The following is a 130475-nucleotide window of genomic DNA, read 5'->3' as shown; positions in this document are numbered from 1 at the left end:
TGTAGTTCGGTTACCTCATTTGTTATGGAAGGAAGTGGTTGTACGATTATTCGGGCCAACTGAATGCTTAGGCGATAGGCCCCAAATAGTAATAGTGTAATTAAGTTTTTTTTTTTTTTTTAAAAAAAAAAAAAAAAAAAAAACACGCTTAAGGCCTTAATTATGACAAAAAAAAAAAAATTGTAGCCAATGCTCTTTAATTAAGGTCCAAATTATGATAAAAATAATTACAAAGAATTGAATCCCAATATATTAAGGCTTTAGGAGAAAATAAAGAGAAAAATAAAAAGTCACATTAATGGCACCCTTAAAGCAGTAACTAAATTCATAATTTCACCTGAACTTAAAACCAACATGTTCTCAAAGTTCGTTCGTTAAAATAATTTTTATAATAAAGTAATTTAGTTTTATTCAAATTAAATTCTATATAAAATGAACTATATGTAGCTCAACACAAAATATGTCATATGTTGATTTTTTTTTTTTTTTTTGTAAGCATCAAATGTTGAAATTAAATGTCTCGTAGCATAGATGAATTATGCATGTAGTTTGAAAAAATTTAAGAGAAAAAGCGAGAGTAATAATTTAAAATTATATTGATTTAATTAAATATTTGAATATAAAAAAGACCCCACTTAAATTTGTTACCTTATGCCTTAAGATCTATCGAGCCGACCTTAACAACCATCCTATATGTTTTGGCAGAGGTGGCTGCAACCATCCAACAAGCTCTTTTCTTTTCAAGTTCTAGCTAACTATTAATGACATGGCACCCTTAGTATTGTATATGTCTGACGTAAGCTAGCTGACTTTATTGTCTACATTCATGTTTACTTTTTATTGGACGTGATGTGAATTGATAGGCCATGCCCATGTGTCACTCGTCACCACTAAAAAGTTAATAAAATGAAGATGAAGAAAGTCACCCAATAATAATGCGAACTCTATATGGTGATTTAATAAATTTTAAGAGTGATTTGATAATAGATGAAACTTTAAGGATCATGTGAGCAACTATTTTTTTATACACCAAAAAGGCAAGGGAAGAGACTAGAGGTTAGAACCCTCGAAGCTTACTTGAGTGTGACTATAGTAATATCCTTACCCGCTAAACACCCGACATGAAAGACTTATAGGGTAAAAATTGTAAGCGTTCCCTTACGTTGAGTCATAGTCTAAGCATTATTTTTAATTTATCAAGGATTCTTTTATTTATGATATCAAAATATGAAATATTTAATTAAAAGCATTTTTTAAAATTGTAAGAATTTCAATATAAAATTATTATAAACAATTTATTTTAAAAATTAAGTATAACTAGATCCAACATGCCAAAAGTTGACACGCACCGACATTTCTAACCATCTCGCTTGCTTGCTTTCGACTCCTTCCATTGGTTTCATCTTTTAGAAAAGGTGAATTTTTCTTTTTCTTTTTTTCTTTTCCTTTTGTACTTGAAATTATATTTTTAATTTAGATATATTTTTGTTCTCTTATTTAGTCAGGCAAATAAAGGAAGCCCAACCCAACGCTACAAAATCCCCACTATGGGCTTGATTTACGATTGGTTTTTGAGAGTTTGTATAAGGCAAATCAAGAGCTCAGGCCTGCAAGTGCCAAACCCAAGCCCATAAATAAGAAAAACTTGGTCATATTAAGTACAAGCCACAACTTTCCACTTACCTTATGTTCTTAACTTGGGCTGGGCCTAACTTGTTTGGTAAGTGTTATCATGAAAGAGGATGAGATGCATGTACAATGGAAGGCTTCATGTGAGAGGATATTTAGATTAGGGGGGAAAAGGCGAGCGGTTAATAGCCGCCTACTAACCGCTAACCGCTTTTGTAGATAGTTGAAAAAAAATTAACCGCTTAGAGTGAGACGATTAGCTGTTTTAGAGGTAGGCGGAAGCGGTTACTAACCGCCTACCCATTCGGCAAAATGACGTTGTTTTGGTGATAAATAACACCGTACATTCGGCAAAAAAAAAAAAAAAGCTCAAAAAATCTAAAATAAGCCCAATAAAGATGTCTAATAAAGGCACAAAAAAAAAAAAGAAAAAAAAAAGTCTAAAATGCTCAAATTTAAAACCAATTATGTGGTACGGTTATAGATTTAAATAACCGTTAACTGCTTAAGGCAGAGCAGTTGCAGTTATAAAAATAGAATAACTGCCTATGGCGATTACTGTTAGAGCCAATAACTACTAACCGTAATTGTCTTTTCGCCCTTAATTTAGATCTCATTCTACTCATGTAGATGCTCTATCCAAAAAAATCATAATTAAAGATACCTACCCCCAACTTATCCTCGCTTCATAGGTAGATAGTTGGGGGTAGGTATCTTTAATTATAATTTTTTTGGATAGACCCAAAACTTCTTGAAAATTGATAACATTAAACAAATTGCAAGATTGTGCTGCAACTTGTAATTGATGCATTGTAAGATTATTCTTGCGGTTGTTTTTTCTAGAGTTCCCACTTGATTTTGACATTGATTTTTTTTTTTTTCCTAATATTGCTTGCTTGAAAAGATAGATAGTATTTTTTTTTTTTTTTTTTGAACGGAAAAGATAGATAGTATTATATAGCAATATTGCTCTTAAGCGGAGGGAGAAGTCGGGCCTAAAATTTACCCTTCAGAAAACAGATTTGAGTCTTCCTCCCCCTCCCTTTCTTTTTCTATCCACGCTCTTACCATCTCCCTCTCATTCTAGTTTTTCTTTTGTTTGTAGGTGTTCCTCAATCAGATCAGCAATTTTGGCATCTTCGTTATGCATCCATCAATTTACCTCCGTACTGTACCATTCATCTCCTCCTTGGCCATTATTGTTGTTTACTGGTTGTGTTTTTGTTTTTGTTTTGAATAAGAGTTTTATTCTCTTTAGATCTGTCATCTTGGACGATCTATGTGATGAATGTTAGTCAGATGTGAGAGGTTATCTCTCACGGTCTTGATAGTTCGGTGTGAAACATTATCTCTCACGGCCGGTTTAAATAAATTTTTAGGATATCTGGCTACTCTTGTCTTAAATCTAGTCTGCTTGAAACAAATCCACTCTTTAACTATTTTTGTACATGGGTTAAAAGAAAATGAAAGTCATAGATAATACTTTATTATAAAAATTTTGTTTGTATCTATGACTATGTAACCTCACAACATGTGACTATGATTTGGGATTTGATTCTTGTACTACATCATCACAACAACTGCACAATAACCCCTCACATGAGGGTGGGCTTTAGTATGTGGGACCCACCTTCATGTAAGAGGTTGTTGTGCAGTTGTTGTATTGGTGTTTTAAATTTAACATTTTCCTTATAATTTTACAGATCTTTAACCAATGAAATACTCAAATTTTTCATTAAAAAAAAAATGATAAATAGTATTAAAAATCATTAACATTCGATCCGTAACATTAAACCATTAAAAATCTATGTTAATACTATTCTATCCCGTATCTTCTTCAATGTTTAATTCATAAAAGTCTCATAGTTTAAAATAGAAAAAAAATAATAATTAATTAACAGCTCAGAAGATGGAAAGTCTCCAACAACAAATCACTCTCTTTGTAACGTTCCATTTTTTTTTTCTTCTCAATTTGTCTTTTCAAGTCTCATTCGATAATTCTCTTTCTCCAATTAATTTCTTCTCATATTTGTAGCAACAAATGTACAAGACATCGTACCTTGTTATTATGGCTTTTGTCCGCTATCAAGACAATCTTGGTCGAATATTTTTCCTTTTATTAGCAACTGACAGAAGCGGAAATAAAAGATTCCACCCACTTTGGGGGAGTACGCGAATTAAATAGATATAGACCGAAAAATGATTTGACCTTTCACCTTTGCCCACTTCATCCCCGGCCCATCCCATTTACATACATACATACATACATATATATATATATATATATTTATATTTACACAAGAGATGGGAGAAAGATTCGCTTCATAAGACATGATTTCCAACTGATTCATATTTATATGTATTAAGTTTCCACGGTGCTTTTCTTAATGTCATAAATTGCTTTCATATAATGTCCTAAATTTACATGCATGTGCCTAGAATATTAAAGGGTTTGACATTGGTGCGTCACATAGTAAGTCCTTAACAAGTGGGCTTCTTAAGTCCATTAATCCGTCCCGGCATGCCCATTTTTAGTAAACTCCTAATCGAGAACAACAAGCGCACAATGCTTAAAGGAAAGCTATATCTATTATATCCTAATTTTTATTAATTGGATTACTGACATTTCGTTATTCTTAGAGGCTCAGGAACGTGTCCAATGAAATTGAGGCTACATAATGAAATCTGTTAGCCCATAAATCTCTCTCCTAAAAAATAGTGTGCAGAAAAACACTCCATAAAGAAAATAGAATTGGATCATTCGGAGGTAAACAATGTTCATTTTTAGCCGAACTCTTATCTCTTTCTTTTACTTTTTTTTTTTTAAGTAGAAGAAAAAGATTTGGGCATGGTTTTTGTTTTTGTTTTTACAAGTAGTAGAGAGGCATAACGGGTAGTTTAAGTTTAAAAAATCACGTGCGTCGCACGTGATGGGATTCCGTCAGGATTAAACAGTGAATCCTGACGGAATACCCTTAAATGAAAAGTTTGGATACTTGGCTACTTCAGTTTGAAACGTTTGTTAGTTGGTAGGATTCCGTCTAAAACGCGAATAATTTGATAACCTTTTGTAAAGATTTCCTCTTTTTCTTTCTTCAAAACTAATTCTAACTTAAACATCGAGCGGCATTCGCTGGACTTTCAATGGGACACATTAAACTTGACCTTCCTTATTATGCCTTGAAAAACTTGCTTCTCTTCTCTCTTTTTTTGTTTTTGCTGCTACGCCTTTCATGTTTTCTTTGTTTTCTTCTTTCTCTTCTTCTTTTCTTTCTTCTTTCTTTTCTTTTGTCCCACGCATGTTATCTCCAATAGCTTTCCTTTGCTTTCTTCAATTTTTTTTTTTCATATTTCTCCTCTTTTTGGTCTTCAATTTACATGCATGTGCCTAAAATATTGAAGGGTTTGACACTGGTGTGTCACATAGTAAGTCCCTAACAAGTGGGCTTCTTAAGTCCATTAATCTGCCCCCACCTGCCCATTTTTAGTAAACTCCTAATCGAGAAAGACGAGGGCACAATGCTTAAAGGGAAGCTATATCTACTATATCCTAATTTTTATCAATTGGATTACTGACATTTCGTTATTCTTAAAGGCCCATGAATGTGTCTAATGAAATGGAGGCTACATAATCAAATATGTTAGCCCATAAATCCCTCTCCTAAAAAATAGTGTGCAGAAAAACACTCTCTAAATAAAATGGAATTGGATCATTCGGAGGTAAACAACGATCATTTATAGCTAATCACTTATCTCTTTCTTCTACTTTTTTTGAGCCTATTTCTTTCTTCAAGACTAATTCTGACTTAAGCATCGGAGTGACCTTCGATGGGCTTCTAACGGGACACTTTGAACTTGACCTTTCTTATTTTGTAGGTACTCTTGATTGAGGATTTGACGTGCGATCAACTGATTCTTCAAACATGATTAATTAAATGAGTTGAGTTATGTTCCTGTTAATCCATATAATCGTATATATACTCATAATTCAATACGACATAAATTAATTAAATGCATGAATACGAATTGTCACCTACCGGTTTCTTTCCAAGAAAAAGTACTAATAATAAAACCAACTGCATGCTGTGATGGCTGCATAGGACGACAGTTGGTAGCTTGAAAGCTCAGTGTGTGATTCAAACATGACAAGAGACTTGGCTCAAGTTAAATTATTGCTGCATGTGATGTGGGTCTTAATCTGTGCTTGTTTTATGTGGGAAGCTCAAGATTTCCAAGTTGGCGTCCAAAGCAATAAGCATGAAATGTAATTTAGTTAAAAAACAAAACTACCTTGTCTAATTTATTTGATTCTTCTATGTAATCAAAGCCAAAAATCATGTTGTGTTTTGAATTCCTTGTCATGTTTTTCTATCATGTGATGTAAGGGGTGACGAATTCAACACCTTTACGCTGTGGGAGAGGAAATTACGTGGCAATACTCGGCCAGAATAAAACAACAATAAATAAATAAATAAAACAATGCTATCTAGTAACTTAGGTACAACAAAATAAAGAATAATACTATTTAATAACTGTTATAATTGGCTAAAAAAAATATATAAAAAAAATAACTGTTTTAATGACTGATTGTCGTATAATTTGATGATATAACAATAAAAATTAGTAATTGAATCAGCACTTAAATAAATGGAAAAAATATAAAAAAGCGTCATGAATTAAAGTCGATTTTAGAATTGTCCCATCAATTTTCAAGTGCACTAATGTAACTCATCAAATTATCAAAGTATGTCAAAAATGCTATTTTTGTCAAGATATTCCTATAATACCCTTATTCTCTTCAAGAAATTAAAAACTTAAAAAAATAAAATTTTTTAACTAGAAAAAGAAAAAAGAATAATTTTTTTAGTAAGAGTTACACATGTCATCATTTTATTGGTATTAACGTGTACACTAATAGAACCCGTCAAGTATTTTGACGGAATTTGATTACAATGACTAAATTGTTATTTTTTTGTCTACTTTGAATACCTTTAAATTATTTTTTATTTCGCAATGAGTGATTTGTAATTCGGGCCTACCACATGGATTGATTTTGCATTGAATTTTTTTTTTTTTAAAAAAAAACATTAGTTTAGTTTAGTTTAGTTATTGGTGTTATAAGAATATTTTGACAAAAGTGGCTTTTTTTGGCACACTTTAGTAGTTTGATGGGTCATATTAATACATTTGAAAGTTCGGGGGCTATTCTAAAATCAGCGGTTAGTTCAATGGGCTTTTTATATTTTTTCCTAAATGAATAAAACTAATGACTAATTTTCATTATCACGTCATTTCAGTTATTAGACAAGGGTATAATCATCAACTAAATAACATTAATCAAAATAAGAAGGTAATGAATATTAATAATTATTGTCTATTAATATAAATTCATGAGCTAGTCTATAGAATATTTTATAGAAATCTCATAAGCAAACCATGTGTTTGGGTGTTCGATTTTTTAAATCATAATTCAATTTTTATTTAGTGTGTAAATTTTAAAATTTGACTTTGTGAGATAAAAATTAAAAAAATATGAATAAAATATAATTTGTTTAGAAAAAATTAAATTAAATATAATTTATTTTTTAAAAAAGCAAATACCGTAGCAATTTCCACTTTGGGATGCAATATTGTCGCGGAAAATAGAAAGAAAAGAAATATATTTTATTTGTATTATTATTGTACGTCCTTTCCTTAATAATTGAATCGACCTTTGATTTAATAATTTTATACGAACTGTCGGTGTCGTTGGTCCAGCAGCAAATATGTTTGGTAACCACTCAATCTTCCCCCTCCATAATAGAATTATTTACTGTGAGAGATTACTTGCAAAAACATACTTAACAGAATAAATAATTCAATAATTCAATTTTTATTTAATCAGGTAAATTTTATAAGTAATCTCTCATAATCACTTAACGAAATAGTCTACAATTCGGACAAATAATTGTAGAAGATCCGGATTCCTTCCCTCTTATTATTTTCACTTCTTAAAAAAAAAATAATAATAATAAAAAAAAAAAATCAACTTCAACTTCAAAACATTTATAACTTTTTTAACTTTTTATATTACATCAATAATTTTTTTATTATTATTAAAATGAAAAAAAAAACTATTTTCACTTTTCTTTATAAATTCTTTATACTTTATATCACATCAATCACTTTTTATTACTATTCAAAAATAAAACTCATCCAAAAAACTTTTACCAAACACACACAATATTGTACATGCAATTAGGAGGCGACTTTTGTTTTTTTTGAATAGTAATAATAATATCAAAAGAAGAAAAAGAAGAAGAATAGTAATAAGAAGTTACTGATGTGATATAAAACGTGTTAAAGTGCGATTAAATGATTAAATTTACATTTTCCTATCAATTTAAACTTTTGGAATAATTAATAATTTAATATAGTATCAGAGTCAAAAGTTATGAGTTCGAACATTAACTCCGTCATTTACCTCACATTTCAATTAAATATTCTGCGTATTATGCATCATTTATTAAAATGGAGTTTGAGCCCACACATGAAGAGAATGTTAAAGTATGATTAAATGAATTTATATATTCTTATCAGTTTAAGTTTTTATGATAAATTGTGATTTAACAAAGTAGAAAGAATTTATATGGAAACTACTAAATGGAAAATTACGAGTGGGGTTGTGTCATGTGGGCCCGCCCACACACGTGGATTTCACCCCATTATGAGTAGAATTGTGTCAAAATTGTGATGGGGTTGTAGACTTGTACCCCAATCATGTCCCTAATCCTATTGGTCTGAAATCCTATCTCGTAGCCTCTTTCCCTTTCATAAATCATTGTTTTTAACTTTTTATCCCGTAGCTGCCGCCAAAGTCCAAAAGGTGGTCTCTTAAAAAAGAGGGAAAAAAAAAAAAGAAAAAAAAAATTATATATATATATATATATATTATTCTAGGTTTCACTCTCCTAATTATTATTTTTTCAATTTGGCTCTCCAAATTTTAAATCTTAGCTCCACCCCAGTTAATTATTAAAGTTTAAGTTGGTTATTATTAAAAAAATAATTAAGGGTTGGCATTGGAATTGCCATATAAATATTGTAAAATAATTTTGAGATAAGAATATAATAAGTAGAATTAATCATTTATAAGAGTAATGTTAAAATTTATATTTTTATTATATAATGTTGAAGTGGTGGTTCTAACAAACTTTTGGATCATTCTTTGTTAAAAATAAAAATAAATTTTTAAGCATTATAAAATAATTTTGAGATAAAAATTTAAATTAATTAAATTATCATGTCAGCATTATAAAATAATTATGAGATAAAAAAAATGGTGCATGTAATTACTTTATTTGAAAAATCTATGATCGATTACTTTTCAATATGTTTGATGCAAGCACATGGAATTCTTTATCACACGAATTTTGTTTGAATTTTCTCTTATGTACCAAAGGTTCATGCATCTCAACAGTCAACGTTTTTATTACTTGAGGTCCAAGACACTGAAACCACGAAGAACCTTCGCTAAAATGAGGAGAAATAATACTTCAACGATGATTGATGACTTTAGAATAAACAGTGAGAATTTCGGCATCAACATTAGGTATACACCTGTAATATTCTGGGAATTTCGTCAAGCAAATCAGTTTAACTATTAATTAAAGAAATTAAGGAACGATTTAAGACTTTAAGGCTCGATTGCTAAGTAAGCCTAAAAAAGGTACATATCATTATACGGGAGGGTCCACGTACACACTCTAAGACACATACACACAGGAACAGAGTCAGGAACTGTTCTGAACAGAGGTTAAGGATTAAGAAAATTTGTTAGTAGGGATCAGTAAACTAAATTTTTATTTTTTTACTTATAATTTTTATTTTTTACCTTTTTATTTTTATTTTTTTGAAATTGAGGGGGGCTATGACCTATACCGGCCTCCCAAAATCTGTCCCTGCATACACACACAATTTCTAGTTTCCGTTTTATTTACTTTTACTACTAACTTGAGTGTTGAAGTACTCCTACTCTTTTGAGATCGACGATTTTCTAACAATCTCTCTCTTATTCTGCAGTGGAGCTCCTCCCTAAAAGAAATTACTCATTGACTAAAGTTTGCCGATAGGCGTCAGCTTTTTTTTTTGTCAAAAGCTGTGGCTATGTCGGTAGTGGGGGTGGGGGTGGAGAAAATGGGGTAATAATTTTTCAAACGGGGCCTAAATAATAAATAGTATTTTTCAAACCGTTCAATATAAAAAATCATATAAAATCACATAATTTATAAATTTATAAATTCTTTAAAAGTGTAGCGGATGCTCTCTTGCCGCATAAGATCGTCATCAGCTTCACCAACGATTCTAAAGGCGGAACTCACGCTTAGATTTTAGTGATATCCGCACTAGATCCAATTTCAACAAAAAATAAAAATCAATTCCTTTTGTTCCAAACTCAAGTTTTCATAAATTATTATCTTGAAAACTTTTTTTCCATATTCTGCTGCTGCATATGTTTGGTAACCACTCAATCCTCCCCCTCCAGAATAGGATCGTCTACGATGGGAGGCTAATTATGAGACATATTTAATAAAATAAATGATTAAGTAATTTAATTTTAATTTGGTCAAATAAATTTTATAAGTAATATCTCACAATCACCTAACAAAATTGTTTACAATTCGGACAAATAATTGTAGACAATCCGGATCCCTCACCTCTTATTATTTTCATTTCTTACAAAAAAAAAAAAAAAAAAAAAAAAAATCAGCATCAAAACATTTCAAACTTTTTTAAGTTTTTATATCACATTAATAATTTTTTTTTATTACTATTAAAATAAAATAAAACAGAACTTTTTCACTTTTCTATGTAAATTCTTTATACTTTATATCACATCAATCACTTCTTATTACTATTTAAAAATTAAACTCATCCAAAAAACTTTTACTAAACACATCCAATATTGTACATGCAATTAGGAGGCGAGTTTTGTTTTTTTGAATAGTAATAAGAATATAAAAAGAAGAAAAATAGTAATAAGAAGTTATTGATGTGATATAAAGTATGTTAAAGTATAATTAAATTTATATTTTTATATCAGTTTAAGCTTTTGGGATAAATGATAATTTAACATGGTATCAGAGTAAAAAATTATGAGTTCGAACATTGACTCCGTCATTTACCTCACATTTCAATTAAATATTCTACGTGTTAGGCATCACTTATTAAAATAAAGTTTGAGCCTACACATGAGGGGAATGTTAAAGTATAATTAAATGATTAAATTTACCTAATTTACCTATTTCTATCGGTTTAAGTTTTTTGGATAAATTGTGATTTAACAAAATAAAAATAATTTATATGAAAAAAGTTTTATTTTATAGTAGTATTTTGTTTGAATAATAATAAAAAATGATTGACGAGGTATAAGAAGTGGAAAAAAAAAAAAAGAAAAAAAAAAAAAGAGGTGAAATGTATTAAAGTTATTTATTTTTTATTATCTTTTTAAAGAAAAGTGAAGGTTAAGTCAAATTGTTTGCCAAATAAACTCATGAAATTAATGACTAACACGAAAGGTTACTACTCTTGTAGTTTAATCTAACAAGTCTTGTCAACTCAAAAAAGCAAAAAATTCTATCCTATAATCCTATTGGTCTGAAATCCTATCTCGTAGCCTCTTTCCCTTTCATAAATCACTGTTTTTAACTTTTTATCCCGTAACAATAATATGATGGTCCTAATTATTGTCTATTAATATAAATTCATGTGCTTGTCTATAGGATATTTTATAGAAATCTCGTAAGTAAATCGGTGCGTTTGGGTGTTCAATTTTTGATATTATTATTTAATTTTTATTTGGTGCGTAAATTTTGAGGTTTGACTTTGTGACATAAAATTAAAAAAATATAAGTTGAATAAAATATAATTTATTTTTTTAAAAAAAAATTAAATAAAATATATATATAAAAGTAAATACTGTAGCAATTTCCACTTTGGGATGCATTATTGTCATAGAAAATAGAGAGAAACGAAATATATTTTATTTGTATTGTTATTGTCCTTTCCTTAATAATTGACACTACCTTTGATTTAATAATTTTATACGAACTGTCAGTGTCGTTGTTCCAGCAGCAAATATGTTTGCTAACCACTCAATCCTCCCCGAATAGGATTGTCTACGGTGAGGGGTTACTTATGAAATATACTGCACAAAATAAATAGTTGAGCAATTTAATTTTTATTTGGTCATGTAAATTTTATAAGTAATCTCTCATAATTACCTAACAAAATTATCTACAATTTAAACAAATAATTGTAGACGATACGGATCCTTCCCTTCTCATTATTTTCACTTCTTAAAAAAAAAAAAAAAAAAAAAAGCATTTCTAACTTTTTTAATTACATTAATAATTTTTTATTACTGTTAAAATGAAAAATAAAAAATAAAAAATCACTTTTCTATACAAATTCTCTATACTTTATATCACAGCAATTACTTCTTATTACTATTCAAAAATAAAACCCATCCAAAAAACTTTTATCAAACACACCCAATATTGTACATGCAATCAGGAGGCAAGTTATTATTTTTTTTTTTTTGAATAGTAATATGAATATCAAAATAAGAAGAATAGTAATATGAAGTTATTATTGTGATATAAAGTACGTTAAAGTATAATTAAATGATTAAATTTACATTTTCCTATCAATTTAAGTTTTTGGAATAAGTTATAATTTTTTTTTTTTCAAAACAAAGAAATAACCTTCATTATAATCTGAGACCCAAATGGCCAAAAGCTATAATTAGGAGTACAAATACTCCTAAAAACAAAGTACATGATTAATTCTTGACTTGAAGGGCAGCTTCCTTAGCAAAAGAACACAGAAAAACACCTCCCTTTTACAATAAGTTCCACTATAAGAAGATAAGAGAGTAAAATCTGATTTAAAAACTAGATCTAAAGTATACCATGGTAGGTTGCAGAGATTAATCAACAGAACACAATTTAAAGAAGCCAAAAACATTAAACTAAATAACATAGGTCGGCACAGAGTGTAGGAAGTCGCCAGTAGATTTGTATAAGGCTTCATCTAAACGAAAAAACCTGTTATGGAATAAGCTTATCCATGTACTAGAATAAAACCCCACCAAAATCTGCTCAAGAATAAGCCTATTCCTTTGTTGAAATAAAAGTAACCCAATTTGTGCACCCAAACATCAGTCTTCTTCTTCATCAAAATGCTACCGACACCCTGAAAAATAAATACTCCATGTTGTGCAACCCATCATAATTCTTTCCTCCTAAAACGTTCCCGACAACCCCTGAAACAGCACAGAAAGTGCAGATCTAAGAGAGAAAAGCCCTCTTCATCCTCCACGCTCCCCGCACAAGCCCAAGCCTCACCAGAAATAGAAAACTAATCTTTGCTCCTAACTTTGAACATCCCAACTGTAGAGCGAAACCCACCAACTCCAAATCCTCAAAAGGATTAGAGGAAAACACCTTCATCTCTTGGTTTTTCAGAGAGCCATCTAGAGAGAAGAAAAACCAACAACCCATGGCTCAATGCCGAGCCGAAAACAAAACCATACTAGAAAGCAAGTAATCAAGACGGAAAAAGCAAATAGTAGGAGTTCGGGGGTGTTGCCCCCTCCCCCATCAATCAAGATCAGGATAAATGATAATTTAACATAGTATCAGAGTCAAAAGTTATGAATTTGAACATTAACTCCGTCATTTACCTTACATTTCAATTAAATATTCTACGTGTTAGACATCACCTATTAAAATGGAGTTTAAGCCCACACATGAGGGGAAATGTTAAAATATGATTAAATGATTAAATTTAGGGGTAATTACCTTTTCCCTCTATCAACTACCAGCCATTGTCAACATGCCCCCATGAACTGACACCTTGACCAAAAGAGAGCATCCAACTACCGACTTTACATACTTTGCCCCCCTACGTCAGGGAATCCCGTTAACTTGGATGAAATATTCTATTTTTGGGCGTTAATTTTGGTTTAAAGACCAAAATGCCCTCCAACAGTAATTAATAAAAAAATATTAAAATTAATATGTTTAAAAAAGTTGAGGGCATTTATGTCATTTTTGAATTTGAGTTAGGGTATTTCAGTCTTTTTACGAATTAAACTGACGGAAGGGGGCAAAATATGTAAAGTTAGTAGTTGGATGCTCTCTTTTGGTCGAAGTGTTAGTTCATGAGGTCATGTTGAAAATGGCTGGTAGTTGATGGGGAAAAAAGTAATTACTCCTTAAAATTTCATATTCCTATTAGTTTAAGCTTTTAGGATAAATTGTGATTTAACAAAGTAGAAAGAATTTATATGGAAAAAGTCTTGTTTTATGATGGGTATTTTGTTTGAATAATAATAAAAAATGATTGATGTGATATAAAAAATAACCAAAAAAAAAAAAGTTGAAATATTTTGAAGTTTTTTTTTATTATTATTATTATTATTATTTTTTTAAAGAAAAGTGAAGGTTAAGGCAAATTGTTTGCCAAATAAACTCACGAAACTAATGAGTAACACAAAAGGTTACTACTCTTGTAGTTTAACCTAACAAGTCTTGTCAACTCAAAAAAACAAAAAATTCTATCCTATAATCCTATTGGTCTGAAATCCTATCTTGTAGCCTTTTTCCCTTTCATAAATCACTGTTTTTAACTTTTTATCCCGCAACGATAATATGATATAAACTCAGGGCTGGCAATTTTGACACGACCCGACATGAATACGACACGAAATTAGCAGGTTTGGGTCTACCTTAAACGGGTTTGGGTCATAAACGGGTCGGCCCGTTTATATTGGTCTGGCAGGTCGGGTCGCGGGTGACCTGCCAGACACGATTAGTTTTTTTTTTAAAAAAAGAAAAGAAAAAAAAAATAAAAAAATGGGAGAATGGCCGAATGGCTCGAATGGGAAATTGGGGGGAAAACCGGGAAATGAGAATTATCTGAAAAGTTGAAAACTCAAAGAATCAAAATTCAAAACAGTGAAAAAACAAACAAAATCGAAAAAAGTGAGAAAAGTGAAAGAAAACCCTAGCTTTTTCTTTTTGGATTTTTCCTTCAGCCTCACCGACGACGCCGAGTCGCCGCCCTTCTCTTCTCCTTCAGCCTCGCCGAGTCGCCCCTCTCGACGCTCTCTCTCTCAAGTCGCTGCTCTCCCCATCGCGTCCGGTACCGCCGGGTCTGCCGATATGTTAGTTGATGTCCATTTTAAATTTTTCATAGCCTCATTATTGTGATTTGTGGGTATAAAATCATAATCCAATAATCTTTGATGCTTGCTTGCTTGTTCAAAATCTGTTCAGAAATTTTTTGTGAAGATATTTTTTGTGAACAAATGGAAATTTTTTGTCAAACGGGTCGTGTCGACCCGATTCTACCCATTATGTTAAACGAGTTCACGGGTCGTGTCGGGTGACCTGTGAAATAATCGTGTTCGTGTCGTGCCTGGAGCCTCGACCTGTTAACATAAACGGGTAGTGTCCGGGTCTAGTCTAAACGGGTCGTGGGTCTTAACGAGTCGTGTCGGGTGACCCGTTTTGCCAGCCCTTGATAGTCCTAATTATCAAGGGCAGCCGGCCCCCAAGCCCAAGGTGGTCTCTAAAGAAAAAAAAAAAAAAAAAATATATATATATATATATATATATATATATATATATATATATATATACACCCTTAAATTCTTTTAATTTTTTTTTAGGTTTCACTCCCCTAATTTATTTATTTATTTATTATTATTTTTTTTTCAATTTAGCCCCTCAAATCTCAAATCTCAAATCTCAAATCTCAAATCTCAAATCTCAAATCTCAAATCCTAGCTCTGCTCTTGTTAATTATTAATGTTTAGGTTAGTCATTATTAAAAAAAAAAAATTAAGAGTTGGCATTGGAATTGCCATATAAATATTGTAAAATAATTTTGAGATAAGAGTATAATAAGTAGAATTAATCATTTATAAGAGTAATGTTAAAATTTATATTTTTATTATATAATACTGACATGGTAGTTCTAATAAACTTTTGGATCATTTTTTATTAAAAATAAAAATAAAAATAAATTTTTAAGGATTATAAAATAATTATGAGATAAAAAAAATGGTGCATGTAATTACTTTATTTGAAAAATCTATGATTGAGTACTTTCCAATATGTTTGATGCAGGCACATGGAATTCTTTATCACACGAATTTTGTTTGAATTTTCTCTCATGTACCAAAGGTTCATGCATCTCAACAGTCAACAGTCAACGTTTTTATTACTTGAGGTCCAAGACACTGAAATTCTTCAACGATGATTGATGACTTTAGAATAAACAGTGAGAATTTCGGCATCAACATTAGGTATTACACCTGTAATATTCTGGGAATTTCCTCAAGCAAATCACTTCAACTAATGGATTGATATTAATAGTGATAAGCTGACAAGGCAAATTCAAATTTTCATAGTTTGAGTAGCACATTAATCAAAGAAATTAAGGAAAGATTTAAGACTTTTAAGGCTCGATTGCTAAAAAAAGCCTAAAAAAGGTACATATCATTCTACGGGAGGGTTCACATATACAATCTAAGGCAATGACTTTAAAAAAACTCAATAAATCACTCATACACATAAGGATTGAGCCATAAGCTCTTCTAGGCATAGGCCAATGACCAAAAAAGCTCTTCTAGGTAGAGGTCAATGACCAAAAAAATTTGTTAGAAACTAAATTTTTATTTTTGAACTATTTTTTTATTTTTTTTTGAAATTGAGGGGGGCCATGACCTATACCGGCCCCCCGAATCCTTCCTTGCATATACGCACAATTTCTAGTTTACATTTTATTTACTTTTACTACTAACATGAGTGTCGAAGTGCTTCTGGTCTTTCGAGATCGAGAATTTTCTAACAATTTCTCCCTTATTTTGCAGCGGTTCCGCTCCTCTCTAAAAGAAACACCAATTTCCTTATGGTCACCGGCGGTACTCATTATAACAATTAATAAACAAAAAACACCGCATATTTCAGAAGCTGAATTTAAAGAATTTCTTGATCTTGAAGTGTAAAGCTGAATTTATGAAATCCTTTCAAATGAACGGGTAAAATATTGCTAATTTTAAAAGTTTAAACTGATAAAAATATATAAATATAATATTTTTGCATGTGGGTTTAAACTCTTCTTTACTAAATTAGACCTAATACATAAAATATTTAAATTAAAATAAAAACCAAATGACAAAAACTTGAACGAAGAGAAGAAAAAGGTGAGGGGAAGTGAAGGGGGAAAAAAGGTTTGATAAAATGGGCCCTATGCTGGAGATACCTAACCCAATAAGGAAAGATCAAATTGGGATATCAGGAAAATAAGATGGGATAAGAATTCTTTGTTTCCAAATTATATGAATTTATATTATTTTTTAATTGAACAGTGTAAAAAAATGTTATATATTAAAAATGTAATAAATTACTAATGAGAGTTGGATATATTTTTTATCAAATTCTTGTGCTTTATGTCGTAAAAAGTTTTTGACCAAAAAATTGTCTTTTATTTTACTAAAGAAGAACCGTCTTTTCAAAAATAAGGAAAAAGCTTTATATATATATATATATATATATATATATAGTTATGCAATATACTATCTTTTTAATAAATAGTATTTTTCAAACCGTTTAATATAAAAAAAAAATCATATAATTTATAAATTTATAAATTCTTTAAAAGTGTAGGGGATGCTAACCCAAAAATATGAGAGTGCCCTTGATCCAGACTCGAGTTTCACGTTCTCGCATTCCCTACACTGCCATTTGAGAGAGAAAGAGAGAGATGGAGATGGAGGTAAATAAGTCGTAGACAAGAAAAAGGCATTTAGCTTAATTTTCAATGCAACACCTGTGGACATAATCATTTTGTATTTATTTCTTAATTAATATTTTTCTTATTGAGTCATTTATCATTCATGTGTAATTATAATCAAATCTCCTGATGAGGAGTAGAGTTAGTGGTTTATAAAGATAGTCATGAGTGTTAAGTCTTATATTGCTTCGTTACTATGCGAAACTTCGCTTTATGAAGGATTCTATAAAAGTTCTAAATTGACTAGTCATTTTACGGTGATAGTACATATATGACTAGCGCTTTTTCCAAGGTCATTACAAATTCCTTTTAACTGAATTCAAGCGCGAGGCCTCCAAACTCTAACAAGGGAAGGTGGAAACAGCTAGCGTATATAAGGAGGGTCGGACCCTTCATCAAGTTCTTAATAATTTCTTACACTCTCACTTGGTCTGTTTGTCTTTCTTCCTACCCATTATAACTTAATCATTGGAGGTGGTTCTGCCGAATCTCTGGTGGACCTCTCTCACTGTTTATTATATTTTGCAGCATTCTTCCAATACCTGGTGTGAGGTTACTGTATTAACACTATATATGTAAAGTGCATATTCAATAGGGTGCAATGAATTGTTTGTAGTCTAGGTATTTGCTCGAATAAGTGAAACTCAAATATCCTCTCGCATGTAATACGGACAACTTATTGCACTCAATCTCTCATCTCTAAATCGTTATATATGATTGTTTCTATGAGGTCAATAAAAACATACGAACAATGGTTAGTCACCTATTCGAACAAAAAAGCTAAAAAAGCAAACTAATTGAACTGGTGTTCAAGCACCTATTTGAACAAAGTGGAATCCAAGTATCCTCTCATATTAGAGATAACCTCATTATACCGAATTTCAATCCCATGAAATATGTTGAGTTATTTTCAGACATCAAGAGAATAGAGACTTATGATGGCTCATTTAAGTCTTAGGTGTCTTTCTTGCTATACTACCACATCATCACAGTTGTATGACAGTCATATATTAGTTTACTAAATAACATTATTGACACTAGAGAAAGTGGGTGCAAATGATCAAGCAAATGGCCAACTCCTTGCAGACATCCAGTCAAGTTTTAGCTCTTTTCTCTATGTCCAGGTTCATCATGTTACTAGAAAGTCTAATATGGTAGCTCATGTATTGGCTAGAAGTGCTATTTCTCAATTACTAGATAAGGTTTGGATAGGGGAATGCGAAACTTTTTTATTCAATAATGAAGTTCACTCTTTTCATAAAAAAATAAAATAAAAAAAATAACATTATTGACATGGCCGGCTAAATAGGTAAACCAATTAAGCGCTCGCCTAAGGTCCTAATTAGCAATAGTATAATTAAATTTAGTTTAACCAAAAAATAGTTTAAGGCCTCAATTATGGTAAAGTGGTTAGTCAATGCTATTTAATTAAGGATCAATTATGGTTAAAAAAAATACAAAAAAAATATAATTGAATCCCAATATACTAAGACTTTAGAGGAAAAGAAAGAGAAAAATTATAAATTATAAATTCGTTCATTAAAATAAAATAAATTTTGTTATGTGCAAATTAAATTCCATAAAAGTAATTATACGTAGCTCAACACAAAATATATGTCATTTGTTGAAATTAATTGTCTTGCAGTGGAGAAGAATTCTACATGTTGTTTGGAAAAAAAATTAAGAGCAAGAAGCAATCAAAATTATTTTTAAATAAAAAATAAAAAATAAATATTTAAATATAAAAAAAAAAAAATGTATCACTTAAAGTTATCCCCTTAAGCTTCAAAAACTGATTATAATACTGATCTCATGTTCAATTTCCAATAAGTTTGATGCAGATGCATGGATCGAAATTCCTATGATCACACCAAATTTTGTTTGAATTTTCTCTTATATCTCTATATATATATATATACACAGTCAACAGTCATACGTATTTGAGTAAGCTGTTGTGTTTTTCTTCGCCAAAATGATACTATAAATCCGAGGTTTTGAATAAATAAATAAAAATAAATAAATCCGACGTTTTTATTACTTGAGGACCAAGTCACTGAAACCACGAAGAACCTTCCCCAAAATGAGGAGAAATATTTTAATTTTCTTGACCACATTTCATAAGATGTTCCATAATGGTATTCAATGCTTCCTATTTGAATCATAAATTAAAGAAGAGCCCACCTTTTAAAAAATAAATAAATAAATAAATAAATAAGAGCCAACGGCATTTTATTTAAAACAGAGAAGAATTATGTTATGGTTATGATTTAAAATCACGCCTCATTAAGCAGAGGTCACTAGTTCGAATTCTCCCTCTTGCGTGAACATGTTAAAAAAATAAAAAAAAAAAAAAAAAAATTACCAATGAGTTCGATTTGTAAAGCTTTTTAGAAAGTATTTTATTTTTTAATTATAACATGACATAAAGGTACTACTGATTTAGAAAAAATCAAACCGAAATCAAGGGGAATCCCCCATTAAAAACACATGGAACGTGAAGCACAAGAAACTATAAAATGAAAAAGCAATAATCTTGAGATTGCCAAAAAAATTCTTGCAAAAAATTGAAAGAGATGTGCTATTCCTATTCATCTTCTTATGATATTTTTGTTATTTTCTCATTTTTCAAAATCACCCTTACATCTTTAAATATCATTTCATATTTTATGTCAAATTAGTATTTTTTTTTTTTTTTTAAACGAAAATCTAGGGACAAATATGTTTCCTAAGAATAATAGTAGGAAGAAATTATGGAATCTCCTCTAGCTAGCACTTACCCTCTTGTCGTTCTGCCGCCTCCTTTGCCAACATATGAGCAACACTTTTACATTCTTGATGGGCATGAACAGAAGTAGCATACCGGAATCCATGAAGCTCTTGGATAATACTTTCAATCATTTGGCCATTCGTAGAGGAATAGGGAGGTAGGAAATCAGTACTTTTTTTTAAAAAAAAAATTATAATGAAACCAGGGGCGGAAGCACACTTTGGCTTGGGGGCCCAGGTCTCCCCACCCCCCCAAAAAAAAAAAAAAAAAAAAATTAATTTTTACCTCTATTTTTTTAAAAATTTATAGTTTTGGCCTTCTCAAATTATTATTTTTTTTCAATTTGCCCATCCCAAAACTTAAAAGCTGGCTCCGCCCCTGAATGAAACTTTTTGCCTGCACTCTTCCTTGGATATTTGTTTTTTTTTTAATAATTAAATATGTTTTTGCTCCTTGTGATTTAAATACTTTATTTTTTGTTCTTGTAATTCATTTTGTATCGTAGATGGTGTTTCCGTCCAAAAATTGACGGAAGTTCATGTTAACACCTCTAGGAAGCTGGCACGTGTCTTATGCCTAATTAAAAATTTAAAAAAAAACTTAAATTAAAATAAAAATCTTTAAAAAAATTGAAAAAAAAAATTAAGGTTTTGCCCTTGGGGGTAGTTGAACCCACACCCAGGTTAAATGGGGGTGGCTAGCTTGGCTCTTAGGGATGGTTTCGACCATCCCCATTTTGCTTCCTGAGGGCCATGGGGTAGTTTAGCGACACCCCAGACTAGACATAGGCTGGCTCGAGCCATTCCTCCTTTTTTTTTTTTTTTTTTTTTTTTTTTTTTTTTTTTTAAAATTTTTAAATTTTTTTTTTTTTTTAATTTTTAATTAGGTATATGACACATACTAATTTCTTAGAGGTGTTGACGTGGATATCCGTCAAATTTTGGACGGAAGTTGAACGGAGGTACCATCTTTATTTTTAGCCATAAATAAAATACTATATACGATATAAAATGAATAATAAAAAAAAAAGTTTAAATGATAAGGGATCAAATGTATTTAATTATATATATATATATATATAAAATAAGTTATTTGGATATGTAAACACATGCGCCACTGCTTTTGCTTTTTATCGACGATCAATGCATGGCGATCGTTTGTCGACGAGAACTATTCCTATTCATATGTAAAACGACAACACTTTCTCCCAAGAAAACAAAAACAAAAAGTGCATTTGTACAGTGCCAGCCCCACGCGCCCTCGATCAGCCACGACACGCTCTTCTGCCAAGCAAGTCAAACAAAAAAAAAAACAAACAAGAGACGGGTCAAATCCTGTTGGCCGGGTTCGGTAGATTAAGCAGCCCAACAGCGGCCACGTCACAAAGAAGTAGACCAACGCCCTGTTTTGCTATATTAGGAGAGTGGTTACACGCGCAACATTGGGACGTGAGTCTGGAACTCTCTATTAATAGGAGCCACTGCCAACAGCCAAAGGAAATGAACGAACAAAAAGACATATATGCATTGCCATTTGACATTTGTGCGTAGAGATAAGCATTTATCCACGTCTATTCTTCAAAGACAGCGTGTGATTTTGGTCCAGGAGTTTTAGCACTTTACTGTATATGTTGCCATCGACCATCGTTACCAAGAGACCCATTCTCTTCGAGGAAATGCTAATTCTACTAGAATCTATTGGAATTATGTGAACATGTGACAACAAAAATTTTGTTACTAGAAGTTTGTAGGCTAATATATATATATATATATATATTCTTTTTGTTATCCTAATTTTTTTTCTCTTAGGAATTGGGGGGGAGAGGGGGGTATGGCCTAAATTTAGAAACCATGTTTAAAAATGTGAATTAAATTGAATATAATACAAAATTCATGTTTGAGTTATTGTGGTTTTTAGTGATTTTTCTTTATGGAAATCAAGAAATTGAAAATTGCAAGCCAAACATTAAAAAAAAATAAATAAATAAAAAAGAGTTGAAAAAAATGTTAAATCCAATTTTTATCTCACAATACTGACGTAAAATAATGTTAAATATCACATAAACATTCTACAAATATCCCATGAAGTTAACGTGGTATGAACTAATAGTCATTACATTTTTATTTTTATTTTATTTTTTAAGAGCAATGCTATATATCATATTTTTATCCCACAATACCAACATGTCAGTACCAACGAACCGTTGTATTTTTTATTCTTTTAACAAACGACTAATTGAAGAGTCAGTTGAGACTGTTACATCAGTATTGTGTGATACAAATATGGTTTCTAACATTACTCTTTTTCTTTTTCTTTTTCTTATATATATATATATATATATTTTTTTTTTTCTTTTAATAATGGTTGATCCAAGGGTTGATAAATACAATCATATTATCCCAATGAGATCAATGTATAGTATACAAATAGTAATGTTACTATTCACACCCATTTAACACCGGCTGACGTGACGTATTTTAAGTGGCATCCAATATTGGCCACAAAAAAAATAAAACCATTTAAAATACACTACGTCAACCAATGTGAGACTATTACATCAGCATTGTGTAATACAAATATGGTTTCTAACATTATTCTTTTTCTTTTTCTTTTATATATATATATATATATATATATATATATCTATATTATTTTAATAATGGTTGATCAAAGGGTTGATAAGTACAATCATATTATCCCAGTGAGATCAATGTATAGTATACAAATTGTAATGCTACTATTTACACTCATTAACACCGGCTGACGTGACGTATTTTAAGTGGATCCACCAAAAAAAAGAAAAAAAAAACCCATTTAAAATACACTACGTCAACCAATGTGAAGAATAACAACACGCTAAAGAGAAATAAAAAATAAAATTATTCTTTTCACGTATTTATCAGACCATGTCAAGTTTACTGGTGTAAAAATGATTTAAATTGCTTATATTATCTAAAGTAATTCAATTCATATTCCACTATCATCCACCTTAAATTTAGGATAAAAGTATTAAAATCTCCATGTTACATCAATCCAATAGAATAAAAGAGAGATGAGAGAATTGAGAATTTAGCCTTACTTGTTCGTCTAAGCCACGTGACTGTGATAAATGGCCGTGAAGTCTAGCTAGCATTATCATGATTGATGAACAAGACAACAAATCTCTCGACTCTCTCTAGGAATATTTCTGGAAATGCGTGGAGCATCTGGGTTCCAAGGAACATATATTTCTAGTGGAGCGGCTGACAAGTGACAACCATAAACCATTTTGCTTGGAGTCTGAACTATGCATTGGAAGCTTGAGGTACCTCAGGCTCAGGCCTCAGAGCAAGCTCTCTCTTGACTTTTGAGTCTTCATCCATTGGAGGTGATAAGTTACTGACAACCTGAGAGAGAAGGTATGGTGGTACTTTGTGTTTTTGCATGCCTTTTTACTTTTTACTCCCTCGTTTTCTTCCAAAAGTTCTTGTACCTGTTTTTTTTTTTTTCTTTTTTGAATGAATAGTAAACCAACGGTTCTCTCAAAAAGCTGATAACGGAATTTAACTAATATTTTTTACGAGCTTGATTTAATTTCATTTCCCAACGATTCTTTTACATGGTCCAGGTTTTTCTTTTAGAGTATTTTGTTAAGGAAATTTGTATTCTGGGTTTTAAAAATGAGAGCGGATGACGCAAAAGAAACTCTGTTTTTGGGAAGAAAATAACTGAATTTTTTGACAGCTTTTACAGCCAAAGTTGGTTGGTCTGACTTGTTGTTGTGCGATGTTAATCCATCTCTATTTTACAACAATTTTTTTTTTTATTAATATCTTCGGAAAGAGGAAGTTTAAATGGACTTATCGTCCAATACTGCAGAGAGAGTCGTCTTCAACTTTGGTCTTGAGAAGCCTTCTCTGTTCTACATAGTTCATACTCTGTTCTATAGAGTTCATTTTCCAAGAAACTGAAGGAAAAGCCTTTTGGTCTTGAAAAAAAAGTTGTCTTCAACTTTGTCTGACGGGCGTCAAAAGCACCGGCGAGACACACGGTGAACCTCGTGCAAAAGGGTGGTGCTGTGGACGTAGCGCCACCCTGCGGCCTATAGCGACTCTTTTGGCTTGAGCTTTCAGGGCGGGGCCTCGCAATATTTCAGGTTATGGAAATAATTCATTCATCCCACAAAGAAAGAAAAAAATTAAAAAAAATTATAAGATTGTGAAAGCTCAGAAGTTCAAAGTACACCATTATAGTTCAGTGAGGTGGTCGGTGATTAGGCGGCTTTCTGGGTTCACGTGTTCTGTTTCATTAATGTCATCATAGTTTACATCTGTCATCTGTGCCTTCTGGTCTATGATTTTTCATTTTGGTTAGTTTTTTTGGTGGGCGAATTTACTTGGGTTTTGGAAGATCATATTACAAGAGATATGGTCAATGGTTTGTCGTATTCTGATACGTTTCTCTGTTCTTTTCAGGGAGTGAGGGGAAGAAGATTGACGAAAGTCCTGTTTCACTTGAAGTTTGTAAACATGTCTTCAGCGTCTTGGATCACATCTGTCTCATGCTTAAGCCCTGAGATTCAATCCTCTGGGGGCACCTCTGCTTCAATCACATTCCAATGGCTAAGATTCATTTTCCTCTCTCCATGTCCTCAAAGAACTCTGTTATCTTCTGTTGATGTCCTCTTCTTGCTCGCGCTCTTGGTATTTGCAGTTCAAAAGCTCTACTCAAAGTTCACCGGTTTAAGCTCTGACCTCCACAAGCCCCTCATCAGAAGCAACAGAGCTTCTCTGAGGACTTCAGCTTGGTTTAAGTTCTCTCTGATTGTTAGTGTTCTTTTAGCTTTCTCTTACACAGTTATATGCATTTTAACATTTAGTAGAAGTACCCAATTGCCATGGAAGCTGGTTGATGGGTTCTTCTGGTTAATCCAAGCCATAACTCATGCTTTAATCACAATCTTAATCATCCATGAAAAAAGATTTCAAGCTGTTACTCATCCTCTGTCGCTTCGAATTTATTGGGTTGCAAACTTCTTTGTTACTGCATTGTTTATGGCCTCTGGGATTATACGTTTGGTCTCTGTAGAAGAACCCACGGACCCCAATTTTACATTGGATGATATAGTTTCGATGGTTTCTTTTCCATTGTCAGCGGTTCTTCTTCTTGCTGCAATTATAGGATCTACTGGGATCACTGTGGCTAGAGAAATTGACCCAGTTATGGACATAGAAACCAATTTATATGAATCCCTTTTGAGCAAATCTAATGTGACTGGATTTGCTTCAGCTTCTTTAATATCTAAGGCCTTTTGGCTTTGGATGAATCCCCTGCTGAGTAAAGGCTACAAATCCCCTCTCAAGATTGATGAAATCCCATCCCTTTCACCGGAACATAGAGCTGAAAGAATGGTAGCTCTCTTTGCATTGAATTGGCCTAAACCACATGAAAAATCAAATCACCCAGTTCGAACCACATTGATCCGGTGCTTCTGGAAGCAAATCGCCTTCACTGCCTCCCTTGCAATCGTGCGGCTCTGTGTCATGTATGTAGGGCCTATTCTTATACAAAGTTTCGTCGATTTCACATCCGGGAAGGGAAGCTCCCCTTATGAAGGATACTACCTTGTCTTGACTCTCCTTGTCGCAAAATTTGTTGAAGTTTTAACAACTCACCAATTTAACTTCAACTCTCAGAAGCTTGGAATGCTTATTCGATCCACTCTCATCACTTCCTTGTACAAGAAGGGCCTGAGGTTGACATGTTCTGCTCGGCAGGCTCATGGAGTTGGGCAGATTGTGAATTATATGGCTGTTGATGCCCAGCAGCTGTCTGATATGATGCTACAGCTACATGCTATATGGTTGATGCCTTTGCAAGTTTCCGTTGCCTTGGTACTCCTTTATAACTACCTGGGCGCCGCGGTGATTACAGCAGTTCTTGGAATTATTTGTGCTATAGTATTTATTATTATGGGTGCCCGGAGGAATAATCGGTTCCAATTCAATGTGATGAAAAATCGTGATTCAAGAATGAAGGCGACGAATGAGATGCTTAATTACATGCGAGTGATCAAGTTCCAGGCATGGGAGGAAATCTTCAACAAGAGAATTCAAACTTTCCGTGAATCAGAGTTTGGATGGCTTACCAAGTTCATGTACTCGGTCTCTGGCAATATTGTTGTGATGTGGAGCACCCCATTATTGATATCAACTCTCACATTTGCTACTGCAACTTTCTTGGGAGTTACACTTGATGCAGGGACAGTGTTCACAACTACCACAATCTTCAAAATCTTGCAGGAACCAATCAGGGCCTTCCCGCAATCAATGATCTCACTTTCACAAGCAATGATTTCACTTGGGAGGTTGGATAAGTTCATGATGAGCAGGGAATTGATGGAGGATTCAGTGGAGAGAGAGGAGGGATGGGATGGTAGAGTTGCAGTGGAGGTTAAAGATGGGGTGTTTAGCTGGGATGATGAAAATGGAGAGGTGGCTTTGAAGAATATAAATTTTGAGATCAACAAAGGCGAGCTTACCGCGATTGTCGGGACTGTGGGATCTGGGAAGTCTTCTCTCCTAGCCTCAGTTCTTGGTGAGATGCACAAGATAACAGGAAAGGTATGGATTCTGATGGGGAAATTTCGGGAGTCATCTTTTTCGTTTGCCATTAATTTAGATGTTGTCCATGAGTTTCTTTGAAGAAACGTTTTCTGTTATCATAACTGCCGGTCTAAGTTATGTATGTGCATTGTATTCTGTAAGCACGATTCATATTAGATCGTTTGGGATTTATCCAGTTTTGCACCTTTTTCTAGATATTTGCATGGCAGCAGCATAATCAGAAAAAACTAATGGAAACCTTTATTTTGGTGAATTGATTGGATTTATGAATGTTTGACCAACCTTTACATTTTACTGGTAACAGGTCAGGGTTTGTGGGACAACTGCCTATGTTGCTCAAACATCATGGATTCAAAATGGCACCATTCAAGAGAACATCCTATTTGGTTTGCCAATGGACCTAGAGAGATACAGGGAAGTCATTAGGGTCTGTTGCTTGGAAAAAGACATGGAAATGATGGAGTTCGGAGACCAGACTGAGATTGGAGAGCGTGGAATCAATTTGAGTGGTGGACAGAAGCAGCGAATACAGCTTGCCAGGGCTGTATATCAGGATTGTGATATCTATCTTCTTGATGATGTCTTTAGCGCTGTTGATGCACATACTGGCTCAGAAATATTCAAGGTCTCATTTTTTTTACTTTCTCCCTAGTTTGGATATTCCATGGAAACATAATGATTTGTCTTTTAGTCCACACATGATTGGACACAATAAAGTTTGTCACTTGAAGAATTTGTTGTTTGAAGAAGCAGAGTCACGCATTGTAGAACATTACTGTTGAGGGTCAAATATTATTTTAGACAGTATGCAAAGCAGTCTGTTTAATTGTGTCAGAATAGCCCTTTCATGTTTGGTGCATATAATGCTGCTGCATGTTACTGTCTTAAAACATAGCATGCTGCTTGTTTGAGTGTTGCTATTATATATGATCTAAATTTGCCGCTAAATGTTACTTCTACGTCAGAAGTTACTAATTTGACTTACTTGCAGACGGCTCTTTTGATCTCCTTAAGACCATTGTATCAGAAAGTTAATGTTTCTGACCAAATTGTACTCGTACCTTTTCACAGGAATGTGCGAGAGGAGTTCTCAAGGACAAGACCATTTTACTTGTAACCCACCAAGTCGATTTCTTGCACAATGTGGATCTTATCATAGTAAGTCTTTTTTTTTTCTTTTTTTTTTTTTTTAATTTATTTATTTTTTATTTTATTTCACCTTCTTCTGTGTTATTATTTTTCTATTCTTCATACACTCACACATACATGTATTTCTATGTGTATTTTAAGTACTTTTTTTTGGCTTAAAACGGCAGGTCATGAGAGAGGGGATGATAGTGCAGTCAGGAAAGTACAATGATCTACTAGATTCCGGCATGGATTTCACAGCACTAGTAGCTGCTCATGACACGTCCATGGAACTTGTAGAGGTGGGCACCACCATGTCCGGTGAAAATTCCCCCAAATTACCAAGATCACCTCAAACCCCTTCCAACTATGGGGAAGCCAATGGTGAAAACAACTCTGTAGACCAACCAAACCCCGACAAGGGGACTTCCAAGCTCATCAAAGAAGAGGAGAGAGAAACTGGCAAAGTGAGCTTGCATGTTTATAAACTTTACTGCACTGAGGCTTTCGGGTGGTGGGGTGTGGCACTAGTGCTGCTGCTGTCTCTGTTGTGGCAAGCATCTCAAATGGCGGGTGATTATTGGCTGGCATATGAAACTTCAGAAGAGCGTGCTACGTCATTCAACCCTACCCTGTTTATTTCTGTCTATGCAATCATTGCTGCTATCTCCTTTGTGTTTATACTGATAAGGGCCTTCTCTGTTACATATGTGGGGCTTAAGACAGCCCAAATTTTCTTCACACAAATTCTTCACAGTATCTTGCATGCCCCCATGTCATTTTTTGACACCACACCTTCGGGAAGAGTTCTAAGTCGGGTAAGAAATCAAAGACCATTGTAGGACGCTTCTTTTAGCATGTTAGTTTTCATTTTTGTATATTAGCAGTACTCCCTATTGTGCGTAGACCACTACTTTATTTATATAAGAAGAAATGTGATCAGGTTTTTCATGTGAAGATGCTTAGACTGATGGAATTTCCTGCAGGCATCAACTGATCAGACGAACATTGACCTCTTCCTCCCCTTTTTTATGAGCATGACAATTGCCATGTACATCACAGTGATCGGCATCTTCATTGTTACATGCCAGAATTCTTGGCCCACAGTATTCTTATTGATTCCGCTTGCCTGGCTGAATTTCTGGTATCGGGTATGAGCTCTAATTGTGTTGTGCTCTTACATTTATTGCTTTTGCCAGTGTAATCTGACAATAAAGAGATAAATTGTGCTTCATGATACATGCCATATGCCTCCATAGGTGGTCACTTACTAGAATTCTTTAGTCAGAATGTTTAAACTGAGTGGATGACCCAGGCCATGCATGCTATTTTTCGTTCTGAATGGTCTACATAACTATCACTACATTCTCTCTTTTGCACCATTGTGAGAAGTTGTAACTTTTGCCTATTTCAGTTTATCCAAATAAGAACAAAAAAATCTATTCGTTTATTTGACAGCTAAAATTGTAATGGCAATCAAAACCAAATACATCCGACAGAAAAATAAGACCATGTGAATTTATATTTTGATATCCTTACATCTTCTGTTTCAGGGGTACTATCTTGCATCATCTCGTGAATTAACTCGTCTCGACTCGATCACAAAAGCCCCTGTTATCCATCATTTCTCAGAAAGTATCTCTGGAGTTGTAACTATTCGGTCTTTCAACAAGCAGGTCGGGTTTTGTGAGGAAAATGTTAAGCGTGTTAATTCCAATTTACGTATGGACTTCCACAACTATGGATCCAATGAGTGGTTGGGTTTCCGTTTAGAACTGCTTGGGAGCTTGATCCTCTGCATTTCTGCATTGTTCATGGTCGTTCTACCTAGCAATATTATAAGACCAGGTATGAAAGTATTAGACACTTTTGAAATATTTTTTTCGGGTCAATAATTAAGTATCATTTGCTTATATGAGTTGCCTGACATGTACACAGATGATCATTGGCAAAAAAAAATCAGTCTATTGTTTTTGTTTCTTTTTATTTATTTATTTTTTGGTAAATAAGACATTCCCAAATTAAATATCTTGAAATCTATGGGATAATATTTCTCTTGGGTGTTCTAAATACCTTTCTGTTATGATTCTCATGCTAGTTTAAGGTTTGTGAGTTTAGGTAAACTCAATATTCAAGGTATGTATGAACTATAATTGATTATATATCTTGCAGAGAATGTTGGTTTATCTCTCTCCTATGGATTGTCCCTGAATGGTGTGCTGTTCTGGGCCATATATATGAGCTGCTTTGTGGAAAATAGAATGGTGTCTGTTGAGCGGATAAAGCAATTTACCGTTATTCCATCAGAACCAGCATGGGAAATTAAAGATCGTGTTCCTCCTCCAAATTGGCCTGTCCATGGCAATATTGACCTCAAAGACTTGCAGGTAATTGGCCTTCAACTACTCTTTTTATATCTGTTTGAAAAATTATATCAAACCTATTTCCTCTAGTAAACCTGAATAAAACATTATGCTTGTGACTAAAGAGCAAGTTAAAACTAGTTCTAAAATTACAACAATTTATGGTGATACCTTGTATCTTTGGCATGCAGGTCAGATATCGTCCAAACACTCCTCTGGTTCTCAAAGGCATTACTCTAAGCATTCATGGGGGAGAAAAGATCGGTGTTGTTGGTCGAACAGGAAGTGGGAAGTCGACTTTGATCCAGGTTTTCTTTAGGCTGGTGGAACCTTCTGGAGGAACAATAATTATAGATGACCTTGACATTTGCATGCTAGGGCTTCATGATCTTAGGTCTCGGTTCGGTATCATTCCTCAAGAACCTGTCCTTTTTGAAGGAACAGTGAGAAGCAATATCGACCCAATTGGACAGTATTCGGAGGAAGAGATATGGAAGGTATACATGCCACTCTCTTGCTTCCTGATTATTGTCATGGGCAACTTGTGCTGGCATTAGACATGCTTATTCCAGCAAAACATATAGTTTGAATTGTTTAAATCTCCACTTTTGTTTGATTACTATTGTCGACGGAAGTAATATCCTTAACGAGCACACAACAACATGGTTGGCATGGCATGCTCTCTATGCATAAGAAAATTGTCGCATATAATTTGTTTGCAGTAGCTGAGAGATTATTGCTTTTGTAGAGCCTGGAGCGCTGTCAGCTTAAGGATGTGGTGGCCGCAAAACCCGAAAAGCTTGATTCTTTAGGTATGTGACTTTGCCATATTCTGCAGTCTGCTCTTCCAAAACCAATCTTAATCAGCAACTGAACAATTCCTTAATATGTTAACTCCTCAGTTGTTGATAATGGAGACAATTGGAGTGTGGGGCAAAGGCAGCTTCTCTGTTTAGGCAGGATTATGCTAAAGCGCAGCAAAGTCTTGTTCATGGATGAGGCCACTGCTTCAGTTGATTCACAGACTGATGCTGTAATTCAAAGGATCATTCGGGAGGACTTTGCGGCCTGTACAATTATCAGCATTGCTCACAGAATACCCACAGTCATGGACTGTAATCGGGTTTTAGTAATAGATGCAGGTCTGTGCTTGTCTATTTTTCTTCATAAACAGATCATTGCTTTTGCATTGCTTATGGAGTTACTGTGATCTCATTATTAGTTTAAACTCTACTGAAAAAGATTTCTGGGTAGAAGAAAATACCATACCGAAGGAGTATACCATTTCTTTTCCACAGAGACAATTGAGTTTTCATCCTTTCTGTATGGCTCAAGCTCGAAATATTTAACTGATATGTGGTGAATTATGGAGTCAGGGTTTGAACTCATGATCTCTGGCTTTGATACTATGTTGAATTATCATTTATTTCAAAAGCTTATGCTGATAAGAAGATGTGAATTTAATCATTTAGTTAATACTCTAACCTGTAGGTGATCTCTCTTTCTTTCTAAATTGTAACAGGATGGGCAAAAGAATTCGATAAACCATCTCAGTTGCTTGAGAGGCGATCACTTTTCGGGGCATTGGTTCAAGAGTATGCCAACCGCTCATCTGGACTATAAGACAACCAGACTGCTTTCCTACCATCACATCTAGGGCTGTAAGCAAGCAGAGCTATTCGTAAACATGTTCGGACTCGGCTCGGATTAGCTCGGCTCGGGATCAGTTCGTTTATTAAACGAACAGAGCTTGAACAAAAAATTCAGGCTCGTGTTAATTTAGGCTCGGCTTGTATAAGCTTGGCTCGACTCATATATGCTCATATAACTGTATTTGTATTATTTTTATAATAATATTTTTAATTTTGTAATGAGATCATGTTGAGTATTTAAAAAAAAAATGTTCTTCGTAATGTAATATATATATATAAAAGTTAAATTATTGTAATTGTGAGTCTGAATATAGATATAAGTGCATTTGTGTGTATAAGCTCGAGTAACTTGTAAACAAGCTCGAGTAACTTGTAAACAAGCTTGAGTTTGTTAAAAAAAAAAAAAATTAACAGAGCTTGAACAGATTATCTGGTTCGGTGATAAGCTCGAACTTGGCTCGTACTCGAAAAAAATTAAACAAACTAAGTTTGAACATTCAATACTCGATTTGACTCGGTTCGATTACAACCCTAATCACATCCACTAACCCTACTGCTACTCTTGGCTCATTATCCAAGGGAAACTATCAGATCCCATGAAAAAATTCTAAAAAAAGAGTTTTGTCTTTGATGCATTGGGTAATTGGAATAATGTAGAAAACATATGAATGTTATGGACAGCCAATATTAGTGTTATTCAAGATCCTTTTTGGCTACACAAAAGCTGCTGATATATAAAATACAAGCTCATTGCTTTGTACCAACCACCTCAAAAGTGTGTGAGGTTTTTTCTGCTGATGTTGCACCAAGCAGTGCCCTAGAAAATTCACTCACATTTCCATTGAATTGGGCATGTTTTGAGGTAGCTACAACTTTTATTACAAGTCATTTATAAAGTGAAATGTCAGTTCATTCGATAGTTATCATATCAGTCATTAAAATTATATTTAATTGTAGTTGATGTAGCAATGCCATTTAAACTATCACGCCAGCTTGTAAGTTCATGTGACATTGATCACATAAACTTACTAAACAATTAAATTTAATTACGAATCGTACGTGCACTGCTACGTCAGTTTGGAAGAAGATTATAGTAAGAAATGCAGTAAACCAAGCAATTTTCATAATTTTTTATTTATTAAAGGATGAACACTTACATTTGATCCCTAAAAAATAGATAGAATTTCCAATTCAATCATTAAAACTAATCATGGTGATGATAGACTTTACGTAATAGATATTTCGTTAATTAAATTTGATTGTGGCTGACGGAACAACACCAAGCATTTGTCACAATATTTTATTCATCGAAGGATAAACATATTTGATCCCTGAAAAAATACATAGAATTTTTTTTATTTAGCCATTAAAACTAAAAAAAAAAAACAAGTAATAATCAAGTTTCTAATTAACTGAAAATTCGAAATTAAGTCCTATTAACCCAACCAATGGTGTGATAACATATTGACTTGGCGATGCATTTTTGTAATATAAATTTTTTCAGCAATTAAAGAAAAAAAAAAGGAAGAAGTGATTTTTAAAGGAGTAATAACTGTAATGCTATTATCATATAACTTGATAATATAATAATAAAAATCATTAATTTAATTAGCACTTATAAAAAAAAAAAAATTTATCTAATTTTTATTGTTACGTTATTTCAATTGTATGATAGATTGACAGTCGTATTACAGTCTACAAAATATCATTAAATAAAAATGTAGGAAGTATTTTTTGTTTTTTTTTTTTTGAAAAACTGAAGTAGTATTTTTATTAAAACCTAAGGAGTAATTTTTTATTTTTTATTTCAAGACATTATATAATAAGGAAAACTTTCGTTGAACGAAAAACCGAATGAAAAGATTTTTGCCACTGAAATGCACCGTTTTGAAGCCGTTCTCTTTACCTAAACCCTAAAACCCTTTTTGTGCGCTATTCTTCTTGCCCTACCCAGAGAAACCAGACCGAGAGAGAGAGAGAGAGAGAGATGGGAAGGTCACGAAGAAAATACAAGAGATCAAAGCCAAAGGTGCAAGTGGGACTACCGAAGAAGAACCCTCACGTCTTCAAGCCGGCCTTCACTCTCCCTCCCAAGCTTCGAACGCTGCTCGAGCTAGACCCGCCCAAGTGGGACGACAAGGCCAGCGTCATCCAAAACTACAAGTCATTCGGCGTCGTTTCCAACCCCAACTTGCTCGGCGTGCGGTCCCGCACCTCTCACATCATCGAGAGCGGCTCTCTCCAGGTCCCTCCGCCGTCCGATCAAGCCAAAGCCAAAGCCGAAGCCGAAGCCGAATCTGCCGAGCTCGAGCAGCTCGATTCTGGTAGCGATCTCGAAGAGGACGGTCTGTCATCTTTTTCCCCCCTTTTTGATCCGTTTGCGCATTTCTTTGAATAGGCTTTTGTTTGAGTTTGTGTGGTAAAATTCCCAATTTTGTAGGGATTTGATTTGGTTTATATATTTAGTTTTCTGATTGCGCTGGGAAAGTCTGACTAAGAAATATTTGATACGAACTTCTGGATATTACTATCAATTGGACTAGGCTGAAGAATTGAGTAAAGAACTTTTTTTAATGAACTCTTAGGTTCTCAAGCTTTATATAGAAACCATTTGGATTTAGTTGGTGAGCAAGAGTCTATAGAAAAGCATTCTTAGAAGCCTAAATGGTAGAGAAGAAGCAAAAATCCCAGTTATCTGCCTAAAGTGAATGCAGTCCTCACCAGTCGCTAACTAGTATAGAAGACTGTCAGTCTCCATAAGCATGGCAACTTAGGATATGGTATAGACTCAGTTACGCATATCAATCACTCACTATTGTGACTACTACCCAATGTGAGCTTAATTGTTGTATCAACCACTCACCCTTCTAACTACCATTGGATGTAAACTTAACCACTATGCTCATTATCAGGACTCTTACCCACTCACCCTTCTGATTACTACTCACTATTTTTATTTTTATTTTAATGAATGAGTAACTTTCATTATCAACAAAGTATCTAATTACAAAGAAACCTTAGCAAAGCTAAAGCAAAAGACAACAACCCACCTAAAGAGATCAACAAGAGGAGAACAACGGGAAAAAATACAATAAAATCAAACTAAAATCCCATCTAAACCCCAATTCCTGCACTATTGTTAACCACTATTGTGACTAATTACCCAATGTCAGCTTAACTGTTATATTAACCACTTACCTTTCTTCTGACTACTATTTGATTATCTACTTATGCTCATTATTGTGAGTAGTACCCAATTGGGCTTAACTATTCTATCAACTACTCAACCTTCTGACTCTTATTCAATGTAGACTTAACCACTTACGTTCACTACTGTGACTACTAGGGAATGTGGGCTTAAGTGTTGTATCAACCACTCACCTCTCTAATTACTATTTTTTTTTTGATAAGTAAGAGAATTTTATTAGAAAAACGCAAAGCGCAATCAAGTATACAGGGGGTATACAAGAGAGACAATTAAGAAGAAGAAGAAAGCAATACAAGGAAATCGTTAAAACTAATCCCTAGAGGTGCTAGATACGCAGCCGTCTAGGAGTACAAAGAATGAAGAAAAAAGGAAATGAGCTAATGTAAACTTAACCACTATGCTCATTGTCATTACTACTACCCACTCACTCTTCTGATTACTGCTCACTATTGTGACTATTAACCCAATGTCGACTGTTATATCAACCACTTACCTCTTTTGAGTACTATTGGATCAGCTACTTATGCTCATTATTGTGACTATTACCCAATGTGGGCTACTTACCCTTCTTAGTGTTATTCAACGTAGACTTAACCACTTACGTTCGCTATTGTGACTGCTACCCAATGTGAGCTTAACTGTTATATCAACCACTCACCCTTCTAATTACTATTCGAGGTAAACTTAATAACTTACACTTATATATGTGTATATTTTAACAGTCTACACCTCAAATTGGTCTTTCTGAATGTGGAATAGTTACTTTTAGGGACCTGTTGGCTGATGACATCCACTAATTGGAGGTTGTTATTTTGTGGGAAGTGACGGGTAGCTATTTTTACATTATAGGTTTAAAATCTATAATTCTCTCTTCATGGACCTTCCACTATGTTTTTCCAAAGTGATCTCTGGAACTGAAAGGACTTGATCCCTCTTGGCATTCTTTGATAATGGTTTTGACTCCATGACTTCTCTTTGGGCTTATAGATTTGAAATCAGTTCTGGGAAAGCAGCGAAGAGATGGAAAATCTGCACCTCCACAACCATTGACTGCAATCCAGCGTCTTCATATCAGTCGGCTTATTGAGAGACATGGAGATGATTACAAGGTAGGATACAACTTTAGATCTTAAAATCCGTGAAATTGGTGCTTTCCTTACTCAATTTTTATTTTTATTCTATTTTATTTTATTTTATTTTTTTATTTTGGGCAGAGGATGTTCATGGATACAAAGCTAAATGCCATGCAGCATTCAGTTGCAACTCTGGAGAAACTTTGCAAAAGGTATCACATGCATAAAGATAAGAACCCCTTATTAGTTTCCAGCTGAGAACAACTTTGTTTTGAGCGGCGATGTCTCTGGGATCCCATGGAACTACAGAATTTTATGTGGCTGTTTCAATTTGTTGTATGATGATTCATATACATTTACTAGTGATGAAGTAAAGCAACTTAGCTCAATGTTAAATGAGGTATTGATCTCCGTGTGCGTATGTGCGTGTATGACGAGCCTATCCAATCCATTCTTAAGTTGGTCTGTGTTTGATTTACTAGTGATAAAAGTAGAGCAATTTACCTCAATGTTACAGGTAATAATAAAGTGAATTGGTGATTTATCTTGTTTCTTGGTTGCTCCATTTGTTTCAGCATAAAATATTTTTTGGTAAGTTTCATTTTTTTTTTTTTTGAATGTTTGGCGTGATCTAAAATATTAATCAACCTAAAAATATTAGTTGACTAAAGAAAATAACATTTACAAGACTTAAAATGACTTTAATCTAATCATGTGAGAGAGCCCCTTATGAAGCCTATTTATTCCTGAACACCTGTCTAGACAAATGGGCTTTACAAGAATCTTCTCTCAACTGCTTGCCTATATTACTTGCAATTACACTTAATTTTAATCCCACATTCGAAGTGCTTAATATTCTCTCTTCCTCGCAATTTTTCAGATTATATAAAAAAATATTTGACAATTTTATATGAGTCAAACGTTAAAAAATGTTTTTCAAATCATTTTCAAAGTTGCAAACAAACAATAGAAAATAGCCACTTTTTATGATAGAAAATATTTTACACCGAATCAAATGGGGCTAAGTTGAGAAGGGATTATTTGTTCCTAGTTTTAGTTTGTTACTGTAAACCAATATGCATATCAAACAATACCCATTTCGTCGAGCGTTAGAATTTCATAATTTTCGCCAAAACTATGTACAGATTTTATTCCACATCAGAGAATATACAAGAAACATAAACCAGCTCAAATAGGTCTACATTTTCAAATAAACAGCACTGCCTAGGAATGGCATTGCCTAATTAGACACCCATAAATGCCTGACATTGGTGACCCCAATAATCTTTTATCTGACGAAGCCTCTCGACTCTTTCTGTTTGAAGCCGCGCCTCCCAGTACTCATGACAACTAAATGCAATAAAACAAAGTTTTAGTAGTAAAATAGATCATCTCCATTTCACAGGCAAAATATGCCCATCCAATCTTTTTGTTCTTTTATTCGTTTTGTTATTTTGATTTTCTATGTTTTCTTAAAACATAAGCCACAACTGAAGGAATTGAAAGAAACACTACCTGCGGCTTAATAGAATATTAAGCTCATCCAAGTGTACAGCACCTTCATAAACTCCCGCCTGAAATCAACAAAAAGAGATCATGGTTTTTATTGCAAAAGGTGCATTTCAACCCAGAACTTCATGGTACCAGAAGCCAAAAAAACGATTATATTCTATTTATTCACTTCTAAGAATGTTCACATCCGGCTCAACAAATTTCGAATGGAAGCAAGGCTCGAGGGCCGATTGACTTACCTGTCGACATAGAGGGCATTTTGCTTTAGGCTCTGCTGCCTTTAGGCCATCAACAATAGTCACTGATGCGGCTGAGCAAGCACACATGTAGCAGAATATGTGGCCACAAGTGAGGGCAACCGGATCAAAGACTGTTTCCTGCTTCCAAAATCAAATAAAATCATTAACAAAGGGTCTCACTGTCACTGAAGCACATTGAAGACAAAGTACTGCCCTACTTGCACAAGAACTGCAGATCTACAAATCCAGAAATTCTATTTGGTTTACAATTAAATTCACAATTTCCAATCAGCTTTAGCTTTTGAGAGGTATCAGAGCAAAGATCCTAAATTCAAACCTTGTTTCCGTCATTCATCTTCCATTTCAGTTAAATATTTTACGTATTAGATTTCACCTATTAATAGAGAGTGTGAGTGTTAGAATATTAGTTAAATAATTAAATTTATTATTTCTTATTAGTTTAAGCTTAATGCCAGTCATACGTCTAAAATATGCATATGGAAACGAACTTACCAAGCATATGGAACAAGTGAGGTCAATATCAACTTTGACGGAATCAAAGAGCTCACAAGTAAGTGATGGTTGGCCATCATCATTATATGTGAGGTTGCATCCCTCAAACAGAGCTGATGCCTTGCTAGACTCCGCCTTGCTTTCCCTTAGATTTATGTGAAAAGCCATAAGCTCACACAGCCAGGGACTCTGCAGAATTTCAATATGCATGCTTTGAGCTTGTGACTTGAAGGCCTGACCTTGCTTAGAGTAATGAACCTGTGCTCAAAATTAATTGATGTTTAAGTAAATTCATAAAGACCGGGTTATATTACCAACGAGAAATCCTATTTAGTAAATTGCTATACGACTGGAATGATGTGTACTGATTTTCACTGTCACGTCATCCCAATTGCATTACGCATTATCACGGAGTGGGATAGTATACCTTATCGTATTTCTTTAGTATTTTTCGGACTGCGACGGCGTTGATGAGTGCATAAGTAACAAGATCCTTTCCTTCTTGGATTAAGGTAACATGTTTCTTTTTAAGCTTACCTTTGATCCAAATAAAGTACTTCCGAAAGCCAGAAGCAAGATGGAGCTCAAGCAATTTCTTGGCACGCTCATTGAAGAAACCTACTACTGCAGACATTTCCTTGAGAAGAGAAGGAAAGAAGGTTCCATCGCACACTACACATATCCAACACAAAAATATCTTGTGTTTACGATCATGGAATCTAGATCCTTATTTATCTAACAAGATCGATGATTAAACTAGTAGTACTTATCAACCTGTTAAAATATTAATTAAATTAATTAAATTCACCATTTCTTATCCGTTTAAGATTTTTACGAAATTATAAAACAGTTCGAAGCTTCACTCTTAAGCTTATCTCCATTTCAATGAAGAGAATAAATCGTGATTAGAGGATTATAATTGGCAAAATACAAAGAATTCCTTCCCTTAAAAATTATTAGTTTAAAAAAGAAAGAAAAAAAGAAAAAGAAAAAAGCTTAGCTTGCATCCACTGTCAAATTTGGTAATATGATTTAAAAAGAAAATAAATAAAAATAAAAATAAATAAAAGAAAAAGAAAAAGAAAATTAAGCAAGAGAAAGAGAGTGAAGAAGACCTCGACGGCGCACCAAAATGACCAAATAGATCTAAGGAAACATACATCATTTTGGTTTTTATCGAAAAGCAGGAAAAGAAATGTAATTGGCGTTATTTTCAGATATATATATATATATATATATATATATATATATATATATATATATATATACACACACACAAAATACATGCAAAAACTTCACCACCTTTATTAAAATCCAATAGATTAGCCAAGAATGAAGAACCAATGTAGATAAGGGAAAGGCGTGAGAAACCCAGAAAGATTAGATAAAGAAATATTCAAAACAAACATGAACTGATGAACAAAGAATATGTAGAAATTATTTTCGATTTTCTAAATTACCTGGGCAATGGTGAGGGCATGTTTGGCTGTCATGGTGATCAGGGCATGTTTGGTTGTGATGGAGTCCATCGATGGGATTGCCGGACTGAAAATCGCTCCGGCACTTCTTCAACATCTTCTTAAGCTTCTTGAATCCAAGCCCAGGTAATTTCTTCTCTTGCCCTTGCATGTACTCCTGGTATTTCTTGCAAAACTTCATCTTCCACCGGCAACAACACCTCCGATTCCCTCTCTCTCTCTCTCTCTCTCTCTCTGTATATGGGAAATAATGGCGGTTTGGACTGGTTACAGAGCATTCATTTGAAGCAGAAAGTGGTGATTCCCGAGAGAAGAAGCCAATTAATCGGAAATTTCTCCGCCACAGCTTTAACCGACTTTTAACACACGCACAGAGAGAAGATGAGATTCCTCTTGCGTAAAATGATTGATTATCTAAGTAGTACTTAAAAGAGTAATTTCTGTGATTTTAGATAAGAATTTACACTTAAATTCTAACCATTTCTGTGAGAGACAAAAAGTTTTTTTTTTTTTTTTTTTTTTTAGGTGAGACAAAAAGTATTTACTCTTTTAGTATTAAATAGATTTTTACCTTTATAGTTAAAACAACGATTAATTATACCACTAGTCTTTGGAGTTGACTTAAATTACGAATCACTCTTCGTGGTACAAAAAATTCATAGAGATTGGAAGGTCCTTGTGTTAAATTATAATTATAAATCAGTCCCTAAACCTATTTTTCGCCTACCAAGTTAACATGATCCGTTAATTTGTCACGTCATATAAGTAGTGAGACAACCTCTAAATATCATTTGTATTGTAATTCACTAACGGACTCTATTAACTTGGTGGACAAAAAACGGGTTTAAAAGTGATTTGTAATTATAGTTTACCACAAGGACCGTACATGAACTTTATATACCACAAGAAATTATTCGTAATTTAAGCCAGCCTCAAAGATCAATAGTGCAATTATCCTTTAAAACAACAAAAGGATAAAAGATTGTACATTAATAAGTTACACCAAATCGAATTCAGTTTGTTACTTTATTTTATTTGAACTTAGTAATTATGATTATTGACAATATTATAGATTTTATGGGATTAGCTTGGATTACATTCCAATATTGAGTTTAATCAATGTTAAGGTAACACTATTTTTACTATAATTCATTTATAAATTGATGTGTTAATTAATTTGTATGATACGTTAAACAATTAATTTTTTTTTATTGATAAAATAATTAAACAAATAATTTGACTTATCAATTTAATTAGTTAATTAGTGGGCTAACTTGTCCCAAATACTCTTAATCATTTTCTCAATTAGAGACTTCTAGTCAATTTGTAAGGAAATGGTAATAAAAGTTATAATATTGTAACCAAGTGGAATTAATTAAGATTAATTGTTACTTCTAAGCGAAGAAGATCGATGTAAGTGTCATTTTATAAGCACGATAATATTCTAACCAAGTGGAATTAAATTAAATTAACAAATAATATTATTTTTCTTCAACTAGATAGACATCAAAGATCCAGAAGGATGGAAAGCAACCATTCAACCGTGTCAACAAAGTTAGAAATTGTAGGTGTCCATAAAGTAACACAACCCAACATTTGGTTTGAGTCAATTTTGAGCTTAGATCATGTGAACTTTCTATGAATTAATTAGACGGCGTAATTCTAAATATTCATTTTTCATACTATTGTATTAATATGGCAGTACTTATTAGCTTTTAATAATTTTTTTTTTTTAAAGTAAATTTTAATTTAATGACTGATAAACACTGTCACATCAGTCTAATAATATTGGAGTGAGATAGGAAGTGAGTGTCTTTTTTGAAGTTAAAATCCCTTTCAATAGATTGAAACGAGACCAAATCGGTCTAAAGTCCAGGGTTACAAAGAACCCCTAATAAACTAAGTCAAAGGCATAGGGTTAGAGTATCCTCCACCTAAGCAAAGTTAGACTTAGACCACCATAACAGACCACAGCTGCTACAAAAACACCTAGCCAACAGAAGATGCCTCTACGTAAACATAAGCCTCTATAAGATTGAGGAGAGGTCACATGTCTTAAACGTCTTTTTAATATTTTATATTGGGTTCATGTCAAAAAAAGAAAAAGAAAAAGTAGTACTCCATATTGGTTAGCTTTGGCAAATTGAATGCACTTATTCAACTTAATTGCTTGAGTTTCATCTACACTCACACTAATTCCAATTAAAATAAAAATCCAATCCTTTCAAAAGTGTGGTGTTGACATTATTGGATTGAAAAGTAAGGGATTAACGTGAATGACAAAGGTTTCTTTTAAATTGAGTCAAAGTAATTTTTTTATGACGGAGTCTATAAAATTGACATCTGTTCTCGTGATTATCACACGCCTAAATAATTAAAATTAGTAAACAAATTGAAAAATGAATTGAAGTTGATTGATTGGAATATGGCCATAATTGCAATAATTAGAGGTTTAATCCATATAAGAATATCTAATAAGACGTATAGATTGTGGAATAATATAATATCTTTTGCTTGAAAATTGAAATTACTTTGACATTTATGATCATATTGTCATGTGATTTTAACAAATCTCTAAAGCGATCGAGTTTGTTCAAGACATAATTAATGCGGATTTCTGCGGTCTTCTTTTTTCATGCGTGACGAAATGAAACAACGTACGCCGTTCGGCCACGCAAAAAGACACGGCCGTGTGGCATGTGAAGATGATGTTGATGAGCAACCGTTTCCAACTTCGGCTATGCCTCACAGCCAAGCAATGTCATAAGAGAAATGCTGCTCCTTTTTTTTTTTTTTTTTTTTTTTTTTTTTTTTTTTATTTTTGAAAATTACCCATTAGATTTACAAGGGTTTCACAAATTTAATGATTGTGATCAAATAAAAAATAATAATAATATAGTAATTTTAAAAATTACTTTGAAAAATAAAAAGACTTTGGTTGGAAAGCCATTACCATGAATTAGGGGTGAAAATGCAGATGTGAATGCCGTTATCATCAATATTTTATCCGTATCCACTTCCGCATAATGCGGTTATCACTTTTAGGTTTCCGTGTTCACGCGGTTAATGCAGTTATTGTCTGCTATCCACATATGAGATAATTAATGAGTGTTTTAGATTACTATCCAAATCTATATGCAAAATTAAAAAAAATAATAAAATAAAATGTGGTTATTACTATATGCAAGCTTAAATAAATTAATATTTTACTTGTTACACAATTCACATTATCAGACATAAAGGGTCATTATCTCATAGAGTAATCGAGATTTAGATTAAATCCACATGAAAGAAAAAAAAATATATAAATATAGTGAGGTATGCCTTTGAGATGATAGTGAAAAAAAAAAAAAAAACAACCCTAGCATAGCCTAAATATTGTTGACTTGTTAAATTCAAAACGACATTACTTTAATCAATTTAATTAAATATATATTATATATAAAGAAAATGTGAATACGGTTAAATAGTTAATAAATAATAACATCATTTGTATTTTTAAAAATCATTTTTCATACCTGTATATGTAAATAATAATTTTTACCATCCGAATATACAAATAATACATAACAAATATGTGCGAATAACGAATAGGGACGATTATTCTCGATTCGCATCGCATTTTCACCTCTACCGTCAACTCAACGCAGCAATTAAACGTCGGCTTGTTATCCACGGACCACGTCCATGTTCATTTTCGCGAGGAATTGAAAGAAATGGAGTCAACGTTAGCTATTTGGCCACGTGTTGGGCCACGTTTTCGCCACGTATTATTTTGGGGTTGGTGAGATTTGGTAGGTGACAGCGAAGTGAAATAAATTGAGATATGACAGATATCTCCTGGATTTGCCACGTAGCCTTGTCCTTAACTGAGCAGCCGCCTTGCCTTTTCAGACTCAAAATCGAATGCAATCATTGGTTCATAGAAACTCTGTGATATTTATTTATTTTATTTTATTGATTGTGGGATTTTTATTTTTTTATTTTTAAATAACAGTAACATATTATTGTGAGGCAATGTGAAAAGCGAAAGTAGATACTTATCCTAAAAGAAAATGATAGAAATTATTCTCTTAAATTTGCAAATTTAATGATAAATTTATAAAATGAATTAAACAAAAATGTACAACGGAATAATGTTTGACAAGTCTTTTATCCTAAATGCATGTTTGGTAAGATGTATAATGCGAGAAGAATGCCAAAGAAAAATGATCCGCGTACAATTTTTAATATATATATATATATATATATATATATATATATATATATATATATATATATATATATATATATATATTAAATTAATCAGATAATTCATAATTGATGAAATAATTAAGAATATAAATAATAAGTCAGCCACTAATTAATCGTTTTAATGAACATAATTATTTTCCAAATTCCTCAAATGCGGTCTATAAAACTGTTATGGTCTTTTAGCATGTAAAAATACATTATTTTTTAATTAGCATGAGGAAAAACACATGATTTCTTTAGTATAATTATTAAAAAGCACAAGTTTTTTACATGCTTAAAGAAAATACAACAGTTTTATCGACTAAGTTAAAAGAAATATCTCAAATCCAGTTTAGAGAAAATTTATGTTTAATATATAAATAATTTTGTAATAAAAACCACATATGCCAAACATTAAATCAATTTTTTTTTTTTTTGGATGAATAAGCACTTTCATTCCAAACAACTACATAACACAATCAACAGTCTAAACAGACCAACAAAACGCCATTGCCCAAGCTAAAAACCAGAAACAAAACAAGCGCACAAACTACAAACAAAATAGAGACATTCAAACTATAACCGAACTAAGAAGATTCCACATTTGGCAAAGATTTACATTTTTTCATCTCATAAATCGCTCACGAGAGCAAATTTAAAGAGAAGAAAACTCTTATTTAAAGCCAAAACACAGTTAGCAAATAGCAATAGCGAGCAGGGAGGAGATGAAAGGTACAACACGGAGGTAGATGGACAGATGTATAACGGAGATGCCAAAATTGCTCATTTGGTCAAAGAACACTTACAAACAAAAAAAAAAACTAAAATGCTTTGGTACACATCCAATCCAACCAATTAAATTTGATATATATTTTTAGAGCACGTGATTTTAACAAGCTGTTTAATAGAACTAATAATACATGTGACGTATCTCTTTAGAGTATGTAATTCTATAAACAAGACTAACGCTATACAACGATATTACTTTTATCTCGTCTTACTGTCAATTATGATAGTATTACATCAATAAAAAATGGGATAAAACTGTAACGTATATTATTTCTCTTAGCTTCTATATTTGTCACTTGATTAATTATATATACCACATCCGCATCCGACAAATATCTCACTATAATGACGTGGTAATAAAGTGTACTAGCCCTAGTTAAAAAAATTTAATGACTACTAGACGATGCTACATCAACATATATAGTGAAATATTTGTAGGATATTGGTGTGGTATATAAGCATTTCTCTCGTCACATTATATTTTTTAGTTAGAGTAATGTTATGAATCATATTTTTATCAGACTAACTATCTCCTAATGTTGACGTAGTCGTTTCAACCAATCTTAAATCTATCATTATTAAAAAAATAATAAAAAAAAATTAATTAAAATTACCATTTCAGCATTATTTAATAATTATAAAATACAAAAATATAATTTCTAACATTATTATTATTATTAATTACCACGATTTCAAAGGTGAAGATTCATTCAAAGTCTACACGGAACTTGCTTGGAATACGCGACATAAAATTGATGGCAGACCAACAAACAAAAGAAGATTTCCATATATATATATTCGTTGGCTTAAAGAGAAGCATTAGTGAGTGCGGAGGCCAGCCGGCCACTACATTTTGTCGAGCACCCAATGTAAAGTACTCCATAATCCCCCATTTAACCCTTTTTTTGTTACCAATTAAAAATAATAATAATAAAATAAACCCTAATATTTAATCTTACTTACAAATTAAGCTGTATAGTACTTTTAATCAATCGAAATAAAATTTGTCTTTTGGTACAAAAATACCACAATATGATTTATACAAAGGATCTTGGTTTTTTATGTGCTGTAATTATTTTAACGGTTGAGATTCAATTTTAATTTCTTTTTTTTTTAAGCATCTAAGCCAAATCCGATTCTCTATTAGTTTGTAAGTTCAGCTTATATAGATTATTATTACTAGTTTTCAATTAACACAAACTTATAAGGGTCTATAGAACACCAACCCACATGAAGCTACAAAGAACTACAGCTTCAGTTTTATATCATTATTTCTATTTCATTTGGAAAAATCAATCTCTAAATTAGGCTTTAAGATCGAATAAACAACATATTTATTGAGACAAGAGTTACAAGCACTCAAGAGAAAAGAGTTACAAAATAATCAATAAATTAGATTTATTGTTGTTAATATGAAAGTAGAAGAAACTTGTAATATTCAGACTCTTTCTCTATAAATAGAGTCTTATATATAATCAAATAAATCATGGAAAGATGTAGTCAATAAAAGAATTTTAACGTATATAACCACCTTAATTTAATTTTGCCTATCTTTCTTATTCTCGATCAACTCTTCCATAAATTATTAGTTCTTACAATATTGAGTTTGTTAAGCAACCCCGACACAAAAGTAAAAATCAACTCATAAATATTCGTGCTTTTGGAAGAATTTTCCTCTCGGTTAAGCATCGACTCAGTACCTCTAATCACTTATTTCAAAAAGCAGATAGATATCCCAGCAATTTTGTTGTTCGGGATACGAGAGAGGCTCTATAGGGCACACATGTCCGAACAAATAAGCATCGTAAACGCTATATAACATTTGTTGCAATATGCACAATAAATTACTGGAGATCCTGATCACGTAACCTAGCTATTGATTTCTTTTAGCAAACATGATAACAATTATGCCATTTTCAAACTCTACAGGTAGATTCCACGTAAAAGGATAAGAAGATAGATAACAAAGCACTAGTTGCATGCTAGAAGAAGATTGTTTCAGCATATTTCTTTCCCAACATGGGATGAGTGGCAAAACCACCTTCTTCCATCTCCATCTCCTCTTCCACTTAAAAGTAATCATCAATGGCCCCTTTGAATTCAACTGCAACCATCCAATTGGTGAAAGCTAGGGGGATTCACTTACCAGCAATCTCCTCCACCATTAAATTCTTTTGAAAACTTCAACAGTCTCTCTAGTCAGCAGGTTCCAAAATACATAAACAAGATTGAGACGTATAATTAATTAACAAACAAATTGGACTCTAATGTTATTTAAGATATATCATCTAATTTAAAAAGCTTAAATTATTAGGGGGAGAGATTTAATAATTACTTACTAAAGCCCATCAATACCGTTAGAATATTAATTAAATAATGAAAAAACTTTATTTAACCATCTTAAATTTTTATCACTTTTGCAATTACTTCTTAAAGTTAAAGAACTCTCAATTTACTGTATCAAATTTTAAAAAAATTTCAATCTCACCTATCCTTTAGGATTCTCTATAAAATCCTAACGAAGGCGGTTGAAATTCCTAAAATACTCTTATTTAAATAAAAAATATATTTTTTTTAATAAAAATAATAATAATTGTCATTTTAAGGAGAATTTTGAAGGTCATTTTACTCTTGGAGCGTCTTATTTAACCTAAAATCCAAACGGAAACGGTGATACAAAAAATTGAAAGTACGATACACTAAATTGAGAGTTTTTTAACTTTTTTTTTTTAGCCCCAGGAGGGGGGTGGGTAATTGTAAAAGTGATGGAAGTTCAAGGGAAGTTAAGTGAAGTTTCCCCTTAAATAATTAAATTTACAATTTTCTATACAAGCTTATGCTTTTGAGATAATTAGTAATTTAATATAATATTAAAGAAAAAGTTTAAGTTTGAACCTAAACTCTGTAATTCATCTCATATTTCAATTAAGTATTTTAAATGTTAGGCCTTATTTATAAAGAGTAAGTATTGTAATATTAATTAAATAATTAAATTCACAATTTTTTTTTTTTTTTTTTTTTTTTTTTTTTTTTTTTTTTTATCAATTTAAACTTTCAAAATAGTTGATTTATCTATTACTTATTGAACTCTCCAACATCTTTAAAAATTCCTCCAAAGTCCAAAGCTTCTCTCTGTCATGCATTTGCTGCACAGGATATATCTTCGGCCCACTTTCCACTTGGGCCATCATTACGTGCTACTTTTTCCTTTCTCAAAAAAGTTTCTACTTGCACTTTTAATAATGATTCGGCTATAATATTAAAAAGACATAATTATTCTACTCATAAAACAAAGCATAATTAATAATACAAATATTTTACAAACTTGTGACAATATATAATTAATAAATAATTAAACAAAAAAGATTAATTCGTCAATTTAATTACTTTGTGACCGACTTGTCAACCATTTACGTACTCTTAATCATTTCGACCTATTAACAGGGTTGGAACTCAATTTCAAGTTTGGGGGTTAAAAAAATTTTTGGGGAGAAGGGTAAAAAAAAGATTTTAAAAGGATTATAGGGGTTTTTTTTAAAAAAATAATAATTGAAGAGGACGTTGTGGTTGTAGAAGGCATTAAATTGATATTGTAATCCTTCCGTTCATTTCAAGAGGTTCATGTGAAGATGATGCTAACTCAGCTGCTTACCGACTTGCAAAAGAAGTGATTAATCATGTCATAGATATTGTTTGGGTGGAAGAATGATTTTAGATTATCAACACAATTCAAAAAAAGTTTCGCCCGACTGTCAAACTTTTTTCGATTTCATTAACCATAAAATATTATTTTTTTATTATTTAATAAAACAAGAAAAGGAGATTGGATTAATCATACTACCATTGACTATTGGAGTTTTAGTGGAAAATCTCACAAATTTGACTATGAGATACGTATGGCGCAAGAAAGAGAAATTTTAAACGCGTTAAGAAGCATAATGACAATCTTGGAGGCCTATGACATCTTGACCCGACTTGATACGGGTGCCATTTGATGGGTTAAATAATGGGTATGGGCCCCCGAAGGGCTTTTAAGCTTATTGCTTTTGTCAAAATATACGGGTCGAGTAGACCATAGATTCAATGGGCCTCCAATCAACCCAAAAGAATTAAGAAAGAAACATGATTTGGTTCATCATAAAACTACTACAAAGTAAAACAGAATTTAAACTATTTTCAGTTAAAAGATTTCTATTTGGGCTAAACGGTTGTGCTTTGGGCTCAGCCCAAGCCTGACCAAATTATTTATCCAGACCAAAAACTGTTTTGTCATGGTGCCCTCTAAAAAAAACCCTATAGGCCCAACATTATTGGGGGCCAATTCTAAAAGGTCTACACCTGGGCCGAAAACAACCAGGAGCTCACGAATTGGGCTCACTGGACACCCATACCGTCGACCCACGATAACAGGACAATTGATCGGTTTAGGATCATACTATCATAGGATCTGAACACATAGGATTGGGCAATTATTTAGCATATGATCATGAACCCTAAAGAATATTATAATGGACAATTGGTCAAGCACTCGACCATGTATCTTGAAACTAGATTGAACTATTAACTTGCATGAGATCATGTACCCCCAAATTAGACTAAACAATTGATCCACATGCTTATTAAAAGTTTGAAATGGAAAAAATCATTTGGCATGCACCTTGAAAATATAATATAGTAGTTGCTATTAGGGGTAAAAATGCGGACGGATAATAATCGTCCGCATTCGCTATCCGCATATGCAAATGTGGAGAGTTATCAAAACTCACTATTTGTATATGCTGATGCGAATAGCGGTTTTAGGGTATGCAGATGGAGTTATTAACCGCATTCATATTCCCTTTATATACAATTTATACTATATATATTTAATTAAATTTACTAAAATGAGGCCGGTTTAAATTTCGTAAGTTTAGGACTTGGTTTTTTTTTTTTTTTTCATTATTATCTCAAAGTCATACTTCATTACATTTATTGTTTTTATTTTCTTTCGGTAATCTAAATCCTGATTACTCTATAAGACAATAATCTTCTATGGTTAATAATTGTGAATTGTGTAACAAGTGAAATTTTAATTTATTTAAGCTTATATATAATAATAACTGCATTATTTAATCTTACATATAGATTTATATAGTAATCTAAATACCCATTACCTCATATGCAAAGAGTAGATAATAACGACATTTAATAATCACAGTAACTGCATGGATGCAGATAGTAATCGCATGATGCGTATGCGGATAGCTAAAAGTAATAACCACATTTTGCAGAAGCGGATATTGCTAATAACTGCATCCGCATTTTCACCCATAGTTGCTATAAAACAATAAGATCAAGATTTACAACAATTAGCACATAGAATCTACATGAGTCCTGAATAGTCGGCCGAGTAGCCCAACATTTATTTAGCCAAGTAAGCCTTATATAGAGTCTCTACTAATATATGGAAATGCTAAAAAAATATCAGTTATACACAGGTTAGACACTCTGGGCTCCATCCCATGTAAGAGAAGGGTGTGTAACTGATGCGTAACCTAACACCCCCCAATAATATAGTGGACAACTAATTAGATTCGATCCAAAAAAGGGACGTTCATTATTATGCCACCTGTCAGTTCCTCCAGCCAAGCATCCAATCGAAACCTCTGGGTATAGGATTCCTAATAGGATGCTTATGCGAAGCTGAGGTGGCAAAGTGTTTTGGTCACTCACTCGAATCACGTGGATAGCAATTAGAAGACGCTGAGTCACTGACGTTACCTGTAACTGTAAAGAAACCATCCAATGAAAGCTGATCATTTACGCAATTTCAAGAAACCACCGGTCAGCTTCTTCGGGGCCCGCGGTTTTCTGTTTAGATAAAGCAAAAAATGTTGGCTATTTGTCTTGCACTAGCTGGCTGTGGCACAGTCCATCGGCATTCGGCTCTGATTCGAAAATGGCGTCCTCAGAGAAACAAGTGATGGTGGTAGGGATCGACGACAGCGAGCAAAGCATATACGCGCTGGAGTGGACGCTGGACCACTTATTCGTCCCCTGCGCCTCCAACCCTCCTTTCAAGCTCGTCATCGTCCACGCCAAGCCCACTCCCACCTCCGCCATCGGCCTTGCCGGTCCTGGTACCCACCGATCACCTACACATATATTATATTAATTTTACGTATTTTTCTCTCTCTTTTTCTTTTTTTAGTTACATACATGTGCGTGTGTTGGAGTACTGGTGGGACTGGTTTGGAATTGTCAAGAAAAATGGATGACTTGGTGTTGGTGGAAATTCATTTGCTGATCATGTGGAAATTGTAGGAGCGGCCGAGGTTTTGCCGTTGGTGGAGGCCGATTTGAAGAAGATCGCTGCCCGAGTAGTTGAAAAGGCCAAGGAAATTTGCATCAGTAAATTGGTATTATTATTATGATGATCTTTTTTACTGGGATAGTATGCTCTATTATTTATATTTGAATGAGACTCGGTAGTACTCTTTAAACCCATTTCTCGGCCTACATGTTCTATATGAAGTCACTTAAAGTTATTAAGATGTAATAAACAGGTGTGAAGATGAATTGAATGTGCGGTGACAAAGAATTTAACCCTGTAAAATTGGAAAAAAAGAAAAAAAACTCATAAAATTATTCTAAAAACAACTGAAGTGGAGCAAAAATTGGATGCGCTTTGATAAGTGAGACCTAAATCGTGAAATTTTTAAATTTTGAATTTAAGATCTTTGTTAAATACCATGTTAAATCATTACTTATTCTAAAAGATTAAGATAATAAAAAATAGTAAATTTAATCACTTAAGTAATATTTTGATGATGAGAATATATGGTTGCCTTTTCTAACCAATTGCAAAAGCATTTGCCTGAAAGCATAATCTGAAGTAAAATTTGCAGTTATCGATGTTAATGACTTTATGTACCACTGTTCTCCACTTAGCCTAAGGGAAAATGATTTGTGGGGGACGGGAAACCGTCCCCCAACACCCTCTTTTGATTAAAAAAGGGCGGGCAAGGGGATGGTTTCTGTCCCCTGTGTATCAGTGCTCGTATGCCCTAAAAAACAGAGCACTTGTTGAGAAATTGCCTTGGTAGTACCACTTGTTTATGCTGAATGGGGCTTTGGAGGCTAGTGGTGGAAGCATTGACAAATGAGCCTGTGATAGTGGTAGATGGTCTATAAAATGGCATACAATGGTTGTCATTTTTGGCAGTTCATCCCATGCTGCCACATGAGCCTGTGATAGTGGTGGATGGTCTATCAAATGGCATACATTGGTTATCATTTTTGGCAGTTCATCCCTGAAAATTACATAGTTACATATATATATACACATACATACGTGCATGCATATATCTAATACATGTGTACGAGTATGGCAGTATCTTGTGTGGGGAAAGTGTCATTATCTTACACATGGGAACTCATTGTCCAATGAACTTAGATTGCCCAGGAATCTTCTTTTTGACATTTCAGATTGCATGCAGGTGAATGATGTGATGGTGGAGGTTGTGGAAGGAGATGGTAGGAATGTTCTCTGTGAGGCTGTGGAGAGACACCATGCATCCATTTTGGTTGTTGGTAGTCATGGCTATGGAGCTATTAAGAGGTATTGATCTAAGCTTTTATTCTTATTTTTGTTGTCAAAATTGTAGAGAAGTTGAGCAATTAATGTTGGGGAGATTTATATCTTGGGAAGTTCTTTCAACGAGGCCATAATATTAACATATTAGAACACCATTCATTGTCTTATAATTGTGTTCAGCACTTGCCCTACCGAACCCTCGCCTCTGATACACCACTGTTGGGGAGATTTATTCTTGTGGAGAGTTTTTCAATGAGACCAAATATAATATATTAGGAAATTAATCAACCCAAAAACTTAAGATAACGGATTTGGATCCAATTGTGCTATTTAAACGTCTGTTTTCTGCCATTACTCTGATTTTTTTTTTTTCTTGAAGATCAGAATATCTACTTGTATTGTTCCCTGTAACAAGCAAGAAATCAATAATATGTCTCTCATCTCTGCAACTTTTGACAGTGCATTTGATTTGTCATGCAGGGCTGTTTTAGGCAGTGTCAGCGACTATTGTGCTCATCATGCTCACTGCACCGTCATGATTGTGAAGAGGCCCAAAACCAAACATTAATAGCCACTTTTCCTGCTTTACATAAGCAAGTATAGCAGTTGAATAAGCCGAGTGATTTACATTATAATAAATTTGATGAGTGTACATGCATTATATGATATTTCATGCAATGTTGCTTGTTGCGTCATCTGCTTCTGTACTTTATTCCCAGTTGTGAATGGGCGGTTAGGAATTCTCCTTCATATATATTCTGCACTGAATTTCATCGAACATGTTATCAGCAACAGCCCCCTGCCAATGTGCTTTTTGAAAGCTAGCATCCAATGCTTCTTTGGTACTAAATAACATCCACTTGGCCAAAAAAAACATCCAAATAAGCATCTGATGCTTATCCGGTCCTAAATAACATCCACCTGTTCCCTCTCTGATTCAAATACTTTTTTTTTTTTTTTTCCTAATAAAAAAAGGTAGAATAGGGGGTGCCCAAGTAATTACTCTACCTGGGCGTGATCATAGTAGTACCTGCTCGTTGGAAAGCGCACAAGAAGAGCTTAGAAAGTGAAAACCGCAAGCGTTCCCTCAATTCCGATTAAGCCTTGAGGCCACTAAACCACTACCACTTAGGTTACTTGGTCACTTAAAACCAAGCAAATTCGGTCCAAATCCTGACCTTGATTTTTCAATTGGGATTTCACCAAATTGATTTTTCAAATAGTTATACAGGTTATTCAAGATGTTTAGGCATGTTTATTTATGTTTTTCTCCACACGTTTTTATTTTAAATCATAATTTTCTGTTTCCATACTTACACATCTTAAAAAGTTACATGAGACTAAATAAATTTCTTTATCAAATAAACAGTTGATTACAAAGTCATGGCCTTTTAAGATTATGATTATTGAAACAATTCCAACACTTATTTATGATGACTCTTCCAACTTAGTAAACGAGTCGTTTGAACGAGTTTTATCTATTGACGTATCAATAGCCCTAATCTACATCTTTGCAACGTCTATTATAAAAATAAAATAAAAAATAAAAAATTACAAACGATTTAAAATGGGCATTTAAAATTTATTAATATAACCTAAAGTATACGAAGGTTTATTATAATTTTATTTTAAAAGTTATTATAATTTTTTTTTTAGAAGATATATATATATATTTTGGTCTTTTGAACTAGAGAGAAAAAAAAATAGTTATAAAAGTCAAAAAAAAAAAAAAAGAGAAGAGAAAATGCAACTTAACAAAAATATATTTTAAAAAATGATTAAAAGAGATATATCTGTTGGGTCAAGAAGAAAGCAATTAATAAGATTCCTAGAGAGCAATTACTAACCTTTCTTCATAATCCCAAATTGCATGTGCATCTTCTTTTTTCTTTTCCTTTTTTTTTTTTGAGCAGAGAATGTCATACTATTAAAATCAATATTTAATTTTATTTTTTTATAAGTGCTAATTCAATGACTAAATTTTTATTGTCACATCATCAAATTGTATGGCAGTCGTATAATAGTATACTAAATGAATAATTCTAAATACTCATATACCATCACACTTTCATACCATTGGGTTGATGTGGCAGTGCCATCAGCCATTAGATTTTCTTTTCTTTTTTTAATAAAGATTGATCTAAGAGCTAATGGACACTGCTACATCAACCAAGTGAGATGAGAATTGCATATATAGAATTACTCATTGCAGTTAATCACAAAGGTATTAGTCATTACACTCTTTAGTAAATTGAGTACATGCATAATTTTTGGATCAGGCCTTTAACAATTTCATCTGAAACCAATAAGTGTCCAATGAGATAAGCTAAATCCTTTTATAGCATTCGAAAGAAAATCTTGCAAGGCATGTTCTAAGAGCCGTCCACGTGAGTAGAGCAGTGGTGTTGCACCCCAACAATGATGAAAGGTTGTGGTTTGATAGAAGCACTCTAAGAGAATAAGCAATGAAAGCTCTCAAAAACATGAATTTCTCTTGATACAAGAATGAGAGGATTATGCACTGTTTAGGCTCAAGAACATTGATAAAAACTCTCAAGAACAATAGTGAAATAGCCTCTCTTCAACACCCAAAGACATGGGTTATGATGCTTATATTGATTATGGAAAGATTAGGTTATTTGTGCAAAGCCGGCTAGAGAAAAATTTTACTGCAGAAATTTTATTCTATCCAATTTAAATTAGATCAATCTAATTATTTTTGGTCGATCCGAATTTGCGAACGAACTATTCCTTGTCTAGACAAGTTTGATCGATTCAATTTGAGTTTGATCGATCCAATCTTAGTTGGTCAATTCAAATTGAATTTGATTGATCCAAATCTTCAACTCTTGATTTTTCTTCGTTTCAACTCAAACTTGTATTGAATAGGTACAACTCGATCTAACTCTAAAACTTACATTCAAAATTATTTTGTCACTGAATATGCCAATTAAAAAACCTAACAAACTCCCATTCTAGCAATTATGTGACAAAATTCACAAGTCAATGTAACATCAATATCACATATTTAAAAAGAATATAATCATTAAGAAATCAACGTACAAATCTGTTAGATCACAAAATATCAACATAGATTGTACAAGTATTATCCACATCAATATCATCTTTGGTATACAACTACTCCCCCTATCTACAAGCACTCCCAAAATAACTATGAATCATATAATTAAAATATTAATAAACAACCACATAGATGATAGAACCAAACCGTGAGTCCCTTTCTTCTCTCATTTTCAAGAACCTTTCAAACTATAATTTTATGTTAAAAAATTTAATTAATATTCTAATACTCCACATTTCTTCTAAGGGGTAAAGCCTAATACATAAAATATTTAATTGAAATTGAGAGATGATTGATAAAGACAAGGTTCGGGAGAATAAACAGAAGAGTCAAGATTCGAACTTATGACCCCAACTTTGATAACATGTCAAATTACAAGTTATCCTAAAAACTTAACCTAATAAAAATTTATTTCTATATTGATAAAAAAATCATTTAAATTATTTAATCCATAATCTAATCCTAAACCAACAATGATCATTAAAAAAGGAAAAAAAAAAAAGAAAAAAAAAAGGGTAATTTTCACATTTTTCTTTTAAAATTATATATAATATATCAAATAGATGGGTCATTGACTAAAAGCTGAATGTAAATTTTGAAGAGTAATATGTGCCACAATTTTGACAAATGGCATATATCCAGTAAGTTTAACTAAATATATATTAATTATCCAAACCACAGAGAAAGTGAGAGGTGGGAATAGACAAACTAAGATCAAAAAAGTTTTTACTAAATACTTTTTATAAATTAACGTGGTAATTAATATTTTATGTAAATATTTGCTGCCATCTATATTTTAGTGGCTAATTTATAATGAAAGTTATAGTATTCGCATCTATCCTTCTCTAAAATAATAGATTATTAATTAATTACATAGTACTTAAAATTAAATCAACCCTTTCAATATTCAAGAAACCAGATATATACTTGATGAATGAAACGAAAGGGTAAAGAAACTAAAAACCGTATAATTAATTAAATTATTAACTTAATTGAACGCATTAATCCACTGTTTATGAAATTTCAGTGGATGCTAATTAAAGAAACTAAATACTCTTGCGTATATAGTATTTAGCTTAATTAATTGCAGCCCATTGTTTTTGTAATTTCAGTGGACCAGTAATTAATTAATTAAGCTCGATCTATATATATACATATATTCTCATGATATCATTTGCCAAAGAGAAGGAATATTAATTAATTTAATTAACAGCCGATCAGCTCCCATTAATGGCGACATCTGAGAAGCAAGTGATGGTGGTCGGTTTCGACGATCATGAACACAGCGCATACGCTTTGGAATGGACTCTGAAGCACTTCTTCGCTCCCTTTACCTCAAATCCTCCTTTCAAGCTTGTCATCGTCCATGCCAAACCCTCTCCTCCCTCTGTTGCCATTCCCGGTACGTACCTCGACCCAAATCTGCAAAACATGCATTCATACGTCAATGTACGTAGACTAGGGGAATTGTACGACGTACCAGGTGTACGTAGATGCGGTTATTTGCAATATTTACAGCCGCAACATGTTTTTATTAGCTTCATTCGTGTAGTTATCGCGGTTATTATTCGTTATCCGCTTATTGGCATATTTTAGTATTTTTTGCCTTCTTTGGTTCTCTATAAGGACCTATTTGAAACGATTTTGAGTTAGTCCAATTTTTAATGTTTTGGGCTTGTTTAAATTTTTTGTTAAGCCTTAATCTTTTGAAAATATATTGATTTTATATTAATTACTTTTGTCTTTTTTGCCTAAATGTTAGACGAGAAAGCAATACAGCCAATCATGCTAATATAAACATAACCTATATTTAATCCAAAACAATGTCATTTCGATGAATTTATTAAATATAATATATATTATATATATAAAGGGTATGCAAATGCGATTAATAACAGCATCCACATACCCTAAAATCGTTATCCGTGTCCACATATATGGATAGTGATTTTTACTAACCGCATCCGCATGTGCACCGTATATAAAACGTACAAATCTAAACACACACACATATACATAAATACAATATACAAAGACACTTATTATACATGCATGTGCTGATCGATGTGGATGTTTATATAGAACTTGTATGAATTAATGTTCTTTTAATTAAGCATGTATATATATATAAATCGATTGGTTTCAGTACTTTGTGGAGTTGATTAATTAGCTGCAATATTGTTGGTATTCTGATCAATTTTGTAGAAGCCTCCGAAATTTTACGATATACAGAGGCAGACTTGAAAAAGATAGCTGCCCGAGTTGCAGAAAGCGTTGAGGAAATATGCCGCAATAAATTGGTGAGTATATATATATATATATGGCTATTGGATGGTGACATCTTTGATACACATACACACAAATACTGTTTGAAGATATATATGGTTGATGATGCCTTGATGATCAAGGCATATATGAATGTTTGAGATGGATGCTATATATATGTATATATGCGCAGGAGAATGAGGCCATAGTGGAGGTGATGCAAGGAGATCCTAGGAATGTTCTTTGTGATGCTGTGGAGAAACACCAGGCTTCTGTGTTGGTTGTGGGTTGTCATGGGTATGGAGCTATAAAAAGGGCTGTTATAGGCAGTGTCAGTGACTACTGTGCTCATCATGCTCACTGCTCCATCATGATTGTGAAGAAGCCCAAAACCAAACACTAATTAATAAGCCATGATCGATTGATCGATCCTGCTTCAAAAAATGTACTCATGCAATACCTACGTACGGCGGTTGCATATATATATATATATATATATATCAACCAAGTTTAGGTCCAATAAACGTACGTGTGAAAGAGTTTATGTAATATTGTTTTGTCTTTTTGAATTGAGGGGGTTGCTTCAAGATATATAATTAAGTTAATCTTTCTTATTAAAGATATTAATTGTGCAAGTTTCAAAGGATTGTTATTATGGAAGACTTTTGAAGACGCATTAATGGAATCATGAAGACTTATAAATCAGACTTTATGAATTATCAGCTATCAGCCGCCACAAAAGACAAGCAACTTTATTATGGCATCAAGACTTTTTGGATCATTGTCGGAATTGATATGTCATTTGAATTTGAATTAAAAAAATGCTCTCAGAAAATTTAGAAATATTATGAATAATATTTTCACACCTTTTACCAACTTTTCCATAAATAATGTTTTAATCCTCTCTAAACAAAATTGAAAACATTTACATGCTTTTGTCCAAATCATAAATAAGTTGAGCAGCAGTTGTGTTCATCGATCAATATCATTGAGGCCTCATTTGTGCTGCCACTCGCTGGCATGTCACTAATTAATATTAATTGAGGCTTCTTGTTCTGATCATTAATATAGCTCTTTGGTTTGATTAAATTAAATTCTAAAATTCTCATATATTGAGATACCATTTACTAAAGGCTTACTCAAGCTCAATAAGGCCCAAAATACCCATGTCCAACAAAATCCATTTGACCTCGAGCCCATCAAAGCCCAACAGCACTTAGGTTGGGCTTTGCTCAACGGGTCAGATCCTTCCCCTGCCAAGAGAGTCGTCGACCAACAGTCCCCAGCCCAACGGACACGTTGGGAGGGGCCCACCAACAAATGACAGGACTACTTTAATGACTATGTCAATGGAAGTGTTTGCATACCATTATTTATGTCACAACGACCCCATATGCCACCCCGTTAGGCGAGACCAGTGACGGAGCCAGAATTTTGATTCAGGAGGGGCAAAAACAAAAACAAAAATTAATTAAAAATATTAAAAAAAAATGTAAATGACAAAAGAAATAAACAATTAAGCAAATTTTAATTATTATTTAACTCATATAAATGTAACTCGTAATTTTATTTTTTCACTCTTAGCGTTAATTTACTTATTAAAATTAATGAATCGTTGTTGTTGTTTATAATCTTAACTATAATGATATATTTTCATACAATTAAAATATGTAACAAAAAATATATATTCATCAACAATTAATTTTGAAAAATGGTCTATATATAAAAATCAACATAGATGATTTTATTATTAATAGTAAATTTATAAATAAATCAGTGTAAAATTTTAATTATATACCTTAAAATTTTAAAAAACCAAAAGGCTGTCATTTTGCTTTATTTTAAGCACTCTCTTTGCAAACCCCCACACTCAAGCAAATTTATTAGAGATAATTAAGGCTAAAAATTGCATCGAATTTGTCACTAGTTTCGAAAGTTCAGTTTAATATATTCTGAAGTAACTAGTGTTGGGCCCTATTTTCATATAATTATGACTTTTATATACGCAAACGTGGATTTGAGAGTCCAAGACTTCAAGTGCTTTGATAATTTCTTCCTGACACTAGCACTTTTTTTTTTAGACCTTCTTGACACTAATCAAGCTAAGAATCAGACTAGACTACTTTCAATTGCAGACGTGGGCTATAAAGCTTGAACACCTAGCTAGTTTTTTTTTTTTTTTTCTTTTTTTTTGTTCGTTTCAAGTTTTTATGGCTTCAAGCCATCAACTCTCACAGTACGAAATGCTTTTCATTAAAAATAATTAATAAAAAGATGCACCTCACGTTCAAATCAGCAACCCAAGCTCAAGTTTCAATGTGAGCGTGCTGCGATCTGGTCAATGAAACCTTATAAATGAAACTCAACTCAAACCTTATAAATGAAATGGTGCGTTTTTGTCATATAATAAAAACATACCCTAAACGACATCGTTTGTATCTTCTTCTTCGTGAATCTAACTTAACCTAATCTCTAAATCTCTGAAACTGAAAGTTTGAGCTGAGAATCTGAGACTGAAAAATAAAAAATCCATTGCCGCATGTCGCTGTTAATAATAACGATATCTTGTTGAGTGATTGAGGGTGGGCATTCAGAGTATTCAAAAAAAATTTACAAGGGTAAAAAAAAAAAATAGAGGGTTGAGAGGGGGCATCTGCCCCCTCTCGACCCCCCTTGGCTCCGCCCCTGGACGAGACAATCCACACTAACTAGATGTACGTCGAGATCCCAAGAATATGCCGTCCAAACTAAGGATGTCGGCCATCCATGTACCGATAGTATGTTTCCTAGCCAAATGGCATTGTGTGGCCCGAGTTATTATACCAATCTGAAAGGTACCGTGTAGCCCAGGTTACTTCATCCCTTTTCTTATATATAAGAGTTCATTAACTACAAAAAAACACAAATTTTTTCTGAACAATTTTTTTTGACATGTCAAAAGGTCTGACACATCACTAAGCTTTAGTGAAGTGTCATCTTTTTTATGTGTCCAACATTAAGAATTAGTGTATCAAAACTAAAAATTTATTCATGTGTTAATGCTTGACACATCAACAAATTTAGTGACGTGTCAAAAAATGACACGTCACTAAATCAAGGAAAAAAATAAAATAAAATAAAATTTGCTCTCCCAAACATATTTTTTGAATTTTTCGCGGTTGACCTAATAGACAATTTACATTTCCATCAATCCATCGTATACAAGGTCAAAATTTACATTTTCATTAATCATCAACAATCACAACTATTCAAAATCAAAACTCTAGTTTCAACAAACATGCAATCAAATTATCTCTATCATTACCATTAGGGACATGGATATGAACAAAATGTACAGATTACAAAACACAATCTATATATAGATTACAAAACAGGAACAAAAAATACAAATACTTCATCACCAACTATCAACGGTAATCGTTGGGTTTGAGGAGATGTCCGGTGGCCTTCATTCAACCACCTTTGGATGAATGGACGATCATAAGTCTGCATATCAAAACAAATATTATATACATTAGAATTAATTATACATGAGTTTTGCATATCAATTAGAAGAGAAAACATAAGAAATGATTAAAACATAAAGAAAAAGATAGACTATATAAAGATGATAATAATTTTGAAGCATAAATAATATGTTGTCTCCACCCTGCATTACAAGAGAAATATTACCAAATTCATGTGGTTCATATATTATGCACAAGATGATGGGATTCTTTACTTCTGCTGGTTTTTGAAATAATTGTATCCCATTTTACTTTGTTATTTGTAACACTATAAATCTTAATACAATTCCTTTCGGTTGTAATCAAGCCAAAACACTTGAACATTAGAACATCATATCCATCATGGATATGGACAAGTCTTCACTCAAGGAATCAAGTCATACACAATGCATTGAAAACATTAAGTCATACACCAAACCAACCATTAGTTTTTCATACACCACACCAAACCAACCATCAAGTCTTCACCCAAACATTAGTTCTCATTTACATAATTCACAATTAGTAATCAAGTCACACACAATGCGTTGAAAACATCAAGTCATACACCAAACCAACCATTAGTTTCCCATACACCACACCAAACCAACCATCAAGTCTTCACTCAAACATTAGTTTCTCATTTACATAATTCACAACTAGTAATCAAGTTATACACACAATGCGTTGAAAACATCAAGTCATACACACAATGCGAACCTCCAACCTGCAGCCAACACCAAACCAACCAAGATATGACTAACGTCGACAAGAGTTGCAATATCATTCCAAATTCCAATGATAATCTATACAAAAGAAAAAGAAAAATAATAAAAATATAATATTACCTAATACACAAAAGAAGATAGTTACTCATTCGAAGTCGTCACTAAGATCTTCATGACTGAGCGATTGCGCAGCATGCTCCGCATTACCCTGCGAATGATAAAACAAACACAATCAACAAACAATATGATAGAATCATATCAAGTCCTAAGCATTGAGCAACATGTGGATGTAAACAAACGTCATCATACTAAAAAAAAATAAAAAATCATTAATTATTACCTGATCCGCTACCGACAGACGATCTCACATTCAAAAGAGGTGTGGAATCTCTGTTTGGCACTGCGATATGCTGAGTGACCACGAGCACAGACATCGACTGGCGCATCATTGATTCAAGGTGGCTAAAACGGGCCTCCATCTTAGCCTCGTACTCCGCCCACTTAGCGTCGCGCTCTGCCCACTCAGCCTCGCGCTCGGCCCGGTCAGCCTCGCGTACTGGCCGCTCAGCCTCGAGTGCTCTCTCGATTGCTCGGTCGATATATTCTTGCAAGAAGGTGGTGTGCCTCGGATTCTGTGATTGTGCCTGCGAAAGTGTATAGTATAAGTGTATGGTCCCCTGCCCCGGCAGAATATTCGACCTAACCTGCCGAACCCTGTCAATGTACTCGGGCTTATATCCTCATGAAGGAATAAAAAAAAAAAAAAAACATGGCCATAGTGGGTCACTAAAGACCCATGGCCACGCCGTGGGTCAACAAAATCCATTTTGTTTTTTAATAAAAGGGTATTTGGGTCATTTTTGTTTCCTCTGTTAGGATTTGATGAAAAATCTTAGCGGAAGGGGTGGTTGAAAGGGATTGATAAATCAACACCCCACATTGTAAACTTTTGGAGGGAGCGAATTTAAATTTTATCTTGGAGAAGAAGAGAAGTATGTCCCCAGTTGTTTTGGCATTAGCCGTTTCTGGGGTTAAGGGCTTTTGAATAGTTTTGACTCTCCAAAAAATAATTTGTGGAAAAGGATAATGTTTTAAAGGGTTTCTCTACATTTTAGGGATTTCCATAGGCTGTAAATAACACTTATTTTTACTGACTCATGCGCGCGCACATGCACACAAACAATGAGAGAGAGCAAGAGAGAGATGAGTCCAAAATCTATGTTAACACACATTTTAGCTGCGTCTTTGCAACATCCTACAGAGAAGACAATGTTGTTTCAGAGTCACTTAATTTCCTGTGCAGAACTTGGCAAATTGAGAAATGTGTGTTTTATAATGTTGAACCATATCATACCAAAGGAGAAATTAGTAGCGTTTTACCATTTCAGAATAACTTGGATCGTAGGGGTCCTCATCAGGATTCCAGTCATCCATGCTAAACTCAGGAATCGGACAAGTAAAGTCATTGGCATACAACCATTGGCCTTTCTCGACATTTCGGCAATTTGGGCATTGCATCTCTCCCTTCGTATTAAATGCTGAACCAATGCAATCTGCAAAACAGATTAGAAAGGAGCGCAAAACATGTAAATGCATGCACGGCATAAGAAGGGAGAATTGTCAAGTCTAACTTCCTTGCCTTTTTTTTCCTTTCCATTTTTTTTTTTTTTTTTTTATAAGTAAGAAAAATTTATTAAAAAGCGTAAGACGCCCCTAAGTACACAAGGAATATACATACGAACAACCCAGCTAGCCCACAAACGAGAACCCCAAAAAAAATTAAAAAATTAAAAACCCACCCAAAAAAAACCCACAAGGACCTGATCACCCACAACACTCAAAACCCACAAGAAAACCAAAACCCAAATAACAGATGAAGCCCCCATCAATCAACCAAACAAAACCAACAAAAACCCAAGAAAACAACCCAAAGCAACACCCAGCGGGACCCCACCAAACTGCTGAAAAAAGCTCCACCCCAACAAACAGCGGCGTCACCGAGAAGATGAACCAAACCACACCTGTCGAACCAAGAAGCACCCGAAGAAGACAACATTGGCCGTAACAAGAACTCAATGGCAACACCTGAAATCACCAGAGAAGACCCACCAGGCCCAATGAAACCAAGAGAGGCTGCCGGGACCAAAAGAGCCAACGGCGGAGACACCAACACAGCAACCCCGAAACGAAACCCATGAAATAGATCTGAACCCGACAACCCGGAAAAAACCCAGGATCTACTTATGAAAACCAATACATTGCCCACTTGGAAGGAGATTAATCCTATAGCTTGGGCCTGTATCAAACAGAAAAGAGTACAGGCCCAAGAAAACCCATAACAAGACCAGAAGAAACCCCATAGCCAATCCACCTCAAATTTCAAAAACCCAAAAATAACCTTCCAAACCAAACGAATACCGGTTGAAACCCCCTCCTATCCGGTCACCTCAAATTTCAAAAACCCAATTTTCAAAAATCCGAAAATAACCTTCCAAACCCAGAGAATACCGAATGAAACCCCCTCCTTTCCAGTCACCTCAAATTTCAAAAACCCAAAAATACCCTTTCAAACAAAGAATACCAGTTGAATCCCTCTCCTTTCCGCGCTGCAGCCCTACCCCTCGTTTGCAACGCCAAATGGGCAAAAACCTAGGCCTCGAACAGTGAACCCCTCGATCCGACCGCTCCAGAGGAGTCCTTGACCACCGATTCCCAAGACACACCGCCGGTCTCTTCTCTGAGACCACCACTGAATGAGTAGACACAAACAAGACAAAATCCTCTACCTGACCAAAAAGCCCTCTTCAGCCACCCACCGCGAACACCACCACTTTCAGGAACCTGCCAAAGCTGTTGCCGATTCTCCAGGCAAAAGAAACTCAGTGCCCTCTCCAGAGATGCTCCCAAGCTCTCCACCGACAAACAGGAAAATCTCCTTGCCTCTAACCGTAGGGCCGAAGAACCTTCCACCACCACGAGGATGATGCAAGGGGCACACTCTTAGTGGAAAAAGGATGACAGAAAGGAATGGAGGTAAGAGAGAGTGTAGAGGAGCCAAGCTAGAGGTTATGGGATTGTGAACAAGAAAGAAAGCAAACGAACAAACTAAGACAAAAACAACCAAAACCAGAGAGAAAAAACGGAGAAAGAAGAGAAGAGGAAAGGAGAAAAGAAGAGAAGATGAAGGGAGGAGGGAAGAGGAGAAGAGACACAGAGAGAGAGAGAGAGAGAGAGAGGAAGTTAATTTCCAACTCAAAACATAAATACTTGAGAGGTGGGGAAAACATATCCAGTAGTAATAAAAAGGAAAAATTACATTGGCCTTCTTCAGGGCTTCACAGAATTATACTCCATTCTTCCCCACTGTTTAAATTAGACACTAACCTCCCTTAGATTAAAGAATATTATGCAGACCAATCACACTTAAGATATTAACATCAACTAAAAATGAATATTAAATATAAGATTGTTTAAATGTTTAAAATACTATTTTGCCTTTAAAAGTGCAGCAGTCACTAAATTTTTGCTTAGTAAGCATGATACTAACTGTTGGGGTTTGAATAATTTTAAGGAGTGAAACTGGAATCTTTTCACTTCATTTAAATCGAAGGGGGTTACATTGTTCTGTGGTCTTTTTGGGGAAAACGATTGCACCTCGAGGGAAGTTGATTTCCTTTGCAACAAAGCCTGATGAGGTACTGAGTCTCAATTTGCCCATATTTTTAGAATTTTTGGGGGTGTTTTGTGGCATCATTTGTTCACTGAAGAGGCAAACCAGCCAACAAAAAAGTTTAAAAAAGAACAAATAAATAGAGTGTTTCGAATTTTTGGTGTCCTTCAGAATGATATGTGATGGATCTTCCAAAAACCATGCATTTTGAGCGCGTCACGCTAGGTCTTTGAGGGATGGATAGAAGATTTCTGGTGGAGGCAAAAGCGTTTGTCTTCTCGGTTATTGAAGGGGCGTCAGTGCTAAGGGTGGAAGAAAAGCGGAAATTTTATTCCGGTGCGGTACTCCTTAGTAACCAGTGTATCGAATGGCTGATATCGACTATGGAGGTGCTGAGGGGTGGTCATGATCTGTCCGATTCTGTCAAATCTTTCAGGGAGGGGGCGAAGGTGACGATAGTTCGTATTGGAGGTAACATTTATGGCCGGTTTGTGGAGGCAGCGGTCTATGGGGTGGGTGTTCAGAGAGGGTTTCTTCGTATTCCTGAGGGGCGGGGTGGATGGGGTTGGCTCAAGTTTATTAGTGAGTTGCATAAGGCTTCAGAATTTTTTGGTTCTTCGGTAGGGTGCGGGTTCGGTGTTTCCTCGCCGGAGGAGAAGTTAAGGGGGAAGATGGTGGGGGTTTGTTTGGGAAAGGCAGCGGGGCAACTGTCTTTCGCGGAGGCGGTTCGCTCGACGCCAACCATCACTGTTTTTGGTGGCCGGAATCTGGTCTCGCAGGAGCAGTTCCCGATAAAGGAGCGGTCTTGCGCGATTGTCCGGCAGGCGGTGGACTGTTCCGCCTGGGAGAAAAGCCTTTTGGATCCGGTGGGTAAAGACCTCTGTGGCAATGGCTCCAATGTTCGAAAAGTCAGAGAGTGCAGTATAAGGGACAGCGACGTCTCAGTCTGCAGAAAGATTCTAGAACAGGTTGGAGTTTGGCTGGATTGGGTGAGTGGGTCTAACGTGGGCTGGGGCAGGATTTCTTCTGTTGGGCTGAAAATGGGCCGGTGCAGGATCTCTTCAGCTGTGCCTAGAAGGCCACGTTGTAGGGATGGTTCTAGGAAGTTGGGCTTTAAGGCCAACCCCAAGAAGGCTAAGAGGTTTTTCCCGGATCAGGTTTGTGGTCTCGACGAAGCGAGGTTGGAATCTGGAATATCGGGTTTGGGCTCTTCGACGTCGGAAGCCGTGGACGGGTCGAATTCTACTCTTCCGGTGTTCAAGTCAGGCTCGTCGTTGATGGGGGGTTCTTCTCCGGTGGAGATTCCGGCTTTCTCCGCTCATCCTGTTTTGGCCCGGCAAGATGGGTCTAGGTCGGAGAAGACGACGACTGGCATGGGTGGAGGACTGTCGGATTCTGGAGAGGTTCCAAGCGTGTGCACGGCGGTGATTGAAGATGCCTCAGTGTGTGCGGCGAAGCCCAACGTGAGATCATAAGTGTCTGTGTGTGACTCAAACCCGTGTCTGTTTGGGGGGCTGGATTCGGGTTCTAAAGGATTTGAGCTTCCCTCTTTGGGGGCGGATGCGTTGGGAGAGAGGATTCGTTTGTCTCTTCCAGTGATGGCGGACAGTGGGGCTCCCATTTACCCGTCCGAAACAAAATCGGTCATGAGGTATCAGCGGAAATCGAAGGCCAAAGCGAGTAAGTTGGATATTTCCCTAATTGATGAGGCAGTGACAGCTTTGAGTTCGCCGATGATGCAGTGTTTGGGTACTTCCCAGGATTTGGACGGGTCTGTGGTTTAGAAACTGCCGATGCCATGTGGGGGAGTGGGTCTTCGGCGCGGGTTCCTTCTCCCGAGAGTACCCTCCCCCTTGAGCGATTGCAAATCGATGACCGTTGACAAGGGTGAGACCCCCAACTCGAATGGCTTGATCCAATCTCAGGAGTGGCCGGTAGGGTTTAGCCCATCTGGGGAGATTGTCTTGTGGGATCAGGGAGAGAAAGGTGACTCTCCTCACCCCTTGGGCGTTATTCCTCCCGACTTACTTTTGGAGTGGGAGTCGGATGGTGCTGAGTATGGAGATTCGGCCCTGGCTTTGTTGGATGCCACTGATGAAGATTTTCATCGGGATAGTATGGGGAAGCGGTATAAGATCAAAGGAAGGAGAGAACTGCAGAATCTGAAGAGCTCCATAAACTACGACGGTGCGAGTGTGCGTTCTAGGAGTAGAAGAGGAAAGGCTCAGGTTCTGTAGTTTGTGGGTTGTGTGTGGGGTACGGGTGTTGTGTTTTAGGGTGTTGGTTCCTGTGGGTTCTTGGGTGGGTTTATTGTGTGGTCTTTGAGGGTTTGGGTTGGGGTTCTTTGTTCTTGTAGGCTTCGACTCTCGTGGGTGGTGTTGGTGGGCTTCTCTCCTTTTTTTGGGCTGTTTTTTTTATTTCCAGCTTTGCGTTTTCTCTTGTATACTGTCGGTGTACTAAGGGGCGCATGACGCTTTTAATAAAGTCAGTTTATTACTTATCAAAAAAAAATAATTTTAAGGAGCTTACTCCTAACTAGTTGCCTATTGCAGCTTATTTCTTCACAGACATATTACTCCTTATTCAGTTTAAAAATTCAGTTTTTTTTTTTTTAATTGTTAAAATAAAACTCAAATTTCGAAGAAATTTGCTTCCTGTGAGGGTGGTGAACATAATTTTTGAAATTAGGACAGAAAAGTTAGACATCAGAAACCAAGGGTCCAATAATAATTTTCAATTGAAAAGAGTACCTTTTCCTTTCCTTTTCTTTTATTCCTTTTTTTTTTTTTTGGATGTGCGAATTAGTAAAATAAGTTGAAAACCTTTGATTTTAGTGACCTGAGGGTGATTGCTATATAAGATTTTCTAATTTAAGGGAGATTACTACCTAATTTGAAACAATGAAGGAATGCAATGTGATTTCACCAAAACTCGGTGGAGGTTAATGTAATTGTCCCTTTCAAAATTGGCATCGCTATAAACATATACATTTATTTATATTGTGAGTGTCCATTTGTGGGTGCATGTTATATGAGTGAAATCCAAAGTCAACCAATTTCAAACCATACAAGCATAGGATTCAGAACTTTTCACTAAAATTAACAAATATGCAATGTGTATTCATATTTTTTCCAAAATGGAATTGTGTCTCTTTTCAAACAATTATAGTAAAACCATTTATATTCATCTCTTGATAAGTGTATATACCCATTAATATTCATACTCACAATTATTTCCTGATTCACTCAATGATTCCCAATAGCACCAACAAAGAATATATTTCCAAGTCTAATTTTTTTTTTTATAAGTAATTTCCAAGTCTAATTTTTCTACTGCATGAGATGAAAAAGAAAAATAAACAGATCATATTAAACCAAAAATAACTAATAAGCAGCACATCCATTGACAAGCAAGGACCAAAATGGTGACGGCCCTAGAGTTATAAAACTAACCAAGCTCCCACAAAAACTGGTAAAATGATCCCTTTTTTTTTCCTTAAATAATGTAAAATGATGATAAAGGATTGGTAGTGCCAAAAGAGTAGCTTCCAGACCCAACACACCCTGCTTTTACTTTATAAAAAAATAATAATAATAAAAATAAAGGATTGGCAGTGTAGCAGCAACATTTAAAAGCCCATTCATTGGCAGCACAGTAGCCACCTGTAAGCCCATTCAATAACTTTACACAACTAGTTGCCATCAGGATAATCTGCAAACTTTCTCAATAAATAAAAGATGCTGCAGCATGTCAAATGTGTAAAGCGTCATGGAATAACACATCTAAGAGCACATACCTACGAGTTGATCATGCAACCAATGAGGCCTATGAAGTTGATGATATCACCAACTTCACATTTCAACAAGTTGGTAGGTCTCATCAAAATCTTATCTGAAGAAGCAAGGAAGGTTATTGGATGCTCAGGCACATATTGCTACTTAATATTTAATTGTGTATGTCTCTACGAATTGAAATCTGTACAATCCATGAAAAAAAAAATGATAAGTAATAAATTTTATTAAAAAAAGCGTAAGGCGCCCCTACATACAGGAAGTATACACAAAAACAGACAAAACTACCCTCAAGAAGAAACCCCAATAGACCCACAATCCATGAAAAATTGAACAATTCCAGTATGTTCTCTAGGTTTTAAAATAACTTCAAAGCGTTGATTAGTATTTGTATTGAACCAGGCCACACAATTGCAACTCCTTTGAGATAAAGTTCACAATTTGAACTAGAGCACAATAGTTGTCTCTCATTGAACTCAACCCCCTTAAACCTCTATTTACCAACAACTTTAGAACTGTGTGACCTTTTCTTGTAGCTCTTTTCCTGAAGTACCTATGGAGATTGATATACTTGACCTTATGATAGAAGGCAAAAGAAGCAGGAAAGGACCAAAAGAATACTCCGGGTAATTCATGAGAATTTTTTTTTGAAAACTCTACATAAATGCAGCAACTCAACACACGCACAGAGTTTTGAATAATAACACCAAAATTTCCATTTTCTTCCAGACAAGTTTACATGATCAATATCATGTTCCTAGTAGATGCTGATCCAAACTTCACGTGAAAATCATTGGGCAGAGAATAAGAGAGTCTATTTTTTCCTTGCCTTGTTGTTCGTCCATTTCAACACCCCGAGTACAACTACAGTATCTTATGTACTAGTTTTTGCATGACTTGCAACATTTGCATCATTAAACAAGCCTAGTTCCATATGCCCTTGAAACTAATAGAACAGTCACTCTACACCCAAAAAGAAAAAGAAAAGAAGTAGAGATGATACCTCCGTCCATTTTTCCGTCCAAAACTGATGGATTTCCACATCATCGACACGTGGCACACTTAAAATTGCAACACCTGTCCTCAAATGCCACGCCAGCGCTGACGTGGTTGCTTTTTTTTTTTTTTTTTTTTAAGGCTTTAAAAAAAAATTGTATGGCTCAAGGCCAGTTTTTGAGGTGGCCGAACCACCCCCATTTGGCTTGGGGGTAGCTTGGCCACCCTGAGGTGGTTCAGCCACTCCCAAACCGGCTGGTCTGGGGGTGGCTGAACCACCCACGTTGCTCATGGGGGTGGATCGGCCACTCCCAAGGGCCAAAACCTCTTTTTCTTTTCCCTTTTTTTTTTTTTTTTTTTTTTTCACTTTGGCCATTGGGGGTGGCTGAACCACTCCCAAGGGCCATGGGGGTGGTTCGGCCACCCTAAAACTGGCCTTGGGGGTGGCTGGCTCAAAGGAGTGGCTCAACCACACCTACAATTTTTTATTTATTTATTTTTTAAAAGAGCCTTAAAATAAAATAAAAATTTTAAAAAATATATGGTAGCCACGTCAACGCTGACGTGGCATCTAGGGATAGGTGTCGCAATATTACACCGACACGTGTTGGATGATGTGGCAATCCGTTAGTTTTGGACAGAAGTACTATCTCCGTCTTTTCCCATAATGCAGGTACCATTTGTGATAAAAAAAAAAATGAGGCACAAGAGGAAAAAAATAAAGTTTTGACACCACATGGGACAAAAAAGGTACTTAACCCAAACAAATATTTGGCCATTTTTTACTGCTACAAATTACTCCGACAATCAAAATCCTTCATATCTTTTCAAAATATCCTCTCGTGTTCTACACTTTTTTCTTCTAGTACAGCCAATTTATACCTTGTATTGTCATAAGCAAGCATTGAAAACAATTAGAGATCTCAGCTCATACAATCACCTACTGGGCAACAGTATCCTATTCAATTATGCACACATTTTCCTCCCATTTATTTTCACTATCACGGTATCACCAATACCATCAGTATTCTTGATGAGATTTCTCCACCAAGCTTGATTTTCTGTGAAATTCAACCAATGGTCTACAAGCAGTGAAATTTGACACCATGAAGATGCCCTTCCCCACACAAAACACATTTCCATACCCAAAAAGAAAATGTTAGAAGCATTCAAAATTCTACAACAGAAACTGCAAAAAGTAACTAATACTTAACGTACAACGATAAAATACTCTTCAGAAATTCAACTTCATTCTCCAAAACCCTAAAACTTTTTTCCTTTATAGTCGTATTTCAACACAAACCCAGCAGCCAAATTTCAACATATTTCAACAATTTCAATCACCAAACCAAGAACAAACTCGCTTACCCAGGTGGAACTCATGCCCACATTGCAGCTTAGCCCTGGATCTTCCTCCACTATCCGACACCAAATCCAAGCAAATCGAGCAATGAACCCCAGAAACTATAGGTTCCACGCCCCTAGCAGCACCACCACCCCCATCACCGTCCATTGGAAGATGATGGCGATGATCAAGTTTGTCCTTTTGAACCCAAACCCACAACTTCTACTTCACCGCAAAATCTTCTCTCTCTCTCTCTCTCTCTCTCTCCACGTTCTTCTCTCTCCGAGCTGTCAGATTACACGGACTTTCCTGGAATTTTATATGGAATAGAATAATTAACAATTTAACAGGCACCCGAAAAACTGGTCCGGGTTTTTCGATTTGAAGGAACGACGTCGCTCTTTCATTCTGTATCTACACTAGTTGTGGTGGCGACATTTTATAGCATGTTCCTGTGTTTGAAAATTGTTTAAATACTATTTTTTAAATATCAAATTTTTTTTATATATTTTTTTTAATTTTGTCTCAAATTCTTTAAACTATCCAAACATAATTTTAAAAAATAAATTCTCTTAACATTCACAATTTTTTAAAAAATCACACACTCAAACGAGTCATTAGGTTGTAAAGGCGACACGATTTCGTATTAAATACTAGTAGACTTTATAATTTGGGTAAAATGAAATTTAGTCCCTTCGTTTTCATGGGATTTTAATTTAGTTCAATTTTGACAATTAGATCCTTAGATTTTTCTCTAATTTCAAAATAGTTACTTCATCAAGTTATCGTTCAATAATTCAGAGACGAAGCCATAAATTCTTACGGGCAGAGGCCAATGGCCAAAAAAAAAAATTTGGTAGCGGCCAATAAAGCTATTTTTCCTTTAATTTTTTATATTTTTTTTCTCACCTTATAATTTATTTTTTTTAGGAAATTGGAGGGGGGGAGGGGGGGGGGGGGAGTTCGTCTCTAGTTCAATTAATTAATTGCTACATCAAACCGATCCATTAATATCATGTAGCTCTTGTTTGACACGTCATGTGCCAAATGTGCATGCCACGTGACACAATTACTTTAAATTACAAATATACTTTAAATAAAAAATAAAAATTAATTTTTTTTTTTTTTTTTTTTTTTTTTTTTTTTTTTTTTTATAGGTAGCCGGCCAACTTTGTCATAACAATTGACACATGAAGTGCCAAACGAGAACCACGTGGCACTAATTGATTGATTGATTTGATGTAGCATGCCGTTAATTGAACGATAAGTTAACAAATGGACCTATTTAAAATTATAGAACTACTTAAAGACTTAATTGTTGAAATTAAAAACTAAAAGATTAAATTGAAATCGCATACTAAATTTAAATTTTTTCCTTATAATTTTATACTAGTGGTGGCTACACAATGGTGAGTAGAATTCTCAGCTGAGGTGAAATTATCCAAAAATTAGATATGACTATTTATAGTTTTATATTTAAAGGGGTAATAATATCACTTAAAAAAATTATGCTAATGTAGTTTGTTATGTGAATGCTTAATTGAACATGTGACTCGCCTCTTAACCTAGAAAGAAGTTGGGTCAAGCTTTTTGATCCTGTCTATTTTGTAATTTGGAGAATTAGTGATAGAAAATTTGAGGATCTTAAGCCTCTTTGTCAAACACTAGGTTCTTAAGCATTCTAAGTACCATATTTTTTTTCTTTTTATTTTAGTTACTAATTTTTTACTACAAAGCAAGACTATTTATTTCACTCTCTACTTTATTTAAATATTGTTTTTCAATCTTTTTATTTTGATTTTTTCCCACTTCTCTCTCTCACACACTCTCTCTCACCTCGCACACGCCCCCTCCCTTGATTTATTTTCCAGCCCAACTCCCATTTCCCCACTCTCACTCTTGCTCACCACCATAGAATTAATCAGAAATTTAAGAGAATAATCGACTTTGGCGAGTATTGGCGTTAAAGAGCTGGAGCCTGGAGGGTGAAAGAGAGGGATTGAGAGACGATTTGGTTAGATGGGTATCGATTTGGGGGTGTAATTTTCGGATGTGTGTGATTTTCGGATTTAATTGAAGAAGAGTTTTCGGTTTTTTGGTTTGTTGTTGTTGAGAAAGATGAGCGAACCAGAGAAGGGGGGAGAGAGAGAGAGTTTACTGTAGCAAATTTTACTAAAAAATTTATTTTGAAGCGTCTGCTTGAACTTAAAAAAGATCGGAAAGTGATTCATACACTACAAGTACACAATACCAAGGCATATTGGGGTGGGGTTTATACATGTGGATTCCTTCCAATGTACCTTAACATTGGAGGAGACCCACATATATAGGTCTCACCTCAATATGCCTTAGTATTATGCACTTGTAGTGCATGTATCACTTCCCTGCTAACCAAATTTTAACATAACTTTTATCTTTTACTGTTTTTAACGGAAAATACAAGATGAAAGATAAAAATGCCAACAACGCATGTCTACCTAAAAGACAACTACTCGTAGACATTTTATGGAGAGGCAGAGATGCCCTCCTTATTTACTACTACCTAATATTATATTAATAACTTAGGACATGCGTCACTTAATGTAAGGCATTGATGTGGATCACTGTTAACCTTGATGGAAGGTGCATTCCAATCTTTAGGATGATGAAATGAATCACCTGTCACGTTTTTTGAAATTGAGATAGCCATTTGATTATGCCTCTACTTAGAGGCGAAGAAAAGGAGGATTGGTAGGGGCCATGCCCCTCCAATTTGTTGGAAAAACAAAATTATATGGTTGAAAAAACAAAAAATTCTAAAAAAAAAATTATACTTTTAGTCATTAGCCCCTTCTCAACAATATAAACGAAATGAAAATAGTAAACCATGTTTGATTCCCGAGAAAATGAGAAACAAAAAATTGTTGAACTCTCAAAAGAAAATGGAAAAAGAACCCCAAATGCTAACTGTCTGAGCGCGTGTGTTTCGGTGCGTGCCGGTGGTGATTATTGACCATCCGATCCAGGACCTGCCATTCTTGGACGTGCTAAGGTGGTAGGAGATCGCGTTGTTTGTGCCTGTGGGAGGGTTCAAGGAACTAAAACGTGTCTTGAGGCGCACGTATGGAGATCTACACGAGCAAATGAGCAAATTAGGTGTGAAGGCGAGTCAACACTTTGTGTGGAACGAGGTGCCACAGCCGTTGGATTTGTTTCATACGGTGATGTATGAGCTGTGGCTGAGACGGCATACCATCAGATACCCTTGGAGTTGGAGAGAATGGGATTAGGGAACCCAAAAGTCTCGGGCGGACAATGGACTCCCTTTTGGGCTGTTGTATAGATTTTGTTGACTTGGTTAGTCAAACTTGGATGGTGGACCACGAAAACTGGATTGTGGTAAATCAAGCAATTTTTTTAAGTAATTTCCTGATACATGATCTATCTCCTACAATTTTTTAAAATTTAAAATTATCAAATTATGTAAATTTAGGTCGTTTAATGCATTGCATGAAAAATTTTACATATTAAAAATGTGGCAGGTTAATAATCAAAATTGAGTATATTTTTATCAAGTCGTATAAAAAATTATAAATAAAAAACTGTCTTTTAGTTTAGTAAAGAAAAAATATCTCTTCAAAAGTGAAGAAAAAATATTTTAAACTTATTATTTTTTTTTATTGCCTCGCAAACATGGAGTAATGCTACACATCATCCCCTTGTCCTCCTTTTGTCCTCCCAAATTTGATGTGGCTCGTAAAATCACCATTGAATTTATGATAGATCATTATTGAATTTTGATCCAATGGTGATTTTAAGAGCCACATCAATTTTGGGAGGATAAAAGGTGGACAAGAGGATGATGTGTAGCATTACTCCGCAAACATGTTATCAGGGGCAAATTTAAGGAGGACCGGTATAAGCTATGGTCTCCCTCAATTCCCCCCCCCCAAAAAAAAAAATAGCCTACTGCCCCTACCAAAAAAAAATTTGGCCCTTGACCCCTGCCCATAAAAGTTTCTGGTTTCGTCCCTGCCTCTACCAGAACCCACATGTATGAAATAGGTATTTAATCTTTTTTTTAAAAAAAAAGTAATTTGATTCTACAATCAATAAATCAAATAGAACAAATATTTCTTTGGAAAACATTTTATAGAAGATGTTAGATTATCAAGAGAAAGGCTGTTAGAGAATATATTCTCCATATAATTGTGATTAGATATGCATGGTAGGAGAATATATGAGATTGTACGAGTTGATTGTAATTTATTATAATCAAATCAAAATTAAATTAAATATATTCAATTTTGATTTGATCTGATCTTCTTTCATACATTTTTGTATTTTCCATACATTCCTATAAATAAGGACTAGTATTACTATTATGTGTAAAACATTAAGAAACAACCAAATGCACTTGAAGTGTAGTTTTTCTCTGTGTGTATGTTTATACTTGTTTATGTAAAATAAAAAATATAAAAGCTTTATATTTAATTTCATATTAAATTGTAAGTAGGAGTGTAAACCCGGGCTACCGAGTTATCTGGACCGGGTACTGAAATTTTTTTAAAAAATGACTTTTTTCTCTAACTACAACAAAGCCCTTAAATCAATGTTGCAGAAACTGGCATCAGAACTGAAGGACATCAAATACTCCTACTTCGATACTTACAGTATCCTTACAAACTTAATTGACAAAAACCAAGCTTCTTATGGTACGAATTAATCTCCTTCTCAAATATTTGTTTTTAATATATGCAGAAATATAGAAATGTTTTTGTCACTTCGATCAGGATTTGTAGATATAGGTCAGAAGTGCTTGTTGCGGGCTTCGCCATCTCCACGCTCAGATTCTTTGCCTCCCACTCGAACCCTATTGCCCCAGCAGAAGCGACCATGTCTTTCGGGACAGACACCATCCTACATAAGCTTCTGCTTGCCTCGTTGTAGATAGTATGTTTCATGGTTCTTCAACATACACATTTCCCATGAATGTGATGAGCAGCCTAGCTGCTGTTTAATTACCCATGCATTCTCCTGGTCATCAGTGAAAGAGAGCCGAGTCCACAAAATTTTAGAAAAGACCATAAAAAGATTGTGTACGTACAACTTACTTGCTATATATATATATTGAAAAATAAATATGAGTCCTATTGGTGTGTAATGAACCGTAAAACATGCAACCAAAATATTAAAACAGTAAAAACAATAGACATATTTTAGTTACGAAGTGAAAACTCTTTGAACTAAAGAGAAAAATTACTCTGGAACAGCCAAACTCAATAAATTCACTATCATAAGAAATAGCTAGTTACAAGACAGTTGTACTCGTAAATCTCATTGCAATAATCATATATATCTTGAACTCTGACACGTACCTATTCGCGAAGGCCTCTCAACCAGACCTCATGTCTGAAGAGTTATTCAATGAACTCCTTTAACTTAGAGCTCCTCTCTAAGTTAGACTTCAAATTGTTGAATAAAACAACAACAAAAATATAAACTCTAAGAGAGTTAGCACATCTAACAATTTCTGCCTAAACACTCTCTCTTAGCACACTAGAATTCAATATCAAATTCCTTACAAAACACAACTTATAAGCTTCTTTAAATAGGCGTCAAAAATCCTAATTATACAAGAATTCAGATTTGCATTGGCGGGGTCTGGACAGGAAATTGGGCGTCCGAACGGATAGCAGCAATCTTCATAAGTTGCTGAAGTGCGTCCGGACGGTTGAGTAGAACCCTTCCACTGTTCACAGTCACCTCATTTCTGTTCGAACACTAGTGCGAACATGTGCTTTCTGTGGGTCGCGTCCATTGGGTCCTTCAGACATTTATGCGAGCATCAACTCCCTATGGTTCACATCTGATGAGCTGTTCGAAAAGGAACCAAACACTGGCTAGTGTCCGAACACTTCCTTTGACAGTCCAGATGGTCTAAAATGAAAACCGACTTTTTGAACTATAGAGTCTCTAGAATCTTCCTTGTATCAGAATCTTTCATTTCTTGAGTAAATATACTGCAGATCTTACCTTGTACAGTCATTCCCAGATTGAAATATTAATTCTGCAATAATATCTTAAAAAGCTTCTGAATTATGGTGTCCCTGAAAAAACAGTGTCTGGAAAAGGAAGTGTTTTTGTCTACAGAATGTAGCTAATAAACTAACAAACTCTCCATTTGGCCATTCTGGATTGTGGGACAAAAACACATAACCGGTCCAAAAATAAAAATTACTCACCTTTTTTGTCTCCAGGGCATCTAATACACTCCCCCTAAGTTGCACTTTTTATTTAACTTAGTCCGTTAGTGATCGTCTCTTTTAGCAATGAATTGATCACTAACTCTTTCTATATGGACAAATGTAAAAAATTATTTAACGGCACATTCAACAGTGGATCTTTTTGTATCCATATTTTCTATGAATTTATTGCTTTTTAATGTTTGTGCTACAACCTATAAAGAATGCCATAATTTTTAGTTTCTAGATTCAACTAGCAAGTTGTTTAATTTGACCATCTTTTAAAAAAATAATTCTCACAAGAATTATCAGAAGTTAAAAACCAGAGAGAGAAAAAAAAAAAATTACCTTAGGAGAGCTTTGGATAGTGCACAAATTCATCGCATGAGAGGAATAAACTATCTAGCATTTAGATGCAGAAGATAAGCTTAGCAGATATCAAACTATAAATCTCAATTATATATAATCATATTTCATCGATGCACAAATATATCATGTAAAGACACATGAGATATCTGGAAAGTTAAACAAAATAAAAAAAATAATTTTTGTACCCCATCTCCCCCTTTTTTTATTGTTGAAAAAAAAAAAACACACTTAAAAGAAAACAACAAAAACATGCTTTTCAAAGAAAAAAAAAAATTAATTATAGCATGTAAGGTAAAAGCAAACCTATCCTCATAGAGAGATTTGAAATTACCAAGACAGAAAAGTAGCTGTCCAACGTGCTTTTTCTGTTATCCTCATAAAAACCTGCAAAAAAATCTCTAAAGAAAACTAGAGAATGATGAGGATAGAATTCCAAGCAAAGATGCAAAGCATGATCAAAGCAATATGACAATGAATAAGATGCAATGAAAAAAATCAGACATGCTCTAGGATAAGAACCATGGTCCCAGGCATGCCAAATACTCACCTACCACTAGGTGAGTCCACTCCCCCTTAAGGAGTGAATGATATCATCCTTTCTTACCCATACCTTCTTTACCTTTGGGGCAGGGTTGTGAGCATTGTCCAATTTGTCCAACCTTGTTAGGACAATCTTTATCATGCTGACAAGCCATTCATAGAGCTGATTGTCCTTGGGCTTGCGAGGCTTCAACTTGAAATAGTCGGCCTTGGTGTGGCCAGTCTTGCCATAGTGACGGCATGAGAGAGCAACCCTTTGGGGGTATTGCCGCTTTTGCCGAGGAACATGATGAGGCTTGGAAGGTTTAGAGCCAGATTTACCTTTCTTTGGCTCTTGTTTCTTGATCCGAAGCTTGTGAGAGCGGATCTGAGGACAGTGTGGTTTGATGTGACCAGTGACACCACACTGATGGCAGTTAGGTAGGCTTCTTGATTTGGAATGCTTCATTACAGGCACTGCATGTTTAATGTTAACATTCTTACAAGCAATAACAATTGCCTTACCTTTGTCCTCACATGCATTTTGAGGCTCTGCAACTTCAAGCTTCACAAAGACAGTTTTAGAAGAAGAGGCAATGTTAGAAACATTAGAAACAGAAGCAGTTTTATCAAAATCTAAGCCAGTTTTATCAAATGAGCACTTTTGCCCTATCAGCATTTGAGCTAGCTTATTATCAGTAAATTTTTCTAACTGCACCTGTGCCTCAACCAACTTATCTTCTAAGCCTTTGATCTTATTAATTAATTTTTTTTTCTCTGTTTGCAAAAGATTCAGTTTCAGCACATTCTTTTGGTTTACCTCTCTCAATTTCATGAATTTTATGTAGAGCTTTTTGTAAACCTCCTCAAGATCTTCATCATCACTACTCTTAGAATAATAAGACTCTTCAGGATCATTATGTGAAGTAGTTAAAGCTAATAGCTTAGAATCTTTACCTGAAGTCTCTTCTTCATCCGAATCATGCATCACTGAGAGTGGCATTGAGAGCCTTTACTTTAGCCTACTTGAGGTTTTCGCAATCAACTCGGATATGCTCAAAACTTGAACACTCAAAACATCTAGGATCTCTAGGATCCTTTTCATTAGTATCACATTTTTCTTGGTCAGTACTTTTGGGGTTGTCTTGAAAATTATCAGTAATTTTTTTGAATCTTTTAGATTTCATTAATTTACCGAATCTCCTGGCAATTATGGCCAATCCATCCTTATCATCTATTTCTTCATCAAAAGAAATTTTGCTCTTACATTTGACAACTTTGAGGGAAATGAATTTGACCTTTTTGACAGGAGGTGGTGAGCAAGAGTGAGAGTGGGGAAATGGGAGTTGGGCTGGAAAATAAATCAAGGGAGGGGGTGTGTACGAGGTGAGAGAGAGTGGGAGAGAGAGAGAAGTGGGAAAAAATCAAAATAAAAAGATTGAAAAACAATATTTAAATAAAGTAGAGAGCGAAATAAATAGTCCTGCTTTGTAGTAAAAAATTAGTAACTAAAATAGAGAGAAAAAAAAAATACGGTACTTTGAATAGCTAGTGTTTGGTTCGTATAAAAAGTTGAATAAAGTTGAATAATATTCAACTTTTTTCAAAAATAAATCATATTTTATTTAACTTTTTCAAATTTTTTTAAATTTTATCTCACAAAGTCAAACCTCGTAATTCGCGCAATGTATTCGAATAATATTCATATTCAACACCCAAACGGACCAGATATCGATTATCTCACTACTGAAAATGCTATAAGGTGTAAATAAAGAGTTATCTCGAAATGATTGTATGAGTTTTGCTCCAAGTCAAAGTCGTTGTAATAATTCTATTTAGAGAGTAATCGATGTATAAAGAGGCATGCATAAAATTATCTCAAACCTAGTGTTTGACAAAGAGGCTTAAGGACCTCCAATATTCTATCGCTAGTTATCCAAATTACAATAAATTTGTAATTTAAAGTAATTATATCACGTGGTACACACCTTTGGCACATGATGTGCCAAACAAGAGCCACATGACATTAATAGATTGGTTTGATGTAGCAATTAATTAATTGAACGATAAGTTGATGAAGTAACTATTTTGAAATTAGAGAAAAATTTAAGGACCTAATTGTTAAAATTGAAAGCTTATGAACTAAATTAAAATCGCATGAAAATTAAGGGAGTAAGTTTAATTTTACCTAAACTATAAAGTCCACTAGTATTTAATACGAAACTGTGTCGCCTTTACAACCTAAAATGTCGCCACCACAACTAGTGTAGAAACAGAATGAAAGCGAAGCGTCGTCGTTCCTTCAAATAGAAAAACCCGGACCAGTTTTTCGGGTGCCGGTTAATTATTCTATTCCATATAAGATTCCAGGAAAGTCCGTGTAAGGTCCAAACCACGTAATCTGACAGCTCGGAGAGAGAAGAACGTGGACAGAGGGAGAGAGAGAGAGAAGATTTTGAGGGAATTGTGGGTTTGGGTTCAAAAGGACAAACTTGATCATCGCCATCATCTTCCAATGGACGGTGATGGGGGTGGTGGTGCCTCTAGGGGCGTGGAACCTCTAGTTTCTGGGGTTCATTGCTCGATTTGCTTGGATTTGGTATCGGATAATGGAGGAAGATCCAGGGCTAAGCTGCAATGTGGGCATGAGTTCCATCTGGGTAAGCGAGATTGTTCTTGGTTTGGTGATTGAAATTGTTGAAATATGTTGAAATTTGGCTGCTGGGTTTGTGTTGAAATACGAGTATAAAGGAAAAAAGCTTTAGGGTTTTGGAGAATGAAGTTGAATTTCTGAAGAGTATTTTATCGTTGTACGTTAAGAATTTGTTACTGTTTGCAGTTGCTGTTGTAGAATTTTGAATGCTTCTAACAGATTCTTTTTGGGAATGGAAATGCGTTTTGTGTGGGGAAGGGCATCTTCATGGTGTCAAATTTAACTGCACGTAGACCATTGGTTGAATTTCACAGAAAATCAAGCTTGGTGGAGAAATCTCATCAAGAATACTGATGGTATTGGTGATAGTGAAAATAAATGGGAGGAAAATTTGTGCATAATTGAATAGGATACTGATGCCCAGTAGGTGATGGTATGAGCTGAGATCTCTAATTGTTTTCAATGCTTACTTATGACAATAGAAGGTATAAATTGACTGTACTAGAAGAAAAAAGTGTAGAACACGAAAGGATATTTTGAAAAGATATGAAGGATTTCACACTTTGATTGTCGTCGGAGTAATTTGTAGCAGTCAAAAATGGCCAAATTTTTGTTTTCTAGGAACGGATACTTTCCATAAGGCACAGTAATTTGATACTTCTTTTCTTTTTCTTTTTGGGTGTAGAGTGACTGTTCTATTAGTTTCAAGGGCATATGGAACTAGGCTTGTTTAATGATGCAAATGTTGCAAGTCGTGCAAAAACTAGTACTTAAGATACTGGAGTTGTACTCGGGGTGTTGAAATGGACGAACAACAAGGCAAGGAAAAAATAGACTCTCTAAGTCTCTGGCCAATGATTTTCAGGTGAAGTTTGGATCAGCATCTACTAGGAACATGATATTGAGCATGTAAACTTGTCTGGAAGAAAATGGATATTTTGGTATTATTATTCAAAACGTGTATGTGTGTGTGTGTGTTGAGATGCTGCATTTATGTAGAGTTTTCAAAAAAAAAAAAAATCTCATGAATTACCCGGAGCATTCTTTTGGTCCTTTCCTGCTTCTTTTGCCTTCTATCATATGGTCAAGTGTATCAATCTCCATAGGTACTTCAGGTAAAGAGCTAAAAGAAAAGGTCACACAGTTCTAAAGTTTTTGGTAAATAGAGGTTTAAGGGGATTGAGTTCAATGGGAGACAACTATTGTGCTTTAGTTCAAATTGTGAACTTCATCTCAAAGGAGGTTGCAATTGTGTGGCGTGGTTTAAAACAAGTACTAATCAACGCCGTGAAGTTATTTTAAAACCTAGAGAACATACTGGAATTGTTCAATTTTTCATGGATTGTACAGATTTCAATTCATAGAGACATACACAATTAAATATCAAGTAGCAATCTGTGCCTAGGCATCCAATAACCTTCCTTGCTTCTTCAGATAAGATTATGATGAGACCTACCAACTTGTTGAAATGTCAAGTTGGTGCTATCATCAACTTCATAGGCCTCATTGGTTGAATGTTCAATACAATTTCTCATAAGTATGTGCTCTTAGATGTGTTATTCCATGACGCTTTACATATTTGACATGCTGCAGCATCTTTTATTTATTGAGAAAGTTTGCAGATTATCCTGATGGCAACTAGTTGTGTAAAGTTATTGAATGGGCTTACATGTGGCTACTGTGCTGCCAATGAATGGGCTTTTAAATGTTGCTACTACAATGCCAATCCTTTATTCTTTTTATTATTTTTTTTAATAAAGTAAAAGCAGGGTGGGTTGGGTCTGGAAGCTACTCTTTTGGCACTGCCAATCCTTTATCATCATTTTACCTTCTTTAAGCAAAAAAAAAGGGATCATTTACCAGTTTTTGTGGGAGCTCGGTTAGTTTTATAACTCTAGTGCTGTCACCATTTTGGTTCTTGCTTGTCAGTGGACGTGCTGCTTATTAGTTATTTTTGGTTTAATATGATCTGTTTATTTTTCCTTTTCATCTCATGCAGTAGAAAAATTGGACTTGGAAATATATTCTTTGATGGTGCTATTGGGAATTATTGAATGAATCAGGAAATAATTTTGGGTATGAATATAAATGGGTATACATTTATCAAGAGATGAATATAAATGGTTTTACAATAATTGTTTGAAAAGAGACAATTCCATTTTGGAAAAAATATGAATACACATTGCATATTGTTAATTTTAGTGAAAAGTTATGAATCCTATGCTACTTATCAAAAAAAAAAAAAAGTTATGAATCCTATGCTTATATGGTTTGAAATTGGTTGACTTTGGATTTCACTCATATAACATGCACGCACAAATGGACACTCACAATATAAATAAATGTATATGTTTATAGTGATGCCAATTTTGAAAGGGACAATTACATTAACCTCTACCGAGTTTTTTGTGAAATTACATTGCATTCCTTCATTGTTTCAAATTAGGTAGTAATCTCCCTTAAATTAGAAAATCTTATATAGCAATCACCTTCAAGTCACTAAAATCAAAGGTTTTCAACATATTTTACTAATTTGCACACCCAAAAAAAAAGAAGAATAAAACAAAATAAAAGGAAAAGGTACTTTTTTCCCTTGAAAATTGTTATTGGACCCTTGATTTCTGATGTCTAACTCTTCTGTCCTAATTTCAAAAATTATGTTCACCACCCTCACAGGAACAAAGTTCTTCGAAATTTGAGTTCTATTTTAACAAATAAAAAAAAAAAAAAAACTGAATTTTCAAACTGAATAATGAGTAATATGTCTCTGAAGAAATAAGCTGCAATAAGCAACTAGTTGGGAGTAAGCTCCTTAAAATTATTCCAACCCCAACAGTTAGCATCATGCTTACTAAGCATAAATTTAGTGACAGCTGCACTTTTAAAGGCAAAATAGTATTTTGCACATTTTAACAATCTTATATTTAATATTCATTTTTAGTTGATGTTAATATCTTAAGTGTGATTGGTCTGCATAAAATTCTTTAATCTAAGGGAGGTTAGTGTCTAATTTAAACAGTGGGGAAGAATGGAGTATAATTCTGTGAACCCCTGAAGAAGGCCAATGTAATTTTTCCTTTTTATTACTACTGGATATGGTTTCCCCACCTCTCAATTATTTATGTTTTGACTAGGAAAGTAAGACTGTTGACAATTCTCCCTTCTTATGCCATGCATGCATTTACATGTTTTGTGCTCCTTTCTAATCTGTTTTGCAGATTGCATTGGTTCAGCATTTAATACTAAGGGAGAGATGCAATGCCCAAATTGCCGAAAGGTCGAGAAAGGCCAATGGTTGTATGCCAATGGCTTTGCTCGTTCGATTCCTGAGTTTAGCATGGATGACTGGAATCCTGATGAGGATCCTTACGACCCAAGTTACTCTGAAATGGTAAAACACTACTAATTTCTCCTTTGGTATTATATGGTTCAACATTGTAAAACACACATTTCTCAATTTGTCAAGTTCTGCACAGGAAATTAAGTGACTCTGAAACAACATTGTCTTCTCTTCAGGATGTTTGCAAAGACACAGCTAAAACGTGTGTGTGTGTTAACATAGATTTTGGACTCATCTCTCTCTTGCTCTCTCTCATTGTTTGTGTGCATGTGCACGCGCATGAGTTAGTAAACATAAGTGCTATTTGCAGCCTATGGAAATCCCTAAAACGTAGAGAAACCCTTTAAAACATATCCTTTTCATCAAATTATTTTTTGGAGAGTCAAAACTATTCAAAAGTCCTTAACCCCTAGAACGGCTAATACCACTGGGGACACGCTTCTCTTCTTCTCCAAGATAAAATTTGAATACGCTCCCTCCAAAATTTTGCAATGTGGGGTGTTGATTTATCAATCCCTTTCATCCATCCCCTCTGCTAGGATTTTCCATCAAATCCTATCAGAGGAAACAAAAATGACCCAGATACCCCCTTTATTAAAAAAAAAAGTTGGATTTGTTGACCCACGGCGTGGCCATTTCTTTAGTGACCCACTGTGGCCACAGTTTGTCCTTTTTTTAACTAAGGATATAATTATATTTTTAGAAATTGGAAAAAAATGCAAAATCAGCAACAATGGTTTACCTGATTTGCAATTAGCTCTTTGTGGTATCAAAATGAACTCAGAAGTCTTTGAAGTATGTCAAAAAAACAATTTACTCCCTACAGTCAAATCACGTCCACTGAATTAATAAGTTCCATTAGTGTGACACATCAGAGCCAATTAAATTATGACACGTGTCCTATTTTAAGTTAGTGTCACACTAACGAAATCTATTAAGTCAGTGGACAAAATTTGATTGTAGGGAGTAAATTATTTTTTTGGTATACCTCAGAGACCTCTGAGTTCATTTTGATACCACATGGAGCTAATTACAAATCAAGTAAACCACGGGGACTAATTTTGCATTTTTCCCTTAGGATTTTTATGGGGCTAGAATGAACATTTTATGCGCTAGAAAGGGGCTGATAAATCAAAACCCCACATTGCAATTTTTTGAAGTTTAGGAGGGACATTGAAAAAGTCGTGGTAGTTTGGGGGTAAGTGAAGTTTCACCTTTTAAAATTTAATATTGGCGGAGAAATTTCCTACCGTATCTGCTCATGATATACATGGTTGTGTTCTCTTACCACATTTCTCTAACTTTGCTTTTGTGTTTGTTCTTTATATCCTTTGCAGCCATTTAGAGTTCACTGGTGTCCAATTGGTGAATTGGCCCAAATCGCTACATCGTTTGAGTAAGCTTGATGTCCCTTTTGTGGTTTTACATTTGATTTACTTTTTTCTTTTTTACTTCCTGATTCAGTTTGTGTCAACTATCAAATACTTCTTCTGTGAATCACTCCTTCCAGGGAGCTTCTATGCTTGTACTACTGTACATTACTCTGCTTTAACATTTGATGACTAGATATTGTTAATAGTTGTTTAAAAAACAGAAGCAGGAATTTTGATTTGGTGGATAAAGTCAGGGCAATCGGTGGTGTGTGTGTGTGTGTAGGTCACTTTAAAAATAATTCATGTTAGATCTCTGTGATTCTCTCAATCATTAAAATGCTCTTTTCTGTTATGTTGATTTTCATTTTAATCATCATTTTTTATTATCTTACAGAATTTGATTCTAGACTTTAATCTATGGAATTTTTGTTGAGATTTTTAGGTGGAACTTGGGTGGCATTTACTTTTCTGAGTAATTTCAGTGTCTATTTTCTGCTTAAAAAACTTGGTTTCCCTTTTGCCCAACATTTTCATTAATTGTTGTCTCTGTCATGTTGATACTACTATCCTTCAGGGAAGTGGAATCTCCATCGAACACATGTAAGTTTTCAGTTATTTATTGATTTACAGAGTCAATTTCTTAGTTGCCACATTTACTATATAACATGCAACTTCTTCTCCATATAGATCACGATGTGCGGGAACACCATGGCATGCCTACTGAAAACACTGATGCATCTTCTCTGGCTCATTCATATGTTGCATATTTTGGACCAATTCCACATGCATCCTCAAGATCTAGTGATAGCGTTGATGATCCTCACTTCAATTATCCCTGGAATGGTCTATCTGGACACAATGAGATATTTAATCCCCATACTTTTTCTGCCAGCGGCATCCAATACCATAGTTGGGGCCATCATTCCCCTCCCTTCTCCCAATATGGTAGCCATATCAATGGTGCTGATCAAGCTTCTGTCCCACCAACAACACGGGGATCTACTCACAATGATTCTGATGGCATTACAAGGTCCAGAATGTTTCCATCTCCGCTTGTCTTTGCTCATGGGTAAGGTTTCTAAGATAAGATTCCTGTGTTCTTAGGAGGGGGGTGTTAAGCTCAGAGAAGGATGAACACATTTTTTTTTTTTTTTTTTTGAATGGCGAATCTGGATAAGCATAGAAATTCCTTTCTAATCCCCCTCATTTTACTGACTCTGGAATTTAAATTGATTATAGTGGCATTAGTTCTTTAAAGGTACCTTTTTTTGTTCTTTTCCTGGGCAGTTCTTTAAAAGTGCCAAGACAATGCTTCTAATACTAAGAGTTGCTAGAAACTTTCTCTTTGCTAAAAAGGCCAAAGGTTTTTATACAGTGCAAATTATTTCTAAACTCTTTATTATGTCTGCTCTCTAAAAACAATTGAGAGAGTAACAGATTTGATTAAAAAAGAAAAAAAGCATGTTCTATTCTATCATAAAAATGTCTCAGTGAAATGCCGAAATTGCTTTATTTGAGGTGTGTACTAAATATTCTTTGCCCTACTTTTGTAGGTCTGCTCCTAGAGCTGGGAGCTCATTTGTCTCCTCACCTGTTCCTCGTTATCCAGGATCCAATGCTCGCACCCATGAAATGATCCAGGCTTCCCACCCCTTCCATCTTCAGCAACGACATACTAATTCAACAGGCATGCCCTCACCTAGCATTACTGCCGTCAGGAGAATCGACGTTCCAGGAGGTGTGCCCCTAGTAGTGGCAGCACCCATACAACCTGATCGCAATGCCGGTTTTCGTATCTTTCCTCCAACGCCTTCAGTCCGGGACCTCGAAGCAGAAAATCCTTTGCCACATCTATATAATGGGTGGGAAAGAGAGTTCTGGTCTCGTTTTCCACATCCATATCTTCCTGCCACTGGTGACTCTGATTCTATCAACAGGTCTAGCAGCTTATGGCCTCGGCATCGGTCCTAGAAGATCTCCCCCCTACTGTGGTTGCAAAAGTTTATTAGCCAATTTATCTATTTGAAACTTTCAAACGAATTGCATCTAAATTATGCCGGGAAACAAACAGGGTGTTCATTCATAAGCACGTGTCCATTTTTGTACATTTTTCCAAACTTGTTTTTTGTATGTAACCGCCAAAACTTGTAAATCTCTTTTGGCAATCTAGTGGTGCTTATAGCATCAGTTTCTTTCTACGATTGCTTACACTCAAAACTTTATATGGATGTATGTATTGGAACTAGCTTTGTTAAACAAGAGGTTGCCTTAATATGTGGTGCATTTACAGTTTACTTTCTACTATGTTCCACACTTCCACTAGTGAAGCTTGAAAGACTATGACTCTGCTTGTTAATGTGTTCTTTGTTTGTAAATGTGACAGATATTTTTGTCTAGATCATTTGTTTAATGTTTTTATTTTGAGAAGAGAAAACAAAAGACAAGAATAAGATTACTTGCAAGTGATTTCAATTACCCATTATCAAATGAGTAATGTTTGCTGCCAACAAATGTACACATTTTGTACAAATAAAGTTGATGTGAATTTTTTTTTTTTAAAAAAATAATAACAAATTTCTCCTCCCCATATGATTTGTCCAGATTTTTATTTCAAAAAAGAAAAATGAAAAAGAATTTTTACATAGCTTTGTAGTACAAAGTATGTATATTTGTTGTGCAGTGGCTTACATTCATTCAAATTTCGAGCTTAATTAGAATTTAGAAGGGAAATATTGTCCCTAATCTAAACTTTCTTAGGAGTTGAGGGGAATGATATTTCAACTTGTTATGACGGCCTGTGTAGCTTTTATAGACCCTTTTTTATGACAGTCCATTTGTCATTACCAAAACCAGTCTGTTCTTTTGTCGTGTCGAAACTTGGGTTTCTCGTCTCTTTTTGTTGAGTATGGTTGGTTGCACGTTATTGGAGTTATCCTTTTGTCTTTTCTTTTCTTTTTTTAATTTGTAAGTGTACACATGGATCACATTACAATCAATTGCTGATTTACACGTGGCATGTCTGATGACTCATCTAGTGATGGATGACTCCTCTCTTTTTTCTTTTTTCTTTTATACACTTACATTTCTTTTTCTATTTCTCCTCCTTTAACTCTTGATTTTATTTATTTTTTATTCATGGACCTAAAAAGGTTACATGAAATTTAAGAAAGAAAAATCACCTAAAACCATGTATAAAATTATTAAAACGTGCAAAAAATTATAGCTTTTGATTTTAGGGAAAATATTCCAAAACCCCCCTTGTGCTTTTATTAATTTAATCTTTTACACCCGAATTTTCAATTCGGCCAATTTAAGGCCCAAGTTTATGAAAATTTTCAATATAAGACTCTTGTCAATTTTTCTCAAATAAATAACAAAAATGATGTGAAAAATACCACTATGTCATTTCTATTTATTTATTTTTTTAAAAGAAAAAAAGAAAAAAAGAGAGGAGACAAAGGTAGATATATAGAGCTTAGTTGAGCCCTGCCATGCAATATCTTTTAAGTAAATTACATGGTTATATGGAAATGAACCTACTGAAAGTGAGCATGAGAGGGAGCTGATTGACTCTTCTCAACTTCAATAATTCCATCTGAATTGATGCTTCTTCCCTTCAAAAACTGGGAGTACCATTTTGCAGAGAGCTTGGGGTATCTTTTCAAATCAGGGTCATCCAAATCTACATAGTATAGGCCATAGCTTGAGTCATAGCCATCCAATAACTCGAACACATCCAGGAAAGCCCATGTGAAATACCCTCTTGTGTTTGATCCATTCCTTCCAAAATTTAGAGTACATGCAAAAAAGAAGAGAAAAGACAAACACTTGTATATATCATTTCAGATAAACCCATTTGAATCAACCAAGTGTAGAAGGACAATGACACAACATATCATGGTTCTGTTTCACATATAAGAGAAGCAAAAAGTATCTTAGTTTTGATCAAATCAAATTGATATTATGATCAAGTGTAGCTTGTTCTACTTTTCTTTGGGTGTGTGTCCTATGTCCATTTGGAAAGAAAGAATGTTAATTGGTCTTGCAAATTAACAATTGGTGCTTTGCATCTTAGAAAGCCTTACCTTCCCTCTCACAAAATGGATGGGGATAAGAGAGCAATATGTGTCCATAGAAAACATAAAATTAGAAAGTATTCTTAAGCCAAATATGCTCTTGGATGGCCAATGGTTTGAGAGAGAAATCCATTTTAATCCTTCATATTGAATATAAGATGGATGTTTTTTGTTAAAGGCATGACCTTCTGTAAGCCCAATAGTTGTTAGATTTAGCTCCCATAACGGAGATAGAAAGAATATTTGTACCCAATTTGCATGAAGTATGCATACCTCAATGCATCTAGAACACCTCCAAGGTATCCATGCATATATTTCACCCTTGGAATGTCATCCAATGTTGAATTCCGTTGCATCCTCTGACCTAATAAGACATGCCATACCAACCATGACCATTAGATATAAAACACAATGAAAGACATTACACAATGAGTGTTACAACACAGCACAACCCAACCCAACCCAACATTGAGTGCTACAATGTAGGAAGCACTGCCTCACCATGAAAATACTAGTAGTAAGATGGTTGAATGGTTCTTGATCATTTGCTGCAAGACCACGGCTATTCTTGAGGTAGGAAACATGCGGTCGAAGCGATTAATCACAATCTAGTCCAATCCCATGCTCAATGATTAAAAAATTTAGCCACTTGTTTGTTTGACATGATTAATCAATCTATTGAGACTTCATTTGAAAAAAAAAAACAGGCCGGAGTCATTTCACTTGCAATGATTTCAACAGTCCCAGGGTGAAGGTTTCCTCCGTGGTTCATATAAGATGCAATGTATAATCATGACTTACCCTAAAATTTCACACAACTTGAAAACCAACATTTCATGAACGTTGGAAAAATATTTGTACATGAAATATACCTTTTTACTGCTTAACATACTCTCCAAAAGGATTCTCATGGAGCAACTACCTAGAGAGTTTGAGTGGGTGTCCGCGCATGTGTGTATATGAGAGAGAGAGAGAGAGAGAGAGAGAGAGAGAGAGAGAGAGAGAGAGAGAGACCATTTTCATAAATGTAGATAGGAGGGTTGCCATAAACTTGCTTGACATACTCCAGCAGTCCTTGCAGACCCCAGGGTGCAATAGGAAACTGAGTAAAATAAAGCTGGTTACTGAAGAGTGAACTATATAAACCAACTCAGTCCCACTTTCAAGCTGAAAATTCCTACTTCTTACTTTATTTTTTAACTCTTACCTCAAGTGATAAATTATCCTGCATTGCTGCCACAACCAGAAAATCAGGAAGTTATTTATGTCCATCCTTTATACAGTATGAAACTAGCACTTGTGTTTAACAGAAGATGACTTACGGATTAGCTGTACTGCTGCATCCATGTTGAAGTCTCTATATTCCATCTTCAGACTGTTGGAGTTGTCTTTGGCAAATATACTGAAGTAATGTACTACCCCTATGAAGTCAACTGAACCCTTCACCTGTTTGGATTCATGATTTGTAAAAGCTGGAAGTCTAGAGCCCACATTTTCCTTCATCGTTTTGGGATAGTCTCCAAACACCAAGGGATCTAGAATCCTGCAGCACAAAGCATGGCAGCCAAAGTTTTTAAATAAAGTCTCAAAACCCAACATAAAACTTGACTAGAGGAATTCTTACCTTCCCCGAACTATTACTAGTTTTTTGGCACACAAGGGATTGAAATTACAAATTAATAGAAGCAGAATGAAATGAAATGAAGCAAAGCATAGAGATACCAGTATGCAAACAAGAAACGAGAAGAGGAAAAGATAAAGGTTTAAAGAAAAAATGGTGCCACTTCTAGGATATGTTATTTACCATCCAATGAAGAACTCAAAGGCTCTCTGAGTCGCGATTGCATCTTCTTTTGTGTCTGTTAGAGGAACAAACCACCACCCATAGATGCTGAGCCCTATGAATCCATGTTGTTTTTCCTGCATCAAAATGTGTGTTCTAAAAGCCAAAACCGTGTTCATTGCGAATAAATTTCTTTATATATGTAGCATTAGAATGGCAAGATCATATCTATATCTAAAGAATTTGTAATCAGACACAAGCTTAAAGTTTAAACACAAGGACATAGCTATTACTGCTGGACCAGAATCTCTTAATTTGATTAATGTAAAATATACAGACAATGTTGACTGATTGGTATACCATTAATTGAAATTCTTCATATGGAAAAGCTTAGATAGATACCTGATACTTTCTCTTGTACAATCTTGCAGCCGAAGCATGTGCCAACAAGATATGATGTATTGCTATGTATGGCTCGGTTGAAGAATTGCCCCTAGAGCAGTAATTGGCACCAAATGGAGGAGAACATCGCTGCGGTGGCGCAAATCCCGTGTCATAACCTCCCAGAACAGACACATTGGGCTCATTAACAGTAGTCCAATATGAAACCCTGTCTCCAAACTCTCTGAAGCACACGTCCGCATATGCTGTGAAATCTTTCCTGCATCCAGATATAGATAATTCAATCATATTGACCACCCCATGCAAACGCTTGGCAGGGGAATTTACCCCAAGCACGAAAGGAACAAGAGTTAAGAACAATACACAATCTTTCGGCTAACCCATCCTCCGTACTCATCTTCAAGTGCTTGAGGAAAGTCATAATTCTGTAATGTAACATGTGGTTGGATTCCTGTGCAATCAAGAGAGAAAGCAATATTTAGAAACAAAATGTTCCGAGGCATGGTTATCTTAGTAATTCAAGATATCTCCTCGGCATCATTTATGATGGAAATTTGGCTTTAACCTTGGCTGACTAGTTCATTGATGAGATTGTTGTAATATTGTAAACCCTTTGGATTGATAGGTCCTCTTCCATCTGAAAAGAAAAGACAAACACTTTTGTATGAACAATAATATTTGAAAGACAATTACTAGAAAGCCAACGGTTCTTGTTTCTTTAACGAATGATAGTTTGATGATCATACTTGGGATAAGTCTTGACCATGAGATGGAAAATCTATAGGCACCAAGGCCTGTGTCCGCCATTAGTTGCACATCTTCCTGCAAGAGATACAGGAACCGATCACATGTGGACCTTACTCCAATAAAATGTACACACAGGTATGTGATTCAAACAAAATGAAGATGGTATTCCTTGCAGTAAATATAACATGATAGGAACAATTTCTTTCTTTTATAACAAATGAGAGGATATTAATTGATTTGTAATAAAGGATTGTTGATCAAGGCATATAGTATACACCTTATATTTATGATATTCATCACACGCTACTTCTCCGGTTGCTCCGTGTGCGTTCCCTGTAAGTTTGAGAAGGAAAAAATTTAAATTATGTCATTTTTCTTACCAATATAACTATATCTCACATCCATAAGTCTAATAAATTGATGCTTTTATTAAACCCCACCAGCTCTGGATTCTGATACAAGAACTCAATGTTCTTTGAACTTTGGGCGCCTTGATTTTTGCATTTTATTCTTTTTCCAATGCCCACAGTAAGGGCACTTCAATAGCTATGTTTTTCCTTTTCTTTTTCTTTTTCCTTGTCAAATAACAACACACCCAGATGTAAATATACAGATGTAATTTACCAGTCCCATGATAGGAACAGATGGTTAGACGACTACTAAATTATATATGCAAATCGATTTAGATTATACATAGGGAATCTGTTTTGGGCTTTTGAATAATAAATATAAACATTAATATATAAAATGTCCAGATGTGGAAGTTTGGCAAAAGATCTAAATTTCAAGGAAAGTTGATAATTGTAAAAATACTCATCAAGAACATGTATTACAATACTGTCTGATCGATCTAACGACTTTCAAACTACATAATCATAGAAGTAAATACAAGTGCATAGATTCAAAATTGTTCTGGGAAGGGAAGTACTGGGAGCTGATCTAATTGCTAAAATTAAACAAGCATCCAAATAAATCACCAACAAATATACAGCAAGCAAAAACAAAAAGTAGACTGACCGGCCTGAGCAAAGGTATCCCAAACGCTAGGAGTCCTCCCATCTTCGTTTGCTGCTCCCTCCACCTTTCAGATATGACACATGCATGCATATAGATCATTCATCAACATCAATTTTCTTTTCCCTTATTCTTGATCCTCTGGACCAACGCTGCTATTTTAGCTCACAATATGGACTTTATAAGAGACAAAAATATTGAGAAACACACCATGTTGGAAGGCATGCAAAAAGCATAGATTAACTAACCTGATAAGCTGAGGTGCCTGAACCGAAAACAAAGCCTGGTGGGAAGTCATCCCTGCTAAATTTATGGGAGCTAGAGACTCCCACTGCTAAACTCAGTAGACAAACTAGCAAGAAACAGAGCCTCGACATGTTCCAGCTTATTGCACTTTTCTCTCACCACTCACGCAGAGCAGTTCTTTCTAGTTTTTCTCTCTCACACACACACACACACACGCAAAGCAAAACTCTTTGGCGCTTCTCATTGATGATAATTTATTTGCGTCCATACAAATTTGTCAATTCAACGTAGGAACACTGGCCGCGAGTGGTTGGTAGAACTCGGGCGCGCAAGACAGTATGACAAAAAAAGATAAGGGAATGGTCGTCGTTTAGTTTGCCTTCACAAATTGTGTTTACTTTTTTCTAAGTAATTGAAGGGGAGGCTACGGTAACAACATTTATCTTAGGAAAACTGGTTATTCAGCGAAAAAAAAAATCTTTCTATAAATCAAATAAACGGTTAGATTAAACCAAACTCATCTATAATCTATTAGATTTTTAGACAGCAAGTTTGGCAGTTTAAGTCTCAAGAAAACTGTTTTTTTTTTTTTACAAGTAATAAAGCAACTTTATTAAAAAAGCATAAGGCACCCCTACGTATACAGGCAGTATACAATAAAGCTCTTACAAACCAAAAAACAGCAAAACGACCTGTCAAACCCTCTCGGCCAGAAAGCACCCACGACACCCAAAACCCACGGGAAACCCAAATCCCAAAAAACAGTTGAAGCCCCCGTCAGACACCCAAACCTGCTCCAAAAGCACCCCAAACCAACAAACCCACCAGAAACTCCAAACAACCCTCCCAAAAAACAAAAAAATCCACAAACCCAAAACCCACGCATGACACCCAAAGCCCTCTCAAGAAAACTTTAAAACCCATGTCCTAAATCAGAACTTTGTGATCACTTGCCCTTATGAGGGTTTTTTTTTATTATTATTATTATTTGATGCAACTTCTTGACATACAACTATAAGTTAGTTCAAATTTAAGAAATTAGATTGATTGTGATACACAGTTCAATAAATTTTTGATATGGAATCGGTTTAAAAAAGAAAAGAAAAGGTTAGAATATTCATTTCTGTTAAAGCTAATAAGCATGAAAATTTTAACATATCAAGTGAGAGTTATTATTATAGGAAGAAAATTATTAGCCATTCTTTACTAGATAATTAATTAACGGAGATAAATAATCAAGGGAGAGAGAGAGAGAGAGATATGTGACGTTGATTTTGATCTTACACTAATTCAATAAGATAGGAAATTCAAAAGAAGAAGAAAGAGAGGTCAATTCTCGAGGAAAATTGGTCGGAAATAAGATGATCTGTTTCATGTTGTGGTCTGTGTTTGAGACCTATCTTGATTTCAAATTGTTGTTGCAGCTGGACTTGACCCAAATCAGGGAAATGGATGATTGTCATTCAGAGAAAGACAATCTGATGCAATAAAGCTTTCTGCTCTCGCAACAGAATTATGAAAGGTTGTGTAATGATTCACCTCCAACAATACAATATTTTCCGCTTTTGGTTCCCTCGAACCAGAGTACCAGACGTCCCAGGAGGTCACCCATCTTGGTATTACTCTCGCAGAAGCACACTGAACTGTGGAGTTCTGATAGGTTCATGGTCATCACGGCTTTAAAACGCGTTGTGTCAAAAATGGTGTGTTTATACGTATAAGCACATCCCCATTCTCAGGCGATGTGGAATGTCACAATTACCCCCTCTTAGGACCTAGTGTCCCCGCTGGCGACCCTCATGGGATCACCCAATTCTTGGCGTCCGAGCAAATGCCCGCTGGCGACCCTCATGGGCTTGTGCACGCTCTCTCCATCTCAGGCTGGGCAATGACTCTGATACCATTTGTAACGACCTACCCCAATGACACAATATTGTCTGCTTTTGGCACCCCCGAACCAGACTTCCCAAGATGTCACCTATCCTAATACTATTCTCGCAGAAACACGCATAACTGCAGAGTTTTGATAGGTTCATGGCCATCACGACTTTAAAACGCGTTCTGTTAAGAATTGTGTGTTTATACATATAAGCACATTCTCATTCCCAAGCGATATGGGATGTCACAGGCTGAAAGCATAAGCAGAGTAAATATAACTTCACATAAATACCTCTGCTCACCACATGAGGAGAGAATCATGAAAGGCTGAAAGCATAGTTTACTCTTGAATTGAGATGACAAATGAGCGAAAAACAAATATAATCACTTGAGATTCCCAAATTTGAGTGACAATCATTTGAGCCTAGGGTTGCAAAGTACCTTGCCCTCCTTTACTTTTAGCCTCATCGGTTTTCTTCTCATCCTCACTGTCAAAATTTCTATGATCCTCTTCACAAGTTTATCTTTAGCAAATACAAAAGAAAATAAATGCATTGCAAAATTGGTATCAGTGAGACAATGGGGAATAAGCTTCATCGTTGGGCTTTGAGGGCGAAGAATGCCTACTTCCCGCCCGGGGGGGGGGGGGGGGGGGGAGTGGGGGAGGCTCGAGATACCACTTTAAAAGAGCTAGAATTCTAACCTTGTGTGAGGGCCTACTGGCCACCTAAGGCTGTAGTATGTTCTAAGGGTTGGGCTGTTATGGAAATAAAGAAATGTTATTTCCACAAGTTTTATGTACCTCTACCATTGTGTTAACATAATCTAATAAGTAACTCAAAAAAAAAAAAAACATAATCTAATAAGTTCTTTAGAACTATGAACCACTGAATCTTCATCAAAAGAATTTGAATCATCTGCATAAAACCTTTCTTAACAAATCTCACAACCACAAACAAACTAATAACTTCAAACCACACATTCTCTTATTAAATCTCCAATCCAGTCAGAGAAACGGCTAATACATACGACAACAACAACAACAAACATAACACAGCTCTAGTCATTGGAGACATGAATGATAAATGAAAGAGCCAAGAAACAATAACAAAAAGAAGAAAAGAAAAAACGAACAGAGAAACAAATGCTTGACATCATTAGGTGTACAATGGCAAATCGGTCCACGCCCCGGAGACATGTCCATTCTCACAGACATAAGCTCGAACAACCGGCTCACCGTCGTCGTGGTACCCAAAAACCCGCCTCAAACAGAAGGCAGAATGCAAATCCCAGGTCTCGTTGGAGGCGCAGAAAGCGCAATTCACATCGACCTTGCTCCTATTCCCATCGTTTATCGTCCTCCACACCCGGGTCCTCTTGAAATTCTTGAAAATCCCTCTGAAGAGCATGTAGTTCCGCTTGTCCTCGATGTGAACGCACCCTGGCCAATCGCAAATGTACAAACAATCGTCGCGGAACTGCCTGGCGAGCAGCTTGCTACCTTGCTCTCGGCTTAAATTCCAAACCCCAGAAGCCAAATGGGACCACATCAACCTATCTATCTTCCTCCTCTTTTTCGACACCGGTAATTCTTGTTCCTCCTCAACAACGCCAACACCGTTGTTCTCAGCAGCAACCTCTTCGTCAACAACCTGGGCACCATCTTGGGTGTCTGAATTATTGTAAACAGTATCATAGTACAGGTCATCGAAGAGCGACCAGGAAGGTTCAGCTACCGAAGTAGCATGGTCTATATGGTGGCTCGGGCACGGATCGGCGGTGGATGGCGGAATCGGGATCGGAATGGAAATCGGGATGTTGCGGAAAATCTCGTCGGGGCCGAGCTCGCGTTCGAGGCCGAAATCGGAGTGCTCGAGGAGGACGCCGGAGTGGTGGAGGCCCGGGCAGCAGACGGCGAGCTTGTGGAGCGCGGCCCAGCCTCCTGGAGGGGAGGACGAACTGGTGGTGCTGGAGATGAGATCGGAGACGACTGACGGAATGGTGGCGGAGCACTTGTGGCGCCAGCAGACGTTGCGGATCAGGGACGAGAATCTGGTGCACACGCAGGCGAGCCTGGCCCAGTTGCGCGGGTCGTCCTCTAGCTTGGAGAAGATGTTGAGCACTACGTCGTCGGAGAGCTTCGAGAACACCGTGTTCGTCATTGTTTTTGATCGGTTATTATTGGGATTTTCTCTGGATTCTGGTGGATCTCGCAAAATGGGTACCAGGGTATGTATGGCTTTCTAGTAAATTAGTGACAACTATGACTTGGGTTTTGGAGATAGAGACGAGAGGGTGAGTGGCTTCATGGTCTGTGTGCGAATATGGTGGCTGTGAGAGACCGATCGATGGGTTTTGGAGATAGAGACGGGAGGGGGAGTTGTTTCATACTTTCATGTTCTGTGTGCGAAAATGGTGGCTGTGAGAGACCGATCGACTTGTAATTATTGCAGAATATTGTTTATTTTTCCTGTTCATAAAGAAGAATAAAGTTATATATATATATATATATATATATAAACCATAAATAATTAAATTTAATTGTATATATACCCTGTTGAAAGGATTAATTCTAAATGTCATATAAATGTTCATTTGATGAGATAACTTTTAAAATTATCATCTGATCAAATTCACCATTTGATAAATCACATGTCTAATGGTGATTTTAAAAGCCACCTCATTATTTGATGGACACTTGATAAACATTTATATAACATAGAATTAGTATGTTGAAAGTTAATCATTATTATTTTTTTATTCACTAAGGGATAATTCAAAGCTGATTAAATATCTGATTAGTATACGACAGTTAATCTAATTTTAAACGTCTCCGGCTCTCCTTCTTGTTCCATCCCTGTAAAAGAGTAGAATCAAGGGGAGCCACAAACTAAATATGGCAATTTTTGGGCAAACACTGTAATTGCTCGCATTAGTGAGGCCAAAAAATAGGGTAAAGATACGTTGGGGCCACTACGGACAGACACGTTTGGCTTTCACATTCGGCGCCGAGTGGATGCCACGACACATCCTGGGCCACACCAAAAACGCTTCCACTTAACTACTTGTCCACGGACCACTACTCTTTGTTTCATGTCCATGTGCAGATCTTGTCAGTGTTGTCACCTTGTTGCTTGTGACTAAATGGACAACGACAGCCGTTAATCAAATGAAAAGGATCTTGTTCTCAGTCTACTATTTGGTGGGGGGTGCAATATTGATTCTATAACTCAAAATGATAAAAAAAAATTGAAGTCATTTTTATCTTATAAAAAATATATATATTTTTGACATTTCGAGTTGCCAAAAAAGTCATTATACAACATGCAGAAGAAGACGTTCACTTAACTTGTATTAGTTTATCTTGGAATAAATGTATTTTAATTAAATAAAAATAGTTATAATTATTTATCTAAACCAGAGTCCTTAAATTATTTGTAAAACCATGTTTCAAAAGTCATTTAGTAGTAAATTTTTTCAAGTTAGAATTAAAATTATCTCCAAGTAACTTATTTGTATTAAGAGTTTATCTCAAGGTAGAAGTAAAAATTCATCTCCTATTCTATGTCTTTATAATTCTCTTATTTTTATAAACGAGTGATAAATAAAAATAAAGTAGAATTAATCCAAAACATTGTGCTTAAAAAGATCTAGGTTCTCGCAAAATTTAAAAGGTCCATATTCTCTCAGAATCTAAGGTCTATGTTTGCCAAACTGTTTCGACAAACCCATGAAGCACATAAATTCCAGGCAAATAAATATATAGGCACATAACCACCACATCACCATATGGTTCTACACAGAAAGAGAAGTATCAACACCAACCACCCTAAAAATATGGAAATATGGAAATTAGCAAATCACATGTGCAATACAAAATACGGTAAACGTTCCAAGTTTCAATCCAACAATGATTTGCAGAGATTTTAGAGAACACGTTGACTATTTTAAATCCAACTACAAACTCCAGTCTGCAAGTCCGTTCATGGTCTACTACTACTTGCCAGTGATCATTTTAACTGGTAAAAGTTGAAAAACGTCGCCCTCATAAAAAGCTTCAGTAAATAACTTATCAGCTGCAATCAGATCTCACCTGCCAAAACAAGTTTGCAATCAGGATTCAGATAGAAGCTACAAAAGATACGAGGGTCACAAGGAACAATGAGAGACGCGTGTTGAAATAAGAAATAATATGGTTCCTGACAATGAGCCTAAAAAAAGGAAATTAGTGCCAAGGAGGAGGAAAACCTGGACAAGCTCTTGCTCCTGCTCCTGCTCCTGCTTGGGCTCCTGCTAGCACTGCGCCTCTTTGGGCTTTTACTCTTCCTTTTCTGACGCTGAAGAGAACTTGCATTAAGTGTTATTAAAAAAAAGTAATGGCGGGTCTACCTAAATCCAATATCAAGAATCTAAGACCAGACTCTGACTCACAAAGGAGAACACTTTTGTTGAAGTGGCAGGCAACCTAGATGTGAACCAGATCTTATGATACTTCCAGAACAGATTATAAAGGTCTACTAAGAAACTAGATAAGACTTTGGAGAGAAAGAAACCGTCGGATCTTCGATGATAGTGAGTCCAATGTGCTACTTCTTAAATCCTCCTTCCTGATATCTCTCTCCTGGATTGGGTCCTTGCTCATGTTCCTACCTTCTCTTCAGAGAATTAGATCTGATTTGTTTTCTAGATTGTAACACCTAGTTCTTGGTGCTCATTGTATAGCATTTAGTTCTTTGGTGTTCTTGTTTTCTTGTATACTCTTCGTGTACAAGGATTTTCCTCTTTCTTCAATAAAACTTATTATTATTCATAAAAAATAAAAAATAAATTAATAAAATAAAAACTAGATGAGACTTTAGTATGTCAACTATCCAACAAAAACTAGATGAGAGTTTAGTATGTCAACTATCCCAGGATTTTGTCTTTATACATCTGTCTGGAGGGTCCGGCCCACCCATTGACAGGGGGATGTTACAATTAGTGTGGCCATTTTAGATTCAGGGTCACAAGACTATTTGATCAAATGATAAATAAAGCACGTACCGAAGGCAATGGAGATCTGGATCTTGATCGAGATCTGCAAAAAGTTTCAGAAATAACTCATTTTAAAATCCACACGTTCCTTTTACCAAATTTGATCCAAGAGCCGTGATGCCTCTTCCACGTCAGAGTTACCATATCCAAAATGGATACAAGGGAAAGCCATAAATATTTAGCAGTTCAACAGAGAAAAACATCAGGCAATTTATATAATTCAAGCTTATGAACATGACCTAATTTCATAAAGAAAATATCTTAATGAAAGCATCACAAGGTATTTTTGAGACACCAGTGGACAGGTAAGAGAATTTTTCCCTACTATACCACAAAAATCCAGAAAGGCCAGATAGTGCTCCCTACTAGCTTGGCAAATGTTGGAGCAGAAAATGATAATGAAATCGTCTCTACTGCTCATGGATGGTGATATCCAAATCCCAATGGCACTTAGTTCCCAGATATCCAGCTTTACTATTGCAACCATGATCTCCTTTGTTCCCAATCTAGCACCCATGGACATTTGCAATGCTAAAAGAATTAGAACAGAGGCACCATCAAGGTTTCCAAAGCTGCCCATCTAAAAAACAGCATACCTCCACAACCAAAAGAGTTGCAGGCAACTGAACCATATCCCACCAAGATCCTAATATCCAATCCCCACTTCGCTGCATGTATCCATATCTAAAAAAACAGAAAAAAGGCAATTTTCACACAAACAAAGGAAAGAGGAAAAAAAGAACTTTGACAATCCGGTATGTTTTCTCCATCACCCCAACCTTTGACAGAACAAATGGAGAAGATATTGATGGTAAAATTAAATAACAAATATGTATGACAACCCAAGAAAATATTTTAATCATTAATCAAGTTTTCCAGCATAATGCCATGTTAATCTGAAGTGCGCTTGTATTTCTTCCCCCTAATCCTCTTTATATTAAACCTTCAAATTTTACAGTTAAAATAACTCAAGAAGACTTTATAGATAGCATGCGCATTAGCACATAACTAAATTAGAATCAAATAACATAACTCAGTAATGATAATGAAGTTGTACAGTTACAAATATTAACTGATTTAAATCAAAAGCTGAATCAGGTGCACCAGAGAAAAAGGTTCTCCTATAAAAGACACCTTCAAAGAGTCAATAACCTGCAACTCAATGACTTAATTATGTAACCCCTAAGTTCCTTCCGTACTTCTCGGGAAAATTCTAAAAAACAGCCTATGAAAACTAACTCAGAAGATCTCATCCCTGAAGGGTACCCCAAATACCCCGGATAGATCAAAAAAGCAGACAACAAGACGCCAGTGTTTCATGTATATCCTCCATCTTTCAAGGAAAAATGAGACCTTATAGCATCAATCATGATTTCATTATCAGGAATCAAAAACACAATTAAAGGAGAGAGAAAAATACATACCCTGACATAGAACGAGACTTTGAACCAGAGCGAGAGCGAGATTTCTCAGCAGACCTTGACCGCAATTTGACAGGTGAGCGGCGCGAAGATTTGGCCTTTGGAGACTTGCTGCATTATTGCAATTAGAGAGTTGACAAACAATAAAGACTCCAGACATACTAAGGTATCTACAACTTTAATAACCACTCAAACCTCTTGCTCCTGCCCCGACTAACACTACGGCTACGACTACGGCTGCGGCTATAGCTCCTGCCTTTTGAATAGGATCGACCACGACTAGGGCTCCTAGAGGCATCCCTTTTTGAATCATATTCCCTAACCTGTAAACAAATGCAATAATAAACAAAGACAACATCCACAGAGGGGAAAAGTGCAATACTCAAAGCATCTAAGTTGGTACATACACGGACATATGACCGAGAAAATGCATTCCGAAACTCAGAGTCATCAAGCTTTTTTACCTGCAGAGCATAATTGTATAAAAATTCAAACACATCTAGATACTACTTACAGCTGCTCGAACTCAAGTTCAGGGAAGGTCATTCACATCGTTCATCAGCAATAAAGGAGATATTTAACTTACTGCATACTTCATGTCTTCGTAGTTTGTGTAATCCACGATCCCCGTCGTGCCTACAAAAGAATCAAACAAAGATTTAAAACAAAAAGATAAATCCCATAAATTTCTTCTGAGCTCTTGGTTGGACGCCAGTATTGCAAGAACAAGCCCAAAACAACATAACAATCACAATGAAAATAAACACTTTTATAAAAAAAAAAATAAAAAATAAAAAATTATAAAAGCGCACACAACACAATTTCAAATGTCCATCACTCTCAGTCATAAATCTAGTTATAAACGTCAAAAGCAAGGAATTCGACACAGCTCCCATTGGAACTAGAAATTCTAACTGCATATTAACTTTCTTTCAGATCCTTCCCCCATATAGAAAAGAAAAAACAAGAGATAGTGAACGTCAATAGAAAACAAGAGCCATCTCAAATTCTGACATCTCCACCATGTTATACAAAACTTCAAACCAAGGCCATTAAAGTTAATTGTATCTTACGGTTCTTACCACTACCATCCCGGAAAACTTGGGAAAAACAAACATCCCCAGCTTGTCGCATGTGATCCTGTTACAAGACATCCAGATTTACGTAAAACAATAATTTTCAGAAATTCTTATTCCACAATATCCTTTCACACCCCACACACACATGCACACAGAGGAAGAATTATAATCAGGAGCAGTTAATAATTGATCAACACTAATGCTCACCTTAAGGTCTTGCCATGAAGCAGAAGGAGGCAATCCAGAGACAAGCACTGCATGGTTAAACAAGAACAAATTCAGAAGACAAAATATTTCCAATACATATCAAAGTACATGTGCGTTCAATAAATACACACCACGGAATTCAGAGCGCCTGGATACTCCACCGCGTCCACTCCGACCGCCACTGCTATAACTACTATAACGATCTCTCGATGATGAATGTCCACGGCCACCATGTGCAAGTTCCACCTACAGAAGATATGAGAACATACTAGATAAGCCCACTGTCAAAGAGTCAATGCAGGCGACATCTATGCACAAAAAAGAATGACCAACCCGTAGCCGATGCCCATCAAAATCATAGCCATCACGACCCCGAATGGCATCTTCAGCATCTTGAGCATCTTCAAACTGTACCAAACAAATCTCGAAAACCACAATAAATGAAAAGAATATAGAAAAAAAAAAAAAAAAAAAAAAAAAAAAGAAAGAAAGAAAGAAAGAAAGAAAGAAAGAAAGAAAGAAAGAAAGAAAGAAAGAAAGAAAGAAAAAGAAAAAGGAAGCAATTTAATGAGCTCAACCACCTCAACAAATGCATAACCGGGAGGCCTTGGTGGGACCTTCAGATCAATGTGGGCTATCCGTCCATACTGCAGATAACAAAGATCAACCATTCTTTTTAATCAAAGCATCGCAAACACCTTATTCAAAGCCATCTGCAACTCGCATGCATTACCCAAAAAAAGAAGAAGAGAATAATAAAGAAAAGAAAATACATAAAACAAAACCCAGTTGAAGCATTAAGATCTCAACTGAGAATACGCTACATAATCCTTGCCTTACCTATAAACCCTGGGGGTTTATTCAAAAAAATAAATAAACCTAAGGGGTTTTAAACTCATGTTCGTTAAACATGACACTAAAACGCAAACATTACAGTTACATGTCTACACGACCGAATAATCCGAAAATCACATGGGCATGCCATATTCAAGCCAATCCAAACAGTTAAAACAACTAAATTACCTTGTAAAACAAATCCTCCACTTCTCTCTCGCGAATATCCGCTGGAAGATTGCCGACATAGAGAGTTCGGCTCGCACGGCTACTCATTTTCCTAAGACAAATAATCCCATCGAAAACCATGAGCCCTAAAAATTACGCCTAAACCAAGAAAAAAATAACCAAATAGCTCCGTTTGGTTGCTTAGAAAAATGCAGGAAAATCAAACAGCATGAAAATCACAAATCTCAGATTCCTGATAATTTAGGACCCAAAACATACAAAAGATCTACTGAAGTAAACCTAATATAGCGATAAATAGCTCAGAAAACCCGCCGGTAAAAAATTAAACCAAAGCATCGGGAAACATAAAGTTCGAGATTCAAGATTCAAAGAAATCTGGCTTTCTTTTTCTATTTTTCTGACCATTCTCGGCCACCATATAACTGACCGAAAATCGGGGTTGCTAGGGTTCGAAGATGGTGGATGAGAGCTTTACCTTGGAAGCGCAGAGGCGACGTGCGATCCGATTAGGGTTTTGACTCTTTGAGAATGGGTGGAAGGTACAAGGTGGGTATGGAAATAAACTATGGTTAGGTAAAGATAACGTTCGCTTATTATATGTTGTACGGTTTGGATTTTAAAAAAATTTTATTTAAAGTAAGGCTTTAGGCTATCCTTTAAATATAATCAAGGTTAAACAACTTTTTGAAAAAATAAAAAATAATATCACAAATTTCACTTACTATCCTTAATCGTCGTTGCTTCTGAAATTCTTCACCCAAATTTTAAAAATTCTCAATTTAGTGTATCGATCTTTCAATTTTTTTTACTTTCACCTCTCCATTACGATTTTTCATTAAATTCTGTCAAAAATTTTAAAATAGTTATTATATATATATATATATATATATATATATATATACAAACACATAAAATATTCAGTCGTTGATGTTTTTGCAAATTCTATTAAATCATGACCAACATCTAAATTTTTGCAATTTTTTTCATTTTTTTCTTTAAAAAAAATGGTATTTTGAAAATTTTGAAACCCTATGTAATAATTTAACGAAAAATCATAACTAATTGGTGAAATTGAAAGATAGATACATTAAATTTAGAGTTTTTGAAATATATGAAGGTAATTACAATTAGAATGAAAGTTTTGAAGGGTTAAGTGAAAGTTCTCTATAAGTGCAGTATCATGGATAAATACCCATTAGTCCAATATCCTATAAAAATATGATAATCTTTCATCCAAACTTATTTCAAGGACTCGATATCTTCTTTACTGCTGAGTTGTGTCATTTGCTTATTTTTTAAAGCACTAGTAGCTGTTTTTCTTAGATTTTTTAAAAATTTGGTGAATCAACCTACTTTTTACTTTCCTATTCAAATAAACTCCACAATAGCTTACATTACCTTTTCCTTATACCATTTAATTTTTTTTAAAAAAAATGCTATAAGAAATAAAAGGCAATTTAAATATTCTTTCAAATAAATGTTTGAGGAAATAGGAAAAAGAAATAAAGAATTTTTATATTAAAATAATGTTAATGGAACAAAAAGTACTACGCTAAAAGTGATATCTTAAATATAGGGTAACACTTTTGGTTCCTTTTATGCTCCATGAATTAAGAGAACACCAATTGAGTCTGTTGTCGAGGTTGGAAGTTTTCCCTACATTTACATATGAGAATGGGAGTTAGGGAAATAACTACTAGTGCTCTTAGTATGCGCCGCATACTATGATTGTAAACTATTCAACATTGTTTTTGTGTCTGCAATCAATTGCTCATACCGACTCCAACAATGCCCATTTCTTCACAAAGCATGTACCATTTTCAGCGCATCTCCTTCAACATGTTAGAATCCCGCTGTCTGCATCCTCTTAATGGAGTAATGGACCTCTGAGGTTGGTCATTAAAAAGCACATAGTAAGTAATTGTATAGGTGCAATTCATAATTAAATGAATCCATCTTTATGTAAATCTAATATTTCTTATCGATACCTTCAAAAAATCTCATTCCATCCTATCACATGTCTTGTTCATATATAATTTAAGAGTCATATATCCATCATTTCTCTAAATCCAGGCATTCATAAAATGAAGCGCCTCATAAGCCACCCTGATATTATATGAAACGAGCCTTCCAATAATGGAAGTACTATGGTTTTGAGAAATTATATGAGGCATTACTTTCTTCAACCTATTAGCTAATATTTTTGTAATTAAGTTGTACAATACAATACATAAGCTAATAGGTATATACTCGATCACTTTTGAGGGATTTTTAACTTTTGGAATGAGAGTTATAAAAATAGAGTAAATAGAGGCATCAAGAAAACCATAATTTAAGAAATTATACAGTTTGGGTATTATGATGACACTAAGGTTCCACTTTTTATTATACAAGAAAATGGATTGGGATCACTTGATTCACATGTTACATTTGACTACCCCAATTTCAGCTAGAGGGGAGTTGTGGGGTTCATGTGCTCTGATTAGATAGGTCTTGCATCTTATGATATTCAGAATAAGTAGGTTCTATAGTCTTTCTTCTTATGCTGCCTAAATGTCACATATGCTCCTTTTTTTTAATTGTGATGTGTATTAAAGAAAATACAAAAAAAAAAAATTGTAATAAACTATTATTGTATACTCTTAATGAATTAAATCAATTTGGATATATAAGATAGGAAAAATAACATTTTTAGTCCATGGGTTTGTCTTTGTAGCAAACTAGTCTTGTAGTATAAAACGTACCTGATGATCCATAGGGTTTTCAAATGGGAAAAAAATGGTCATTGTTGTTAGTTGTTTGACAAAAACCATTAAATCCACATGAAGATCGACGTCACAATATATATCATCAATACATGCAAATTGTTCACAAATTTCGATACTAGGATTTATGATTGACTTTACCCGATCACCAATAATAAAAAGGTACCACAACTTGCAAGACAAGGATCCTCTCAATTTCAAATGAAATTGATAATATCCATTTTATGATCAAGATTTAAAATTCATATATCTAACGGTGTACATGATATCACATTAGTTAATACCGTTAGAGCGTGCATGGTGAGTATACTTACTACTCAAACTGCAATTTTAAAGGATATTCCATATTCACCAAGAAAATCAGTGGCCAATATGCATCCCACGCAAAACAAGTTGATATTCGTATACTTGCACATGCCAAAGAAGTGCACAACATTCCAGGAAAAACAAAAGCAGAATAACATGAACAAGTTATGAATACAACATATCCGAACAATTTTTATTCTCAAGTCTAAGAAGACGATCAATTAAGGACTAATGATGATGGGTATCAATGCCCTCTCCACCCTCTTTGGCCTTCCGTGCAGCTGCTCGCAGTTTACGCTGCTCCTCCTTATAGATCCGATTTCTTCGTTGGAACTGCAGTAGATCGAGACTCAATATAAACAATGTAGATTGAGATGACATGTGACCATATGAATCAAATTGTTATTTCATTGCAATTCACATGCATTTCCTCTGAGGAAGTAAAGATTGACAAACCATTAAACATTAACAAAATATGCGATGCCATGAGACATGCATTAAATAAAAGAGGGCCAGTGAATCAAATTCTTTTCTTGACAATCTATGTGGAGCAAAAAAGTGCAGTTTCTCGCGGAGTGTGACATTTTAGTATTGTGTTTGCTGTAATCATCAGGAAAAAAGCAATAGCACTTCTTAACCAGCCATAGTATGCTACTCATCGAACAAACCCTATAATTTAATAGGACATTTGGAGAAGAAAAAGAAAGGACAGAGAAGAAAGTTGACATCATTTTTCACATTCAGTTCTTGACATTGCACTCATTTTCCTGAAGATACTCCTCAATTGAAATATCATTGTATCCTTTTACACTAGGAGTCAAACATAACATTGTTCCAAGTAATTTTCACCTCCTATATTTGAATGGCCTATAAAGCAATTTTTAGGCTAGATGATATGGTACTATATAGGACCAAACCTTCCATGTCAATAGTGAAGCCTTTATACTCAGTGGGAAAAGAAAAAAAAAAAAATCCTGCTAAACCATTATAACATGACACTTGGAGTATGCTACACGTAAACTAACAAGCTAATCAAAATGGCCAAAATACTTGCATCATAAAAGCTAGCATATAAGTGAAGTGAAATCACTAGTTAAAGTAAGATTATTCCTACAAACAGCAAATCATATTAGTTTAGCTGATAGGGCCAGAGATGGTGTATATGAAAAGCCAAAAAAGTTACTATAAGATGCATCAGAATTTAAAATTTCTTGCTGAAACAAGAATTGGAGAAAGAGAGGAAGAAGAAGAAGCAGAAGCAGAAAAATCAATCTCTGTATGGTCGAGGATACCTCCAACTGACCCTCATCAGTACTGAGCTCAGATTTCCATGTGGAGCAATTGAGATAGGCATATGTTAAGCTTCACATGTATATCCGTATCGTATCATATATAGAACTATAGAATGTCATATATAGAACTACTGAATGTCAAGCAACTAAGAAAATAATATTAATTCCCACTCACCCCCCCACCAAAAAAAGAAAATAGAGAAAAACATAAGCATTTATTAGCCATATACACGTCAAATTTAAGGTATCCCTCTGACAAGACTGAACACAGATTTATGAAAAATATAAATCCTAGAGAATGAGCAACTATAATTGGCAAAATAATGAAACATCAATTAGATTCAGTTGATGAAATAATATAACTCGCATTTTGTTGCTAGTATGCATATCAAAAGATTTGGATCAGTGACAGCATAATGAAAGAAACATTGTTCTCTTTCCCATTCCCCTGATACATATCAGATAGTTTTATAGTTAGAATAACCCTAACAAAGGTTTGTCCTGATATCCATAATGTATTTTTTTTTTTTAATCTCCACTCTCCTACGTAAGGCACTAAGGCTAAGGGAAACTAAATCAAGTCTTTGGATAAACATAAGCCATTACATGGGGAAGTTGTGGTATATCTGCCTAAATTACTTGATGATCTACTGATAAGGGACTTTTGTTTTCTTTACAGCCGACAACAATCGCTGGCGCAGATCATTGGCAGCCGGATAAAGGTATGTCAAATCATACAAACTTTAGTTAGTTTTTCACTTCTTCAATTGACCAGCTATAGTGGCATGTGCAATACCTAGCCCCCAAACAACGTCATAAGGTTTAAGCAACACCAGGCTTTCCAAAACATGCCTCTAAAATTTCAGAAACGATGTGAATGCCACTAATAAAAACAAGTTTTCCCCCATTACATTCAAAAAAGTACCTTACCCACACAATTTGTGACAAAATCGCTTATGATGCTAAATGTACCCTATGCTTAAACAGACATCTCAGCTAAAATCATATTAAAACGACAATAACAAACGATTAGCAAAATTACCCATATAATGATTTCGAAAACAAATTGGTTTTGCATCTTTATCAAAAGCACACAAACCCTTAGCTAGGCACCCAGTACATAATTAGAATCAAAGGCACCGGATTTAGGGTTCACATACCAAATCAAACAGGAACAAATTCAGACTCAACAAGCAAATCCAGCCCAATGATTTAAGGCTTTAGAGCTTTACACTCTGATCCAAGTACGCAAATGAGAATCAAGATAATCAATATTTGACGAATTAATCTTAGGAATGGAAATAGTGAAAGAGAAGGGGACCTCTTTGGAGTGGTGGAGGCACTCGAGGTAGTCCTCGCGGAGGAGAGTGCAGTCCTTGGGCTCGCGGCAGCGGGACATGCACTCGCTGAAGTCCACCCAGAAGTCGTAGCATCGGCCTTTGTTCCCCGTGATTCCCCACCCTGACGCCATTCTCTCTTTGCTCTCTCAATGTGATTTGTGATGGGCGGTCGATGGTAAGACTGTACCTGGTTATTGATGCGTTGAAATTACCATAATGGCTTTGGTTACTGCAAGCTTTTTTGGATGCAAAATGACAACGGGTCGGGTTATAGAAATAGTTTTTTCAAAGCCCAAATCTTTTTATCAAATCCCATTTAAGAAGAGGAAGAAGAAAGGCTTTGGGTGTACATGCGGATATCCGTGTGGTTATTTGCGATATTTACACTGGCATATGTAAAATGTGTATTTTACTTTTAAATATTCTTATTGTCAGTATTGACACCATTTTTTTTACTATCTGCATCTGTACGGTTATTGCGATTATTAAGTGTGGTTATTATCTGCTATCTGTAAATAGGTAATGAACCTATTTTAAATGTTTTTAAAAATAATTTTGAGCGATTTTTAATCTTTTGAGCTTGTTTTTGAAAATATAATGCAATACCAAAAAAATGTAAAACCAATAAAAAAATAAGATGATAGATACGACTTCAAAATATTCATGGTAATCATTGCTCACAATAAACACCATTATGTTTTGTTTATCCATGATTCAATGAGCATAACAATCATGCGAGCAAACATAATAAAACATAAATTACAAATCCAACATAAAATAATAATATTACAAATTCATAAAATAAAAAACATAAACTTGTCTAAATATTATACAATCATAAGTGGAATATATATAAAAATATTAAAAATATATATTAGATATAAAGGGTATGCACATGCGGTTATTATCCGCATACCCTAAAACCGTTATCCGCATCCGCACTTGCGGGTAATGGTTTTTGTTATCCTCATCCGTATATGCAGATAGCCGGTAGCGAATGTGTGCGGATAGTAGATGTAGACAGTTAATATACAGCTGCATGTAAACCGCTACTTCGTTGCGTGTACAAGAGATTTACAAATTCACTATCGAATATTAAATATATGAGATCCTACATATGGGTTGTATAGATTTAATGGTCAATTTACAAAAATGTTGGGTCCCCATATTTGAAAATATGCAACGTCACTAATTTGTTAGGAATTTTTGTTAATTCATAATGGAGGACGCTAAAATACACGAAATACCTTTTGGTATAACAAAAAATATTGCAATGTCGGCTGGACGGTAGACCCACGGCCAAGCCATGGGTTTCAGTTTTTTTTTATTATTATTCTAAAAAAAAAAAATTATTTAGCTATTATAATTTTGTATTTTAAAAAGTTTTATAAGGGTATAAATGACATTTTACTTGCATATCGTCTGATTTAATCCTAAACCTTAACGATAAAGGTGAAATTACAAATTTTTCAAATATAACGGCTTAAAATTGCAACTTTTTAAACATTGAGAATACAATTGTAAAAGTTCATAAATATAAAGGGATAAGTGGAGTTTTTCCTTGTATTTATTATTAAATGGTAATGATGATTTTTTTAGAGTAATTGATAATGATGAATTAGTGGTTATACACTCACCATGTAACTATTAAATAGAAAAAATCTCAATTAAAACATACTTTTTCTAATTAATTAAAAAATTAAAGTTTACTCAAATGTGTTGAACCAGTGTTCTGTATTAACAATATACATGAAACGGGTGAGAGAAAAGCTTTTTACATTCATGCCTTTGCAACTGTTATGGGAATCTTTCGACTACCTTTGAGGACAAAGTTTTCTTCTCAATAAGGTTAAAGGATTTTTTTCTCTTTCTCTTTTTTTTTTTTTTTTTTTTTAAAAAAAATAGTCTATTAAATTAACATTTTTTTTTTTTTTAAAGATAGTATTAAATTAACATTAGTCCTTAGAACATGTGATTTATACATAAATTTTTAGTTTTTACATGTATTTTTAATTCTTACATGCATTTCAAATTAAACATGATCACATGCTTTTAAGAATAGATGTTAATTTAATTGATTGAGTTGAATGGATTTCTCTTTAACAAAGTTTTGCTCCAAACTAAATTAGAGAAAATTAATATATGTTTTTAGGGCAAGCGATTCCCACATACTTTGTTAATCATATTAAAAATGCATGTAAAAATTATGTGCTCTGTTAAATTGTTAACCTTATCAAAAATATATGTGAGAATCATATGCTCTAATGATAAATATCGATTTAAAATATTGGGTTAGAATATTTTTCTCCAACCTAATTTAGAGAAAAACAAATTGTTCATTTCCTCAAACCTAGTTTGAAATAAATTTTTGTTTATACTTTTATATTATCCTTTATCTTTGTGTGAAATGACACTTCTTAGACTTATATATATATTATATGTTTTTTTAATGCTTTTATATTTGCTTTGCATTGATACTTCTACTATCATGTGTACGAAAAAACACTTTTATCAGTTGAGAATTAATATTCAAAACAATATGTTGCTAAAAATTGTTTTTTTTTTTTATTATTATTTTTTTTTTATATATATGCTATTTTTTTTAAGCAATTTACATAACAAAGGGAGAGAATTGAAGGAAGAAACATGAAAGATCGAACACAAAATATTGTGGGGGAACCCAACAACAATCCCAAAACAACTAATATATATAATGCTAAAAAAACCTAAGAACTATTGGGGATGGGTAAAGTGATTGACTCGATCCACCGGGTTATTGACTCAAAGGCCGAAAGAGGTGTCCTTAGATGGCGGTTTGAAGGGGCAATGAACTGCCTAAAATACCTATTAAAGCAACAAGTCTTAAGAACCACATCAGAAAAAGGAGTACTGAAGCTGGCTAAATCAAACTTGCCATAAAGGATCACCACCATGGCATCAAGTGAGGTAAGTACCCAGAAAAATAAGCTTGATAGATACATGATTTGAATATGTAATTGGATATAGGACTCTCCATAAGCAAAAAGAGGATACCAACTATAGAGATCCAAAGAAAATGGAAAGGGAAAGCCGACGATCACCCGTGTGAGCAAAAGCGGGGCAGTGGTGGCGGCAGCAGCGGTCCGTGCAGATCATGGGCAGGAGCCAATGAGTCTGAGGGCCGGGGTGACAAGTGAACAATGGAAATGATTGAGACGTGGTAGATATGACTTTCTCGTTTAAAGAAAAGAAAGAAAGATGGAAGGAATAAGAAGAAAAATGAGGGAACGGGACCGGGGGAGAAAGAGGGAGGAGGAGATCTTCCTTCGTGCATGTTCAGTAGCTTACATGGTACTTAATAAAAAAAAATATACTTAATAAAAAAAAAAAAAAAAATCGAGAAAACCAGATGCCTTGGCACATTCTTGACGTGTGAAATTTGAAGGGAAACTTGTTACGGACAAGAGCAAATCGCTTGGACCTTCCAAGCGTAATCTCTCGGTGTATGTTAAAGAGATGTTACATTCATGGCAGAATATTCTCGGAGGCAATTCAAACGTGATATTCGTATCTTCTTGGCATAATATTCCAACTTTGCATCGGTCAAAAAAGTTTATGATTTCTTGTTGAATAACGGATGATCACCACTGAACAATGGCGGTGGCCCGGTGGCTTGGCCGAGCTGCTCCCAAGTTTTTTTGGTCTTTCTCTTCCTATCTCTCTTTTTATAAAAAAATAAAATAAAATAAAATTTGTTTTTCATTTTTTTTTAGGATTGATTACGCCCAAAATCAAAAAGCAACATCGGTTTCAAAAAGTGTCACGGATGGTATCTGTCTTTAACAAAAAAAAACCCCAACTGAATATACATATATATATATATATATATATATATATTGTTGGGTTGGCATTTGGGGGTGACCGAAAGGCCTGAAGCCACCCCAGGCCAAACAGGGGTTGCCGAGCCACACCCAAGGCACTTGGCGGTTGTTTTGGCCACCCCCAATATTTTTCTCTCAATTTTTTTCAATTTGTTAATAAAAAATGTAATTTTTTAGGATAATTACTTTTTCCCCCAATGAACTACCACCCTTTATCAACATGCCCCCATGAACTGACAACTCAACCAAAATAGAGCATTCAACTACCATCTTTACAGGTTTTCCCCCCTTCCGTTAGTTAGATGCGTTATTTTGGACGGTCAACGCGTCACGTGACCACCACATGCGTTTTTATTATAATTTTTTTCATCTTTGGCCCTCACTTTCAAAGATCCAACCTCAACTCATCCTCTCGTTTATTATCTTCTTCATCTCTCCAACACCATGGACTGCAACACCTGAACTCATCCTCTCATTTATCTTCTTCATCCTCGCATGTCCAACAACTCATGTGGATGCTCAACGAGCTTAGCGCACCTTACGGCAACACACCAATTAAAGCACCACCCATGAACTGTTCTTTCCCCTTTTTTTTTTTTTTTTTTTTCTCTCTTCAATACTAAGTAAATTCTAATATGACACGGTATGAAGAACTAATATTATGTGACAAGCTTGATAGCTACACCCACTCAGGTCTATAAGAATACCTCATTTTACGAACAATGCAGTCCCAAACAGAAACAATAGGAGACAACAGAAAAAGCAGAGTTATAAGCGCTTAAAGATTCATCCCTTGGCACCATTCTATAGATGTAGGGGTGATCACACCATAATTAGTGTGGTCATCCTATACCCAATCATTCCCTAAGAAGGTGATAACTTCCTTGGAGGTTATAACGAAATGATATAACTCTTGATAAAGAGTTGTATTGTATAGAGAAGTGATATAACTCTTCACGAAAAGTTATGATACTTCTATATAAGTGTAGAAAAACAGAACATAAGAATTCATTCTTGCATAATTCTATTTTTCTTTCTCTTTTTTCCTCCATTGGATTTCTACCCTAACGGGGACTAAATCCTTCTACATTTAGATCCTTATATCTATTTTCCATCAGTGGTATTAGAGCCATAGGGATAATGGAACAAGGGAAAGAAAAATCAGGAGAAGAGCAACAACAATCTGAAGATCTTCAAACAATTCTGTGGCAAATCCTTCAAACAATCAACTGACAAGTTTTGGTTTTGGCATCTACAATTATGTTCTATAATATTCATTTATTATTGTAAAACCACAAGCAAAACCACTTACTATCACTGTGGGTGGTTTACAATACACTGGTAATGCTGAACTTTTGAAGCCCCGCTATTTACTCGAGGAAGATCATTGGAGCACTCATCATCCATCTCCATTGAAGCCACAAGAGACATCTTTCCATTGAGTGTATGGAAAAATCATCTCTTGGAGAAAAAGGAAAATCACCATTTGTAGAAGGAGAATGACCCATTCTTGACGAAGAAGAAGAAAAACCGATCAACGAATTAACAATTTCAGGTTTTTCTTCAATTTCTTCCTCTGCTAATTCTGGAAATTTTTCTGCAAATTTGTGGGACCAGTTAGAACTTGAAAACTGCCCAACATCTTATCAAAATGACACAGTTTTGATAAAAAAAAAAAAAAGGGGCTGATTTCGACCCTAAAGGGTCCAGCCAAAACGACGTCATTTCACATAAGTGGAACGATGCCGTTTCAGACGTCTACCAAAAGGCGCCTTTTGGCCCTTCTGAACACGACGTCGTTTCACAGAGGAACGACGCCGTTTCACTGGCGCAGTCCTTTACGGTTTTGGATCTCCACAATGAAGCTGATTTGCGCCCGATCCGACCCGGCCCGCAAGACCACAGTTATGGATCTAGAGCTAAGCCCAAATTCAGACCTGGCTCGTGACCCTCGCGCAAACTCACGGGTAAAGCCCGATTCGTTTCGCACCTATTGGAACCATCCGATTCAGCGAAACCGCCCATTCCAACAGACGCGCTCGATCCATCCGACCTGCCTGATTCACCCAAACCGGCCTAATAAGGGTGTTTGTACTGATTTTGGTCGTTTTGGCTTGTTTCAACCCTGATTCAAACGATTCCAAAACCACTGGAAAGGCAATTGGACCGGCAAGAAGAATACAGGTTTTTCAAAGTACAAATTTCATAATAATAATTTTAAAAAAATATTGGGAAAAAGGAGAATCTTCGAATCAAGGCCATTGGAAAGTGAATCGTAGATTTGAACCACAGGTTGAATTTACAATTCCAGATTTGGCACGATCGGAGATTACGGCTAATAGAAAATTAAAGGGTCCACACCCTTATGAATATTGGACAGGCCTTAAAACATACAATTGTTATTAAATAAATATAAGGGGTAATTACCTTTTCCCCTCATTAACTACCAAAAAATGCGTTATGCCCCCATGAACTACCAACTTGACCAAAATAGAGCATCCAACTACCAACTTTACACATTGACAGAATATGCCAGTTTTGGACGTTAATTTTGATTAGAAGACAAAAATTCTCTCAATTGATCAAAAAAAACAAAAAAAAAATTGGTTTATTAATTTGGTTTAAATTTATTTATAAAAAATATTAAAACTAATATATTTAATTAAAAAAAAAAAAAAAAAAAGCAAAAAACCAAAGGAAAAGGGGGTGGGTGCCTCTAGGGTGGCCGTGAGCCATCCTAGAGGTGGCCGGACCCACCTCTGGGGTTGGCTTGCAGGCCACCCCCTCCACCTAAGGGGGTAGCTGCCACCCCCTATGGCAGTCACCCCTTTTCCTTTGGTTTTTTGCTTCTTCTTTTTTTAGTTGATGGCATTTATGTCATTTTTAAAATTGAGTTAGGGTATCTGAGTCTTTTTACGAGTTAGGCTGACAAAAAGGGGCAAAACATGTAACTCTGGTAGTTGAATGCTCTTTTTTGGTCAAGTTGGTAGTTCATGGGGGCATAGCGCATTTTTTAGTAGTTGATAGAGGGAAAAGATAATTACCCTTAAATATAATAATTCACGTATGGAATAAAATGATTATGTAGGTGACTACGTTAATCAAATGGAACTTATTGCAAAAGAATTATCTAATGCAGGTCATCCAGTGTCTGACAAAATGCAAGTAACAACCATACTTTATAGTCTTCCTCTATCATGGGAGTATGTGGTAACATCTTGGACACTTAGTGGCAAAGATATTTCCATGACATCACTTCCGGTACTACTTGTGTTGGTAGAAGAGAGGATGAAGCGAAGACAAAAAGAAGGGAGAGCTACAAACTTATTGATGGCACAAACAACTTCACAGACATCGCATGCACCCACATTCAAAGGACATTTGAAGAAATTCAAAAGAAAATGGAAGGGTAAACCTAAAGGGAATTTCAAAAACAAAAGAGCATGCTACAGATGTGGAAAGATGAGACATTTTAAAGTAAATTGTCCAAAGACCAATGGCGGCAAGAAACAAAACGAAATTGCTATGACAATTACTGAAGTAATGATGGTAGAACCGTCAACAAATTCATGGTGGATAGATTCGGTGGCAACAAGACATATTACAAGAAGTCGCGAATTTTTTGTTGATTTCACAGAAAAAGCAATCGGTGAACACAAAGTTTACATGGGCAACAATACTTACAGTGATGTCTTAGGTGAAAGAAAATGTAAGATTTCTGTCAATGGGTCAGTTATTGTTTTATACAATGTTTTGTTTGTACCAAGTATCTGTAGAAATTTAATATATGTACCAATATTAGGCGATAAAGGATATACTATTAAGTTTAAAACAGGAAAGGTGTACATTAGTAGAGGGAATATATCCGTAAAAGGTACTAAAATACACCATATGTATTTTTTGAAAGTTGATAAATAAAAAATCAATTTCTGATTATTTGATTGTGTCAGTTGATAGTTCTTTCTTATGGCATTTAAGATTATGTCACATTAATAAGGATAAAGTAATCCGAATGAGTAAGGATGGATTATTAGCAAACATTGATTCTGAAGATTTCAATATATGTGAATCATGTATTAAAGAAAAATTAACTAACAAGTCTTTTTCCAAACATTGGAAATCAACAGAATTGTTGGAAATAATTCATTCGGATATATGTGGACCTTTCAGAATTAAAACACATAGAGGAATGGAATATTTTATTACTTTTACAAATGATTATTCAAGATATGGACATATCTACCTAATTAAACATAAGTCTGAAGCTATTGAAAAATTTAAAGAATATAAATTAAAAGTTGAAAAACAATTAGGTAGATCCATAAAAAACTTAAATAATGATAGAGGTGGTGAATACGAAGCCATGAAATTTTTCTGTAAGGAAAATGGAATACAACATTTATTCACGATGCCTTATAAACCTCAACAAAATGGTATTGCAGAGAGGCGAAATAGAACTTTAATGGAAATGACTAGATCTATGATGGCCTATACTGATTTACCTGTTCATTTTTGGGGCGAGGCATTATGAATTGCAGCCTATATTCTTAATAGAGTTAAAACAAAATCAAAGCTACTTACTCCTTATGAATATTGGACAGGCCTTAAACTAAATATTCAACATCTCAAATTTTGGGGATGTAGAGCACATGTACTTATCCCAAAACCTCTAGGAGATAAATTAAGAAGCAAAACCTGGGAATGCAAGTTTATAGGGTATGTGGATAAGGGTAGTGGTTATAAATATTATCATTTTAAAAAAGGATTGATAGAAAGTAGGGATGCTATATTTCTTAAGAATATCAATCAGATCACTCCTACAGATGCACTTACATTTTCCAAGACATAGAGGATCCATCAATCTATTCTCCACTAAACAGCACACATGAGACAAATCTTCAGATTAGTAGGAGTATTAAAAGGAAATTTGACGATCTATCTCACATGGATACAGAAGATAAAAACAGTAAAGTAAAAGACAAAGGCAACCATCAATAAAACTCAAATATCATTATGTTTTAAGTGTAGATGACATAAATCTACAAGATGATATGATGAATTTTAAAGAAGCAATGAATAGCATTGATGCTGATAAATTGATCGAAGCTATGAATGATGAGATTGATTCAATTAGGAACAACGATGTATAGGAACTCATAGATCTTCCAAGTCAAATGAAAGCAATAGGATGCAAGTAGGTACTCAGAAAGAAATTCAAAGCAGATGGAAGCCTTGACAAATACAAAGCTAGGTTGGTAACCAAAGGATTTACTCAGCAACACGGTATAGACTTTGTAGATACATATTCGCCTGTAGCAAAATTTACATCTAACAAAATAATCATGTCTATTGTTGCTAAAATGGATCTAGAATTACATCAGCTAGATGTGAAGACATCATTTTTAAATGGGGAATTAAAAGAAGACATCCATATGATTCAGCCAGAGAGATTTGAACAAGATAAACATAAAGAAAAGGTCTACATATTGAAAAGATCTTTATATGGATTAAAACAATCATCAAGACAATGGTATTTGAAATTCCATCAAGCAATACTAGAAAATGGTTTCGTGGTTAGTCCACTAGATCATTGCGTTTATATATGTAAAAATAATGATAAATTAACTATATTATCATTATATGTAGATGACTTATTATTGACTGGAAATTGCCCAAATATGATTAGTAAAACTAAAGTTTTCTTAGCATCCAAATTTGAAATAAAAGACATGGGTACTGCTAACTATGTTTTGGGAATAAGGATTTCTAGAGATAGAAATTCAAAATTATTATACCTGAATTAAGAAAAATAGCTGGACAAGATACTTAAAAGTTTAAAATGAATAATTGTAAACCTTTAAGTACACCTACTTCAAAAGGTCAACATCTGAGCAAAACGATGTCCCTAAAATGAGACAGATATTAAAGACATGGAATCCGTTTCCTATGCTCAGGCAGTGGATAGTCTAATGTATGCTATGACAAGTACAAGACCTGATATTTGCCATGCGGTAGGATTGGTCAGTAGATATCAGCCCAATCCTGGGAAGGCACACTGGCAAGCAGTAAAACGAATATTTAGATATTTGCAAGGTACTAAAAACATCAAGCTATGTTTTGGTATAAGTGATCTAAAAATTGCAGGATACACAGACGCAGATTTTGCAGGAGATGCAGATGACAGAAAGTCTACAAGTGGTTATGTGTTCCTATTTGGTGGAACAACTGTTTCTTGGTCTAGCAAAAAAAAAAAATTGTGTTGTAAAATCCACCATGGAGGCTGAGTATATATTATGCAGCACAGCAATAAGTAATGAAGTCTGGATTGGACGTTTTATTGAAAGTTTAAACTTAAGTATAAATAATAGACCTATCACTGTGTTTTGTGATAATAAGTCTGCTATTTCTTTAATAAAAAGTGGTGCACATAGTACTAAAGGTAAACACATTGATATAAATTATCACTATATTCAAGATATAGTAGAGAAAGGAGAAATAAATGTTGAATTTATTTCATCAACTGAAATGGTGGCCAATCCTATGACCAAAGGATTGTCTCTGGAAAAATTCAGAGAGTATGTAGTGACAATGGCATTGAGTATACCTAAGTGATAGCTACATGGGTTAATGCATAGTCGGAAGGATCTGGGGGCGCCTAGAACAATGATTTTATGCACTTCTATTCTATGACAAAATAATGATCAAATTAAAGAGCAGATGACACTGATGAGGTACGGATATTGCATCTCACATAAATGTAAAATCCATTTGAAATGCATTACGTTGGGATCGAGTAATATCTATGCTCTGAAAGTATAGAAAGACGCTAATAAGGTGTATCAAGAAAAGTCTCAGGAATAGAGATTTTTTAGAAAGAACTTGATCAAAAATTTAGTGCAGGTCAACACATGGTTTTGTGTATGACTGAAGTCGTCAATCATGGAATGGGTATGGATTATACTCCCAATCATGGAAAATTGATGACGTTCGTTCATAAGATAACGAAATGAAGTCATTCCTAATATGATATTGGTATGATAATATATGGTAAAGGATGCGGTTAGATAAAAATGATAAAAGCGTGCGCACGTGGAATAAGATTAAGATTTGACGCCGATCTGTAGGTTTTACAGATGAGAGTTAGCATGGATAAAAATTATTATCATTATGATAATTATACTATACTAAAGATTATCACCAAAATGTTATAGTGTGATCAAGTGGGAGATGTAGATGTAGGGGCAGGGGCGGAGGGAGGGGGGGTCGAGAGGGGGCACATGCCCCCCCTCAACCCCCAAATATTTTCCTTACTCCTAACAATGTTTATTTGGATATCTTAAATGCCCACCATCAACCACTCATCATCAGGGGCATGAAGGCATCGACATTATCGGAAATGGCAATCAGCAAACGATCCTCAAACTCTCTAAATTTCAGTTTTCCTGTTTCAGAGTTTTTAAAATTAGGTCAAGTCACGAAGAAGACAATACACAGTTACAAACGGTGCCGTTTGAACATTAGTCTTTATGATATATACAAAAACGCACCCTTTCAATTAAACCCGTGAGTTGTGTTTTTTTAAAGGACAAAATGCTTCGGAAGTTCATAGGCCGTATCTGAGAGTTGAGTTGCGTCAGTGTGTGAAGTGCCGGTTCATAGTTTTAAAAAAGCACCGTTTTCTTTAGCCTTAAGCATGACTCTGCGTGAGTCTTTAGAGTATTAGACAGTGAAAAAGTGGCCTTTCGGCTTAGAAAAAAAAAAAAAAAGAAAAAAAAAGAGAGAAGAAGACGAAAACATGACTTTTCGTTTGACAATTTGACTATTGATCCACGTATTAATTAGTATATTGCATATTAAAAAAAAAAAAAAAAAAAGATTCATCAATTTTTATTCAAATTTATTTTCTAATCTTGACCCCCCTGAACTAAAATCCTGGCTCCGCTACTGTGTAGGGGTGATCACACCATAATTAGTGTGGTCATCCTATACCCAATCATTCCCTAAGAAGGTGATAACTTCCATGAAAGTTATAGCGAAATGATATCACCATTGATAAAGAGTTATATTATTTAGAGAAATGATACAACTCTTCATAAAGAGTTGTATTGTATAGAGAAGTTATATAACACTTCACGAAGAGTTATGATACTTCTACATAACTGTAGAAAAACAGAACATAAGAATTCATTCTTTCATAATTCTGTTTTTCTTTCTCTTTTCTCCTTCATTGGATTTCTAACCTAATGGGACTAAATCCTTCTACATTCAGATCCATACAACTATTTTCCATCACATTCTTCGTAATTTCCCACGAACCTTGCATTTACGATCCATTCTTCACACCTAGAGAACCAAAAAACCAGTATAACTTTTTAAAGCAACAAATACAGTTTGGTTCAAACAGCTCTCACATGCCTTCCCTACTGCATTGGAGATGAAGACTAAGCATGTAAGTTAGACTGAGATAGCAAAGACCACTGGACTTCGTAAACACACATTTACGCATAGCAACTGTGAACACAATAGTCGCAGTTCGTTGATAGTTACAATAACAAACAACAGAAAAGGCTTAATCACTGAGAGTTCCTAAAGGATATTAATTCCAATTGAAAATGTCAATAAGATAGTCCACAAACTAACTACAACTCATATAAGAAACCCAAAGATAAATTGACAACCATGATGACTAACAACTCCAACTGAGCACTGGCGATCCAAATTACCAATCTCTAAAACAAAATAACATGCATGCAAAAACTCAAAAAGAAAAGAAACTTGCACATCATATAAATGGAAAACAGAGGAAACTTCTGACAAAAATATACAAACTAAAAGATGCATGCACAAAAGACATACAGAGATGAACAAAGTCGACTACATGATCCCCACCCCTATAGCAAGCAAAATGGAAAGAACATTCACGGCCGCTCCAACCATGTATTTAGCTCAGCTCTTGTTCACGTAGTACCCTTTTACACTCTTTCTGAAGAAAATGTTAGGCACAAATATTCCTACTATTTTGTAGTACACAACTTCTCCAAGCAGTGGGTGCATGCTGCGTATTCTTTGAAGATGGACAGAAGAAACGCATGTGTAATCACTTATTATGGTGATGGCGGTTTAAGCGAGCTGAAGTACTAACCAAGATCACAAGTTTTAATGGTATCAATCACTTGAAAAGCCATGGCTAAATTTTTATTTGGAAAAGCATTATTTTCGCTGGTGAAAGTGCCCGTGTCATCCAGTAGAAGTTATGCAACGTAGGATTCGTAGCCCTACGTCCAGCACATCCCCAATTAAATTAAATGAATGTCATTAATAGATATAATTCCTAAAAAAAAAAAAAAAGATAAGAACTCATGAAACGAGGAAGCAGGCTAAAAGAGAGAGGCGACACAGAATGTAACAAACAAGTAGTGGGGGCTCATGACTATCTAGTTAGTTCTGTTATGATATGACTTGCATTTAACAAGTCTTGGTGAAGCTTTCTTCTTGGAGAAGTAAAGTCCTCTTTATGAAACGCATGTGTAATCACATATTTTGGTGATGGCAGTTTAAACGAGGTGAAGTACTAACCAAGACCACGAGTTTTAATGGTATCAATCACTTGAAAAGCCATGGCTCAATTTTTATTTGGGAAAGCATTCTTTTCGCTGGTGAAGGTGCCCGTGTCATCCAGTAGAAGTTATGAAACGTAGGATTCGTAGTCCTACATATAGCACATTCCCAAAGAAATTAAATGAATGTCATTAATCGATATAATTCCTAAAAAAAAAAAAAAAGGATAAGAACTCATGAAATGGCGAAGCAGGCTAAAAGAGAGAGGACGACACAGAATGTAACAAACAAGTAGTGGGTGCTCATGACTATCTAGTTAGTTCTGTTATGATATGACTTGCATTTAACAAGTCTTGGTGAAACTTTCTTCTTGGAGAAGTAAAGTCCTCTTTATGAAACGCATGTGTAATCACTTATTTTGGCGATAGCGGTTTAAGTGAGGTGAAGTACTAACCAAGACCACGAGTTTTAATGGTATCAATCACTTGAAAAGCCATGGCTCAATTTTTATTTGGGAAAGCATTCTTTTCGCTGGTGAAGGTGCCCGTGTCATCCAGTAGAAGTTATGCATCGTAGGATTCGTAGCCCTACGTACAGCACATTCCCAAAGAAATTAAATGAATGTCATTAATAGATATAATTCCTAAAAAAAAAAGAGGATAAGAACTCATGAAATGGCGAAGTAGGCTAAAAGAGAGAGGACGACACAGAATGTAACAAACAAGTAGTGGGCGCTCATGACTATCTAATTAGTTCTGTTGTGATATGACTTGCATTTAACAAGTCTTGGTGAAGATTTCTTCTTGGAGAAGTAAAGTCCTCTTTATGAAACGTATGTGTAATCACTTATTTTGGTAATGGCGGTTTAAGCGAGGTGAAGTACTAACCAAGACCACGAGTTTTAATGGTATCAATCACTTGAAAAGCCATGGCTCAATTTTTATTTGGGAAAGCATTCTTTTCGCTGGTGAAGGTGCCCGTGTCATCCAGTAGAGGTTATGAATCGTAGGATTCGTAGTCCTACGTATAGCACATTCCCAAAGAAATTAAATGAATGTCATTAATCGATATAATTCCTAAAAAAAAAAAAAGGATAAGAACTCATGAAATGGCGAAGCAGTCTAAAAGAGAGAGGACGACACAGAATGTAACAAACAAGTAGTGGACGCTCATGACTATCTAGTTAGTTCTGTTATGATATGACTTGCATTTAACAAGTCTTGGTGAAGCTTTCTTCTTGGAGAAGTAAAGTCCTCTTTATGAAACGCATGTGTAATCACTTATTTTGGTGATGGCGGTTTAAGCGAGGTGAAGTACTAACCAAGACCACGAGTTTTAATGGTATCAATCACTTGAAAAGCCATGGCTCAATTTTTATTTGGGAAAGCATTCTTTTCGCTGGTGAAGGTGCCCGTGTCATCCAGTAGAAGTTATGCATCGTAGGATTCGTAGCCCTACGTACAGCACATTCCCAAAGAAATTAAATGAATGTCATTAATAGATATAATTCCTAAAAAAAAAGAGAGGATAAGAACTCATGAAATGGCGAAGTAGGCTAAAAGAGAGAGGACGACACAGAATGTAACAAACAAGTAGTGGGCGCTCATGACTATCTAATTAGTTCTGTTGAGATATGACTTGCATTTAACAAGTCTTGGTGAAGATTTCTTCTTGGAGAAGTAAAGTCCTCTTTATGAAACGCATGTGTAATCACTTATTTTGGTGATGGCGGTTTATGCGAAGTGAAGTACTAACCAAGACCACGAGTTTTAATGGTATCAATTACTTGAAAAGCCATGGCTCAATTTTTATTTGGGAAAGCATATTCTTTGGTGGTGAAGGTGCTCGTGCTATCCAATAGAAGTTATGCATCGTCGGATTCGTAGCCCTACGTACAGCACATTCCTAAAGAAATTAAATGAATGTCATTAATAGATATTATTCCTAAAAAAAAAAAAGGATAAGAACTCATGAAATGGCGAAGCAAACTAAAAGAGAGAGGGCGACACAGAATGTAACAAACAAGTAGTGGGCGCTCATGACAATCTGGTTTGTTCTGTTATGAAACGACTTGCATTTAACAAGTCTTGAGGAAGCTTTCTTCTTGGAGAAGTAAAGTCCCTTTTATGAAACGCATGTGTAATCACTTATTTTGGTGATAACGGTTTATGCGAGGTGAAGTACTAAGCAAGGCCACGAGTTTTAATGGTATCAATCACTTGAAAAGCCATGGCTCAATTTTTATTTAAGAAAGCATTCTTTTCGCTGGTGAATGTGCCCATGTCATCCAGTAGAAGTTATCCATCGTAGGATTCGTAGCCCTACGTATAGCACATTCCCAAAGAAAATTAAATGAATGTCATTAATAGATATAATTCCTAAAACAAAAGAGAGGATAAGAACTCATGCAATGGCGAAGCAGGCTAAAAGAGAGAGGACGACACAGAATGTAACAAACAAGTAGTGGGCGCTCATGACTATCTAGTTAGTTCTGTTGTGATATGACTTGCATTTAACAAGTCTTGGTGAAGCTTTCTTCTTGGAGAGGTAAAGTCCTCTTTATGAAACGCATGTGTAATCACTTATTTTGGTGATGGCGGTTTAAGCGAGGTGAAGTACTAACCAAGACTAAGAGTTTTAATTGTATCATTCACTTGAAAAGCCATGGCTCAATTTTTATATCGAAAAGCATTCTTTTCGCTGGTGAAGGTGCCTGTGTCATCCAGTAGAAGTTATGCATCGTAGGATTCGTAGCCCTACGTACAGCACATTCCCAAAGAAATTAAATGAATGTCATTAATAGATATAATTCCTAAAAAAAAAAAAAGGATAAGAACTCATGAAACGAGAAAGCAGGCTAAAAGAGAGAGGACGACACAGAATGTAACAAACAAGTAGTGGGCGCTCATGACTATCTGGTTAGTTCTGTTATGATATGACTTGCATTTAACAAGTCTTGGTGAAGCTTTCTTCTTGGAGAAGTAAAGTCTTCTTAATGAAACGCATGTGTAATCACTTATTTTGGTGAAGGCGGTTTAAGCGAGGTGAAGTACTAACCAAGACAACGAGTTTTAATGGTATCAATCACTTGAAAAGCCATGGCTCAATTTTAATTTGGGAAAGCATTCTTTTCATTGGTGATGGTGCCCGTGTCATCCAGTAGAAGTTATGCATCATAGGACTCGTAGCCCTACCTACAGCACATTCCCAAAGAAATTAAATGAATGGCATTAATAGATATAATTCCTAAAAAAAAAAAAGTATAAGAACTCATGAAATGGAGAAGCAGGCTAAAAGAGAGAGGAGGATACAGAATATAACAAACAGGTAGTGGGAGCTCATGACTATCTGGTTAATTCTGTTATGATATGACTTGCATTTAACAAGTCTTGGTGAAGCTTTCTTCTTGAAGAAGTAAAGTGCTCTTTATGAAACGCATGTGTAATCACTTATTTTGGTGATGACGGTTTAAGCGAGGTGAAGTACTAACGAAGGCCACGAGTTTTAATGTTATCAATCACTTGAAAAGCCATGGCTCAATTTTTATTTGGGAAAGCATTCTTTTCGCTGGTGAAGGTGCCCGTGTCTTCCAGTAGAAGTTATGCATCCTAGGATTCGAAGCCCTACGTCCAGTACATCCCCAATGAAATTAAATGAATGTCATTAATATATACAATTCCTAAAAAAGAAAATGGATAAGAACTCAAGAAATGGCGATGCAGGCTAAAAGAGAGAGTACGACACAGAATGTAACAAACAAGTAGTAGGCGCTTATTTCTATATAGTTTGTTTTGTTCTGATATGACTTGCATTTAACAAGTCTTGGTGAAGCTTTCTTTTTGGAGAAGTAAAGTCCTCTTTATGAAACGTATGTGTAATCGCTTATTTTGGTGATGACGGTTTAAGCGAGGTGAAGTACTAACCAAGACCACGAGTTTTAATGGTATCAATCACATGAAAAGCCATGGCTAAATTTTTATTTAAGAAAACATTCTTTTCGCTGGTGAAGGTGCCCGTGTCATCCAGTAGAAGTTATGCATCGTAGGATTCGTAGCCCTACGTACAGCACATTCCCAAAGAAATTAAATGAATGTCATTAATAGATGTAATTCCTAAAAAAAAAAAAAAAAAGGATAAGAACTCATGAAACGAGAAAGCAGGCTAAAAGAGAGAGGACAACACAGAATGTAACAAACAAGTAGTGGGCGCTCATGACTATCTGGTTAGTTCTGTTATGATATGACTTGCATTTAACAAGTCTTGGTAAAGCTTTCTTCTTGGAGAAGTAAAGTCTTCTTTATGAAACGCATGTGTAATCACTTATTTTGGTGAAGGCGGTTTAAGCGAGGTGAAGTACTAACCAAGACCATGAGTTTTAATGATATCAATCACTTGAAAAGCCATGGCTCAATTTTAATTTGGGAAAGCATTCTTTTCGTTGGTGAAGGTGCCCGTGTCATCCAGTAAAAGTTATGCATCATAGGACTCGTAGCCCTATCTACAGCACATTCCCAAAGAAATTAAATGAATGTCATTAATAGATATAATTCCTAAAAAAAAAAAAAAAAGGATAAGAACTCATGAAATGGAGAAGCAGGCTAAAAGAGAGAGGAGGATACAGAATGTAACAAACAGGTAGTGGGAGCATATGACTATCTGGTTAGTTCTGTTATGATATGACTTGCATTTAACAAGTCTTGGTGAAGCTTTCTTCTTGGAGAAGTAAAGTCCTCTTTATGAAACGCATGTGTAATCACTTATTTTGGTGATGGCGGTTTAAGCGAGGTGAAGTACTAACCAAGTCCACGAGTTTTAATGGTATCAATCACTTGAAAAGCCATGGCTCAATTTTTATTTGGGAAAGCATTCTTTTCGCTGGTTAAGGTGCCCGTGTCTTCCAGTAGAAGTTATGCATCCTAGGATTCGTAGCCCTACGTCCAGCACATCCCCAATGAAATTAAATGAATGTCATTATTATATACAATTCCTAAAAAAGAAAATGGATAAGAACTCAAGAAATGGCGATGCAGGCTAAAAGAGAGAGTACGACACAGAATGTAACAAACAAGTAGTAGGTGCTCATTACTATATAGTTTGTTCTGTTATGATATGACTTGCATTTAACAAGTCTTGGTGAAGCTTTCTTTTTGGAGAAGTAAAGTCTCTTTATGAAACGCATGTGTAATCACTTATTTTGGTGATGACGGTTTAAGCGAGGTGAAGTACTAACCAAGACCACGAGTTTTAATGGTATCAATCACATGAAAAGCCATGGCTCAATTTTTATTTGGGAAAGCATTCTTTTCGCTGGTGAAGGTGCCCGTGTCATCTAGTAGAAGTTATGCATCGTAGGATTCGTCGCCCTACGTACAGCACATCCCCAATGAAATTATATGAATGTCATTAATATATATAATTCCTAAAAAAGAAAAAGGATAAGAACTCAAGAAATGGCGAAGCTGGTTAAAGAGAGAGGACGACACAGAATGTAACGAACAAGTAGTGGGCGCTCTTGACTATCTAGTTTGTTCTGTCCTTATATGACTTGCATTTAAAAAGTCTTGGTCAAACTTTCTTTTTGGAGAAGTAAAGTCCTCTTTACGAAACTCATGTGTAATCACTTATTTTGGTGATGGCGGTTTAAGCGAGGTGAAGTACTAAACAATACCACGAGTTTTAATGGTATCAATCACTTGAAAAGTCATGGCTCAATTTTTATTTGGGAAACCATTCTTTTCGCTGGTGAAGGTGCCCGTGTCATCCAGTAGAATTTATGGATCGTAGGATTCGTAGCCCTACGTCTAGCACATCCCCAATGAAATTAAATGAATGTCATTAATATATATAATTCCTAAAAAAGAAAAATGATAATAACTCAAGAAATGGCGAAGCTGGTTAAAGAGAGAGGACGACACAAAATGTAACGAACAAGTAGTGGGCGCTCTTGACTATCTAGTTTGTTCTGTCCTTATATGACTTGCATTTAAAAAGTC

At 34.9% G+C, this 130475-nt stretch overlaps 11 protein-coding genes and 1 long non-coding RNA gene across 19 annotated transcripts; 5 read left to right on the top strand and 7 right to left on the bottom strand.

The window, feature by feature from the left end:
- Positions 1 to 23344: 23344 nt before the first annotated feature.
- On the top strand, positions 23345 to 32209 carry LOC133851671 (ABC transporter C family member 14-like). Of its 2 annotated transcripts, none has more exons than XM_062288202.1 (12): positions 23345 to 23640; positions 24697 to 26844; positions 27152 to 27472; positions 27919 to 28005; positions 28164 to 28793; positions 28962 to 29126; positions 29529 to 29823; positions 30148 to 30362; positions 30530 to 30835; positions 31087 to 31150; positions 31241 to 31480; positions 31861 to 32209. In XM_062288202.1, exons 2-12 carry the CDS (start codon positions 24751 to 24753, stop codon positions 31959 to 31961), a joined length of 4518 nt encoding a protein of 1505 aa, XP_062144186.1. In that variant the 5' UTR covers positions 23345 to 23640; positions 24697 to 24750; the 3' UTR covers positions 31962 to 32209. The 2 variants fall into 2 exon arrangements, with proteins under 2 accessions (XP_062144186.1, XP_062144185.1); XM_062288201.1 differs by lacking the exon at positions 23345 to 23640 and adding an exon at positions 24101 to 24377.
- Positions 32210 to 33850: 1641 nt separating this feature from the next.
- LOC133851007 (uncharacterized) lies at positions 33851 to 36667 on the top strand. Its single transcript, XM_062287293.1, has 3 exons — positions 33851 to 34335; positions 36186 to 36307; positions 36413 to 36667. Exons 1-3 carry the CDS (start codon positions 33978 to 33980, stop codon positions 36527 to 36529), a joined length of 597 nt encoding a protein of 198 aa, XP_062143277.1. The 5' UTR covers positions 33851 to 33977; the 3' UTR covers positions 36530 to 36667.
- A 727-nt stretch (positions 36668 to 37394) lies between these two features.
- On the bottom strand, positions 37395 to 40433 carry LOC133852284 (probable E3 ubiquitin-protein ligase BAH1-like 1). The gene is made up of 6 exons (XM_062289011.1): positions 39996 to 40433; positions 38963 to 39207; positions 38536 to 38793; positions 38023 to 38160; positions 37787 to 37845; positions 37395 to 37621 (listed from the first exon to the last, which is right to left on the bottom strand). The coding sequence occupies exons 1-6, from the start codon at positions 40192 to 40194 to the stop codon at positions 37516 to 37518; spliced, it is 1005 nt and encodes a 334-aa protein (XP_062144995.1). The 5' UTR covers positions 40195 to 40433; the 3' UTR covers positions 37395 to 37515.
- Positions 40434 to 50918: 10485 nt separating this feature from the next.
- LOC133852137 (universal stress protein PHOS34-like) lies at positions 50919 to 53306 on the top strand. Its single transcript, XM_062288815.1, has 4 exons — positions 50919 to 51154; positions 51339 to 51433; positions 52514 to 52635; positions 53092 to 53306. Exons 1-4 carry the CDS (start codon positions 50974 to 50976, stop codon positions 53177 to 53179), a joined length of 486 nt encoding a protein of 161 aa, XP_062144799.1. The 5' UTR covers positions 50919 to 50973; the 3' UTR covers positions 53180 to 53306.
- Positions 53307 to 56858: 3552 nt separating this feature from the next.
- Positions 56859 to 58593, top strand: LOC133851928 (universal stress protein PHOS34-like). The gene is made up of 3 exons (XM_062288559.1): positions 56859 to 57095; positions 57899 to 57993; positions 58152 to 58593. Exons 1-3 carry the CDS (start codon positions 56924 to 56926, stop codon positions 58359 to 58361), a joined length of 477 nt encoding a protein of 158 aa, XP_062144543.1. The 5' UTR covers positions 56859 to 56923; the 3' UTR covers positions 58362 to 58593.
- On the bottom strand, positions 56913 to 57916 carry LOC133851930 (uncharacterized). Its single transcript, XR_009895859.1, has 2 exons — positions 57843 to 57916; positions 56913 to 57115 (listed from the first exon to the last, which is right to left on the bottom strand). It is a non-coding gene; the product is annotated as an uncharacterized LOC133851930 (long non-coding RNA).
- A 2545-nt stretch (positions 58594 to 61138) lies between the features above and the next one.
- Positions 61139 to 72298, bottom strand: LOC133851681 (E3 ubiquitin-protein ligase IPI1-like). Its single transcript, XM_062288212.1, has 5 exons — positions 71997 to 72298; positions 63552 to 63724; positions 62512 to 62815; positions 62292 to 62379; positions 61139 to 61444 (listed from the first exon to the last, which is right to left on the bottom strand). Exons 1-4 carry the CDS (start codon positions 72139 to 72141, stop codon positions 62375 to 62377), a joined length of 627 nt encoding a protein of 208 aa, XP_062144196.1. The 5' UTR covers positions 72142 to 72298; the 3' UTR covers positions 61139 to 61444; positions 62292 to 62374.
- A 7999-nt stretch (positions 72299 to 80297) lies between these two features.
- On the top strand, positions 80298 to 88723 carry LOC133851510 (E3 ubiquitin-protein ligase RFI2). Its single transcript, XM_062287955.1, has 7 exons — positions 80298 to 80410; positions 81456 to 81745; positions 84957 to 85129; positions 86416 to 86474; positions 87026 to 87051; positions 87139 to 87520; positions 88005 to 88723. The coding sequence occupies exons 1-7, from the start codon at positions 80298 to 80300 to the stop codon at positions 88420 to 88422; spliced, it is 1461 nt and encodes a 486-aa protein (XP_062143939.1). The 3' UTR covers positions 88423 to 88723.
- A 1179-nt stretch (positions 88724 to 89902) lies between these two features.
- On the bottom strand, positions 89903 to 94952 carry LOC133852785 (hydroxyisourate hydrolase). Of its 4 annotated transcripts, XM_062289541.1 has the most exons (14): positions 94722 to 94952; positions 94477 to 94540; positions 93737 to 93792; positions 93459 to 93534; positions 93278 to 93349; positions 93076 to 93163; positions 92713 to 92971; positions 92332 to 92447; positions 91850 to 92070; positions 91735 to 91760; positions 91542 to 91629; positions 91029 to 91075; positions 90801 to 90891; positions 90094 to 90231 (listed from the first exon to the last, which is right to left on the bottom strand). In XM_062289541.1, the coding sequence occupies exons 1-13, from the start codon at positions 94848 to 94850 to the stop codon at positions 90844 to 90846; spliced, it is 1290 nt and encodes a 429-aa protein (XP_062145525.1). In that variant the 5' UTR covers positions 94851 to 94952; the 3' UTR covers positions 90094 to 90231; positions 90801 to 90843. The 4 variants fall into 4 exon arrangements, with proteins under 4 accessions (XP_062145524.1, XP_062145526.1, XP_062145525.1 ...); XM_062289540.1 differs by lacking the exon at positions 91029 to 91075 and having other exon boundaries at positions 89903 to 90231; XM_062289542.1 differs by lacking the exons at positions 91029 to 91075; positions 94477 to 94540; positions 94722 to 94952 and adding an exon at positions 93900 to 94022 and having other exon boundaries at positions 89903 to 90231.
- Positions 94953 to 97561: 2609 nt separating this feature from the next.
- On the bottom strand, positions 97562 to 99061 carry LOC133851959 (phytochrome A-associated F-box protein). The gene has a single exon (XM_062288594.1). It carries the CDS (start codon positions 98757 to 98759, stop codon positions 97755 to 97757), a length of 1005 nt encoding a protein of 334 aa, XP_062144578.1. The 5' UTR covers positions 98760 to 99061; the 3' UTR covers positions 97562 to 97754.
- Positions 99062 to 100427: 1366 nt separating this feature from the next.
- On the bottom strand, positions 100428 to 105963 carry LOC133851137 (serine/arginine-rich-splicing factor SR34-like). 4 transcript variants are annotated; one of them, XR_009895751.1, is made up of 15 exons: positions 105837 to 105963; positions 105362 to 105452; positions 104920 to 104985; positions 104672 to 104746; positions 104470 to 104584; positions 104339 to 104385; positions 104135 to 104192; positions 103639 to 103688; positions 103460 to 103516; positions 103248 to 103375; positions 103056 to 103163; positions 102228 to 102315; positions 101962 to 102137; positions 101641 to 101674; positions 100846 to 100934 (listed from the first exon to the last, which is right to left on the bottom strand). XR_009895751.1 is itself a non-coding variant. In XM_062287445.1 (14 exons), the coding sequence occupies exons 2-14, from the start codon at positions 105446 to 105448 to the stop codon at positions 100687 to 100689; spliced, it is 918 nt and encodes a 305-aa protein (XP_062143429.1). In that variant the 5' UTR covers positions 105449 to 105452; positions 105837 to 105963; the 3' UTR covers positions 100428 to 100686. The 4 variants fall into 4 exon arrangements, 3 of the variants coding, with proteins under 3 accessions (XP_062143429.1, XP_062143428.1, XP_062143430.1); XM_062287445.1 differs by lacking the exons at positions 101962 to 102137; positions 102228 to 102315 and adding an exon at positions 100428 to 100690; XM_062287444.1 differs by lacking the exons at positions 100846 to 100934; positions 101641 to 101674 and having other exon boundaries at positions 101968 to 102162.
- Positions 105964 to 108449: 2486 nt separating this feature from the next.
- LOC133851138 (NADH dehydrogenase [ubiquinone] iron-sulfur protein 5-B) lies at positions 108450 to 111289 on the bottom strand. The gene is made up of 2 exons (XM_062287447.1): positions 111046 to 111289; positions 108450 to 108765 (listed from the first exon to the last, which is right to left on the bottom strand). The coding sequence occupies exons 1-2, from the start codon at positions 111193 to 111195 to the stop codon at positions 108661 to 108663; spliced, it is 255 nt and encodes an 84-aa protein (XP_062143431.1). The 5' UTR covers positions 111196 to 111289; the 3' UTR covers positions 108450 to 108660.
- Between the last annotated feature and the right edge of the window lie 19186 nt (positions 111290 to 130475).

This window comes from Alnus glutinosa, chromosome 12, assembly GCF_958979055.1.
Source record: "Alnus glutinosa chromosome 12, dhAlnGlut1.1, whole genome shotgun sequence".
Taxonomy (NCBI): domain Eukaryota; kingdom Viridiplantae; phylum Streptophyta; class Magnoliopsida; order Fagales; family Betulaceae; genus Alnus; species Alnus glutinosa.
Note: the sequence above shows the minus strand (reverse complement) of the source record. Positions and strands in the feature narration are given on the sequence as shown.

Coding starts and splice junctions, on each gene's coding strand:
- LOC133851959 (XM_062288594.1), bottom strand. CDS start 98,759: ATGACGAACACGGTGTTCTCGAAGCTCTCCGACGACGTAGTGCTCAAC.
- LOC133851671 (XM_062288202.1), top strand. CDS start 24,751: ATGTCTTCAGCGTCTTGGATCACATCTGTCTCATGCTTAAGCCCTGAG. Junction 27,473..27,918: donor CTGGCTCAGAAATATTCAAG/GTCTCATTTTTT, acceptor ACCTTTTCACAG/GAATGTGCGAGAGGAGTTCT. Junction 30,363..30,529: donor TTGACCTCAAAGACTTGCAG/GTAATTGGCCTT, acceptor TTTGGCATGCAG/GTCAGATATCGTCCAAACAC.
- LOC133852785 (XM_062289540.1), bottom strand. CDS start 94,850: ATGTCGAGGCTCTGTTTCTTGCTAGTTTGTCTACTGAGTTTAGCAGTG. Junction 93,164..93,277: donor CAATGAACTAGTCAGCCAAG/GTTAAAGCCAAA, acceptor TTGATTGCACAG/GAATCCAACCACATGTTACA. Junction 92,071..92,331: donor TTTGAGTTCTTCATTGGATG/GTAAATAACATA, acceptor TTTGTGCTGCAG/GATTCTAGATCCCTTGGTGT.
- LOC133851137 (XM_062287444.1), bottom strand. CDS start 105,448: ATGAGTAGCCGTGCGAGCCGAACTCTCTATGTCGGCAATCTTCCAGCG. Junction 103,517..103,638: donor ACGAAGACATGAAGTATGCA/GTAAGTTAAATA, acceptor TATGCTCTGCAG/GTAAAAAAGCTTGATGACTC. Junction 102,163..102,227: donor CAACTCTTTTGGTTGTGGAG/GTATGCTGTTTT, acceptor TAATTCTTTTAG/CATTGCAAATGTCCATGGGT.
- LOC133851510 (XM_062287955.1), top strand. CDS start 80,298: ATGGCCAATCCATCCTTATCATCTATTTCTTCATCAAAAGAAATTTTG. Junction 85,130..86,415: donor ACCCAAGTTACTCTGAAATG/GTAAAACACTAC, acceptor TATCCTTTGCAG/CCATTTAGAGTTCACTGGTG. Junction 86,475..87,025: donor CAAATCGCTACATCGTTTGA/GTAAGCTTGATG, acceptor ACTATCCTTCAG/GGAAGTGGAATCTCCATCGA.
- LOC133852284 (XM_062289011.1), bottom strand. CDS start 40,194: ATGAAGTTTTGCAAGAAATACCAGGAGTACATGCAAGGGCAAGAGAAG. Junction 39,208..39,995: donor ATGCCCTCACCATTGCCCAG/GTAATTTAGAAA, acceptor GGATATGTGTAG/TGTGCGATGGAACCTTCTTT. Junction 37,846..38,022: donor AATGCCCTCTATGTCGACAG/GTAAGTCAATCG, acceptor TGTTGATTTCAG/GCGGGAGTTTATGAAGGTGC.
- LOC133851138 (XM_062287447.1), bottom strand. CDS start 111,195: ATGGCGTCAGGGTGGGGAATCACGGGGAACAAAGGCCGATGCTACGAC. Junction 108,766..111,045: donor GCCTCCACCACTCCAAAGAG/GTCCCCTTCTCT, acceptor GATCTACTGCAG/TTCCAACGAAGAAATCGGAT.
- LOC133852137 (XM_062288815.1), top strand. CDS start 50,974: ATGGCGTCCTCAGAGAAACAAGTGATGGTGGTAGGGATCGACGACAGC. Junction 51,155..51,338: donor CATCGGCCTTGCCGGTCCTG/GTACCCACCGAT, acceptor TGGAAATTGTAG/GAGCGGCCGAGGTTTTGCCG. Junction 52,636..53,091: donor GGCTATGGAGCTATTAAGAG/GTATTGATCTAA, acceptor TTTGTCATGCAG/GGCTGTTTTAGGCAGTGTCA.
- LOC133851681 (XM_062288212.1), bottom strand. CDS start 72,141: ATGGACGGTGATGGGGGTGGTGGTGCTGCTAGGGGCGTGGAACCTATA. Junction 63,725..71,996: donor TGGGCATGAGTTCCACCTGG/GTAAGCGAGTTT, acceptor TCTGTTTTGCAG/ATTGCATTGGTTCAGCATTT. Junction 62,816..63,551: donor ATCCAAGTTATTCTGAAATG/GTAAAACGCTAC, acceptor ACACTTTCGCAG/GCACAATCACAGAATCCGAG.
- LOC133851928 (XM_062288559.1), top strand. CDS start 56,924: ATGGCGACATCTGAGAAGCAAGTGATGGTGGTCGGTTTCGACGATCAT. Junction 57,096..57,898: donor TCCCTCTGTTGCCATTCCCG/GTACGTACCTCG, acceptor TCAATTTTGTAG/AAGCCTCCGAAATTTTACGA. Junction 57,994..58,151: donor AAATATGCCGCAATAAATTG/GTGAGTATATAT, acceptor ATATATGCGCAG/GAGAATGAGGCCATAGTGGA.
- LOC133851007 (XM_062287293.1), top strand. CDS start 33,978: ATGGGAAGGTCACGAAGAAAATACAAGAGATCAAAGCCAAAGGTGCAA. Junction 34,336..36,185: donor TAGCGATCTCGAAGAGGACG/GTCTGTCATCTT, acceptor TTGGGCTTATAG/ATTTGAAATCAGTTCTGGGA. Junction 36,308..36,412: donor GACATGGAGATGATTACAAG/GTAGGATACAAC, acceptor TATTTTGGGCAG/AGGATGTTCATGGATACAAA.